Source organism: Python bivittatus, unplaced genomic scaffold (genome assembly GCF_059951505.1).
Source record: "Python bivittatus isolate LINGU-HERP-01145 unplaced genomic scaffold, Pbiv_v1 ctg000020_np1212, whole genome shotgun sequence".
Taxonomy (NCBI): domain Eukaryota; kingdom Metazoa; phylum Chordata; class Lepidosauria; order Squamata; family Pythonidae; genus Python; species Python bivittatus.
In genome coordinates, this window is record NW_028277030.1 from 28869862 (window position 1) to 29014040 (window position 144179).

Consider the following 144179-nt stretch of genomic DNA (forward strand, 5'->3'; position numbering starts at 1 on the left):
ATCTTCAGAAAGGGAATGCATATCCATCAAACAGCTCAATAAAGCTAAAGGACAAGATTAAAACAGTAACAAGGCATTGTTTGTGAAAGCAGATGCAAAGCTGCATGTCACTTATAATTCTATGGCACAGCACTTTGCAAAGTAGAAGGAGACAGACACCTGTTGGGAGGCATCTCGAATTCACCACTTGTCACTGGAGGAACAGCAGAGAAAAGGGGAAGAATTGAAGTCTGTTACATTTAGTTGGGCGGGAATAAAGCTGAGCTCCTTCACATTACTGATGAGAATTTTTCAACCAGCCTTCAAAGGGGTTTAGGAAGATGTCCTCCTTTGGTCACAACATACATTTGATTTTCCTTCTTGATAAGTTTTGCTTCCACCCTTCCTCAGACCAGTTCCTAAAATAATTGGAAGTGGGGCAGGGGGAGGGGAAAAAAGATGTTTAGAATTTTCTAACCAGCCTTGATTTTCCAATCTCCTCCATATATTTCGAACATGCGTGGGCCCACATATATAGGTTCTTTTAAGTTTAAGAACACAGTAATATGAAACAATCAGCACCCATCTTGCAGCAAGATTTCAACGACACGACTTCAAAAGAAAACCACTGCTTCTCCTCTCTGCTCACAGTTTCAGGAAGCAGCTGCGTTTCTTTGAACTCTGCTTTAACATTACTTTACGGTGAGCTTAAGCTCTCTGGCCCCTCCCGCTCATCCCCATTTGCAGTGAAAACTAACATGGCAAATCTTAGAAGTGGTGCTTGGAAGGGACAAATGGGAGGACAGGGTTGTTGAAAGCAGATGGTGGTATAGCAGAGAAAGAAAGGCACGTTTAAAGAAACAAACATTAGCCACAAAGGGCAGAGACGCTTTGAAAATACGGTGTAATCATTAAAAAGAGGAGGTTGCAGGTTCTTTTAAATGCATCTTTCAATTCAGTGCATGAGATGCTCTAGAAAACTCAGTTTGTACTGGGATCGTGGTTTGGAGCATTGCCTGTCCTAAGTTTTCTTTCCTACTCCTCTTTCTGGAAGCTTCTATTTGTCCCTGCAATGTCATTAGCCAACATAATACGTTAACGGTCAGTACTTCCCCATGTGTGTCCTGCAGAGAGACATAGGCTAAAACGATTGGAAGTACTTTTATTTGTTTACTGATTTCTAGAATGTCTATAATTACCACAATTCAAAGATCTCCATGCTGTTTTCAAGTCAAATCATAAAAACAAGCCATAAATATCAAAATAGCTCTGTAAAAAAAATCTGTAAAAGTTGAAATAGCTCCCTGCTGTTTGGACAGGAAACAAAGCATAGATGCTATTATGAAAGAATGAGTGTGAATCGAACACATGATTAGATTCTTGTGTTCAAAAGTTTGGCAAATAGCCCAATTCAACGTAGACTGAATCCGAGACTGTTTAGTCTGATTTGGGAGCCTTCTTCCTCCCACTGTTTCCCAAAATCATATGCTTTCCTTCTAATCCAGAGATGTATAACTTGAGGGCCAAGACAGCCATGAAGCGCTCCCAGGAAACTTCCAGTTACCAAGGGATACGTGTGTATGTTTTAATATAGCAGGAATGGAATATTATGACAACAGAGGAATCCTACTAACTCTCCTGAATTTTAATGTAATGAAAATAACAAGAAAAAACTTAATTTTTATCCTGGGACTACCCCGTTTCTTGGATTGAAGCTCCCAACAACACAGTTTCCCCAAGATCCAGATGGGCCTCACTCTGCTGTTGTTTAGAAGAGCCAAGAAGACCTGGATCTTCACCCAGGCCCTTTGCGGCGGACACTGAGACCCTTCACCTCATTGCACTTGTCATCATTTATTAATTGTATTCTAATTTCTTTGATTGACTGTTGTGAGCCACTCAGTTGTTGAGAGTCAGGTAGTGTCAGCCTTTCGAGATAGGAACACCAAAACAGACAGGAAACCAAAACCATGAGTACTAACACTACTTTTATTGTAAGGCTACAGTAACAGAATCTTGCAAGTCTGAAAGCACTTCTTCCCTCCCCTGCCTTTACATTCCAGAGAACTAGGAAGGGTCCCTTCTGAGTTGCTTCCATGTCCCCATTCCTTCTGTCAGCTGAGATATCTCTTGTCTGACCGTTGCCCTGGCTGTGGCTCTTCCTCCTGTCTCCCAAGGTTCTTCTCACACCCCATTATAGGTGGCATACAAGTTTAATTTATTATTATTATTGTTGATCGCACAGTTAGCCAGTTGAATTTGGCATTTTTATCCACCTATCAAATCCCCTCCAAGAATCTGGGATAGGCAGATGTTGTTTGATGGTGTTAAAGGTATAATCACAGAATGTAAGCTGTTCCAAGTAAAGCTGCCTTTTGCAATTGAGTGGTGGTGATTTGGTCAATGCTGATAGTCATTATTATTGTTGTTATTGTTGTTATTGTTGTTGTTGTTGTTGTTGTTGTTGTTGTTGTTGTTGTTGTTATTATTATTATTATTATTATTATTATTATCCACTGAAAGACAAAGGCTGCCTTTAGTTCAGAAACAGTTGTGCATTTCTCTCCTTCATCTGAGCTTAATACTCAACATACTGAGTGAAGATTGGCTTCACACTGGCTTCATGAGAGAACTGATATCTTGAGATTGCTGTAGGACACAGAAATGTCCTTCTTGTCTCCCAATTGCTACAGCAAAGGTTCTTCTCTGCTACAAACAGATTGCTTCCCACAGGCCTCTTGATACAAGCAATAACTTTTGCTCCAGTTTCCTCAAGAATTGCTCTTTTTGTTTCAGGGTTTCCTTTTTACTTCACATCTTCTGATAATCTGTCCCTGATGCAATGTTGACTCTCTCAGCTGCTACCCCTTTTTATTCAATTTTCCTTCACATCCAGTCTCATAGGATTGATGGACCAACCTAATGGCTCAGTTGTTTAACTGGCTCTTAAGCCAGCCATTTTACAGCCCCTTAAAGCTACTAATGCTCAACAAGTCTTAGTTTTCAACTTCTTACCAGATGAAAGGGATAGATTTTCAAGGCCCAGGTTTTGTATATAAAGCCTTTAGCTACACATTCTGTTTTCCACAAACCTTTTTCTCTATCTCTCATTTGATTGACACTTCAACCAAACACTGATTCCTCATTGTCAGTTCTCTCACAAAACATAGAGGAAAAATACCTTATTATAATGGAAATGTTAATTCTACAGATGACCAAAAAAAAAAAAATTGCTAACAAACGCTTTCTTCCTTATGTACACTATAAGTCAGGTCAACTATGTTTCAGGAGGCTTTTAGGAGTCCGTTCTGCAAATATCATTTCTTTATGATGTCTGCTATCTTGTCAACGTGCCATTCCCTTTTGCACCTAATGATTTGCTATGCATTTTATTTTGATGGCTTTGGGTATTTTATGGCAAAAAAGCCATCTTCAGTTGTGAGGAAGTAAATTATAAAGAAAAAGAAAAATGTTAATAATATGTCCTCAGTTTGGCAGCCTAGCTTCCGATACGTTGAGAACAGGAATCAGAGTCTATGTAAATCTGTGGCTTCCAGCTGTGACAGGTTTGATCTTCTTTGGGCTTAGCCACATTGACTGGTTGCCCTGTCACCAAAACAGATCAGCATCCACTTCTGAAGGGCAGAAATGGATGTTGCTCTCTGTTAATTCCCCACCACTACCATCAGAGTGACCTCAGGATGCGATTTTCTGCTCCATTTCTGAAGTACACTTTTCCAGGTTATATCACCTCAAGGCTCCTGCTCTTTTGGGATGGCATGTTCATTGGCTACTTTACCTCTTCAACTGAGAAATGCTCTTTCAACCGAGTCAGAGCTTGCGCTCTCTAATACCTTAGAGCTGCCTTGTACCATGAATGCATAACAGTACAATGGTCTTAATACTTTCCTTGTAAACAGAAGGTTGAGAGCCAGTCTGGTGTAGTGGTTAAGGCATCAGGCTAGAAACTGGGAGTCCCACCTTAGGCATGAAACCAGCTGGGTGACCTGGGCCAGTCCCTCTCTCTCAGCATTGAGAAGCAGGCAGGGGCAAACCACTTCCAAACAATCTTGTCAAGAAAACTTCAGGGACTAGTCCAGGCAATCTCCAGGAGTCAACACTGACTTGAAGTCAGAAGAAGAAAAAGAAGAAGGTTACAGGTTTGAAGCTCATCAGCATTTTATTACTACTTTTCTTTCCCTGAGCTGCCTACTTTTTCTTGCGCTTTAAAAAAAAAAAAAAAAGACCAGCAGCACATTGTTTCAGCATTTTTCAGTAACCTGAGACAGAAGGGCTTTATCCACAGGTTTGGGCTATTTGAGACATGAGAGTTAAACCCTTCTACCTTGAGTGACTGGAAAAATGTTGAAATGGTACAGCACTGACTTATTTAAAAAACAAACAAGCAAGCACAGTGGATTTGTTGTTGTTGTATTTTTAAAGGTTCTGCTAGATTTTGAACCTGCAACTTTCTGTTAATAGGGAAAGAGATATGCCCAGTGTACTATTATAGCATTCACTATCAAGATAGCTCTAAACAAATTTAAAAAGCTATATGGAGTAAGACATGATACACACACACACACTAATTGCAGTAATAAAAACTAATACTTCAGTATTTCATACATTTATTTGCAACCATAGGTTTTAGCAAAATTATAAAAACTAATACAAAGCAAACTTAGAGAAAGGAAAGTAAAAAGAGAGAGTAAAAACTGCAAAGAAAGAAAAAGTAAAAAAAGAGAGGAAATAAAAAGGAAATAGTGAAATAAAGAAAAAGAAAAGAAATATATAAAGAAGTGACTTCCAATTGTCATCACAACAACTATAAACAAGTTTGGTAGCTCTTCACTCTCTATAAAGTTACAAACAGATAACTCTTCTTCCTATAACCCATCCTTTATGTATAAGCAAATCCATAAGACATCAACTTTTCAATCCTGGTGTCAGCAAAATGTCCATAAAGGGTTACCAGAATTTCATAAAAACATGTCTTATTTAACCTTGATCAAATAAACAACATTATGTTCCTTCCTTTTACCTCTGAAAATCTTAATGTTTAGTTCATTCAAATATTGTCATAGGACTTGATCTCTCTTCAATTCTTTTTTGTCCCATTGCACAGACTTCTTCAAAAATTTAACAAGCCTCTTTTGTAGATCCAATAAGAAAACATCTTGCAGGTAATTCTCCTGGTTTATCATTTGCATTTCCCCTTTAATTTTTAAAACTTCAGCCAGCTTCTTTTGTATATCCAGTAAAGAGTCCTTATCCAGGTCATTCTCTTGGTCTATCATTTGTATTTCTACCTTCTCTATCTTGTAATCCATACTTTTTTTAAAAAATCCATTATTTCTGATTCCATTATTTCTGCATGAAGCAAGATTTGTTTCACATCTGTCATTCCCTCATTAACATAAGGGAATATAGTCTACCCGTAGAATCAGACATCATTACTGACACTGTTGATATTGTAGCTACTAATTTCTGGCTCCATTCGTCAAAGATCTCCTTTAATATTTCCAATGTTATGATGTCTTTGTGTCATTTTGTAAGTCCCAGTACTAACTAAAGGCAGATTTATATACTTTTTTTCCTTCTACTTAGAATCTTTAGTCTAATCTAGTATCCAGTTTCTAAAATCATAAAGTTGTTTATCCTTGTTATGAGCCAAGATAGCCAAAATAATTCTGGTTTCCATGAGAAGCTATTTATTTTTTATAGTTAATTCCAAAATATTATAGTAAGAGTCAATATTCCAAATTTAACTGGACCCTTACTCCGTTTATAACTTTCTTAGTTCAAAATCTTCTTTAGCTTTTTGTCATTTATTTCAAATTCTTCAAGTTCTTAATTTTTGTTTTGTCCAGAAATGAAGACAGATTCACCAGGTGTCTTTTCAAATGTTATTCTGAAGATCTCTAATAGCTTTAAGATAAGCAATGTCTGAAAGTGATTAGAAGTGAAGTTAGCAAACTTGGTGTCCTTTAAAAGGCTCCACCACAGTTGTGAGCTTGATGATCCCTTCAACTCCTGCACTCAAACCTGTGGGAGACTGCTGTCCTGTGGTCTCCTTGCAAGGACCAGCTGTCTGGAGCACATATGGGTGATCTCCCATCCTCTCCTTGTCTGAAGAGGTTCCAAAGAACTGGTCTACTTGCCAGTTCTTGGTCTTTGCAATGGTCGTCATCTCCACTCTCCATGGAGACATGTTTAGGTTGCCATGCCTTCACCGGAAGGATTTTTAAGATACACCTGAGTGTATGTGCATTTTGATGCTTTAAATAAATTCTAAATTATATAAATTCAATTTAACTATATGACAGAGAATGTCTATGTGAGTCCAGCCAAATAAAAAGTAACGTTAAAAGTTAAAAAAAAAAAGAGGACAAGGCAGGAGGCAAGACAGCGGTGTGGGAAGAGGAGCCCTATCTTCTGCTGCCAGTGCAAGGAGTGATAGCCCACAGACTATGGAGAGTGCAGCACACTCCATTGCTAGGCAAGGCCGGCAAGGCAGCGGTGCTTCCCTGGGTGAAGGCGGCAGCTGTGCAGGAAGCAAAACGGCTGGCCCTTCTCAAGGCCTTGCAGGAGGAAGGCTGGAGATCATAGCCTCCCAAAGCACGCTGTAAACTCCAATGCAAGCCTCCAACCTCCCAGAAGGTAGGAGAAGGCAGGAAAGGGTTAGTTTGTGGCACACTGGAAAGTAACCTTTTCCTCCTTCTCCCAGCTTCCAGGTCCATCTTGTTAGTATTGGTGAAAGTTTGCAACTCGAAAGTTCATAAGTAGGGGACTGTCTGTATAATATACATATATATGTGTGTGCGTATAGTATACATATGTATATGTATGTGTGCATGTATATATATACATACAAATAATTTGCTGTTGATAAAAATGAATGCTCTTTGATGTATTGACAGTTTGAATATGTCAATATTCCATTGTCACACACATACTTATATATACACACACACGCATATACATGCTCATGCACATGAAAGTATATGTTCAGGAAGACTTCCCAGAGGAAAGAAAACAATTGGCAGTTACTTTCTAAGAAGAAAAAGATGAAAGGGCAGACAGCAGGGGAATTGTCCAATAGAAGAACAAGGTAGCCTACCTTGTTGGACAGAATACCTTGCAAATTGTTGCCAGAGTGGGCAACCAAAGGCCCACCAGCCACATGCAGTCCTCGACTAATAGAAATGCGTTCTATAGAACTGCAAGGAATCTTCCAGTTTTCCTGATCATTTCAGCTGATCTGTGTAGATTAGCAGGAACAGATCATTGCAAAAAAAAAAAATGCTCACCTTAATCTGTGCTGATTGAATTGCTGTTTTGCAACTGTTCCCCTTTTCCCAATTTTATATAGTTTGATTAAGTTCATTAGATGTAATTTTAAGCTTATTTTACTGGGAGAAGATACCTTAAATGTATTGCAGCTCAAGTAAGTGCTGCACTACAGGAATGACCATGTGTGGGGTTGAGCATAAAAGATGGTTAGAGACATGACTGACACCATCATCTGTCGGCATCCACTGCTTAGTGTTGCTGCCTTACATATCCAAACTGTCAATACATCAAAGAGCATTCATTTTTATCAACAGTAAATTATTTGCTGGGGATCAGAAGAAATGGTCAGGAAGGGAATGAAGAAGGCATAAATAGCATGACCCATGTCTTCCCCAAACCCTCCACACACCCATACCCATGCTCTTCTTGTGGCTCCTGTCGCCTTGTCTAATGATAAGCCTGGCACTAGAATGGCTTATTTCTTTTCAAAGCTCAACACATGAAACAATGCAAATTTTATGGATTCTAGCCAAGGATGGGACCTTTAAAAATTCCATCCAAGGTCTTTTAAAGAGCAGAACTCTTACCAAAACAAAGCAAAGTTCCTCTCTGTATGCCTGCTAGTATGAGCGCAATTCCCTTAGAGAAATCAGCAGGAGAAAACAAACTTCAAACACACTTCACACAGTTTCCCTTAGTGTTGGGGACTTCACAAGAGCTGTGTGACATACAGTAGAAATTCTAAAAGGAAGAGCGAGAAGAAAAGCAATGGTGGATGCTTCTAAACAAACACGACAAAATCTTCCAGCAAGAACATTTCAAAGTCCTGTGCCAGATGAGTGAACTGCACCAAACAAATGGCTGTGCTTTAGAACAACAAATGTCAGGCAGAGCAAAATACCCAGGGGTAAAGAAACAGGAAACAAACTACAGAATGATCAGAAATAATCCCCAGTGGAAATCTGACCGGGGGGGGGGGGCGGATAAATAAAGCACAAAATCTGGAGAAAGATTGAACCACCCTGGAGAGTTTGTGTTACAATGATCCTGTAGTCCTGAACACTGCTGGTGTTTAATGCAGCTCATTGGATATGGGATAAGAGAAATGACAGATGGCTGGAAGAATATTAGCTAACCTATTAATAGATAGCAGTTACTAAACGGAGTTTTAGTTGCTGTGTTTTCTGTGAGCATTTTGGCTTTGTGTTTGAGATATCCTATTGCAGGCTTCTATTCCTTTGGAGAAGAGATGCTCCAAGTAGGCACTTCTTTTCAATATAACACAGGGTCTGTAAAATTCATTTTGCCTGCATTCCATTGAAATGGAATATTTCCAAGTTCTTCCCATTAAAATCTGTGCAGGTAGAAAAGTGGGAAACGATGTGACTTGCTGTAGCTTGAACTTCAATGCTGCTCTTCTTGGACTACGTCTATAGTTATACAAGTGACTTCTTTGCATGTAAAAAGATTTAAAGAGAATGGGGGGAAAGTACATGAAAAAGCAGCAACAATAATATTGCCTGGGAAAATATTTTTTTTCTAATAAGCATGCCTAACTGTTTAGATATAGTCCTTTGTTCAAAATGTTAAATCATGTTTTGGCATGCAAGAGCTTTATCATGCTCCCCATGGCTATGTCAGTTTACAAGATAGCAATGTCAGTGTTAAGATTTTATTTAATGTATTGTCGAAGGCTTCATGCGTAAGGCAGGTCTAGAATTCATGGTCTCCTGGTTTCTAGCCTGGTGCCTTAAACTACTATATCAAAGTGGCTCTCGGGGGGTGTGTGTGTGTGTGTATTGTATCCTCCTCCTCCTCCTCCTCCTCCTCCTCCTCCTCCTCCTTACATATTCTCCAGGAGCTTTAGGCAGCTTATATGGGGTTTTCCCTTTCTTCTATCCTAAAGCAACCACCCTATAAATTTCGATGATCTGAAAGACAGTCACCCAGCAAATTTGTATGGCTAAGAATGGACTAGAATCTGAAATTCTCTAGTCCACTTCCAACATCTTAACCACTACATTACACTGGCTTTCATCTATATTATTTGTCTGGCACAAACCATATGTGATTGTTGGAAATCCTTGCATACAATTGGACTGCTCCAAATTTCTGTTAAATATTGAATGCAAACACTTGTCACATGACGTAAGTAGCAGTAGTAGAATCTGATTTATCCTCATTTGTTTCCTTCAGTTCTTATTCCTATTGATGGTGTTAAAAGAGTGAAGGTTAGACCAAAGACCAAAATACTAAGAAAGCACCATAGGAAAATGGCTGACACCCATTGTTTATTTTTCAGTGGACTCCAATCCTTGCACAAGGGATAAGAACTACAGTGCTTTCTTGGTATTTTGGACTACAACTCCAATAACTAATGTCTATTGTCCATTATGGTTGAGGCTATGGGAAATGTAGTCCCATACATAGCATATCATGCATGGTAACACAGAGACTATAGTACTGTAATGGCAATTTTTGATCTTGAATGCAAATGTTGGCCTAGATTTTCTACATCTGCCAACACCCCTACAACCAGTTGCATACTCAGCATATTTGTATTTATTGGAGATTTTATGGTATATCCTTGCTTGTGATAAATATTAAATATTGATGACTAAATTGTTGGAATGTATTAGTTCACTAAAACTCAAAGTGATACCATGTAGAATTCCAGATTTTCCAGCCAGACAGGCTAACGGGGAGGCTACCCTAGATAAATTATAGGACACCAGATTCCTATCCTTTGCTGCAGGAAACATCTATTGACAAGGATGGGGCAAAATATTTTGTTGCTTGAGGCAAAAAACAAGATAGCTCCTGCCTCACTCCTCGATATCAAAATGGACTGGATCGTAATTCATTGGTATTTCAACATGGGTGACAGGGTTTCTTCTTCCATCAAACCTAAGGAAGTTTAATCACAAAGACTATTTCTGGAGGAACAAGACTGGCCATTCTCCCTTAGGCAAAGAGAGGGACCGATCTCAGCAGCTGACACACAAAAGGGGAAAAGGGTTAGGGCTGCCTGCTGAGTAATCCCCAGGCAAAGTAGAAGTAATAAGCAGTATGATGGGAATATCTTAAACAGATGTTATTTGATATACTAGATGCAACATCTGCACTGCAATGTTTTCAATCTGCTCTATCATAGATATATGGCCATGACACTGACACAAACATGTGGGTGTTTCTCCAAACAGTGTGCACATAAAAAACACAGTAATGACAGCAGTTCACACATGTTTGCATTCAAAGATGCTTTGTTAGTCATTGCTACTACACAAAATTTATGTGAGACCTTTACTACTGCAAAATACTCTTCAGGCTTTATTATGAGCACCTTGTGTCACCCCACCCACCCACCCCAAAAATTACAGCCTCTGCAAAATAATTCTGTTGTCCATTTTACAGGTGGAAGTGCTAAAGCTGAGAGAAGCCACATAATGAAGCCAGGGCAAATCCAAATTCAAGACTTCCTGAAATGCATTTTTTTCTTGCTGAATTCAGTGGGCAGGATGGCATACATGGACTGGAAAATCTAGGTTTCAAATTCTGATGATCCATAAAAACTAATGGCTGATTTTGGGCAAGTCGCTTCCTTTTCACTTAACCTACCTTACTGTTAAGATCACCTTCATACATCTCTAAATCTGTATCAGCTATCCAGGACTTTTCCTGTTCTCTGTGTGCCCCATTTGTTCCTGCTGCAATAAAACACTTTTCAGCAAAGGCTCATGCCCAGCTCCTTTATGGAGCACAACTCAATGTTTATTCCAACTTAACAAAGGTTGAGTCTGTTCAGTCTAAGTTTCTAAGAAATATTCTTCACATGCCTTTGTGCATGACTAGTGCTGTTCTTCATATGGAAGCAGGACGACTTAAAGTTGAAACCAGCGTATGGCTTAATCAATCTGAATTCTGTCTAATGGTTGTAATACTTTCCCTGTAGATTTAATCCCATATGTATTATTTTGAAATGGAAAAAGGATTGGAGGAGAAACTGCATTACTATGACTACTCTCTTCATGTATTACTAGCAATGTGGGTATGAATTGGTCAACAGACCTTAGACAACAAATATTTGATGTGGAGGATCAACTTAAGCATAACCTAATTCCTACTGATGTCTTTTTAAGCAACCAAGTTACCAGTCATAAGACTGCTAGATATCTTAATCTTTTTATAAGAACTTTATTAAGTTATAAACAGCATAAAGATAAAAGCAAACAAGAACTAATAATCAAGGAGAAAAGTAGAGAACAAGAGAGTTAGAAATAAAGAATACAAAGGTGTTGGAAAGTAAACAAAAGGAAAGAAAGAAAAAATTACAAAAAGTGACTTCCAACTTCTTATACAGCAGATATAAATAAATCATATAATAACCTCTTACTCTAAAACATCTTTACATATTTTGTATAACCTATTAATTTAACTAATCATCAAATCCATATATCATAATTCTAGATATCTTAATCTGATCAGCATGCCAAAATTTTGGAGCTCGAACACTTCTGCAGAACACTGCAGTCCTGGAGTATTAATACTAATAACCTCAGTGTTCAACATTGCTTACCTAAGCTTAAAAAATTTTATCTGTGCTGGCCGTGTTCTGTGTATCTTTTTCCATTCAATATGTGTATGTGTGTGTGTGTATAATTTCATTTCATTTCATTTTTAAATCTTATGTTATTTAAGGCTGGTCACTGACAAAAATAATGCTGCTTCATATGTATTATCCCAATCTCCCTGGAAGAAGAGTGTCTACTGATAAAATAACTGTTAACTCAGAATAACAGTTAAATGCAGCTTCATCACTTTGAACAATACTACTGATTAATAGCTAGTAATTACTGAACAATAATAATGGCATAATATACAATATAATAGGAATAGTAACATTAATATCACTGAATAACTGCAGTGGGCGTAGGATATAAATACTGTTCATAAATGACACACAAATTACTTACAATGCCCAGAATGAAGAAGGCCTTTATTTTTCATTTAGAGTGGTATAGGTCAATTAGGCTGGCTGAGAGTAATATTTTGGAGAGAAGGGCAAAGAATTTGGCGTATAACTTTAAAAGCATAAATTCAGAACAATATAAACCTGACAACAGAGTCACACATCTTGCTTTCCTCCGGGGAAATGATACAACTATGTATATGTAAGTTAAGCAGCAGTTGGCCCTTGAATTAATTTGCTCTGAAAAACAAGGGGGAAAATGGCTGTTTAAATGGTCAAGTTAAATAAGGTACAATTACATACATACTGGTCTCTTTAATTCAGAGCTCCCACCGGTGTGTTTACGAACCCCAAGAGGGGGTACTTTGTTGCCTTGTTAGTTTTAACTGCAGTTTGTTTCATCAGTGTTTCTCAACCTTGGCCACTTTAAGATGTGTGGACTTCAACTCCCAGAATTCCCCAGCCAGCATGGCTGGCTGGGGAATTCTGGGAGTTGAAGTCCACACATCTTAAAGTGGCCAAGGTTGAGAAACACTGCATTAGATCATCTGAAACAAGAAACCCCCTTCCTAACATGGATCTTTGAATATTTCTCTAATTGTGCTATTTTGGGCCTAAGAATGGCTTCTCCCCAAGTTGAACTCTTTTGGACCAGGTGTATTTTAACCTATTTATAAGAAATTCAAACTTTATTGCTGAGATAGGGCAAACAAAATTACCCCAAATAATTCCTCATAGAAATGGGTGGTGGCGGGGGAACAATATATGATGATATAACTCAAACTCTTATAGCTTTGGTTTGAAAAGTCAGCATATGTAAGGTTCATAAATTAAAGTAATAGAAAGCAGGACAACATCTGTTCCACAGCATAAGGGGGAATTTGGACATTTGAGAAGTTGTTACACTGACGTTACATTCTGCATGGCAACATATGAAGAACATTTATACCAAAAAGGTCTTCTGGTGCCTACTTGTATTTCTTGTTTTGTTTTGTTTTTGAGTTGAACACACATCTGTTTTAATATTTGTGACACACAACTTCACTATAACTTTAGTTCTAATTTGTCTTGAGGATCCATTACATGAAATGGGCTAGAGTTAATTTAACAGAAAAGGAAGGTGTGTAAGATACTTCCCCCCCCCCCCCCCCCGCACTTTAAGTGAAATACTTTCTGCATACCTTCTGGGTCCAAAACTGCTTTTTAAGTCAGGGTGAAGTGCCTGTTCCAACCCAGCACAGCATTTTAAAGCTTCCCACCACCATATTCCTGGATATGTTAACCACTAACCACTGTTCCTAATAAAATCCTATGGTAGGCTGATTTAAAGTAAGGTTTGCTTAATTCCAGATCAAAGCCGAGCCTTCTTTAATTCATATCGGAAGAGACGAAGGATATAATTGAGCTCATACACGGGCTGTTAAGTAACTAGGATGTTTGCTTCATACTTAAAGGCACTTCCTGAGGCCACGATGGCAGCCCTTTTATCTAGCAGCATGTATTCCAAATAGTAACGCTACTGAAAGAACCCTGTAAAGCAGAATAAAGGGGGGAATTCCTGCAACCTCATCACCCAAGATAAGAAAATGCTTGGGAGGAAGGAAAGATGGTGAGAGAAAAATTAGTTGCCGGCTCAAGGATTTTTTTTTTTTTGGTCTTTAAGGGGCGACAGGGAAAACCCAACCAATTGCACCGCCTAATCCTCTCCTCCGTCAAACTGACTGTCCGCCGTCCAATCAGCAGCCGACATTGACACCCCCTAAGGCAGCCATTTGGCGTTCTGGAATTCTCCCATGCAAATGCGAATCTCTTCAAAGACCAGCAAAGGCCCCCTTCAGAACGGACGGGTCCGTGCGGTTCGGAATAGACTTCCACGAGGCTGGAGAAAAGGCACAGCAGAATCGAAGGTCTATTTCCTCTGAAGTGGCTCCCGTCCGCCCCCCCCAAAACAAAGTGCAAGCATGCCCAGGATTGTAGCCTGGGCTTGCTTTGTGTAGAATTGCAACTGTGTGCGCAGCCATCCCTGTTTGGCTCCATATATCCCACTGGTGGGAGGTACTGTAGTTCAAAGGAAGAAGAAGGCAGATTCCCCCCCTCCCGCCCCAACCTAATGGGGCTTGTTTAGCTACCCTATCCATGTTTATTGGGATGTGCCACTGATTGCACGGCATTTATCTTCACGTAAGTGGATGGAGCTCTGTTCCTTCGGGCTGTTACGTGGGAGCAAGTCATATTCAGATCAGTGAGGCTTCTGAGCGAATAGGCCTGCCCTGAAGCTGCAATGCTAAAGCCGTTGTGAGGGAGTTTATCGTTATCTCAGCGAGAATTATTTTAAGTAAAAGTGGTTATGATTGTATTGTGTAGGCATGCTTACATGAATAGATTAATTAGTGCTTTGTTGCCGGATCCACAACTAGGAGTGCCTTTGATTAAGCCAGCACAAAATAGTTTCTGGTCTGTCTTGGTATAATGGGATACTCTCAACTCACATCAAAGATTGTAGAACCAAGTAAGTTATTCTGGTCTAAAATCTGATAGTTCCTACAGATATTTCTCCCTGGGAGAGAGTGTGTATGTAAAATTGTATTGGCCTTACATCACAGTAAAGACAGTTGTACAAGGCCCGCATCTCATTCTTTCTATCAAATAGTGGTTGAGGTAATGTTATATGCTATTTCATAATAAGGTAATGGTTCAAGTCCTCAAAGTGTTTTCCACATAATGACTGATTTCATACAACACACTAAGGCAAAATAAGGTTTTCTTGTTTGTGGCTTAGAAAGTTTTATGCACCCAGAGTGATTTGAAAACCATGGTTGACAGCATTATGTGTTGTATAAATATAGAGTGTATTATTCTATTAACTGTAGTTAAACCATGGCTCAGTGTGTTGTATACACGCAGACATTAAGTTGTCATTCTGTATAATTTATAGGGAAAGGTAGTTATCCTAAGATCTGTGACTAAACAACATGCAAGGTCTTTAACTGTTAGCAGGTAGTGCAAATATGGGCAAAGGCTGTTTTCACATATCACCTAATTCAGAGTATTAAAACCAGAGCTTTATCCCGCCTTTCCTTCAGGATTTGCCAGGTGAGTATTCCCCATTTCTCTATTTTTTTCCCCACACAACAAATCTATGGGATAGGTTGGGCTAAGATAATGCCTGGCCCAAAGGCCTCCAGTGAACTTCCATGGCTGAAGGTGAACTTGAATCTGTGTCACCGAGTAAATAAATCATGATATGAGTCATATACTAAGTCATAGTTGTGCATATATTATCTCTTTAAAAAGCCATAATACAATTACCTGGTTTCACACATTACAGTAATTTGGTTTTATTAAAAAAGTTTGTTGAAGAAGCCACAGACCATGCTTAATTGTTAGCCAGGGGGCTCACTTCACATTAGGAAAGTGAAAGCTATGGTGGGCAAGGTGATGCTAAACTCCAAAATAACCTCTCCAAGGTCTCAAAGACAGGGAAGAGACCAAAATAACAGCAAATTAACAAATCTTATGTAAAAACTTTGGTTGAAGCACTTTTCTTTAACCACAGTTGGAGCCAAGGTCTGGATACATATAAAATGCCAGGACTAAGAATAACCCTAATTAGCATCTCGTATGAATACAGCTAGTATGAGCAACAGCATTGGGGAGATGAAAGCACTATGCCAGTGTGATGCAAACTCTTGTTTCTTTTGTAAGTGTGTCATGACACAACAGGCACATACAAAAGGGATGGAGATGATTGTGTCATGACATGATGGCACAATACCCGAAGATAGATAGTTCATGGTAGAAATGAGATGAAATCAGAGAATACCGGATTCATAATGAAGTAGGTAGGCTCCATATCAGGCAAAGCTAAGACATAATATATTTTGTTTGCTTTTGGCTGGGGCTACTATATGTGGATTACAAAAATCCAGAGAACTGCAGTTGGGAGCAAAAAAAAAAAAAAATTCTTACCTCTTTGCTGCCATCTAGCAGTTGTTTGGATTTTTGGAGCCCAGATAATGATACCACTATTTTTGGCTTAGTGTATTGAATGAATATGGCTATTGGGGTTTGTACACCATAATTTATAGCTTAGTTTGATGTGTGAACATCATGGTTGCTTATTCAAGAAAACTGGTAAACCATATGTCAATCTAACCACTACTTTTAATCCAGGACACACTCATTTTTTCACTTAAACCCTCCCAACCCCCCCCCCCCAACACAGACTAGAAATTTCAGCCATGCCTATTCCATTGATGTTATCACACACCGGCATCACCAGCTCTGAAAGTCCAGAAACACATGGAAGTGTAGCACAGTGTTTATAGCCTCTATTTTAGCTATTACACTGTCACTAGAGACAGAAAAATACTGTCTATCTGAAATTACCATTCCACAAGTATGAACTGTGGGTGTATAATTGTCTTCTTTCCCTCTATAAAATGTACTCTCTATGGTACACTTGCCATAGGGTTTGCTATACATGCGACAAATCCTATCTTTCCTATAATGGTACCACACTGGGCAATGTGCATTGGGGGCTGTGAAAGTGCTCTTCAAGAACCCTGTGCCTGGGAGATTCTTTTGCTTTACCATATACCTGGAGAAGGGCAGGTTATATATTATATGCAGGGATTGAACAGAATGCAAGATAGACTTAGATGCAGGGAAAGGCGTCTAGCTAGCAAATGAATATTTTATGCATGATGCAACATCCATGTTGTACTGAGGAGGGGAGGTTGAGTAGGTGGCAAGAAATAGAGTAGCAACTGTGTTGGAATTTCAGGCCTGTGGCAGGAATTTCCCTAGAAGTACAGCAGAGGTTCAGTTGTGGTAACTCCCTGAAAGGAGTTGTGGAATCTTTCTGGAAAGGAGAAATTCAGAGAAATAAATTTTCCTACTGATCTTTGCAGATTGTAAAAAAGTAAAAAAAGAGAGAGAGAGAGAGAAAGGAAACTTCTGTATAGCAGTTTGGAATATTGGACTTTCTAACACTAATTGGCAGCCTGTCTCCCAAGCCTTAGTCAGAAAGAAGCTTTGTTGTATCCCAACTATCTGGGACCTAAGATTTTAACTGGCAGTGCCAGAGATTGAATGTTCTTTTATAACGCATACATAGGTGAGATCCAAGTTTCCGTTCCTGTCTTGGAAAAAGATTTCACTTAACTGAAGAATCTACCATCAGAGAAAGGAGCCTTTGGAACTAATCCAAAATAGTTGCTTCTGTGAGAGCTTCCTTATTTTGGTTTTTTGTTTGTTTGCTTTAACTGATACTTCAATGCCTATTTAATTTATTTCACAAATTATAAATGAAGCATACAAGTCACAGGAATACAGTGAGAGCTAAAGAAAGTAAAAACCAGCCCTGCTTTTTATATGTACAGTCGTTCTCAGCTACAGCCCATAATTCCTGGTATGAATAGGTGAATTTATGGAATTCTTCTGATTGCCCATTATTACTCATTACATTGAAGGGCAGACCTTGGATCCCAGATGTTTCACAGCTCAGACTAGGGAAAGCCTCAACTTTCGGCTGCTGTGAGGATTGCTTAGTTGTAAAGATCATCATCAATACAGTGGACATTACATAAACATAGTGAAATGGAGAGGGAAACTGCCCAAAGGGACCTTTTGCTAGCTAGGCTCAGTGTGCAAAAGAAGAGAACGTGCAGTCCGATGAGACCAGCTCAGATGCCACTGGTCCTACTGAGCCATATTAAATTGAGTGTTTTCTCTGCATAAATAAATAAATGATGGTGGTCATGTCCTCCACACAGCTGTGCTTGGATAATGCCTTGTTCTCTGCCACAGGGACTGCAGTGGCATTGGGATACAAGGGGAGCAAGGGGCTCAGTCGCTGCATCTGAGCAGGCAGGGACCTCTTGGTCTCCATGACATGCAAGCCAATAAGCCAGGTCTTCCCTTAGGTACAAGAGCATGTTGGCTGTAATAAAGAGGGAAGTGGGAGAGAGATCAAACAGCAAGCAGGGGCTACTATTGCTGCAATGGTTAGGCTGCAAGGATGGGCAGGGTGTGTTTCTTCAGGAACTAAGCAGGGTCTCTATGGGATCAGTTGTATGGGGAGAGGAGAGGCAACTTGAAGAGGTTTCACAGGTCCCGATAATGCAAGATGCAGCTAGGTCAGCCATTGGCCTCTTGCACTTGACCTTTAGAAAATGTGCACTCCTCTTTTTTCTTTTCTATTTTTTTCTTAACTTTTTTTCTTTCCTTGCACTCTTTGCTTTTTCTTTGATTTATTTTTCTTCTTCTTTCTTACTTTATATTAGTTTGTGTTAGTTTTTATCTTCTTGTTTAAAAGCTTTAAACAAGCTTTACTGAGGCTGCTGAAAGAAGTGGTCTTAATGTATTGTAATCCATAATCGCTACCTGTATAGTAGTTGGGGAATGGATAGAACATATTTCCCCTGCTGATCCTGCCCCTGACCTGGATCTCTTCCTGGCTTTCTGTGTTGGAAAGAAGTGATGGTAGCTTGTCTGTTCATGTACCCTGGTCCAGCTCTTGGATGCATTTTGTGTAATGACCTGCCTGTGTTACAGTTTCATGCTAGAGGCAATGTGCTCTGAATAGGTGAGGCATGATAATTCAGAACATATTCATTCTTCATTCATTCATTCATTTATCTTAAGAAATTTACATAGCCGCTTGTATTGTAACAACAACCCTGGGCAGTGCACAAAACAGTAAAAACAGAAGCTCCCAAGCCATAAAATAAAAATTAAAAAAACCTCTATAACTCATTAAAAATTCTAATAACTCATGGTAGCTTGGCGCAGCATTCTCCCATACATCTTCACACCATTTTGCTGGGGTCCAGTCTCATCCTACCCCAATGCCCATTGTAGAAGATGGATATTCTCACTGAATTTATTTGTTGGTGATTCACATTAAATTTAATAGGACAACATTCAGTTGTATCAGCCCCTAGCTTAGTGTAACTTTATGTAACTTTGCTTGTTTGTTAACTGGGGCTTATACTATAGGCAGCTACAATCCTCTGAATAGCTTGCATTCCCTTCTTTCAGTAAGATGATTAAAATAGGCAACCAATATTACAAAAGAACAACTATCAATAATAAGTAAACTTACAAAGAAAATTATAGCCACCAAAGAACAATAAACTTCCAGAAAGGACTCCCAACTTATCCCAGCAGCTTTCCAAAGGCTCTCCTCAAAAGCAGTGTTTTTATAACTTTCCTAAAACTCAACAGGGTTGGAGCTAGACTGATCTGGGAAGAAAATTATTCCAGAGAAGTGAGAGTGCAGCTGAGAAGGCTCTGTCTGAGTCATGAACATGTCCTTGGAAAAAGCACAGGGAATCTAACGATTATAAAGGTGCCCCACTAGTTCTCCATTTCTTTTAGAGGCTCTCATTCAGCTTTTGAGCCCCATCTGTCTGCTGATCTGTGGGGTAGCCTATGGATTAAGATCTGATATGGGGCAGTGCCGCTTTGGACCCGAGAGGGATCCTAGTGAAAAATAATCCCTCTAGCCCCTCAGGTTTTGGAATTAAGATTGCATCATGAACAAATACATTTATTTAGAAGCAATGTTTGACCCACTTTAGACTGAGGTCTAAAACCTTTTCAAAGAGCCTTGAGTTGGAAAACCATTATATAAAGTGAAACCTTTCCCACCTTTGGGAATTATGAGGCACATTGTTTCTGAATTCCAGACTAATTTTTCTTCTCTCAGTAAAGCTAGCAGGCTTTCACAGCATTTTTGCCTAATAACGCTCCTCTTATTAGGCAAACTGGCCTGTTAGAAGGTGTTAATTCAATTCCCTCCAGTATTTTTTTTTAAAGCATATTTACCTATGAAGCCATGTGTAACGAAAGAGAACCCCCTCAGCGAAAGGCGGGAGTTAGAGGAAAGAGGCCTGCATATTGCATTTCTTTTACACTTTTGCCCAGGATCTCCAAGCCCCCAAGGTTTAATTATCGTGTGCAGTCTAGTGTTGAATAGGGAAAAAAGGGGCTGTAGCAGGATAGGAAGATTTTCACACTGATACCCACAAAGGAATAGGGCTATTAGAGGATGGGATAAAAGTGAGGTGGACTGTGTGTGAGAGGGACAAATTCTTTTACTGGGGTGTGGGGGGGAGGAGAATCTTGGGTAAAACATGTATAAATCAAACAATTTCCATGGACTGTGGTCAAGATTAAAAAAAAAAATGCTGAGTGTTTTTTCTTCCATTGGTTAATAGGAATTACACAAACAGAATTATACATAAATGCAGAACAGAAATTCATCTGTTCATATGAGCAGGATTGACAGGGTGGGGGACGGAGAAGTACCCCCCCCCATCCCTTGGCCTTTGTGTTTAGCTCATTTCAAATTACATCACTGGTTTAGCAGAACTAAAAGGTGCAAAAGCCCTCTTGCTATTATTCACTCTGCCAACTGTGACCTGAAGAGGATTAAAGATTTGTTCAGAGTCTTTTCATGGTATTCTTAAAGTTCCCCTCCAAGGGAGCCGTTAAACAAAGGCTTACATGCTAAGCACTTCTTTTGTTATTGCCTATTGTCAGTTAGTACACAGTCTTTCCATTTTTGGAATAACTGAGGCTTCCAGTTCCAAATAAAATTATACAATATACAGAAAGCGGAGTATAGCAAACAAATAGTAAACAATTTTGTGGACATCATCTTAATTCAGGAATCATCATACCATTCATCAGTGAAGCATAGGCAAAACTTTGTGGGCTGCAGTTACGTTTCAGTATTGATGTATGGAAATATGTGCACATTAATATCTTTTTAGGAACTGCTTGTCCAACAACGTTCAAGACGAGATGAATTTTTGGAAGCTATCAGAATATAGTGACTGTGTTTCTTAATTTATAGAGGACAGTCCTCTGCTTGCAGGCATTCTCTAGCTGAAGTACTATCCAGTCATTAAGAACCACCATAAGGAGAGGAAAGGACAAGCAGAGCCCTTAATCTGTCGGCATCTGGCATCTGGATGGCAGACTGAGCAGGCAGGCAATCAGTTTTTTCCCTTTAGAATGTGCTGTATTCCTAATGCATTGTGTTTTGATTTAAAATACAGTAATGAGGTCAGACTTTTCATCTGTATTTATAATACAGAATATGCTAATAGGTTTCGGCTGTTGTTTGCCCTTTTGGCCTAATGCATTTTCTTTCCTTCCAGTATTTTAGTGGCCACCTATATCTAAGTAGCAACAAATGTTATTTTTAAAAAACAGAAAAATGGATGCATAAATGAGCTTCATTTATGTACACCTAGCCAACTTCAGCTGGTCACAGAAGCTAAGTGGAGTCAGCTCTGGTTAGTATTTGGATGGGAAGCCAGCCTGGAAATTCCAGGGCTGTAGGCTGGACTGGGAAGAATGCTATAAAGTCAAGCTCAGTTTAAAGGCAACTTTATTTTTAAATGTTTTAATGATACCCAAAGTTGGGGAGAGGATTGACGAAGTAAGTTATAATCATCCAAGAAATGATTGAGGGGCTGTCCCTACTTGCATCTAATTGTGAAACAACCGTTTTCTACAGCATTTTTTTTTCTATTTTAGAATTTTTTTTTCTCTGTAATAATACTTTTGTCCCATGAGTGAGATAGGCTTAAGCCATTCTTAGCTGTACTGGGGTTAGAAGCAAAATCAGGTAAGTGGGATCAGAAAGATGCTTATTGACGTGAAAGAGGCAGGATAGAGATTTGCAACGGGGGTAGAAAATTTCATGCTGATATAGCTTTCTGCTGATTCAAGAATTAACTCAGCAGTGGGAAAAGGCCCTGAGTCAGTCCAACTCAGTTTCCATACACAACAGGAATTTTGTACAACTAAATCATCTCTTCTTGGCACATAGTCCACTGTGTATTCAAAATGAGCAGACATGCTTCTTTGATCTACTTAGTCTGGAAGGACCTACATAGGATTCTTCTGCACATGTTTTCACAAAAGAAACTGAAAATACCCAAAAGTAAGTGGAAAATGCTTTTGCTCATGCATTAGTTTCTAATTTTCACAGATCCTTTCTACCTACTTCAGCCCTGCACATCATATTTTGTCTTGTAGCAGAGTGCCCCCCAATGCTAAAGTTACATTTTGGGAACAAGGAACTTAAGGTTAGTGAAAAATTAAGTATCCAATTTGTAATACTGGAAAAAAAAATCTGCCTCTTAAATATATATACAACCTTGTAATCAGTTCCCAGGCATTTGGAGTTATGCAAAACTATAGCTTTGCTTTTCCAGGAAAATTGTCAAAATATGAGAATCTGGACACAACAGAACTTTTTCCAAAGACTGTCCATTCACAGAATGCCAGGTTATTTTTGTTCCAGAAATTTCATTCCAGTTGGAAGGATTCCACCTGCCTGCACTGCTTTCTAGAGTCAGCAAACATTATCTATTGTTAGATTCATAAACTATTTTTCTTGCCTTAAACTAAGATGTCCATGACAAAGGAAGAGCTCTATAGAGTCAGAAATCTGGAACATTGCACCTAGCTGCATTTTCTTGTTTAGGATGCGTGTATGTATTCATTTGGTGAGATTGTAGTGGATTGTCAAAAGGACTAGATTTCTTGTTGTTTTACAATGAAAATATGATTCCTTCCTCTTCCCACTCCTCACCCCACCAGCCCCAACGCTGGGCTGCTGAAATAGAGAAATGTTTTAGGAAAAAAAGGATTTATATGTGAAAACAAGTACAATTGTTCTAAATCAAATTCTTGATCTCAGCATGTGCCCAGAAGCAGAACATCTTTTACCCATACATTCTCCTTGCTTTAAAGCTCTATTTTTTACATGATGGATTTCAGAACTGCAATAGCTACAGTGGGGCAAAAAAGTATTTAGTCAGCCACCAATTGTGCAAGTTCTCCCACTTAAAAAGATGAGAGAGGCCTGTAATTTTCATCATAGGTATACCTCAACTATGAGAGACAAAATGGGGGGAAAAATCCAGAAAATCACATTGTCTGATTTTTAAAGAATTTATTTGCAAATCATGGTGGAAAATAAGTATTTGGTCACCTACAAACAAGCAAGATGTCTGGCTCTCACAGACCTGTAACTATTTCTTTAAGAGGCTCCTCTGTCCTCCACTCGTTACCTGTAGTAATGGCACCTCTTTGACCTTGTTATTAGTATAAAAGACACCTGTCCACAACCTCAAACAGTCACACTCCAAACTCCACTATGGCCAAGACCAAAGAGCTGTCGAAGGACACCAGAAACAAAATTGTAGACCTGCACCAGGCTGGGAAGACTGAATCTGCAATAGGCAAGCAGCTTGGTGTGAAGAAATCAACTGTGGGAGCAATAATTAGAAAATGGAAGACATATAAGACCACTGATAATCTCCCTCGATCTGGGGCTCCACGCAAGATCTCACCCTGTGGGGTCAAAATGATCACAAGAACAGTGAGCAAAAATCCCAGAACCACACGGGGGGACCTAGTGAATGACCTGCAGAGAGCTGGGACCAAAGTAACAAAGGCTACCATCAGTAACATACTACGCCGCCAGGGACTCAAATCCTTCAGTGCCAGATGTGTCCCCCTGCTTAAGCCAGTATATGTCCGGGCCTGTCTGAAGTTTGCTAGAGAGCATTTGGATGGTCCAGAAGAGGACTGGGAGAATGTCATATGGTCAGATGAAACCAAAGTAGAATGTTTTGGTCTAAATTCAACTCATCGTGTTTGGAGGAGAGAGAATGCTGAGTTGCATCCAAAGAACTCCATACCTACTGTGAAGCATGGGGGTGGAAGCATCATGCTTTGGGGCTGTTTTTCTGCAAAGGGACCAGGACGACTGATCCGTGTAAAGGAAAGAATGAATGGGCCATGTATCGTGAGATTTTGAGTGAACACCTCCTTCCATCAGCAAGGGCATTGAAGATGAAACATGGCTGGGTCTTTCAGCATGACAATGATCCCAAACATATCGCCCGGGCAACGAAGGAGTGGCTTCGTAAGAAGCATTTCAAGGTCCTGGAGTGGCCTAGCCAGTCTCCAGATCTCAACCCCATGGAAAACCTTTGGAGGGAGTTGAAAGTCCGTGTTGCCCAGCGACAGCCCCAAAACATCACTGCTCTAGAGGAGATCTGCATGGAGGAATGGACCAAAATACCAGCAACTGTGTGTGAAAACCTTGTGAAGACTTACACAAAAAGGTTTGACCTCTGTCATTGCCAACAAAGGATATATAACAAAGTATTGAGATGAACTTTTGATATTGACCAAATACTTATTTTCCACCATGATTTGCAAATAAATTCTTTAAAAATCAGACAATGTGATTTTCTGGATTTTTTTCCCATTTTGTCTCTCATAGTTGAGGTATACCTATGATGAAAATTACAGGTCTCTCTCATCTTTTTAAGTGGGAGAATTTGCACAATTGGTGGCTGACTAAATACTTTTTTGCCCCACTGTATACTTGACTTCCTTTGCAATATAACAAATCATTATAAAAGTGACATCCAGGGTGTCTTTTGTGGTAATATGCTATAACACATTTCATTGGAACAGAACATACCAGATTTGCACATGCATTTTGTTTGCAGTCTGGTTAATTACAAGGTTTTTATATTACCTGTAATCTGGTGAATTTGAACTGCATTGGACTACAACTTCCCCATCTAAAAAGATGGGCTTTGTAGTCCAACCTATTGGAGAGTCCTGCATAGGGGAAGGTCAGCCTAACAGCCATAGAGGTATATGATTGTCTCCACTAGAGGATTAGAGCTTTTTTTTTTTTTTTTTGCTGAGCTGAAAAGAAGGGGAGAAGAGTTGTGAGGAGAGAGAGGTCGCTGTCAGGGAAGAAACCAACAAGCAGTTTTGAACTGGGATGACTAGTGATGGATGAAAGTAAAAGCCGCAGGCTCTGGTTTAGGGGGAGTTTTCCCAAAAAGAGAAGGGACCATGAGAGTAATCTGTGGAGAAGAGACAGTGATTGGTAAGACATGTTGGTTTAAGTTAAGGGATAAATGCATATCTTCTTTAGTTCCATATGAGGGTTTTGATTAGTTTGGACCCCATTCTGGATCTAGGATCACACAATATTGGCTGGTTTTGAGAACCGAGTTCTTTTTTCTGGCTGCACTATGCATTTTGCCTTTGCAATACTTTTTCTTTGCAACCCTTTACTACGTCTCTATGGAGCTTCTGGGCAGTCTGTTATCCCTTTGATAGAAACTCTTAACTCATCTTTCTTCTTAGCTCCTGGACTATCTCCTCATCTGCTGATATGCCTTTTTTTTTTTTTTTTTACCAGGGGAGGCTTTTAAATGCAGTGGAATGGCAAGGAAGGTTGGATGCTCCAAATGCAATTCCCTTGAGTAGCTTTTGCTTATAAGTACCATTTATTTCCTTTTTGCATGGAGAGGGGCTGAGGGAATTTTGTTACCCAGGGATCTGTGGTAACTCAGGAGGCTGGATGCTGATTAAATGATATTTTTTTTCACTCTGCTGTTAGCTGGAAGAACAATGATTTACTCTTGGTGATTTCTGCCTTTTCTCATCATTCTGAAGTTGACAGAAGTGAAGATGAATGCAGGTTGACTTCAGACTACTTTCTTTGGAGGGACTGGAAATGGAAATTGTGGTAGTGCTCTCAGTTTATATAGGACTGTATGATCATTTGGAGACATAAAGATCTGTGTGGATGATGCGGAGATGGATGGGTGGATGAACAGACACGCAGAATGGTTGGTCCCTAGGTACAGTTTGCCAGAAGGACCAGACATGTTGGATATGCCGTCATAGTCCCAAACTGTGAAGGAAAATATAAACATGTCTTCTATTTTGCCTAGAAGCAAGGAACTTCTCTTGCAGTTGCAGCAAGGATGGGATTGTGGGATCCCATGCATGCTCTGAATATCCTTTCTACATGGTTTTCAATATTTAATTCTAATCAGAAAAAGAGCAAAAGTTGAAGGCAACTTCACCACACAGTGTGGCCCCTGGCTGCTGAGTTCAAGCAATGGAATATCAAAGATAGCAGGAATAAATATAATACAGTTTGGGTATGCAGTTGTTTGAATTGGTTAGTCCACCATTTGTTTGGGCTAAGAACCTGAATTTGAACAGGAACAGCACTTTAAATATGATTAGAATTGGACAGTATATCCATCAGGCCAGACTTGGGAATATGGAGAGCATATTGCTGTATCCTGGGTTATCTCCTTGCCTTGGGTCCAAGCATACTGTCTCTCGGGGCAGTCTTGAAGCAGTAGGGGGTAGTAGTGATCAGGGCAAGGCAGAAGGTTTTCTTGGTGGTTATTCTAGCTGCCTATATCAAAGCAGTTTGGCTTCTCCTTTCTCAATACCATCACCTATGTAGGCCATTCCATCTGATCCTTATCTAACTCAAACTTACATTGCACTTAATCAGCTGGTCTGCTAATTGCATATGTAGCAGGTGATGATGGGAGACAGAGGCAGCAGAGCCAAGCAGAGAAAATTGAAGCTGCAGGGAGAAGGGATGTTCTAATGTGCAGGAAGAATTGAGGGGAAGGTACCCTAGATTAAAGCAAAGGGATGGGAACGAAAAAGTATATAAAGCAGCCAGCTGGTAGTACTGCTCAACTGGCAGGAGACCCACAACTTCCCTGACATGTAGGAATTGCAGCTTCTTATCTAGGCTCCATTTCATGTGGTCTTTCATTTTCCTGAGCAGAAATATCAAAGGTGTCCCCTGACTCTCAATGGTGTGGCACTTCTCCTTGTTGGCCATAAGATTGGGATATTTGCCCTACATGGATCCAGACTCTGGCTTTTGGCCAACAGCAACAGGAGATGAGTTGGTTGGCTACAAGAGGTAACCACTCCAGAGAGAGACCTCTCTGGAGATGTTCCTCTACATTCACTCTCTCAGTTCATCTGCCAACAGGGAAAAAAGACAGAGAAGTTCTGCCTTGTGTTGCTGTTGTTTTCCGTCCTCTTCCACCTGCTGCACACTCCTTCTTTTGGGCTGCATGCAAAAGAGCCAGCCACAGTCCATACATAAGGTCAGTTGGGACCTTTTGCCCAAAATGATACAAATGATTTTTAGTTCATAAGTCTAATTAGCATCAAGGTTCACATAAACAGCTAGGTTTGCTTTTACCTACCAATGGGAATATTGGTCTCCTGGAAGACCTGCATTCTATCTTCTATGAGGTGAATATTCTAATGTCCAAACTTTCCCAAAAGGGGGGGAAAAAAAGGCTGCACCAATGAGGTGTTCACTCTCACTCACAGCCACGGCCAAAAAGGCCATGGAAGAGCAGAGCCTGGCGATTGGATTGGGAGGAGGTGGTCCCGGAGCAGATCTACAGGTGTCAACCCTAAACGCATCCTCCGAAGGCTTCTCCATCATGCACTCTAGAATGTCAACATGAGAGGTCTTGTGTCAGGAAAAACACTTCCATGCTGGAACACCTTAGACTGATTTTAGGCTGCCTCAGGAACAGTCTGCAAATAAAAAAGAAGGTGACAGTTGAGCTATATAGACTATTTAGACATAACTAATTGAATACATAAATAAATATATGCATAATACATAAAGAAAAGTAACTTATATAGCTAGAGCAGAAATGGATGTGGAAAACAAATAGCTTTTTTTTTTTTTGGTGTTCCCCAAGCTATACATCTTCTCTAGATTATATATCTAGAGGACAGCAGGCTAAGAAATACTTCCTGAAACATTAAATCTTTCCTGTAATTTGCAAGGCCATTCATTAAAGCATGGCAATTAATGCACATCCGTTTAGTTTTAGTTCAGTGCCCAAGGATGAAGTTCAATAGGCAGAAGGGGCACAATCCCTACTAAGAATGCTGTGCCTTGACCAGAGCTACTGTATATATGAGCTGATATAGGTAATCAATGTTGCTTTGATAATAATGTATCATCAGGACGAGCTTTTGCTCTTTCTAAGGTTGATCTTTTTAAGTGAAAAAAAGGAGTTCAGAAAAATGGAAGGAATCTACGAACTATATTGTCTTTGATATTCCCTCCATCTTTCCCGATGTCCTATAGAGAACAAAGCAGCTATTCATTCTTGTGGAATGAATTCTTTTGTACATGTCATAATTTTCTGTTGCAAAGCATGACTTTACCCATTCTTCTCCCCCCTCCCCCCCCCCATCCTGTGTCCTCTTAAGGTGAACATGTAATAGCTTCAGGAAGCAACAATCATTTTTTGCTATCAATGGTATTATTATTAAACTTTTGCATGATTTCTGCACTTTTCCCATTTTTATTAAAAGAGGTTACATTTTCCTGAAGTTATTCCATCATCTATAATGTCAGTAGCTGATATTACATTAGCATGTATTTTCCCTGCAGAGTATCTTTCTGGAATTCTTTATTTGGGGATGAAGAGCTGTTCTGTTTCCACTTCAGAACCTACTGTGATCTGCAATTCACAGTTCCAGATGATGAGCAAACTAAATGTGTGCAGAGTATGAGAACTTTTGGCTTATATATAGCATTGCTCTTAAAGGAGAACTCTCAGAAACACATGATGGCCTTTCTACAAAGGTTCTGAAAAATTCATGTTTTGAATTTGTTAAACACATTGTTTTCAATATAGCATCAGTGTACATTTTGCAGAGACAGTTGCCACCAGTGATACACACCAACATATCTCTAAAAGCTTTGGAATGCACTGTGAAGACCTGTAAGGGAGCTATGGACATTTAAGGAAGGTCCATCAATGATAGAGCACAAGCATGGTGTGCAATCTGTGGCATTTTTAATTTTAAGGATGGAGAAAGATGTCTGCCAAGACTTTGGAGAACTACTCTCATTCAGATCAGGGTAGGCAACCTAGTTTTGGACTACAACTTCTATAAGCTCCAGCCAACATAGACAACGATCAGAATTAGTGAATCTGGCCCCAAACTGTTTTGAGGATGTCAGTAATACTGGACTTTATGGACAAATATTCTCACCTTATACAAGTTCCTAATAGCATTGTGTATCCTCTTCATCCTTTCTAGATACATTTCACTCAGAATATTGATGAAGATGCAGCAAACATGTCACAAAGTAAGAACAGGCACAAGTAGAGAGAAAGAGCAGGCATATTTTGGCCAACAGTCATTATGCAGAGTACAATCTGTTCAGCTCCTTTCTTCTAACATCTTCTTCACTATACGATTTTGATGGTGATTTGTTTGGGATCAATGTGTGCATGGGGTCCTCTTCAAAAAGAACTTGTCAGGACCATAGGGAGCTGCTTCTCTATGACCACTAGCTGACAGTAAAGTGATATGGAAAATTGTAACTCTTTGCTTCCATCTAGTGACCATCTAGATTTTTGCAGCCCTGTTTATCTTGTCTGGTATGTTGGCATGTTAGCAATGGTTTCAGGCAGGCATTTTGCCAATCCAATTTTGTTGGAGAGCTTCTGCATAGAAAGCATTTACTTTTCCACTAAAATTTAGCCTCGTGTGTCAGCTCTGTGATTCTCATGTGTTAGATTAATTTAAAAGCAGTATCATTTGGTGGTTAATTAGAAAACAGCAATAGTAGCAATGTGGCCATCATGGCTTCTAGATAGAGTCTGCGTGACTCAAAGTGGCACAGGTTAACCCAGTGTAGAAGAAAGGAAAAGTCCTCAGCAGAGTTCTATTGAATATATTATCTGATATTCTAGCTCAAGCAGTGCTATCTTTTGTTGGCTGAGGCTCTAGTTTACATTTCTGGGAGGTATGAGGACCACAGAGGGACAAGACTTTCCAGAGGTAATCTCTCCCCCCATATTTTGGCAGAAGCTTGGCTTCCTTTTCCTCCTCTTTTTTTTTGCGGGGGGTGCCTTTGACTCAGCGTTGACTCCTGGTAACTGCCTGGACAAGTCCCTGCAGTTTTCTTGCCAAGGTTTTTTTGAAAGTGGTTTGCCCTTGTCTCCTTCCTAGGGCTGAGAGATTGTAACTGGCCTAAGGTCACCCAGCTGGCCTCAAGCAGGATTAGAACTCCCGGTCTCCCAGTTTCAAGTCTGGTGCCTTAACCACTACACCAAACTGGCTTTCTTCTTCCTAATTTCAAACCTATGTTAGAACTTAGATTATAGCTTTCAAGTTCTTCTTGCCTCATGGCAGAAAACTCACTGCTGATCTTCCACAACTGTACCACTGAAATTTAGTGGCTGCATAAAAAGGGGTTCCAAAAGCTGCAGAAAACAAGTTCAGAAGGTACGTGTAATTCTGGATTCCAGTTACCCAACTTGGTCTAAACATACAAACGCATGCTCAACTGGCACAATGTACATACCCTGTAAATCTAAATGTAGCCTATTGTAGCCCATCAGTGTGAGATGTTTGACAATTTCTTTGTTTTTGCAGCCCTAGGCATGCAGCCAAACAGAAGGTTTATTGATCCTCTAGTGGACCACCATGGTTGAATGACAGCCTACAGTCAGCTTGTGGATGGAGTGGAGGGAGGTTAAATTGTTAAAGTAAATGAAATGTGTAGCGTTTAAGTGAAACGCGACATTATGGGTTTTTGTTTTGTTTTGTTTTTTGGTTTGGTTTGATTTGGTTTGGTTTTAATAAAGCAGAATGGACCAAAGCTAGCTAAGAAGTTGCTGTTGGTAGGAAGCATACTTTTCAGCTGTCCTCATTGTCTAAAAATATATTTTTTTCATTAAAACTGTGCCTGGTGCTGTGTAGGTCTTGGTTCAACATGAAGGTCAAAATGCTGATCTAACACTGTTAAAAGTGTAGCAGATTTGACTTTGAAACTAATGCAAAAGTTTACACTATTTCACTCTTACTCTGCATTAATGCTGAAGGTACCCTGCTGTTTTGGTCACAGTGATCCCCACAGCCTTATAATAATTTAGATAAGCTATTTTAGTAGTCTGTTACATATATTCAAAACTCCATTGTGTGCCTGCAATTTTCTCTCTGTCTCTTGTAAAGTTTAGAAAAGAATGATTCTCACTTGAGTGATGTATTTATTTATCATTCAGATTTATTTATAGTACATCCTTCAAACAATTTATTATTACAGTAAAATATGAACAAGTCACAATAACCAAGACATAAAAATAAGCTAAAAGCAGACAATGCTGAGCAGCGGAAAAGTAATAAACCATGGGAAAAGGCTATAAACAGAAGTCTAGAAAAGCCAAATGTCTGCCTGTTGTCAGAAAGGTATCACAACTGGTGCTTGGACATTCCAAAGTATCATCAGTGAAAAAACTTGAAAGAAGCCAAGAAGTTGTGAGTCTCAGGAATTTTCCAGACTGGAAGTGCTATCTGTGAAAAAGCCCTTTTCCCAGGAATTTCTCACAAAATCTCAGATGGTGAGAAAAACTGGAGAAGTACTTCTGATGATCTCAGTGTATAGGCAGGGAAATGTGCCAGGGAGAGCTGATCTTAAAGACCAGTGACCCAAATCTGTGGATGATTGCATAGATCAAGACTAGCAGTTTGGATTGTGCTTGGAAGCAAACTAAAAACTAATATAGTTGTTCAAGTGCTACCATAATAGAATCATGTTCTAATGAATCATCAAACAGATTATTACTTGACTGTCTCTGAATCATAGCAGTGGTGTAATTTTTTTTTCTTCCTTCAATCTGTTTGAGAAGAACCAGGGATATAGAAGGGGGAAGGTACACATAGGACATGATTCTGTGCATATGTGCATGCAGACATGCACATCCATGTATAAAACATAATATTTTAAAATTAATTTTATTAAAGAATTTTTTACAAAATAAAAACATTTTAAAAAGAAAATAAAAGAAAGTAAAAAAAAGTGGTGAGGAAAGAATAAAGAAATGAAAGAGAAATCAAAATAGAAAAAAAGAAAAGACAAAATATAAAGAAATGACTTCCAATCTTCTTTACAGAGTTAAAAATGCATTTGAATGTTATCCTCTCTTTCTAAGCATCATAACTCCCTTCTTTCCATATTCGACCCTTTCTAATCATCAAGTACATTTTTTTTTCCGTTTTCAGCTAACAAATGTAGTTATTGTCTTTTCTCTAATTAAACAGGTCAGTTTTGCCATCTCTGCAAATTCTGTTGTCTTCACCAACCATTCCTCAATTGTAGGTATTTCAGAGTCTCTCCATCTTTGTGCATATAGTAATCTTTTTGCGGTTACCATATACAAAAACAATCATCCGTAAGTCTTTTCAAGTTATTTGTCCATTAGTCTCATCAAGAAAAGTTCTGATTTCAGTTGAATATTGGTCTTTAAAATTCTTTGTATTACTGTATGTATTTGAACCCAGATTTTTTTGGCTTTTTTACAAGTCCACCAGGCATGATAAAATGACCCTTCATGTTTTCCACATTTCTAACATAGATTTGAAGTACCTTTATACAACCACTGAGTGGTTGTTTTCTTTATCCAGCTCTTCCAAAGATCTCTCTTTAACTGTAAATTGGTTATATCCAAAAGTGTTTAAGAAAGTGAGGGTTTGAGGGAACTTAATGTCCTTAAAAAGTCTGCACTCTGTGTGTGAGCATGCTGTCTCTCTCTCGTCCCCAGCCGCTCTACTCAGAAGAATACCACAAAATTCCCGCAGTCCCCTCACAAGGAGCAGCTGTCCAGGGTGCAGGGGGGTGATCTCTCGGTCTCTCCTTTATCCAGAGAGACACACCTGGCCACCATTCACCACCACAGCGCTGTTTTTGCTCCTTCAGAGATTTCTAGTCTGCCATAAACTTAACCCAGAAGCCCCAGCCTTAATATGAGCATGCACTCACAACTATAGAAAAAGTCCAAGTTAGGCCTCACAAAGTCTAATGAGCAGAAAATAGAAAGGGGCAGGGAGGAAAAAGAAGAGGAGAGATGCCACTCTAAAAATAGTGGAAGTAGGAAGTTAAAGTTGCATTCCAGTTGCAGAAAGGAAGTAAGGACCATTGGTGCATAGCATAACCCAGAACTGATAATTAGCCTAGAAAAATGCATGTATATTTTGTGTACTTTCCCAGTTCATTGACCACAATTCAGAAAGATAACTATGGAGCAGTGTGTTGACATGCTCAGCATTTTGTATGCATAACTACACACTTTCAGCCAGTACTATCAGTTCACAGATGAGAATAAATTCATTCTTTACATAGGATTGACAGTTTCAAAACTGGCAGAGCATCTCTTTCTCTTTCATGTCACACCACCAGTCTAGTGAGTTCCTGGATTCATGGATCCCATTTAAGAGAGCTTTCACAAAACTCCAAGAGTTAATGTGCATATGGAAGCATTTTACTAAGTATTCGTTACTTTATTGGTGTGGGGCATTTTGAGAGGAAGGGCATTGTGAGAAGCCAGCCATAATATTACCAGTGTTTGTCTTGTACCAGTAGATTGGCAGGGGGTCATCAAGGATTAGACATAACCTTTTCTACAAATCTGGAGCATAGCTCTGGGTTACAATATAGAGTAACTTTGTATACATTGGGGAGGAGTGGAGGATAATGGCTCATTCGAGCCCAGAGGCTGAGAAGCAGGGAGATGCAAAGGTTGGTGTATGGTGCTTCTATAAGAAAAATTCAAGTTTGGCTTTAAAAATAAAACGGGTGATGAAATATATTAGTAGGATTAAGATCAGCTTCATTGATAAATTTTGTTTGTATAAACTAGGAAAATCAAGAGAGTTATTTACAGAGATTATGAAAATAACTTGATTGATTATGTGCCATCAAGTTGTTGTTGACTCTTACTGACCATATAGATAGATTTTCTCCTTAACAATCTATCCCTAACCTGGTCTTTTAGGTCTTCCAACAGTGCACTCATCACCACTGTAACTGAGTCCACCCACCTTACTGCTGGTTGCCCTCTTCTGTTTCCTTCTACTTCTACCACCATTACAGCCTTCTTCAGAGAGCTAGGTCTTCACGTAATGTGTCCAAAGTAGGATAATTTGAGCCTGGTCATTTGTGCTTTGAGTGAGAACTTTGGGTTGATTTGTTTGATGATCCATTGGTTTGTTTTCTCGGCTGTCCATGGTATTCTCAGGAGTCTTCTCCAACACCAAAGTTCAAAAGCATCAATACTCTTCCTATCCTGCTTCTTCAAAGTCCAACTTTTGCTTCCATAGAATGCCCCAGGGATACCATGGCTTGCACGATTCTGATCTTTGTAGGTATAGACACATCACAGCATCTGAATATCTTTTCCAAGGCCTTCATGGCTGCTCTACCAAGTGCTAGTCTGCAGTGTATTTTTTGGCTGCTTGTTCCTTTATTGTTGATGGTAAAGCGGCATGGCGTCAGTGCTGGATTGGACAAAGGCAAATGGGTAGAGACATGTCAATACTATCCTCAGGTAGCCAATATGAGCAGAGCAGATCACTGTCCCTAAAATTACTTTGGCACAATTTGCCATAGAGTGACCATTTGGCAAAGTTTGTGCCAGCAGAAGTAAAAAACAAAACACTGTTGAAGTGGAGCAAATTAGGACAGGCAGAGGCTGTCTCTGTGGTGAGCCTGGGTCAGACAGAAGCTGACTTCAGGTGTTCTTGTCCTCAACAAATGGTCAGCAAAGCAGCTTCCCATCACAACAAGCCCAAAGTGTGGATGAGCCCAAAGAAGAAACAGCTATGTAGTATGGGGTTATGTACCAGTGCTAGTATTTTTGCATCTCAAACTCCTTGCAATCACTGTACAGTTTAAAAACATGTTTATATCGTGATACATTAGGCATACATTGATTTGATAGCACTGAGATGAATACAAATAGACTCATTTGAGGTATAAAACATAATCACAAATATAAACAAAATGAATGCAATGACAAATCTGTCAATAGCATATAAATACTAATAATGGTAATCAATAACAAAGCTTCTGGATATAATACCAAGTAAATCAGGATTTTTTTTCTCTCAATAAAAGATTCCATGCTTAATATGATGTAAATCAGAAGTATCATTGTTAGTTTCAAAGAGAAGCATAAAGTGTCATAAAGAGATTTAATTAAGGCACAGTTTAGACCAAATGTATTAACTTAAAGCAGAAAGCAGGGACTCATTTTTGTTGTGGAATTATTATTCAGCAAATATCCTTTCAGACTCTACCTTATTTTCCTGGAATACATACTGGCCTATCTTATAAAGTAGATACCAGCACCTCTGGCATCAGCAGTGGGGACCAGTTTCTCCCATGGCAAATCTAGACTATGATTCCCGCACCCCCCTTTCTGTGGGATAATGCACAGAACATTCCCCACTCCACTGTCTTGAGGTTATTTCTCCCTCAATATATCCTATTTTCCAGCTCTTCTTTCTAACTCTTCTTGTAGTTATTACTGACTACCTTTTTGGTATGTTACCCAATGTTACATAGTCCAGTCTAGCAGTCTTGTAACCCTTGCTGGTGGAAATCACTTCAGAGCTGTAGAACTAGATTTTCACTCTTTGTAGCATTCACCTTACCTGAATGGAGATGTATATGCAACAATTCAAAGTTGATGCCATTGGGCTTCCTTTACAATGGAATCACTAGTTAAGCTTTTATTTTAACTTAATTTTCATTGTGTAGCATCAAGCAAGAAAGTCGTGCAGCTGAAAATAACCACAGAACATTTCTTTTAAAATTTGTTTCTACACAGCTGTGCATGTATTTATCATACTTTCAAGAGAAAAGAAATGGTACCTGAAATGGCTCACATGATCTCTCACCTTTCCTGCAGTTGCAGTATACCTGGAAAAGGAAAAAAATGTATGTTTCATTCCAACAGATCCTAAATACATATTCTTCTAAAGGAGGCACCTTTGAATGTTCACTTTATTATTTAGTTATAATTCGTATATGAAAAGTACTTTACCTTCTAGTAACCACAGGAGCCTTCTTATTTTAGGAAGGATTATTTTTCCTTCTTCCTGATGCTGCATACAAATATTCCAAGAAGTGCTCTTACTAGAGAATTAATTATAGGAGTGGTCAGAAACTAGATTTTTTATTTATTTTTATTTTTATTTTTATTTTATATATACACACACACATTCATTCATTCATTCCAAGAAGTGCTCTTACTAGAGAATTAATTATAGGAATGGTCAGAAGATTGATTGATTGATTATTTATTTATTTATAAATTGAACTGCCCAATAGCCAAAGCTCTCTGGGTGGTTTACATAAAACACAGTTAAACATGTACAATAAAATCAAATAAAATACAAAATAAAGACATCATACAAACTAGGCAGCAGCAAAGCAGTTAAAATCTAAAAGAATATGAATTAAAATACAATTAAAATATGATGTAAAAGCCTGGGAAAATAAACAGATCTTCATTTAGTGCTGAAATGATGCCAATGTGAGTGCCAGTTGAGTGTCTCTGGGGAGGGCTTTCCATAAACGGGGTGCCACCATAGAAAAGACTCTCACATTTGTAGAGACCCACATCAATGTCTTTGGTGGGAGGTGCCAGGAGGAAGGAACCAAGATCTTAAGGTCTGGAACATTCAAGAGAGGCATTCCTTGATCCAAAGCCACCTGGGCTTCTAGTGACAATGTGTAATCTGCATGTTGATGGCACCTCAGCCCACATCCATGGATGACCTGTCCCAGGGGTTTCATGTAGATGTTTAAAAAAACATAGAGGCTAAAATGGAGCCATGAGGCAGAACAGTAATCTCCGAACATCACTTTCTGGAAATGGCCTTCCAAGTGGGAGGAGAATCATCATAGCACAATGCCCCCCAAATCTCAACTTAAGACAGCCTGTCTAGGAAGATAGCATAGTCAATAGCATTAAAAGCTGCTGAGAGGTCCAGAAGGACCAACAGGGTTGCACTCTCTGTCTTTTTCCCACACTCATCATCCCACAGGGAGATAAGGGTGGTTTCTCTTCCATAGCCAGATCTGAACTTGAACTGAAATGGATCTAGAAAATCAGTTTCAACCAAGAGAGCCTGAAGTTGATCAGCCGCCCTCTCAAGCACCTTGCCCAGGAAGAGAATATTAGCCACTGGCCTGTAGCTCTTCTCATCCTCTGGATCCAGATTTGGTTTCTTAGGAGCAGGAATGAGGCTGGAACCACACCCTCTTTCAACAAAGCATTTACAACTTCCTGGATCCAGCTGAACAGCTCCTCCCTACTAGATTTGATAAGCCAAGAAGGGAAGAAGACTTGCTGCTTGGGCACCCACTTTTGTGTGACCAGGTGGCTGGCTATGAGATTCCTGTGGAGGACAATCTTGCCCATGGCATCTGAAGCAGAGTTGGAGTGTCTAAACTGTTGCTGCTCTTGAAACAATATACTGAATTCTCCGATGAATGCCATCTTAAAATGAATAGCTCAGTCAGAACTCTGGTGTGTTTAAATCCCCAAACCCTGGCCTCAAATGCTGTTAGTGTTTTGGTTTATCTTCTTAGCTAGCAATAATTGAACAATTTCATTATGAACTACCATATTCAAGATGTCTGTGTGTGTGTGTGTGTGTGTGTGTGTGTGTGTATCTAAAGGAAAGAATACACACGTTTCCTGTCAGGGCTTGTTGCAGCAAGGGGTCACTGAAGAGGACTTGCATCTGATGCCCTAAAGTTGCTTGCTGAATCATGCAGCAACTCAGAGGCCGCCTTGTCTCGTGATCTTTATTCGGCTGCCTCAGATCAATAATGACATATGACCAGGCTCGCTTGTCTATGGGGAGAGTTGCTCTGCAGTGCTGTGAGGTCACTTTTTCAGGCTCCGTTAGTCATTTTCTGTGCCAGAATGGATCAAAGCAACCTTATAGATTGACACAGCCAGTCAACAACGATCTCAGGTCCTTTATGTTTTAGATCTCAAGCAAAGCAAAACTAATTGTTTCAACCAGGCAGATATGTGATCTCTCCTTGGAGTTGCTTCCTCCCCCTTTCCTCCTCCTAATTCTTCTCAAATGGAAACATTAATTATATTTCGGTACAAAGGAATCTCATGCCTTTATTTATTTATTTTGGGGTCTGCAGCGTCTGTTCTCTCTTTTTATAGAATGCAGGTGCATTGCAAAGATGGTTGGTGGCTGCAAGCCGGTATGTGTGTGCGTGTGTGAATGCACGCTCCTTGGATTACAAATGGCTTTCATTATACATGTATACACCTGCCTTTCCTTGCAGCCAGTGTAATTCTCCTCCCCCACCTCTGGGCAATGGGAAGTTGAGAAGGCCTTTCTGGGTTTTTCTTTCTTGGGGAAAAAGAAACTAGGTTTTCAGCATGATGCTCATTTGTAAATGTACTGACACGTTGGGGCTCCCTCAACACATGCAGCCAAATAAGATGCTAATCAGTGAAGAGAATAAAATGCATATAGGAAGTCTTGGATTCAGTAACCCAAGCAACTCCATTAAAACACACACACACACTCAAATAAAGAATAAACTTGCTGGTAACCACACAGCCCCTCTCAGATTCTCTTCCAGAATCTGGAGTCATCAGAAATGTGAATTTGATGCTGATGCTGATGGTGTTAGAGTTATATTGCACTTTTCTTCCAAAACTGGAGATGATTTAGATGGGAAATGCCATTTTACCTCATAACAACAATCCTGTGAGATAGTATAATGGTATGTGGGAAAGACCATGGGAGGCCTTAAGAGACTGGGCAAAGAGACACTGCCAATAGAATGGTCAGATAAGAGACAGCACAGCCTGTAACTGGATCGTAGGTAGGACAAGAGACTCAGAGGAGACCCTCCCTAGTTTCTCAGGCTGTAAAGAAGACAGTGGGAAAACTGTACTTTCAGACTTGCAAGATTCTGTCAATGTAGCTTTACAATAAAGTAGAATTAGCTCATCTGGTTGTGATTCCTAATCTGGTTTATCTTGCAAGGGCGACATCAGTCTTGCAAGTATCAAAGTCTGTCTGTCTGTCTATCTATCTATCGTAATTATTTAAATATATATTTAAAGAGGAGATATATATTAAAATATTATTAAAATCAATAGAGTCATCAATTTCACCTCGCTCTCCCTTTTTTTAACCTTGGTGTTATAGAACTGCCAGCTGAACAGAAGCAAAGTTGTTAAGGTCATACTTTTTTGAAAAAGTATGAAATTTTTAAAAACATTGTTCTCACCTCGCTGTTGAACCCAGTGCCCTTGCAGTTGCCTTCTCTGACTTGATCCTTTCCCAGAAGTAGTGGGACTGCAGCTCCCGGATTCCTAGCCAAGGCAGTCCTAACACATTTAATGAGCTCCACGTTAAGGAAACTACACTATAATTTTGAGCCAAAAGAGCAAACATGGAAGATTTTATTGAGAAAAAGGCAGGAAAGAAAAATGGCTCATCCAGCAGCAATGAAAATTCTTCAACAAAAGGAAAGTGACTTTCTTTTCCCTGAAACAGCTGCAAAAGAAGTATGGAATATTTTGTCTTTTTTTACTGAGAAAGGAGTGAAAGGGACAGTGAAGTCGCAAAGTTTTCCCAGCACAGCTACTCCTTTTGAAGAAAACCATATATTGTGTACAGAGATTAAAACAACAGTTAGCTCAGAAACCAGTTAAAACATTTGCTAAAAAGAAAGGTGTAGAAATATCTTTTAATTGCCTTATAGTGTGATGAGCGAGGTTATTTATGCAGAGAGAGAGAGAGAAGCAGAACTTCTACTCCAAGGGCGAAATATAAAATAAATACATAATGGAATGCCCAAGATCCACATCTGGGCCCTAACCAAAACACCATGAAAGAGCATACAAACTTCTGAATTCCTTAAAACTTTCCAATGCTAAATGAAAAGTCCTGAAGAAATCAAATGCTTACCCAGATAATACATGTGACATTCTAAAGGTATGTGGATTTTTCCCCCTTATGGACCAGGATGGCTATATTTGGGTTTCTACGTACACTGAACCATGAAGCATTAGTGCCGCTGACCATGTGCCCAATTCCCTTTCTTCACCAGCAAGCACCTTCAGCCAGCCTCAGCTAGCCTGGGATGACGAACAAGCTGCTGAAATGGAGTGATGTCAGCGTACCCCTTGAGACTGGCCCGTCTTTAGTAAAAGCCGCCCTCCTTGCTGGCAAGCACCTCCTGCTGAACCCAGGCTGGCTTGCCTTTGAGTAACCCTGCCCAGGATTGCCTGATTAGTTGCCTGCTCTTCCATGTGGCCTTTCCTGCTTTTGCACTAGGACAGCTCATATGTGCAGTCAAAGGTTGCGCTTGCAGACTAGTCAATAAGTTTGCCTCTTCGTCGTCATAATAAGCCATTCACAGCAACAAATTATCCTTGGCTGAGTTTCAGGAGGAGGCCGTGAAGGAAAAACACTTGGGGGCAAGGATTAGAGAATCTGTCAGTCTCAGAAAGTTTTGAAGGAGAGAACTGCTGCTGCATTTTAGTTAGTGAAAGCCGTGCCTATATAATTTAGATATACAAGGAGGAAACATCTGGCTAATTGGAAGCAAAGCAACTTGTATCGGCATGATAATGCTTTCTGATTGGTAGGACTTGGAAAGCAGGCACCGGGTTACCTTTCAAAACTGGGGCATGCTATTTGCAGAAGTAAGCCAGTAGCTCTTTCCAACTATTTCCCCTCCATGCATTTCAAGAAGAATGTGTAGCATCCAAAGGTATTTAGCAACATGAGATGCTGCACACACCAGGCCATCTTGCTGTTTATGAAAGGCATGAAAAAGATTCTTTGCAGCGTCTTAATAGAACTCTGTGGGTTGAGGGTTAGAAATGTCTCTGTGCAAGTTGGCACTTGCAGGGGGACTCGTTTCTGTCTCTCCGCTACGTTATTCTGTACTGTAATGCAATTGGGCAAAGTTTCCATTTGGGGTTTTATGTAAGCTGGGTATAGGTTTGGGACATTGGGCTCCGCACACTTGTTCACAGAATTAGAGTTGTCCAAAGTGGCTAGGATTACACTTCTGTCCAAAGCATGCCTGCTTAACCATAGTTTATTGAATAAACTTGGCTCACACATCATGCTAAGCCATGAAGCACGGTTCATAGATTGCACTAAGTGGAAATGAAACAAACCAAGTTATGGCTTGGTGAATTGTGCAACTTCAAGTCAGTTTTTAGGATATGACCGTAGAGAGAGTTTGAAGGTTTCAGTGAAGGACGGATACTCCTTTGGGGCTGGCCCTTTTGTTCATGAGCTTCCTTCTGTTCTCCCTCTTGCCTAGTTGTAAGTTATAAATAAATAGGTGATTACAAAAACTGCATATACTGAATTTTTTAAAAGTGGGTTGGAAACAAAGAGTTTTTCCCAATGCTGTTGACTTCCCAAGCTGTGCCCTGCTAAAATGCCATTTCCTAAGAGAACAGCTAAGAACACAGGACACCCGTTCACTGCCGCACGCTGTCACTTAACTGAGATGAGCCTCAATTTTAGGTAAAAACAGGATGATGGTAGGATGGTATCTGTTCTATGTATTTCCCAACAATGGCACCCCACCTAATACAAACAAGAGCTTCAAGGAAATATCACATATATGTTGCCTTTGGCTGGGAAGCTGCTTGTACACTCTGCCATGTGTCAGGAATCTTCTGGATCCACTATGCAGAATTCTAATGTGTTTCCCCACAGCCATTTCAGAATAAAATGACATTCTACTGGATCATCAACAATACATCTGATGTGTTTTATGAGATCCGGCTTTAACTCCTAAAGGAATGGGATCCCTGCCACGTGACAACTATTGTTGTTTTAGTCAGTCTCTCTTCCACTCAACTGTTTTACACACACCTGCACACTCTCACAACTCAGTGCTAGGCAGTGAGCCATTCTAAACTGGAATGCATTTCAATGAGTTAACAGACATAAATGAACAGAAGCTGGGATTCGCTTTCTTGTGGAAAGAGAGTGCCCAAACAATTTCTAGCGGGATAAAGTAATCTGTATTTAAGTCTTTTCCATAAAGGAAGATTATTAATGATTGAAATTCACTGTCCTTATCTTGATACTGAGGAAGGAAAGAATTTCAATTGAGTCTTGAGACCTGCACTGGTTTTGCTTAGCCTTATGGCAGAACCTCAGCAGATTAACTTTTCCAAGGATGAAGATGCACTTGTTCCAAAAGCTTCCTCTGATTAATCTTTGCCCTTTCATGGGCAACCCTCCAAGGGGTGGGGCTAGCAAATATATTTGCTACATTATACTATTAATAAGTCACAAGTTAATCTTAGTGAAGAGATCTGTTTGGCAACACTTTTTTTTTCCAAGACAACCAGAAAATGTAATTGCACTCCCGACAAGCATGAATTTGAAAAATGTGGGCTTGCTACCAAGACATCTCTGCAAGCTGCTGAACTCTCGCAGTCAAAGCACAGTTCTGTGGCTGAGGATATGTGTTTGAATGGCAGCTTTGCCCCTGTATAGAGTTCCCTGTGATTGATACTAAGGGCCAGTTACTCTGGCTCTACTCAAAATGCAAGGGTATTTTTTAGCCTCGACTCGGTGTCAAGAGAACAGCAGACTTGTTAATGTCCTGACACCAGCAACCAGAGGATTGGCTCATTAGCTCAAAATCAATACGAAAATTCATTCCAGCCACGTCTTGCCCCCTCAGGTTGCCAGGTCACCCAGTGAAGCAGAATCTGAATCTAGCAGATATCCACTGTCTAGACTGAACAGCCCTTCAGTTAATTCATTCCACCCCTTGCCTATCAATGACCTCCTTTTCCCTCACTGAGACTGGACCATGTCCCCAAAGCAGCTGAACATTCCCAGCCCTCACCGCCACTGAGCCAATCAGGCCGGTTTCACTGTCACCCGTGCAAGCCTCAAGTGCCTGTCTTGAGGTTCTTGGCATTTTGGAGCCTCCTCCTGTGTCTTGTTTATTTGGGACCTCTCCTAATTAATGTTAAGGATACAAGACAGGTCCAGTAGTTCCTTAGCTAGCTGCCCTCCATGCAGTTGTAAAAAGCAACTGAAATGTTTAGAGGAAGAAATGGATAAAATCTTCATCATTGTGACATTTCGGAAAGAAGTCTAGCTTTCTGCTTTTCTGATCGGCTAGGTTTCTGTGTGCAGGTATGAATTAGATGGAAAATTCATCCCTCCCTCTAACCAAAACAATCTCCCCTTCTACATGTAAACCTAGCCAGCCCTGGCTGGACACAGACTTTGGGGTGATATGTTGACCTCAGAATTAAATTGTTGGCCAGTGTTTCTCAATGAAGGATACAGGAAGGTGGCAAGGGTTTTCCTTTGCCTTCTGTAGGAATGAGTCAATCCAGGTGTTTCTGTGCAAGGGGGAGAGTGCTGGATGAGTTGGATGCACAGAACCAAGTTAAGAGCCAGAGCTCCAAACACTGAAAGAGCAGGAATGGTGATACACAGTTCAGAAAGCTGTTAAACTGCCAGAGTGTTTTTCATCTAGACGTCTTCTATTATATTAAAAGCAGCTCAGGTGAAGCAGGAAGAAGAGGACTTCCCCATCAATGTTAAATAAAAACAGCAGAAATAGGGGAGAAATTAGGGAGAGCGGAGGAGGCTCCGTGGTAGAGAATAGGCTTTGCAAGCAGAAGACCCCAGCTTCATTCTTCAGGTTAAGAGCCACAGCTGCTGCCAGGCTGTGTTGGCAGCACTGAAGCAGACAAGTGAATGGACACCAGAGAAGGCCGTTCCCCGTGCTCCTAGCCCTCCCATGCTCTTTCCTTCAAACACACGAGGAAAAGGTTTCAAGTGATTTCATGAGCCCTTTTTCGTTTCCTAGGAGTGCCAATTTCTGGATTGACTGCTGCTGTCTTATTGTTGATTTTGGCAATGAACAGATGTACAAAAGCCTAAAAAGATTGCTCGTCCTGCTTATGCTTAAGTTGTCACCTTCCTCTACCCCACTTTTCAGTTATTGCTTCTGCACATTTAACACTGAAATCGTGGCAATCCATTCATTCCGAGCCAAGAAAAGACCTCTAGTGTTTCTGTATAACTGAGCATTGGGTGCATAACTATGAATGGATCCTAGGCCAGGCATGTGTGACTGAGGAGGAGGTTTAAATGCTTAAGAATAGAGCTAGTGCAACAGGGTGGTAGGCGGCTTTTATCTGGCCCAGTTTTCACTTTCGTATAGCTCTACTAGCATAAAGATGTCCTATACTATTAATACCTAACTAGGAATAAATTAGATAAAAGGCAGCTAGTCCAGGTATTTATTTGGGATTTAGAGGATACTAATTTAATTGTATGTTCATGTACTTGAAGATTTCCTTAGTCTGGAAGAGGCGTTAAAAATCATATTTGATAGAAGCCGGAAGATTCCTGTAAACTTCCAACTGTATCAGCTGCCCTTTAATTCCTTACAACGTCAGTCCGTTTGTTTGCCATTTTAAAAGGTAACTTTTCTTTAGCTGTGTGCCATCTCGATGTTGCTTTTCTCTGTGGACCAAGTGGAGTGTTTTAGTAAAGTGATGCCAAATATTTTTCTCAATGGTGTTTACCTTTTACTTCCAACAGCAGAAAGAGCAAATGCATTTAATTCCAACAAGGGCTTTTGTTCAGACCTCTCCATAGCTTTCAGTATATGCCTGGCAGGCAGAGAGTAAATTAGGGCATAGAGGTGCAATAAGGTAACTGCTGTACCTGTTCAATTTCTGCCTGCTGTGTAGCTACAAAAGAACACATTTCTATACCTCCCTAGAATGTGACTCTAAAGAGAGTTGATGTAATAGACGTGTAAGGTAACTCCACTTTAAGAGAACTAAGGCTGCCATGGGTTAAAACAAAAACACCAGGCCTCTAGTGTTTCTGTATAACTGAGCATCAGGGTGCATAACTATTAATGGACCCTAGGCCAGGCATGTGTGACTGAGGAGGAGGAATTTGCAGGGGTTATACAGCAAACTTCTAAGGGCCACTTTTCCTTGTGAAAGGATGGAGCTATTATATGACTGCTTGGGTAATCCAGAGGGTAACTCTCCCTGCTATTTCCTCGGCTGGCACAGTCCCAGGCCTCAGGCCTTCTCAACCTGTGACCAACATTGCAAATTCTAACTTCTCAACCAACTGCACTAGCTCTTCTTGTTACAGCAGCTTGGTGTGGTGACATCAGCCTGGAAAAATTGGGAGAACCATGCCGTCTTCAGGCATAATGAATTAACCACCAATTGACATCTAGTTGATCAGCCAAGGTAAATGGTTTTCTGTTGGGATAGGAACAATTGAAGTTTTTAATATGACTCTGGGAAATTGATAGGCAAGCCAAGAAGAGCTGGGAAGCTATTTAAGTCACTGGGTCCCGCCCCTGGCTCAATGCCAAATTCCCAATGAAAGTCTCCCCCTACAGATGGCTGCCTAGCCCACCACTTCTCTGCATAATTGGTTCCACTGTCCAACTTCTCATGCTGTTAGGATGTTTTTCCTAACATTTATAACAGAAATTGCCTTCTTTTAATATAAGACTACTATTCGTTGTCTTGGATTCTGGGTTGATAGAAGTTGGTCATGGCCTTCTTCTGTGTGATATAGCTTTAGGAATTTGAAGAGTGTTATAATATTCCTCAATCTTCTCTTCTCAAATCTTCTCAGTATTCCCAATTGCTTCAGGCTTAGTTTCTAGTCCCCTGATTATCCATGTCATTCTTCTTTAAACCTGTCTGAATCTTTCTTAAAGTATGGAACCTAGAACTGGATATAATACTCAAGATAGGATTTGGCCCGTGCCAGATGTTTGCATATGTTTGCATTTGTCTCTATTAAATACTAGTATGATTATGGGTAGGAGGAAGCTTAGCGTTGGAGGATCATGAATGAAGAAAAAGAGCCATTAGATTTCTCATGCATATTCCTCTTTCTGGTTCTTCCCTGAATGAAACCATTTTTCTTGTCTTCCCAGGTTGTTGATGGGTTTGTTGCTCCTGTTCTTGAATACCAGGTTGTCCCAAAATAGATTCAGGGTGATCCATAATTTAATTTCGATTCAGAGGTTCACTTTGGCATACACTGATGAGGCCTAAGTGCATGACCTGGAAGGGAGGATTGACATTGTCTTTAGCAGGGGCATAACTTTGCTTAGGCTAAGGGCTGCACCAATATTTTAAAGGCATGCCGGGGCCCATAGCTAAGAAGTGGATGGGCTAGGATTAAAATATAAAATACAACAATTAATTTAATTGCAATATAAGCACTAAGCAGTTCTCTTTTACATATAAAATACTCTCTGTCTTCATGCACGCGCGCATGCACACACACACACACACTCCTCCAAGCTAGCCTGTGCAGAATGAGAGAGCACCCCCATTTTCTTGTAAAGCCTGTAGAGCTTTGATGACCAGGGATATGCAAGCAAAATTAACTGGTGTGGATGGAAATTGTAATTCATCTCCTTGCAGCAGTCCAACCTCTCTTACCACAGTCATGAAGATGGAAGAGTATTATAAGGCAGAAGGATGGCCTGGGCACATGTTCAGCTTCAGAGGAGGAAAAGTAAGGCCACTTTTCCTTTTGCCTCTTAAGATAAATTAAGATCAAACTGACAGGGTGAAAAAGGAAGTATCTTCCTCTCTTTTTTTCTGTCCAGCAATAGCAGGAAACAGTGCTTCAGGTGGGGTGACCCCAGAGGAAACAAGGGCAGCTTCCTATGTAGATGCACACACATCAAAGGGGCAATCTCCAGGGAGCATGAGAAATAAGGAATAGCAAGTCATTTCCCTTACTTCTTATGGGTGAGCAGGAACCTGGCATGACAGGCATCTTGTTCTGCCCCTCATCCCAGCAAGGGGTGGAGCAACTTGCCCAGCCTGACAACTGGTCCTTGGCTTCAGCCAAAGGGGACAGAGTGCAAGGGACTGCTTATAACTGATGGTGGATGCTCAGCGTAGGAGAGCAAAATGTCTGGGGTTGGGAAAGGGAAGTTTTGTTGAACCACAAAGGCAGGGAGACAAGAGACTGTACAGACTATTGCTCCTTAGCACACCCGAGGTAAGGCAGCCAGGACAGCTGCATCAAAAGACAAGAACTGGAAAATGCAAACAAAATTGTTTGCCATTTCACCACCTACAGAGAAAACCACATTAATGGAAAGAGAGAGAAATTGCTAAAACATTTGTCTGACATGGGAACCAAAGGTTTACAAGGCAGTAACTCTTTCTTGCTGTAGGATGGAAGTGAATATCTTCTCCCAATCCCAACCATATTTCCAAGATCAGGTGGTAATGCTAGTTTTTTGCCAATGAAACAATTGAATCAGAAACAACTTTGCAAGCATGTCCAAGTTCAGATATAGCTTGTTTCTGTCTCTGGAAACTCCACTTTCCTGTCTAGACTTAGTTCAGTTGTCCAGCTGATTGGCATTTAGCCTGAAGGGGCCAGGCTAGTTTTAAAGTAGGGATGGAACAATATTTTCAGTCTAGCCATTATCCATAACTGGTGTGTTGCCCAGTTGTGTAGGCCTGCCCTTGTCCTGCTGCATGCCATTACTCTGAAATGTTTAATTGAAGCATTCCAAGGTTTGAACCATTTAGATTTCAGATAGTGCTGCCAGAACTAGTAATGTAGAGCTATAGTCTGATCATTTTTGTTATTTCCTAGTGTCTGATTAAAAGAAGATCAGGTCGATATTATTTCACAGATCCTTGTATTGTCAGCCTTCCCAACCTGGGTGCCCTCCACATGTGTAATTATAATTTCCCAGTTCTCAGCAAGGGGAATTTGGAGAGCTAAAGTCCACCCATTTGGATCATACCCAAGTTAGGGACCTTGCTGGGTGCAGCTACTTGACCACACTGGGTGCAGTTCACCAGAGTTGAATCTGGAAATCTCCAAATTGGAGAAAAGGGGAAAATCATGATTTCATTTTCTTTCTCCTACGACTTAATTCAGCGTCAAAGTAGCACTTTTCAGAGATTTAATAAAGTTTCACTTCTGTTTAAGTCTACTTGTGTAACAGTTGATTCTACTTATTTCAGAATTTGTTGGCCGAAGGCTCCAGAAAAGGCATTTTATTACAATTTTATATACAGAGAGAAAGCAAGCGAAAGAAGTTGTGAAACTGTTGCTTGACTGATCATTTTAGATAATGGGTCCAAGAAGATAAAGCCTAGCAATAATGTAGTTCTTTTCTCCTCAATTAAGCTAGAATCCTACATCTGTCTGCCTGGAAGTAATATCATTGAATTTAACTTAGATAGTTCTTAGTAGACCTGTATAGCAGAGGAAAGAATTCCATTTGTCCTGCTAAAACCTGGATGGAGGCTCTCCCTCCAACTCCACCCTTCAGAGACACATTGCTTTAGGCACCAAAAGGGATAGACAAATCTTACTTTGAGGTATAGGATGTTATGGGGAGCAATTTAGGGAGGGAGGGGTGCCAGCCCATTGACACCTTGAATCATATCAGAGGTACAAAATCTTTATCAGTCTGAAGGCTACAAACTGATAAAGATTTTGTGCCTCTGATCTGTAGGATTTCCCTATAAATAAAGTAACAAAATAATTCAATATGATGAAAGTTCAATTTTTCTATTATTGAATGTGAGATAAAAGTGAGAGTTATTCATCATAACCATGCTCACACATATACAGGCATACACATACACAATTTGCTGTAGTTGATGAATGGCCCTTGACTATAAAACTACTTTGCATTTTAATGTATAAAACCCCTTCACAAAGTGGTCATTTGTGTATGTACAGAAGTGTACTAGCTATGAACAGAATTCTCCTAAGTTCTACCAGACCAGACATCTGCATTGTAGTAAGTTTGTTGCAGTTAATAAATTGGGCTAAACTGTTGTTGTTGTTTTCAATGTTTTGAATTCTGATCTAAAAGCAAATCTCCTTTTCAAGACTTTGTGTAATTGCAAGACAGCACTCCTGGTGCCAAAAAATGCTAACTATAAATTACAAATGTGAATACACATAAGTAAAAACAGATGTTTGTATTGAAGGAAAAACCCAAGTAAGGCAACCAGTTTACCTTTGGCTGAAGAGTTAATTTGCAGGCTACTTATTAATCCTAAGGAGTATCTCATCAACCCATGGTGTAATTTTATGCAAACCATATTCTGTCTTGATTCTAAATACATAGTTCTTCCATTAAATACATATTGAATCAGTACATCATATTCAAGGAACTATGGAGTATCTGATGCTCATAAAAAAACATGAATAATAACACTAAAACAGATATTTTCATCCTAGGAGGAAACCATAAACTCCGGTAGCATTCCTGAGTTTAAAAAAAAGTACATACACTAAACCAAAAATATGTACCAAACAGTTGAAAACCCCCCTCCAGCAAAAATTAAGCACTGAGAAAACTCTCCTGTAAATTTGTCCACCTTTACTGGACTATGTTAGTTTCTGAGAGTAGATAATAGAAGGCATGTTTTAGCTATTATACAATATTTCCACAAAGTCATTAGTAATAATATTCCAAAACTGTTCCAGCAGCTGAATCATTAAAGAAGATTATGTTGAAATCATACTGAATTTGACTGAATTATTTTGGTGCTTAATTATCTTAAATTTGGGATCATTTTGATTTGGCCTAGTGCAACCTTAGGAAGACTTCAGGTAGCTGAGAACTATAAAGGGAGGAATATACTGTATATTCATGGCACTGCAATAGCCACCATTATTGGATTTACAGGTGTGGGAGGATGAGTTAAAAATATATATGCTAGCACCCTTTTCATTTTGTGCTCCAACCTCTATAATACTGTTTATCTGCAACCTCTAGAGCAGTGTTCCTCAACTGTGGGAACTTTAAGATGTGTGGACTTCAACTCTCAGAATTCCCCAGCCAGCATGGGGATTCTGGGAGCCAAAGTACACACATCTGAAAGTTTCCAAGGCTGAGAAACACGGCTCTAGATTCTGAAGAAAATGGTAATAGATGCCACATTATTATATGAGAAACAGTCTGTCACTGGTGCTTCATCAGAGCTGGACATATTGATCTTGCCCATATAAGTGAAAGTTGAGTGTATGTGTGCATGAAACTCTCTTAAGAGAATTCCACTATTTGCAGCTCAAATCATGACCTGAGAGAGAAGAAATTCTGGTCTTGTATTGGAGTGACAATATCTTACCCATTATTATCAGCAGGCTTTCCTCCCACTATTAAGATTTCCTTCTATTCAGTGACATGCGCAAGAGATAGAGACTCCTCTGTAGTGGCTCCAATCCAGTGGCACTTTATTCTAGGTCTGTGCAGCACATTGAATGCAAAGGGGAAAGGGTGATTTGAGGATAATAGGGACATTTACATTGCACTTGCCAGTAGCTCCTTCAAGCAGGGAATCATCGGGTTCAGGGGATCATTGCTTGCTACAATGGTACTTAAATCCTAATATCCTCAGGCATTTAGCTAAGTCTGAATGGAATCTGATCCAAAGAGATCCTTAAGTGCTTCACAAAATCAAGAGGTCTTGGGATCCTCCATCATTCGGTTGTGGTTGCCAAGGATCAACAACTAGCTGCACATTTATTTTTTTTAAGCAACAACTTCTTTCTCCTTTATGCGAGCTGCATTGGGTACCAGTTTGCTTCCGGATCCAATTCTTGGTGTTGGTTATCACCTTTAAAGCCCTACATGGCATGGGACAAGGGTAACCTGAGGGACCGCCTCTTCCCCATGATTTCAACCCGTCCCACCCGATCACACAGAGAGGGCATACTCCAGACCCCCTCAGTAAAAGAGCTCTGACTAGCAGGGTCCAGAAGGCGGGCCTTCTCTGCAGTAGCCCCCACCCTTTGGAATATCTTGCCCCCGGAGGTGAGATTGGCCCCCTCACTCCTGGCCTTCCGGAGGGCTTTGAAGACCTGGTTCTGCTGCTTGGCTTGGGGTGGGGACGGAATACTTCAAGCGTGGGGATGGCTAGCCCCATAAGGCCTGCAGTCTTTAGCCCCAGATCCTTCATCTTCTTGGACTCTCTTCTTTTTTAGTAATGTTTTTAAAATTTTTATGTTTTATGTATTTATATGTACAGTATTTATGGTTTTAATGTTTTGTGTGAGCCACCCAGAGTCCCTCATTGGGGGGAGATGGGTGGGGAATAAATTTAATAAATAAATAAATAAAACATTCCTTACCATTTCACTATCTTTTCACTGTCTTCTCATCTGATTTGGAGCTATTGTGGATGAGAAGGATCTTGATTTGTATTTCTCCTTTACTATGAGTCATTTAGCTTGTACTTGTAAGAAAAGAGTACCTTTATTTTGGACTCTAAGAAAACTCTGGAATGATATAAATTTAATGATGTCTGATTAGAGATAAATGAGATTCAGATCCATATTCCCATGAGGTTGTAATATTATCTTCACTATGCTCTTGTAAGAAGTGATAGAAGGACAGTGTAGGAGGCCATAGCTGGAAGAGGTGTGAAGATAATAAATATGATACTCTCCTTCCTTTCTTCCCTCATTCTCTCTGCAGATTTATTATGCCGCAGCATATGAGTGTCCACCCTGCTGCCCTTCTTGCTTTGCTTCGCACTCCCACAGAGCTGACCACTACTTCGACTGGCCCAGTGTGAAAAAGGCAGCCCGGTGGGACCTCAGTGCCACCTTCAGTCTTCTTTTCACAGTGAGGAAGGCAAACAAACAAAAGGCCAACTGCAAAGTGGTGGGCAAACTTTGTAAGTTTGTTCAACAACCAAAAGTTGATATGTTGTGAATTTTCTTACATGGGCACCAAACAACTAACCAAAAAAAAAACAAAAACAAGTTTGGCAATTCCTCAGCTCCACTTGCTTTACAAAAACACTTGGACTGAAAAGAGATGCTCTCTTACAGTTTGTTAGTCAACTGGAGTTGTGGGGGCATACTATAATGAACTGGGAAGGTTGAAAAGAAAGGAAATGGGTGACACAGTTGGATCTGGACCATTGAATCCTGAGGTCCAATCTGGTTTGGTCACAGCTACCTGAGGGACTTCAAGCCAACCCTTTTCAAAATCTAGTGTCAGGGTTGTTCTGAAAACAGCAAGAGATTGTTTCCACCCGTTGTACTGAGCTGTTTGGCAGAAGACAAGTATGATCACTAAACTACTCCATAAACATTACTTGTGATTAGCAGTTTCCAAATTACCCATACTTCCTCTTCAGTATGTGTGCAGGACATTGCAATCTAGTCCAAATTAGCCAAGGGTCCCTTTCAGTGGTTTTGGGGGAAGCCGTGAGCTTAAATATCTCTCTCTGAAGCAAATAGGATTTGAAAACAGAGTCCACTTGGGCAAGATCAGGTTCATCAATAAGCTGTGATTTATTTTCTCATCCGTGCTTCCTCTCTCTCTTTCTCTTCCTCTCTCTATTTAACTCCTAGCAAGTCCTCTGTTGTTTGTTTCCTTTCTAAACAATCTTAACCTTTCCAACCACCCTTCACTTTTTCTTTTCTTATTTCATCACCTCTTTCACAATTGCAATTAAATTGCCTTTCCATATGAAGGAAGGCTCAGTGCAACATAGACAGCATTTGAAATGTGCATGTCTTCTTTCTTTATATGACACGGGGATATTCCTAGCCATTTTTCTAATTCTTTTCCTCGGCATCCTCTCATTTTGTTTGCTTTCTTTTCCTATACACAGACAGGAGGTTTTCATTAAGCTGTCTCCAGTGACATGAAAGTCTCTTTTTTTCCCCCTTGCGTAGTTACAGTTAATTTAGAACCCAGCACCATGCATGAGTAACTGGGTCCCCTTGTTCTTCAGCACCACAGTAAAAGGGAATCCAGTAGAAATCTGACTATGATCTCAGAGGCGTAAAGTTGGGCTAAGATTACATGCAGTAAATGCAAAGGCTTAAAGGGGAAAAGATTAATGTGCTCATTCAGGAGGATGAAAGGAAGTGGTAGAGGCACTTTTGCAATTGAATTAAGTGAATGTTGTGATTATAGCTGGCTTTCAAGGGTTCGCTCTTGATGTGGTGACTTCCTTTTTTTTTCCCCCTCCTATTCACATGTGGGAGCTCTTCCACACCAACTGTTGATTCTTGTAAAACTGACCCAAAATTCATTCAGTGAGACATTCATACCTTCAGAACCTGTGTAAACTAAATGCACTACTTCAATGGAGTTACCTGCTTTTCTTGCACACATTTAATACAGTTCAAAAATAGATTCTGCAAGGTTCTAGCCCTTTCGAGGCTCACTTGAGAAATCTAAAAATCACTGAGGCTGAATCAGCCAGATACAAAATTGTATTATTGAATATGTATCATTTAGAGGAATTGTGAAGTAACTGGTGTGGCTCATGAGACGTGAATGAAATAACACTCATACCCAAAGAGATATATCCTGGAAGCAGATGTGATTGTTTAATTTGTTGAGTCATACATTTTGGGGAGGAGGGGTGCCTTTGAGTCAGTGTTGACTCCTGGCAACTGCCTGAGCTAGTCCCTGCAGTTTTCTGGGCAAGATTTCGGAAGTGGCTTGCCATTGCCTGCTTTCTAGGGCTGAGAGAGAGTGACTGGCCCAAGGTCACCCAGCTGGCTTTGTGCCTAAGGTGGGACTAGAACTCACAGTCTCCCAGTTTCTAGCCTGGGGCCTTAACCACTACACCAGACTGGCTCAGATCGTCAAAATGTCACTGGCTGTTTTTATGAGGGAACATTTACCTTAACAGGAAAATTATCTACAGTATTATTCTTCTTAATCCATTCTTATTATTCTTTCAGCCCAGCTTCAGCCCACCTTCCTTCCTTCCTCCCTGCCTCCCTTTCTTGAATTCATTGGAGTTTTTTGCATGCAAGGGATTGCATGGAGTTTTGCCAAATTATGACCAAGAGTGTGGGAAGACATCTCCATGCATCAGGTAAGGGTGATGAAACAGTAGGAAAGGATTGCACTGCGTGCACCATTCAATGTATATTAAAGCGAAAAGTCAGCAGCCCATGCCTTGTTACTAAAGGTCACCCTGGAACAGCAAAAGCTGGGGAAATAAAGCCACTTGTGAAATATATCTACAAAGCATCTTGCTTACAGCAGTGTTGACAGACAAGCTTATAGGCAAGTGGGCCATGGAAAAGTACAAGAAGAATATTGGCGATAATGGCTAGCTAACATAGCCATTGGGTATATTGACTGGCAATTATGAGAGTTGTAATCCAGTATATCTGAAGGGCAGCTGATTGAGGAAGGGTCAGACCGTAGAATTTCCTAGGGAAGCACTTGAGCAGCCTGCTTGAGCCACAGTGCGTCATGTTTCCATTCTGAAGGTCAGAGGTATACCTGGGCCTTTCCCCTCTTCCTCAACTCACATTGACAAAATACATAAGACACTTTTATACTTGAATGGTACTAATGTCTGACCCAAATGCATATTTGATTATTTATCAGAAGCGATCTTGCAGTTGTCAGGCGTTTTGCTGGCAGAGTTTTGAATGGAATTCTACCAGGCCCTTTGATCCATCTCCAGTGAATGTGAACTATGCTGCCTCTTGTTAACACAGTGTTGCAGCTTTGCCTCTGAACATTGCTGTGTACGGGAGTCCTTCATGATTAGTGCTGTTGAGAATGTAGCTGAAAGGTTTCCTGAAGAGATCCCAGCACCTGCACTCTATTTCTCCATGAAACCAGTATAACAGTTAAATTAAACATTATCTTATGGGAAGGAAAATCAGTTCATTATCAGTTAAACTTTTGGCATATAAAATAAAAATCTAGGATGCAAGGTACTGCTCTATCAACCCTAACCATGCCCACTTTGATGTTGCCCTAATTGGTGGATTCTTTGGCAAATGGAACAAGGCTGGCCAGTGTATGGTTTGATATGGCCTTCTATACTTTTTGACAGAAAACTTATTCAACCTGAAGCTCAATTAGACCCAGCAGCTGCTGCATCTAAAATAAGCTTATCAAACTAGAAGCTGAAATCACTACCTGATAAATGGACATGCACAATTGGGTTATAGGTGCTAAAGGTGTGATTGCTCTATCATGCAACTAAGTTAAACCTTTGAGGATGCTTTTAGGTGACCACCCTTCCTATCCACAAAGCCTTGTGCTATTGATTTATAGTCCACTCAGTAACGTTCTGGACTGTGTAGACCTACTGCAGACCATTCTGCAAACTGGAAATTTATGAAGACAGTGCATATTTACCTGCTGGGGCCCATCAGCCAATGAACGCTTGTCTTTTTTGGCCAAGAGCCAAATCCTAGGAATGCCAGCTGATCAGTACTCAATTGCTGGGCAGAAATTTACCATCTTGTCTCACCACCCCAGCGTCGCACCAAAACACAAACCTCTTCCCCTAAATGTAAAATAAATAAATAGGATACATTTGTACTGTGTCCGGGGTCACTTGATGATAGAACATGCTTTTCGTGCCTTACATTCAGCCATTTCAGCACCTTCTGAGCCAGCACTCCAGTAAAGTGAAATAGCAGCATGGAAACAGGGTGAGCCAGGTGTCCCCTCTACTATTTTCCTGTGCAGAAAAGGCAACACAATACTTCTGCCTCCCCAGCAACATCTGGTTCTTCCTACTTAGAGGAAAAGTTGACAAGCTTGCTACTGGATTGAGATTGCCTGCACTTGGAGGCAATTTCATGGAATCATTGGCAGAGAGTGTGTCATTTCACTCCCTTGATGGATATATAGACCCATCTGGCAGAGCCCTGAGTGACTTTACAGTGTTACCAGGGCTTGTTGTACTGAGTAGCCATGTTTTTTAAGTTTCCAGCCCAAATTTACAAGGATAGTGCTCATTCTGGAGGAAAATGAGAATTGATTTGCTTCTGGTAGAGAGATATTTCCATGCTGCCTATTGTTTTCAACTGGTAGCATTATGGAATGGACCAGGGCCTTCTGACTATGTCCTGCCATCACCTGTACACCTTGCATATTACCCAGCTCACTGTTTAAGCCTTGAACAAATTACTTGTCTTGTAGAAATGGTCCTCAAATGTTACATCAGCAAACTGCTTCCTTAATTCTCACTCAGTAGCAGTAACCATTACACCAGGAAGCAGTAGAAGGCAATGGGAGAGAAAGTAGGGACAACCCATTAATCTTACTGAAAAACCAGCTCCCTCAAGCTTCTCCTTTGCCCGATCATATCCCTTTCTTATGATCTTAATACCACTGTATTGTAATGCACTATCTCCAAATCTTCACCAACCTGATTCCTTTCAGGCATAGGATGATCATTCCCAGAATTCTCAGCCCTCATGCCCATTGGCCGTCTTGCCCCAATGTGGGTGCAGGGGAGAAAGTTGGAAAAGGCTATTAGAATGATTACTAAGATAATGCATGCAAGAGTATTTAGCACACTCAAATGTCCCATATCAATGCAGGTATTATTTAATTGCCAAGTCACCCATATTCCTGTGAAAGAAAAATGTGAAAATGTTAAGGGAACTAAATGCACTTATTAGATGGAAGGAACTATAAATATATATTCCTTTATGGGTGTTCTTCAAAGCAGCTGAACCACTTCTGGAAAGCTTTAATTGGCAGGAAATGCATCTTCAAATGGTGCTAAGTGTTCACCCCAGCAGCCAGAGCCAGGATACCTGGAGTTGTTAAGCAAATCAATGGGCTGGTGAAGTCAGACTTGCTTTTCATACCTTTACAGATGCGGAGGGGACATTTTTCCTATTTAAAGAGGTTCACACTAAAGCAAAGCCAAAACAGAGAGAAGCCCATGGCTGTTCTCCAAATGAAACAGCCTGCAATTATTACCAGTAATATGTATTTTATTATTCTTAGACAATATCAGTTCACTTTGGGATTTATGTGTGCTTTCTTGCATAAACGTTGTGACCTGTATTATGCCATTTTGTAAAATTTAACTAGACATTTCATCTACTGGAATTTGTTTCAGTAATATGTAAAACTAGTATTATATAAATATTATATAAATATTGATAATCTCACTGAAACTGCACATGATAGAGCACATACTTGAACAGGGAGACATCTGGCAATATCAGTTTTTGCTTGGATAGTGTACACAATAGAAATTTAGGAACAGCCTTCTAGCCACTTAAAAGTATTTTGTAGCTTAATGTTATCTAGAGTGATGGGCAGTAGCTAGGACAACTGGATCTGGACTGCAGAAATCTGTGTGACCATTAGATAGCAGCAAAGAGCTAGAGGTTTCTCTAGTTCTTTGCCACCATCTCCTGATCATTCAGATACTTGCAGCCAAGATCTGGTAGCACACCCAAGCTTTCCCTCAAGAGTTGTTCCAGCTATAAGAGAATGGGCTGTAATTTTCTCCAGGCAAGGCATATGTTCTGCTTCTGAGAGATAGCCCTTCCTACATAAAATGAAGGCAAATACTGTACGGCAAACATGTGTTTCATACGAGTATGCTCATTAGGGAGCCAGGATGGAGGATAGCTCCCTGTTGACCAAACATTTCAGAGCAAATCTGGGCTTGCCTTCTGTCTTAAAGTGTGAAACAGCCTCCCATTTCAAAGTTCCTCTGAAACAGGTTCTTTATATATATATTAAAAAAAAGGGCTTCCTTAAAAAACAAACAGTGATTTTATTATTAACAATGCATCTCCCAGCTTTTGGGCACTTAGAGGATCAATTTGTCAGCTGATAAAATGTAATCAAAGTATGTGTAAAAGAAAATAGAGAATTTCCTGTCGGTCCCAGGTTTAAGGGTTTGGGATGTACTGTATATATGTTTGTGCTTTGAGGATTTTAGCTCCTTTAGTCTGACAGGATGATCATTTTTGTTTCACGTGTATGAATATTTGTGCTAGGTATCTTTTGGGGTGAATTGTGGCCTAGGAGATAGGAAGCGTTCCACACTGAAAAGCTGAGGGGAGATTAAGTAGATGCTGGATTTTGATAGGATTGACAAAGCCTAAATATAAGATGACTTCTAAAATCATTTGCTCCAAGAGATCTGAAACCTGTTCTGTCTCTGGGAGTGAATGAACAAGATGTCTGTTGGCTGAGAAGTAGAGAGCGTACATTGCAAAAATGACAGAGGGAAGAATAAAGATGTTAAATACTGAAGGGAAGTTGTCAGACTTGAATTTGAAGGACATGGAATCATTTTGTTGTATAGCAGGGATGGTGTGTGTGTGTATGTGCATGTTTATCAAAAGTCTATCATTCTTTTCCCCAGAGAAAAAGTAAAACTGGGACATAAAATGGGGATGATTGAGAAAAGTGGAATATGAACTAACAGCGAAGGAACATACAGTGTTTCTTCCTTGTGTGATGTGGTCAAGAACATTGTTATATCCATAAGATGAAAATAGACTCATGGGGTTCTGATACAACCTCGTGTCTAAGTAAAGGTTATATAATCAGATTTGTATACTATTTTATCTGAAAGCTCAGCGATGGCTAAAATCACTTCTCCCCTGAAGAATTATCCTTTCTTCTCTTCAACACACATAGAAAAAAAACCATCTCCTCCCAGTGCACCCACATCCAGATTTGGAAGACCTATTTTGGAGCTGAAGTGCAGGCGTGTTTCAAATGATCCAGCAGCTTACTCTTCCGGGGGGGGGGTGGCGGAGGGGGGAAAAGCAATGGAAGGCTTGCGCTGACTGCTGTGACCGTCTCCTTCCACAGCGGAAAACGATTCAATAAATAAAGGTGTGATGACCATACCGAATGCTAAATACTTCCAAGAGTGTAAGGATGCCAGATGGTGTACCTGGAAGAAACTCTTTTGGTTCTATTGTTCATCAGCATTCCACAGTACCTAAGAGTCACCATTTGTCATCTGGGTCCACGCATCTGTAACAGTTGTGCAGAACATGGCATTTTGCTCCACTGGATATCTGTAAGCATCCAGAGAGTTGATTATTAACTATAAAGCCCTACAGAGCATGGTACTGGTCTATTTAAGGTACTGTTTCTTTCAAAATTATTCTTCCCATCCAGTGAGGTACTACTCAGGATCCCAATCTCCCAATAAGGCTAGAACTGGATCCAGAGGCAGGCTTTCTCTGTGGCCTTCCCAAGGACTTGGAATATCTTCCTCCCTCACTGTTGGCCTTCTACAAGGGTGCCAGAACCATTTCGTTTAGGTGACTTTTGAAGGGCGGTGATGTTTTTGGGGGGTTTATGGGCTTTTTTATATTATGTTTTTGTTTGTATGCTGTAAACTGTCCAGTAGTTGGGATTGGGGTGTTATACAAATAATTGTAATAAATCAGCAAATAATTTTCATAACTGCAGGTTGCCATCCGATAATAAAGGTTAGACCTATTTGAAGCACATCACTTTGGAGATTTAGAATTTCTCCTTTTGCCCCACTGTTTGACAAAATGCCCAGCAGCAGAGTTCTTATTCCTAATTTAGTGTTAGTGGCAAGAAAGGCTGAATACTTTTGTGGAAGAAAACTGGCTGACCAGAGAGGAATATTTCCATTGATTCAACTGGGTCTTGTTGATGACCAGTGCAAACAATTTAGAAATAGCTGCTGATTTAATGTAAGGATGGAGTGATGCTGTTGGGAAAACTTACTACTGATTGTCCTTTAAAGGGCTTATTACTGTATGTCCTTCTTGCAGTTGTGACAGTAAGCTCATATCTGGACTTTAGACCGTCTGTGTATCATATGTAGCACTCCCACCATATCAGTATCTAGTTGTCAGAGTGAATGCTTCTGTCTTAGCCTTTTAACTAACAACCCAGTGTTCTGTGTCACTCATATGTTATGGATCAGCTTTCAGTCCTGCAAGCCCTTAGCTACAATCTGAAGTGATACAATTCAGAAATGGACTGGCAAAAGACTTGCTTTTCCTCACGGGGAAAAATACAGTGGGGCAGGACCATACCACTTTCTCAAAGAAGGGAGTACAAACATGAAGCACTGTATGACCAAGTGTGCTTTTCCTTTTCCTCTGCCTGCATTCTGTCATACGTCTACAAACTTGGCTCTAGAGAAGCTCTCAATCTTTAGAACACACAGGGACCTTCAGTAGGAGGGCAAATCTTTTCTGCCAACATATATGTTTGGACGGTTATGGACAATGAATTCCATCATACATGAAAAAATAGATAATTCATTCAGTAGTAAGGATTTGTGGAGTTGGATTTGCAAGGGAACTACTAATGTTTGCATTTAGTGGCTAATAACGTAGTACTAACTTGCCACTTCATTCCATCTGGAGTGGATGGAAGCAACTAAAATTCATAGAAACCTCCTCCAGGATAAGCTGCTTCACTAAAAAGCTGCCAAGGGAATCCTCGGAGAATTCAAGCTCTACTTTTGTTCCATGGACCCAATTGTAACAAACAGCATGCTTGAAACAGTCTTCTGTTTCACTGCATTTGAAAAACCACAAGACCCCCAAAAACACAAAATCAAGAAGAAAAACATAAAATCTAATCCTTAGTGAGCCATAATTTCCTTCCCCTGCCAAGTCTTCACCAAGGCATAAACTGTGGGATTGGCAGATCTATCTTCATAAGTCATTTTTGCTCCATGGCTTACGAATTAGCATTTTATAGCTAATCAAGCAGTCCAGAATAATTGTTTCTTTTTCAGGATCAGTGTTGATGCTGTTTACACTAAAATTACAGAAGTATAATAATAGCCTATGAATTCATTTTTACTCCACTGACTTTTCTTGGGAACAGCACCTGTTCTTCCAAAGGTAACTGTGAAAGCCATAGATACACTCTGTTCTTTGTTTATTTCGGGCATCAGGATGAGTATATAGGACATTCTGCTTTTAGAAGGAAAATAGTTTTTGCTTTATTTATTGGGAGAGAGGGGGAGAGATCTGTGAAGCAAAACCAATAAATGATCTATCTATCTATCGATCGATCGATCAATTATAGGGAATGATCATCTAAAGGCAAACAAAGACCAACTGGTTAAATCTTTTTAACATCCATTGATTCCAGTGGAGGAGTTAAATATGTGCTTAATGCTCCTAATTGAGCCTTACACCATTAATTAGCAGAAGAGAGCTACAGAGCAGTTTTCTGAAGTGATGGCTAAAAGGAAAGACGTTTTCATTATTTCTTTATATTCAGTTAATTTTTCTTCCCTATTAGCTGATGAAATTGTAAAGATATAAAAGTTGGTATGTAATCAAAATGTGGGATTCCTTTGGCTCTGTGGGGCCATTACAGCTGGAGTAGTACTTGCTGCTGTGCTTCCCACTGGAAAATAATTTTCCCAATCTAATTTAGGAAACCATACCTAAATGTGCTTTGGTCAAGAGTAAAGAGCCTTCTTTGGAAGGAACCCTGTGTGTGTGATTCTGGGAAAAGCACCAACCTTCTGAAAGGAATGTAGGAGAAATTCATTCCTTCCAAATTTTTGACATAATCAAGGCTGAGATGTTCCTTCTCCAATGTTCACTTCAGTGTTAAAAATAAATGCACACCATTTCTCTTCTTTGATATGTAATTTAATTTATATAATTTACAGTATTGCTTATTGTATTGGTGACTCTGAAATGACAGCTGACCTGAAGGGTTATACGATCCAGTTTGTAATGAAAAAGAAAAAAAAAATCTGTACAAATAATACAGGCAGACAGATATATGGGGAAAATGTATATAACAATGGGTAGATTAAGAAAAGTGAAGCACAAAATATGTTCCTGAGAAGAAACATGTATGAAAATTAATGTGGATTTTTTTCATGAGTGGATTTTTCTGTGATTTTTTTTGTGAATGACTTTTGAAATTTACAAAACTGTGTGAGGAAGTGAGTCAGCAATCCCCATCTTCAGCCTCCTTTTCCTATTCTAAAATTGGATTCATTATAATAATCTACTTTGTGTCTGAAAGGACAACCCATTAACAATGATTGTAAAGTGTTTTGTAAATTTCGGGAAACATAGAAACATTAGGACCAGCACTGGTCAGGTGGGTTGGAAAATACTGAAGGACTGGAAACAGCTGACATGAAGCTGCAAGGATGGAAGGCGTGGAGAAGGCTTTAGGCCAGATGCTTTTCACCGTCAACCTAACTTTTAGTTCTGAGCTGTTTGACAGTATTGCTCTATGGATCACTAACTGTGTTTATATGTTGCACTAAGCCATGGCTTGTCAAATATATCACAGTTGACTGGGTTCACCCATCAAAGTAAGATGTGAGGCATTATTTACAAAGGTTTTGTGGTGAGGCTAAACCAAAAATCAAACCTTTCTGTGAATCCGGCCATAACCTGAGAACTATTTAGAGCCCATATCTCAGACTCCAATTCATGGCTTGTATATATGAGTGTGTGTGTGTGTGTGTGCGCACACACACACACACAAACACAAATAAATAAAATCAGGCTATAAGTACAACATCTCTAATTAATTGGAAAGGTAAAAGGGTGGGTCTTTTGCTGTTCTAGGGCACTGACTGGCTATGGATTCCCAAAGCAGCGGCTTGCCATTAGGCTAGCCCAGTGTTTCTCATCCTCAGCAACTTTAAGATGCATGGACTTCAACTCCCAGAATTCCCCAGCTAGCATGCTGGCTAAGGAATTCTGGAAGTTGAAGTCCACATATCTTAAAGATGCTAAGGTTGAGAAACATTGGGCTAGAGAAATAGGTACAATTTAAAGTGGCACAACAATGCCATGATCCATGGATGGCCTATCTCAGTGCCTGGAGGCTGTAGGGGCCTGGATGGAATGCAATGGGCTCCAGCTCAACCCAAGCAAGACTGTGTGGCTTTGGGTGTTTGGGCCTCCCAGTACCAAGGTTCTTCCATCTTTGTTTTGGATGGGCCCCAGATGGACCTGGTGTGCAATCTGGGGGCCTCTTGGACTCACAGCTCCTGCTGGAAGAGTAGATGGCAGCCTTGGCTAAGAGGGCCTTTGCACATCTTCAGGTTGTGCATCAATTGAGCCCATTCCTGGACCAGGAGGCTCTGCTCACTGTCACCCATGCCCTCGTGACTTCCCATTTGGACTATTGCAATGCGCTCTACACGGGGCTGCCCTTGAAGAACATTCGGAAGCTTCAGCTGGTACAGAATGCAGCTGCCTGGGTTGTAAATAGTGTCGGTTACTCAGCACATGTAACACCACTGCTTCGGGAGCTGCACAGGTTGCCAGTGTGTTTCCGAGTGCAATTCAAGGTGCTGGTTGTCACCTTTAAAGCCCTTCATGGCTTGGGACTGAGTTACACAAACAACTTTTCCCAGTTGTTTCTACCCATCCAATCCAGTCCGGCAGGATGGGCATGCTCCGGGTCCCATCAGCCAAGGAATGTCGGCTGGCGGGGACCAGGAGACGTGCCTTTTCCGCTATGGTGCCTGCCCTCTGGAACATCCTCCCTCCTGAGATTCGGATGGATCTGACCCTTTTGGCTCTTCAGAAAGCCTTGAAGACTTGGCTTTATGTCTGGGCCTGGGGCCTCGAGTGTGCAAAGGGCCCTGTTTCATGGTTGTGCTGATACTGACGATTTTTTGAGATCTCTTGGCTGTATTTATATTTATATTTAAATTTTTGTACTGTTTTAAGTGTTGACTGTTTTTATTGTTAGACGCTCAGAGTCACTGGTCTGAGATGGGCAGCCATATAAATTGAATTAATAAATAAACAAACAGACAAACAATGGTACATGGTGTGGGCTGCCTTTGGGATTATTGGGCCACAAACCAGTGACCTGTGGTACAGTCCTGATGGCACCCCTGCCTGTGGGTTTTTCAAGGATTTTTAGCAACCACTAGGGCCTGAAATTCCTTGCTTATAAGAACAGTTTTAAATAATCAGGAAGTCCTATCCTACATGCTGTTCTGTGGCCTGTTCGCTATGCTGCATGTTTGACTAAAGGAACTAGTTATTTATTTAAAATATGTTTATCCTACTTTTCTACCACAAGTAGCCAAGTTGGAATATTTTCCATTCTGCTCCATGGTCTTGTAAACAATGTTTCTGCTTCTGCAGAATAGCAGTAGGTACACTTATAGGCACGTATAGCTATCTACTCATGTACATGTCTTGAAATGAAGCTTTTATGTTCTCATCTTCTTAGAAGATTAAAGATTCATGAAAGTGCATTTCTGTTATCTATTTCTCTGCAGTGTTGCATATCCAGCCTGAGGCAAGGTATTGGTCCAGCAGCCTTCTAAGATTTCAAATCCTGTGGCTCGCTTTCCATGTGATTAGAATTTAGTTGCAGAAAATCTTCTGCCCAAGGATTACCAATCATGGATTTGGGCTGTAAATCCCAAACCCTCTTCGCAGACAGTGAATTCTGTTACACTTAAAACAAAGCGTTAAGTTTGCCCAGAATGAACGTTTTGCACACGCTTTGTTGATAGTCTGCATTCTGCTGTTCCTGCCCTACCCTGTCCTTGTTATGAGGAACCTCACCTTGCATTGAAAGTTGATCTGTTCTTCTTGCTGGATTTCCCACTCCCAGCATAAGGAGATGTAACCGATGCCCTTGGACTTCCAGAAGCAAAAATCATAAAAGCACAGCTTTCTCCAGTTAATCTCTGGTCTTTCTGGAGCAGCAAGTTTGAGAGAGGCAAGCTTAGCAGCATTGCTCTGCTTCCCTCCCCGCTGCCCACCCCCTCACTTTTGTCAGCCAGCCAGCAGGGCAGGTGGGAACACCAGGTGTGTCCCCAGCCCCCTGCGGCAGACAGTTTCTGTAAGCTGCCTCTGAAGCAGCCAGCTTTGCCCCTCCCTAGATGCAAACACAAGGTATGTTTCAGGATGACACCAGGCAGGTCACATGCGCAGCCAGCCCCTTGGAAGAAAAAGGCTGTGACACCACTAAATGATCATTATTTAATATGAAGATCGTGATCCTTGTACTCATTACTGTTACTCTTTAATACTAACCTAAGCAGAAGAGCCTCTGTTTTGCTTTGTTTTCCAAAAACTATTCCCTGCCTTTCATTATAATCCAGGGATGCAGTTGTGTTCCGCTCCCCACAGCTAGTCACTTACTCGCCAGCACATGCCCACCTCATTCCTCTGGGAAGGAAGTGTCAGGACCTGCCCCGTCAGCTGTGTCCGAGTGGCACCTCTTTATTTAGACTGGGTAAATTGACTTACAGCTTCCAGATGCTCTGTGCATTTCTGTGGTGGCTCTGGGGTCAGAAGGAGTGACAGAAGGCAGTCTGTCCCAGGGAGGAGGCAAACTGAATCCTTTAACGTTTTCTGAAAGGAGGAATTACTAAAGGTTCAGCTGGCCACATCTGGGGAGGGGCTGCTGAAATGCCCATCTCAGCACTAAGGAGAAAATAGGCACCATTCCTGGTCTCCTGGACATAGTTTATAATATCAGTTCTGTTTTCCTATTGGTTATGTCTACATTTTGAATTTCTTCCAGAAGTTCAAGCCTGCATATATAATAAAACTCCATTTTATCCTGACAATATTCTTGTGGGTTGGGTTAGGCTGAGAGACAAGGGCTGACCTAAAATCATTCAGACAGCTTCAGGGCTGAGGAGAGATTTGAACTCAGTCTACTAATTCTAGTATTCAACAGCAGGTCCTGAATAATGAAAACAAAACCCTATCTCACCTGTCCAAAAGCCTTGTGTCTCCTTTAATGATCTATATCTGTTGCCGCCTAATGTGTGTTTTCATTAGCAGCCAGTACTGTGGAAAAGCTGTTGGGGACCCAACTCTTAGGGACTTCTTAATACCACAGTGTTAAAATTTCCCTGGGACTCTGAGTTCCCACAGCAGCACCTGGCTGTCGTATCACACCTGCGCACACTGTGGGACATTTAAACCAATGGCTCCTGGCTTTGCTGTCAGGTTCCTGGTCACATGTATCTTCCCTGCTTGGAAGTGATGGTGTTCCTAATCCAATTTCCAAAATGGTGGCTGGTAATTTTGGGAGTTATTGCCCCAATATATTTAGAGAGGATAAGGCTGGGAAAGGTTGCTTTTCTTTCTTCTATTTTCTGGAAGGAAAATGGTAAGACAGGTCCAGCCTATCTGAAGTAGGTTAGGCAACATGCAAATTCAAGATGCTTTAGTTGGCATCATCTACATCCCCCAGCTATTGTAGCCAGTGGTCTAGATTAATGGGAGTTGTAGTTCAAATTCTAGAGGGTGCCAGGTAAGTGATTCCTCATTAAAATATGGCAGTCAGTATTCTATGTACTAGTAAATAGTCCTCCTTTTAAACGAGAATTCCCAGGGCTCCTATTAGGCTTTCTTTGTGCTAGACTCTGCTTCCAGACCGGGACTGCAGAGCCATCTCCGTGTCCACAGATGACCTGCACAACAGTGTGTCTTCTTTGAACCCAAAGGACTACCATAGTATATACTTTTAGAAATGAAGGGATGCATAAGCCATCATTAGCTATTTTAGTGCTTCTTATCATTTGGGGCTACGGGGCACCCCTTTTTACATAAACACCTCTCTTTTAGCAAGTGTTGAACCGAGCTATGTATCTGAGGTACAGCATTTATCGGCACACCAGCTTTTGCTGTGTAGCAGCAGCCACTGTGCTAGGAGCTGGAGCTATGTGACATGTTATGTCATGCTGCACAAAGTACTGAACGAGGCCCATAAAAGAAGGGAGGGACAGATACGTCTGCTGTGCCATCAAAGAGTTCAAATTACACCCCGGCTCAGATGCTTCTCGTCTCCTTTTCTTGTTTGCTAATAGGCAGCCCAGTCCTACGATTCTTCTGGAAGCTGAAAGACTCTGAAATCCTTCATGGGTCCTTTTAGGTTCGCTTCAAGACATTTTCCATTATCGCTGTTCATATGGAGGGTATTTCTTATCATTCCATTGAAAGGAAGGGAGGGAGGGAAACAGGCAGAGATGCCATCAAATAAGTTCTCAGGAAGAGCTACAGAATGAGAGAATTTTATTTTGTGATATGTGAAAATATGGCAGTTTCACACCATCTTAATATTTTCCTGAGCATTTGGGAATAGTGACGGTCTTTACACTAAAAACAAGCCTTATTGGTTACATCTATTAAAATATGATTGGCAAGTCCTTCTGGGTTTCATAATTCTCAATGTTCCTTTTGACTTACATTGACTAGGATTTGAATATCCAGAGAATCATCTCCCCCTTTGTGTATCTGCCAGTCCCCAAGCCTTCTTCAGAAGTTCCTCTGTTGTCATAGTAAGGCATGAGAGGAGCCTTGATTTGAGGAGTGAGGGTAAGATGGTGGAAAGCTCTAGAAAGGAAGTACAGCATTTGCTATTACAACTCACCGTCAAGTTGTGACTTACAAACTAAGTCAATTAAAAAATCCTTAAATAATTGATCACAGTGTGTTTAGACCTGCCTAAATCTATGTCACATATAGGCCCCTGTTTGAACTGCTATACTAGGTATGGTAAAATAAAAAATATCCAACTGCTTCTGTTTGAATTTTAAACGCAATTCTGAAAATATGAAATATAGTTTTAATTTGAAATTATGGCATAAGCCTTATTTATATATATATGGCTCCTTGAATATTTGCATAGATAAGCAGGATAAATATGTTGAAAATAAATGTACAACAAACAACTACCAAAAATTCAGTCAAAGTTGCAGTGGAAAAAAAAGTGGTTGCAGTTTAGTGAGCCATAACCTTTATAACTACAATAAAATATCCCTAGTATCAGGAAAGGAACTTTTAGGCATGATTCCTTCAAAATGCTCCAGTGGCATATAACAGATATGAAGACCTTTGTTCCTCTTTTTATAGCCTATTCTTGATATTTTGTATTACACAAAGTGCTTCCTTTAGGAATAATATATCCATGCATTCCTAAATCCTAATAGGCATCAACCATGAAGCACCATTTTTCATATGAAACATTAGAGTTGGTATAGATGCTGAGAAGCTTTGTGAAAATGAAGGGGAAATATTTCCATATTGATTCTGTCAGCCATTGGGAGGATTTTAGACTTAAACCACTGCCTACTTTTAACTTGACCCTGTACCTAATTTCAAACAGTATCTTCCTCGCCTATTTATTTATTTATTTATCGTATGGTACATTCACATCACAATTCAATAGAGTAAAAACACAAGAGATAAAATACAAGATATAAAATATAAAATTATAGGCATACTGTATGTCTAGATTACAAATATAATTTTTTATTTCATTTGTCACAGCCAGGAAATCAGCGAAATCTCCACTATAGACTTTGTTTTGGCACTCTGTCACTATATGTTGGGAAATTTGTTTTTCAGCCCCACAATCACAATTCGGTCATGTTATTTTGCCCCACTTATAAAGGGCATCTGCACATCTACCATGGCCTGTGCAAATTCTGTTCAATGTTGTCCATATCACAAGGGGCTCTTCAAATCCAGGTGGTTTCTCTGAGATGCAGAGTAAACTTTGACATTATGGGGGGCAGTTTTCTAGCCAGTACTGTTTCCACATGTTGTGGATGTTAAAGTCATCTTCTACAAGTGATTTAGCAGTTGAAATGGCTGGATGTCTAGATCTCAGCCTATTTCGCTCCAGGCAGATTACGTCACTCAGTATTGGTAGCTGGGGATTATCAATAATCTTCTGGTATTCTTGAAGGAGGGTATTTTTCCATCTTTCATCTGAGTGCAGACACTCGCAACATATCCGTTGCCGAACCCAACTAGTGTTACACAGTTTGTGTAAGATGTTATTTCTACTTCTCAGTTTGGCAGCAGTCTTCATCAGATGTTTTTTGTAGGAAAGCGTCCTGCCTAAAGTAACCCCGAGGTATTTAGGATGCATGATTAAGTTGATTTCCCTTAAATCTTACATTAAGCTCTCTGCCTTCTGATCTATTGCAGAGATGGAAGCATGTTACTTCCGTCTTAGTTGGATTAGGCTGTAACCTCCACTTACGAAAATATTTATCCAGTATTTCTAAATCAGTAGTAAGAACATCTTCAGTTGTCTCAAAAGATTTATGTTGGGTGGCTATAGCCCAGTCATCCGCATAGCCAAACTTCCTGGACTTTGTATAGTGTATGTTGGCTATGTATAGATTAAAAAAAAAGGGGATGCGAGAACCGAGCCTATGTACTTTGTACTATGTACTTTCACAATCATGAACAGTCACTTCCAACACCCAAGCAGTACTGCTCCAAACTCTTATCTCCAAATCAGAAATACCTTGATCCGTTGATGGATCTGAGGATAGTTTTTCTGAAGCATACCAGAGTCCATCAAGTTCAGATGCTTTCCAGATTGCATTCCCATGTTGGAATGATGGAGGTTATTGACCAAGACATCTTGGTGGTACCTGCTCCATCGTTCTCTCTACCAGCAGCTGGTCATAACCTTTAGAATGAGAAGTCTATGAAAATTAAAAAGGCCCTGTTGCCCGCTGAATTTTGTAATCAGTGATATATTAGTCCTGAACATGGAATCCTTTTTCTGATGTTGCATTAACTATCATTAGTATGTTCTTTCTATTTGTCTGACCTTTTAAAAAATAAGCCAACACACACCCCTGCCTCATCTATTGCCATGTCCTGTGAGAACAAATTATGAATCACATGATCTGGAGATTTGGTGAGGGAAATTTATGCAGAGAAGTTCTTTCTTTGAACTGAACTTCTTTGTAAAAATTTCCCTTACCAAATCTCCCAGCTGTTGGCATACACCATGAGAGTAGAACTGTATTCCTAAAGGGAATTAAGAGGCTGTTGTGCTGTGATACGTTGCACCACTTAAGAAACCACCCTCATTCTTTTTAAGTATCCATCTTTCATTCTGTATTATCCTCTGCTCAGTATAATTATTCCTTTTAAATAGCCCTTTTTATAGTCTCAAGGTCTCCTGGCTGTAGATTGTGACTTAGCATTCTAAGAGCAGTCACTCCAGATTCTACATCTGTGGGGTGAACTAAGCTTCAGGACACTGCATGTCAAAAGTGTTCCAGCTGTGAATTTGGACACTCTTTCAGACCTCAGTCTTGCCCCATTCCTCATAGCTCAGGTGAGCTTTTCAGTGTGTCAATACTGTTAGCTTGTTAGTGACTATGTGGTAATTTACTACTGTGGGTCTGCTTAGTGACTTCTGAAACAGATGCTTAAAAGGATTTTTCAATTGAAAATGCAAAGTGGTAAAATTCTCCTCAATACCTGGAAGAAAACCACAGATGACAAACTGGCTCACTAAACACTCTCGGCATGTTTTCCAGTGTTGAGAACTACTTACCTCTCTTTCCACTGAATCACTCTGATCATTTTTGACGTACAATTGGGCCTCGTAGAGGCAAATAAATAGAACTTTTTACCTTCATGTAATTATCATTCAAAACCTAGTTATTTTCTGCCTTCTCTGGTGGCAATAAAAACCTTGGAATTACAGTCGTGGTTATCAGTCACTGCTGAAAATAATTAATTATGTTGGTAGTAAAAACATCTTGAGCACTTCCACTAGCATGATACTGTAACTCCCTTGCTTGCTGGATAAGGAAACTTATTCCGTTCTCTGTTAAACACCAGTAAGCTACACTTCTGACTAAGCAGTGGTGAACTGTAATTCACTAGCAATATGTGAGAATCCTACAGAGGTAGACCACAGCCTGGTTGGAACAGAACACTGTAACTGCTCTACTAATTAAAAAATAAATATTCCAACCGTGGAATTGCTTGCTCCCAAATTTTTCTCTCCCAGTGAATTGAATTCTGAACAGGGACTTTAATTTCAATCATATTTCACAACCCTAAGTATTCATAACGGTAAGAAATACACTAGATAAGTATTCTTTTTCTAATCTGAATGTATTATAGGGTTTTCTAAAATCCCATTTTTTACTTAAAGAGCTCAAAGCCATGTGTCCTTGCTTTTTACCCCTACACAAGGAAGACTCTGCAATAGAGGGCATTGTGGCATGACTTCAGGTATCTCCAGTCTAAGTCTAATATGTAGTACATAGCATCTCAACCAGAGATTCTAATTTGTTCTTATTCAAACAAGCCTAAAAGATAAACAAAGAACAAATTGTGGGTTCTTTGTCTCCTTAATTCCATGGCAGATTCTGATTCTGATAACAGACTAAACTAATCCTCGGTGAATTGTTAATTGTGTCCATTTATGGAAAGAATCAGTGGACATAATCAGAAGCATGTTTCCATATGGTGCTTATTCACTGTAATCCAGAATTTGGTGTGTGATAGTGTCTGAATGTAATATTTCAGTGCAGAGTCATTTTGCTACCTAAGATGAGGAACAAGCTGATCTTCTCATTCAAATCTAGATAGACTTACACTGTAACAGGAGAGCATCTACCACTACAGCTGAAGAAGCAGAAGGTAGGGAAGAGCTCTTATTCTTCAACACCTTGACATTGTTTCCTTTATACCTTCTGCTATTGGAAGTGGCCCCTTTACTTTACGTAATGGTAGTGCTGATTCCTGGCTATAGAGTTTGAAGAGAAAGATGAGTCGTGATGTGGTTGCAAATTTAACCCATGTGTAAAAATCACTATAGTTAATTTGAAAGGATTTCCATCTGTCTGTCTGTCTATCTATCTCCTTGATACATAGTATGAATATTCATAACAATAGTAGTAAATGACCAGGATATTTCAATTTTGTTGATTTCAGTGGGAGGATTTCGCATAGACTTATTTCTCTCAAAATGAGATAAATACAGTTGAAAAGTGCTTATGTTTGGCTAAACTGAGGTTTTGGATATTACTGATACAATTGTCTAATATTCTAACTCTGTTCCTCAAAACTGCTGTTACATATGGTATTATCTCAGTTTGGATGGGGGGACGGAAATTTATCTTCCACCAACTTTGTGTACATTCCAGCTAAGTTCAGACATAGAGGTTATGTAAGGGTGTTTCTTTTATCCTGATTTGAACTTGGTGATTCAGACTTAATGATACATGATTCATTAAGTTTAGACCAAAATTCATATAATTCACCTTATATTTCCCCATGTTCTAGTGATTCAGGTTTGCAGCTCCATCTCCAGTTAGAAAGACCTAAGAATCTACTAGCCGTAGTATACAATTGGTGGGTGGTGAAATAGAACGTCTAATGCTAAATTTGTTACTTATTATATGAAATAAATGAACTGTTGAAGTTCATTTTATGGTTCATGGCAACCTTTGAATCAAAGTAGGAGGTGGGAGCATTATGTACACCGCCCAGAGTCATACAAAAATCAAGGCAGGATATAAGTTTAATAAATTATAAATAAAATGAGCATCACTGATTTATGAATACCAGTGTATCTGTCTATGCATTTCTTTTGGTAATGGAATTATAGCAATCCATTCTTCCCACTGATGTTTGAAGGTGGTCATAGATAGAACTCAACTGGGGTGAGAGGTGGTAGTCCTTATGGATTTATCAGGAACATGTTCAAATCATATTTGTAACACATGTTTGGTTTGTGAATTGTCCCTTGATATCTGTTTCGATTTAATAGTTTTCCTTGTACATTTTGGATAGTTACTACAAGCCTATATTCTGTGGTGCATCAAATCAGATAGCAGATTGTTTGAAAATATGTCACAAAGATTGTGTGGATTCCATAAAGAATCTTGGTTTTAGATGTATAACTCCATATACTCTTAGTATTCTTAAACTATCTGAATCCTAGTATTTGAGATGCTAGAGACTGGGCAGTGACATCCACAAGCCTTCTCAGAAGTCCTCTCATTACAGCAGCATGCTTGGCATACAAAGCATCCTTAGTCTTTTCATTCATTATAAATATAAAGGGGTTCCACACAATTAATGGAAAGTATGTCGCACCAATTGCCCTTTCCCATTATCTTAAGCCTCACCGGACCTAACTACATCTTGTGTGTGGAAACCCAGATAAGTAGAATTTTGTACATGCAGATGTCTATATAATCTAGAAATATACATAGTCAGAATTCCAGATTTCACAGATGTCTTAAATTGTTTTATCAGTATCTATTCCTGATGTTGGCTACAGAGTATTTAAGATCTGGACTCAAATCCCCACATAGAGGTAAAAGTTACTAGAGGTCTATGTCAGTCCAGTTACTTACCTTACAGAGTTGTTATATTGATAAAATATGGACAAACTCATTGTGATGCAAATACCTATTAAAATAAAATAAGCTTCTCTTTTGTACCCATCAGTCCAACAAATATCTAGATGCATAGGTATTATTTTTTATCATGAGATCATTCTTGGCTCTGTTATAGCCTATCATAAAACTAAAGTTGACTAAGTTGCTACTTTGTACCCCAGTTGATGCCTAATTAGACATGATGAGGACTTTCACGTGACAGTTTTCAGTTTTAGTTTACTCTAGGGGAAAGGAGTACTTAATCCTTTCCCCACAAGCTGTTTTCCTGATTAAAATATCCACCGGTAGTTTTTCTTGTCTGAGGGTGGGGCAGAGAATGATATGGGTCCCTATTGAAACCTGGGGTCTTTCTGTATCCAACCACTTGCCCAGTTCTGACAGTTCAACAGTAGTGTTCAGCAAGATGCTGTGATGGCCTACAGCAGAAAATATGTCAACACTCCTGTGATCTCACAGAATGCACCCAGGAGAATTCCTGGCAAGTTTCTCTGGTTCAAGGCTGGTCAGAGCAGTCAGTTGTCTACCAAAGCGCTTGCAACCATCTCTGCGTCAAGTACAATGGCTTTGTTTTTCCATTCCCAGAGATGATTAGCATATGCAGAGTGTCAGCTGTATTTCTGAAGGTGTCAGCTGGAGTTTCCAGGCCGACAAAATTCTAATGGAGGGCTGTGGCTGTGACAGATATGCCGGCAACGACAGAATGATAGGCTGCCGGAAAATGCTTGCAAAAATGTGATTTATTCCCCTTGGTGGATCTGGTATGTATCTTTAGATGTCTGGAATACATGGCACATTATTATTATTCATGTTTTAATAATCTCCTAGGAAACAGGGAATGAAGGAAAGGAATGCATAACCATAATTGTCTAAAGACAAGTATGTTCAAATTACAAACTATTGTGTTAATAGGGTGCAAGCAGCTTCTAATTATAACAAAGCAGAAATGCAATGATGGGGCTGTCAGGCCTTTATTGAAATCACAGTGTTTGTTGTGACTTTCCAAGGAGGGAATAAAGTTGTATACGGCCATGTCCTCATTTTACTTGGGAGCAGGAAGTTCATGCAAAAATCTCATCCATAAATCAATGGATTGGTGATCTTGCTCCCCTGCTTTTTTCCCATTATCTCTGTGAAAACTATTTGGCTTAAAAGAGTAGTAGATAACATAAAGCTTGTTAAACTGTAACTGTGACAATTACTCCCAGATATGTGGTATCTGCTGTTCAAGCTGAATTTCATGATATTTGAATAATGAACACTTCGACAAATGCCCAGAACTTAACAATGTAAGTAGTCACTCAGCTTCATCCAATTTCCTATGTTTTGAATCACACTATAAGGAAAATCTGAGAAAATTATTTCAGGAAAGAATCCTCCTTCTCAAATAAGAAAAAACAAAGCTTATTAGAAGCAAGCTTCCCCCCCCCTTTCCCTCTGCACAGCTAAACTAATTGAAACCCATTTCAAGGCTCATAAACCAGGAAACAAACCTATTAACTATTCATTGACTGATCAAAAAACTCTATGATTATATCAGTAAGGAAAAAAAATTTTTTTTTCCATTTTTGAATTATTTTTCTCTGGGGATTGTTGCTTCACACACACTCTTTGTGTGGTGATGATGGGGGGAGGGGGCAAGCATAGACAGGCTTCTCTTGAGGCCTTTCCCAGTGGCTGAACTGAAAGGCTTCCCACTCACCCTTGAATCAGCAGAAAATTCTACTGGCATGAAATTGGCTGACCCAATGCTGATCCTTGTCCTGCCTCTGTTCCCAGTCATTGTAGTCACCGATTACAAAGTGATGGGCAACAAAGCCCGATAGCATTTCAAACACTTTGAGGCTGCCCGTGGACAGTATGGGTACAAAGGAAGATTAAATATTCCTTTAACACCAGTTTGGTTAAGGATGACTATCCCACTCATGGGCTGGGGATGAGTTGAAGGCAACATCATAGAGAATGGCAGACAGACCTGCTGCCAGAATGGTTTTAGTCTGTGACCTGCGCAAGGACAAAACAAGCTGTACTTTTTTCAGGGAGACACCAAATTCACCTTCCTAACCTCCAAATGTGTTGGATTTTTAACATTCATCATTCCAAGTCAACAGGCCCCATTTCCTATGATAGGTTTTCTGATGTCTTGGGACTGCATTGAGAAGAGCTACTATAATTTTTTTATATTTCTTTGGGGAAAAATGTGGAAAAAGACCAAGAATTTTTCAAAAGAAGATGGAGAATCCTCTCTTAAAGACTGGAGCCAGTGTTGGCTGCCTAGAGGGATACGTTTCATAAATACGTGTGAATGATGGCATTAAATCTCTGGCTTTCTGACTACATGGACTGCAGTTCCTTTATTTCACTGTTCTGCAAAGTTCCAGAGCACTAGGTCCTTCTGTTTTCCAGATGGTTAACATTAAGCAAAGAAGCAGACCTGAAGTCTTGCAACTCCTCCCCATTCATTTTGTTTCATTACCACGTTACCAATCCCATCCCATATACAGATGCTTAAGACACTTTGAAAATCTGGTGACATCAATGAATGGCACTTCCGTTATGCCCTTACTGCCATTGTTTACATCAGTGAAAGAAGAGGTGATCCTCTTCTCTTTTGCTAGCCTGAGAGCAAGGAGTGGAAACAGTTATTTAATCATGATCCTCCCTGGCTTGCAGCAACCCAAAGGTCAGGAACTGAGCAAACCCTGTAGCCAAGGGTTAGGAAGGGCTTCCAGCCACTTCAGTTCTACATAGCCAACTGCTCTTCAAGGCATTAATGTGATACCATTTTTTTAGTTACTGATTGAGCCTTCTCCAATCCAGGTGTTGGACTGCAAGTCTCATAGTTCCCAGCCAACTAGGGCAAAGTCAGGGCTTAGGAGTACCATGTCAGACTGGGCTGATCTATTGCTTGAAGGTAAGACATATTCCTTCAATACATATGTGTGCATATATGCACTCACATCACAGCACAGACAAGATTAATTTCATCCACGATAGTACAAGTTGTCAATTCTTCATCTCTTTACTTTTACCTTTTAAAAGAACGAATACTTACAAACCATATGGAAAAGCTGCTGGAGGTTAGGTTGTTCCAATGATGTTGATTTTCCTGTCTTATATTTAAATCACCTGGAGGGCCCAATGAATAAAGGAAGAGAATTAAATGTAGAATTAATAGCTTCCCTTGGCTTCAAAGAAGGAATTATTATCAGTGGCAATAAGCAAAGTGCTTTTAAATGCTTTGTTTCAAGGGACAGAAGAATAAAATGTTCCTATGAGCTTAACGTAGTTTTAAAAACTGGAGCTTTAATTTCAGTTATTATTACTCAGAGATCTATATTAATATCAAGGAAAGTTGAGAGATAAACCATGTCCTGTCTTAAAAAGCTATTTATTCAAAATAATTGTTGCTTGCTATCCTAAAGCTTGTTTGAAGCATGTTTTCCCACATACCTTGTTATTGCTACTCAAAAGTTAGTGACTGAAGGGTTGACTTGGGGAGTTTTTAGAGGACTCCTGTTTGGCTTCACATAATTGTGATGGACCATTGAATGGATGGCAGTGGCAGAAGAAGAAAAAGTTGTTTAAAAAAAAAATGTTTTCCCCTATTTAGTACTTGACATGGAGCAAGTATTGCTCAATTGCTTTTTCTCCTCTAAAATAGTTTTTTTTTTTTTAATGCAAGGTAGCATTCTTAAACTGTAAAGTGCAATCATCATTTTTAGTAAAGAAAGGAAGAATGTAAGAGAGGGAAAGAATGTGGGTTCTCTAGAAATTTGCCTAGAATGCCAAAAATGAGAATTGTTCTTCAGCTACATTGGGAGGGTAACAGTTCCTCCTCTTGATGGCTCTCTTAAGGACCTCAGCTAGATAGCCCAATGATCTGACATAGTCTAAAGCAGTTTTCCTATGTTCCTTACTTCTCATATGTTCAAATCTGGGGGTTGGGGGACTGATTGCAGGTCATTTACAGCAATCCATTAGTAACTCAGTGAATGGACATCCTTTGGTATGACTTGGAAATTACATTCTGGGAGGGAGAAACGCATCCTTTAGTTCTCTCTCTACACCAGCATTGCCCCAACTCCCAGGAATTATTAGGTTGAGTAAGAGAATAAGTACTCTCATTTGTTCCCTCATGCAACTCTAGCATCTGGTGTTACGGGAGCAGGACAGACACAGCTACTAGTGTGGCTTCTGCCTCACCTGATTTCTCTTCTAATATACAGAAGTCCAAGCAAGCTCCCAAACTGATGGATCACAATAATATTTGGAATCACCTGTCTATGCTACCCCCACTTTAATAGCAAGTAAGCAAGTTGGTATTTAAGACTGTGTTTCCCAACATGGTACCCTTCAGATGGGTAAGACAACCCTATCATGTTCAGGAAGCATGGTCACCTTGATGGATCTGCATAATGGGAACTGTAGTCCAGCACATCTGATGGGTACTACATTAGGGGAAGCCAAAATCAAATACGAAAATGGAAGAAAATTCTTCCTCTTGCCATATAGACAAAATATAGTATTGTTGTTTCATCTCAGTTATTCAGGAAACTGATTCAAGTTCCTTTTGGCTTGTAAGAATAGGAACATATTCTCTGCTAGCTTCATTAAAAATGTTTCTCTTTATTTTTAAAAGAATGGTTTCTTCTGACTTTTTGTGTCCTATGTTAGACATATGTCAGCATAGTCATAAATCTTCAGGTTACTTCAGGAAACCAAATTATTCCAATCTAGTTTCTAAAGCAATACCATGTTATTATTTTTTTCTAATTAAAAACAAAATAATTCTTTATAGGAGAAATGCACAGATATGCTGTGAACCTTCCAACAGCAGCCACAGTTATTTTAGTAAACAGGGAACGTGTAATGTATAGTTGCCAAAAAGCTATCTGGTATGAATGATTCTCCATCATGTTCTCAGTTTAGTTGAGATTTTATTTTTACTTATTTACTTATTTATTTATTTATTTATTTATTTATTTGGTTATTGTAAAAACTTTCATATTTGATTATATGAGTAGATGTGCTTGGACATCTGTTTCTTATTCCCAATTTGTTGCAAAAGTAATAGACACAATGCATAGGACTAGCCAAGGAGCAGCATAATTCAGCGGCCATTTGTTCTATTAGTCAATGTATTATAAAATGTGGGGGATGTTGCCACGGGCTGACCTGACTGGATTTCACTGTCATGGATTGTGAAATGGGATGAAGCTAAAAAGGGCAAGCATGAGCTCTTCTTGGTTGATGTTGGTTGTATTTCACACAGGTATTCCTTCCCAGGGCCAAAAGGGGGAGAGAAAAAATTGACCTTAATATTCTACTAGGAATTTTTTTTATTCTTGATTATGTGCCACTAGGTCAGTGTTGATGCTTAGTAACCACACAGATAGATTTTCTCTAGGGTAATCTGTCCCCACCTTGCTCCTTCAGGTCTTCTAATGCCCCTGCCCCTGCCGTTATAATCAACTCCATCCAGCTTCCTGCTAGTAATCCTCTGTTCTTCCACCTTTTCCAGCATTAGAGCCTTCTCCAGAGAGCTAGGTTTTCACATAATGAAGCAGGATAATTTGAGCCTAGTCATTTGAGCCTTGAGTGAGAACTTTGGATTGGTTTGTTCTATGATCTATTTGTTTGTTTCCTTGGCTGTCCACAGTATTCTCAGGAGTCTTCTCCAACACCAAAGTTAAAAAATGTCAACACTCTTTCTATCTTGGTTCTTCAAAGTCTAACTCTCATTTCTATAGAATGTCATAGGGAAAACCATTGACTGCACGATTTTGATCTTTGTAGGTATAGACACATCCCAGCATCTGAACATATTTTGCAAGCCCTTCATTGCTACCATGCCAAGTGCTAGTTTTCAGTGATTTCTTGACTGCTGGTTCCTTTATTGTTGATAGCCAATTCTAAAAGGAAAGAGCTATCCACCAATTCAATATCTTCACTGTCAATTCTAAGGCTGGTTGCTATACCTGTTATGACAAATTTGGTCTTCTTTATATTTCATCTTATCCCATTTATTTACTGTTCTTTTTGATTTTCATTACTAGAGCTTGCAGATCATTTGCATTTACAGCCATCAGAGAAGTTTCATCAGCGTAGCACAGGATATTGATCTTTCTTCCTCCAATCTTAAAATTGCACTTCCAATTCAGCTTCCTCAATATATATTCTGCATAAATAAATAAATAGATGGAGAGTACAATATATAGCTTTGTCTCACTACTTTGCTGACTTGGGACCAGTCTGTTTTCCCATGTTCTGTCCAAATTGTAGCTTCCTGTCCTATGTATAGGTTTCATATGACAACAATGAGATATTCTGGGATTCTCATTTTCTTAAGCACATTCCACAGCTTGATATGGTTGACACAATAGAATGCCTTTCTCTAATCAATGATGCACATTTTGATTTCTTTTTGATATTCTTTGGCTTTCTCAGTTATCCAGCATACATCAGCAATAATGTCTCTTGTTCCTCTGCTGTTTCTAAAGCCAGTTTGAACATCTGGCAACTCTCTTTCCATGTAAGGCTATAAACTGCATTTGATGATCCCAAGCATTATTTTGCTAGTATGTGAAATTAAGGATATTACACAAAAGTTTGAACAGTCTGTTAAGCGTTTCTTTAGTATTGGTATATAGACTGATCTATTCCAATCTGTTAGCCCTGTGTTGTTTGCTGGCATAGTTTGGTTAAATCTTTACAGATTCTTCTTCTGTTGTTTGCTGTATTTCTAAAGAGATTCCATCAATTTCTGTAGCCTTAAAACTGAAGTGCTGATCTAACTTCATTTTCTAGTACTAGAGGTTATTGGAAGCAGGGAATTTCTAAGGTATTTTGGATGTCGACATCTCTACTGTACCGAATTTCAGTATACTCTTTCCATCTTTTTTTTTTATCTTCTTTGAATACATTTTTACTTGTCTTTTGGTGTCCTTTAGTATACCAGTTCAAGGTTGGAAACTCCTGAGTTTAGAGAACTCAGAAAGACTTTCTGTTGTTTTCCATTTCTGTTCCACCTTCGATTCTTTACAGATGTTGTTGTAATACTGTTTCGTGTCTCTTCTAATAGTTCTCTGAAATTCTTTAAGTTCCTTCCTGAGGTCTTTGTCTTTGCTTTGTTTTCTCTTATCTTCTTGGCAATTTCCATGGTTTTTTCTGACATCCAGTTTGCTTTCTTCTGTTTCTTGGTCTTTGGTAGTCTCTTTTCACACTCACTCTTATTATCTGTGATTTCATTCATTGGTTTATGAGAAACCGATCTCATTCTTCTGCTTCATTTCTGCTTCCTAGGTCATATAGTCCAACTATGTTTTCTTCCTTAGTATTTCCAACATTGGCACTCCAGTCTCCAACCACAAGCAGCAATCTTGCCTCCATTTTCGTCAATTTCAGGTAGAACTTCGCCATAAAACTAGTCAACTTCCTCTTCTTCTGTGTCAGTGGCTGGAGCATAAACTTAGATTATCATCACATTAAAGGGTTGTCAATGAAATCTTATTGATATTATTCAGCCATTGATTGCATACTAACAAATTACTATCCTTGTTATATCATTCCTGACTATGAAAGCAGTGTTGTTCCTTCTATGTTTTTCATGTCCTAAGGAGTAAACAGTATGTTTTTCTGACTGAAGTCATCCAATTCCAGTCCATCTCAATTTGCTAATGCTAAGATGTCAGTATGTAGTTGGTTCATTTCATCCTTCAGTGTGTTGAGGTATCCCATGTTTGTGCTTCTTATGTTCCATGCTCCCACTGCAATCCTGTCCTTGCAGGTTTTAATTTTCTTTTCCTGTATGGTAACATCACCAGCTAGAAATCCCAAAGTCTTTAGTCACATCATGTATGCCATTAGTACCCCAGAATCTGCTGCTCAAGACAAAAGCCTCACTCTACCCAAGGGTTGAGTACAGAAACCTGCTGCAGCTGTTCCAACAGGATAATTTTCTTCATGAGTTCTTAGTGGGAAGGGTGCTAATTAGGAAAAGAAATGAACCAAACAGATATTCCACTGATTCCTTTGCAGTCTGTGGCAAATATACAACCTTCTGGAGAGAGAGAGAAAGGTCTGGCATTGGGCAACCCATCTGAGCTAGTTGATTATAATCAGGTTTTCAAAAATACAGAAGATAGTCCTGAATCTAAATTCCTTTCCATTCTTCCTACTGAACAATCCTGTGATACTGCTGAATGTTATTTCAGTTCCACATAATTTTGATTTTACTGCAAGTACAGTATCTTCAAAGATGGTTTACATGGATGGTCATACATATGCTCCATCCGGTTTCAGTGGATCCAGATGTATCCATTCTTTTAAATAGTTATTCCAGTCTCTCTTCTTCTGCACATGTCTGATTTCATTATTCATAAGAATAACCATTCCATCAGAAGATGAAATATCCCATCTATTCCATTCAGAAGAAATACCTATTCCATCATTTATTTAATCCTACTTTCCCCTACAGCAACAGTGGCCAGGTAGCCTGTGACAATTTTAAAAGTGCAAAATCTTTAAAATTAGTGACAGTGTAAAACCATGTAAACCAGTACAGAGTCATGTATCATAAATAAAAGCAGATGAAAAGTGAGGGATCAAACTACTAACACTCAACATTGCAGGCCCCATGCTCCCTGAAGTAAAAGTATCTTAGGCAGAAAAAGCAGGTCTAAAGTAGTGAATGTTACATATTAAGAGTGGCCAGAAGGATGTTTCCCTCCCTCCTGTTTCATGCCCTTGACAGACATGTTTCAAGCCTCACTGAAAGGCAAAGAAGAGCCTTCTGAACAGAAGCAGGCAAACTCGTGGGAGAAGGATGGTCATTCCATTATTCTGGGTTCAAGTCATGATATTAATCACAAGCATGTGAAATTGTGAACTGGGCTTGCTTAACACCATCACATTCAAAAGGCCTTTTAAAAAGAAAAGGGAAAAAGCAATTAATATCCCTTATTGTCAATTTCCTGAAAAGTTTCCAGAAAGCAAAATATTTCATAGGTGACCAGTTTACTCAATATAAGTTCCTATCAAATGGCGTTTTCTTCACAGGTATATCTGCCACTTAAAAAAAAAAAGCACTGATTCTCATCATAGTTCTTCCTCCTGGGCCTTGGATGTTTGAACGTTTTATTAAAAGATTTCAGTTCTAGAGTTTAATTTAATAGAAGTTTCAGAGGATCCTTCCTCATGTTCAGTCCTGTACAAATAATAAGAGTAATGCAAATTTATTTTCTCAGCTCCTCTTCCAAAGACTCCAGCGTGCTTTGATTTCTCTCAAGGAAAGAGCAATCTTTTTTTTTTTTTTTAACTCATTCCATCAGGCTCCTTTCCAAGAGACAGCAGTTTTGTGACTGTGTGGTCACCCTGGCTAGGCACCAGCTATAGAAGGACAATCTGGTAACAAGCCAAATATTGTTTCTACACACTTTTTGCTGCTTGGAAGTATTATGTGACCTGCCCTGTGCGTGCAGTAGGGACTTAGTAATAAACATTTCATTTCTTCTGAAGTTTGGTGAGAGCTGTTTCTGCAAAAGAAGAGCAATAAAACTTTCATCCAGTTCTGTAATATTTTATTCAAATGGAATCAAGGATCCAAAGAACAAGTTGTTTTAAGCACCCAGAAGCTTTGATGTGTATGGCAAATTGTTTTGAAACTGCCTTAATTTTCAAAAGGTGGTTGCAATATAGTGTGTGTTGTGTGTGTGTGTGTTTCTAGTTTAAAAAAATTGGTCAAAAACCTGATATACCTCTCTGGTCTCGTCTGAAATAGCTTTGTGGATTTTAGTGATATATTAAATTAGATCAGTGCAATTTGTTGAACAATGCAAAATCAAAAGGGTCTGCGTTCTCTTGCCACCCGTCATGTTGAACTCAATGGCTTTCTGGGAAAATGATCTGAAGACAACTTCATCTGGGACAATTAAACTTAAATAGCTTTAAATGCCATCTCTAAACTGGCCCCATTGTGCTTAAAATGTATATGTTAATTATATGATTTCTTAGACTCTGAAGATTGCCTGTAGCTTTAACGCCCTAATGTTCATTAATAACAAAGCCTTGGTTTTCTGTCTGTGCTTCAGACATACAAATTCTTATTACTGGGAGTGTTTTTAAAAAGCTACTTTATTCTGTCTCCTTAGTGGCACATTCACAAAAAGCATAGGAGGAATATCAACGGAAAATGATATTTCCAGTAATGAAGGAATAAACCTGGATATCCACAAGTCTGTTTCCTTGGCAACTAAATGGCATAATCAGAATCTCTCAATTGTATCACCATTAAAGAGGCTTTTAAAGGGGTGGGGGGTGTCTGTGTGTGTTTCTATGAACTGATAAAAGGAAGGAAGAAAAAAAATAATTGGAGAAAAATTGTCCACCAGGAGTTTTCCTAGAATACTTCAGAAGCCTGGAGGTGGTAAACGGGAGTAGGATGCAGCACACGATGGCTGCCACTATCAACCTCTTGCCTGCAATCAGCTTTGTGAGCACCAAGAAGATGGCAGGGAGGAGAAGGAGAAGAAGAAAGAGAAGGAGAAGAAAAGTTGAAAGCAACACAGCGTTGCAGCCTCCTTCTCAGTGCCAGACATCAGCAGCTCAGAAACAGAACATACCGTATAATTTGTCAAGAAGATTGTAGAATCTTTTTGGAGGAGAGGAAAAAGAGGATTGCAAATATTATTATCTCTGTTTTGCATTAGTAGGCCGACCCCTAATATTCTAAAAATGCAGAGCTAAGCAATTTAAGAGCTAGGGGACTCTGTGATCTGTTTCTTCAACCTGGTGCTGTCTAGATGTGCTGATTTGTGATTCCCAGTACTGGGACAACACCAGACTGAGAAAGTCTGCTCTTGCATGCACGTAGCTGAGACGTTCCTAGTGCTACACTTATTCCAATCTTGAATTTACTTCCGTGGCTTTAGGTAAACTGTCACTTAGTCCCTGTAACCTACATCTGTAACCGGGGAGAAAAATAATGCTAGCCTTCAGGAATACAGTCCTTATGTAACATTCCTGGAAATGTGTCTGAATTTGCTGAGTACTATTATAAGTAATTTGCAGGCAAAAAAAAAAAAAAAGTTTAATCAGTAATGGTGTATTTAGCTTATTTCCGCTTCATTTTAATTCTTAATCAAAAGCCTTATTTTTAAAATTAAAAGATTGATTAAAAAGGGAATACTGGAAATCTGGCTAGCTATCTAAAATACAAGTCTTTGCATGTTCTTTTAGTTTGGTCACTTTTTTATACTCTGTCTCCAAGAACTGTTTTTCTTACTCCAGGCCACATTTTAATGAACATCAAAGTAGTTATTTGAAGACTGACCACATCAGTACAGTCTTTATTTCAACACAGATAGAACTGGCAACTATAATAGATCAAGTGAAAGACATTCTTATTTTGGTAGCTTGCCAATATATTAAAAGTATCTTATTCCCTGGGTTAGGATAGAAAAGATTATGGTTAATCAACTGAAGGCAGTGTGTTGCGTGAGCACCAGGAGTAGGATATACAAGGCCTATACTACTCACATGTACAAATATAAGGACATGAGGTGCAGAGACAGTTGCATTATATTATATCCAACTATTTGTCCCTCCACTTCAGCCCTGTTTAATCTGATTGACAGTGGTTTAGGGCACATTAGGTTTTTCCTATCATTTATAATCTGATACTTCTGGGAACAGAATCCAGAAACTCTTGCACTGAAAAAAAAAGGTGTATCAGGAAGATACATTTCTGTGAGTGGTGGAGAGTAGGTATTACAGGTGTCCTGCTTAGGTTGAGGAGATGTGGATTTAACTCACTGTTCAGTCATGAAACTTTCTGAATAGCCATCTGCAGTTAATACCTCTGGAAATAAGCATTCCATTACAGAATTATTTTATAGTGAGCATACCTTCCCAACATGGACCTGGGAAATCCTCAAAATACTTAGGGTTCCCTTGGAAGAGAGATTACATACTGTACATAAAAGCAATATAAATCTATACTGCATGTACGCTAAGAGATGGTTATTTGGGTTTGAAATTAAAGAAGTTTATTATATGCTGTGGATATATGGAAGGATATATTAATACTAAATTTGAAAGGGATGGTGCCAGCTTAATTGGAATAAACCTAGACTCTGCTCTTGCATATGTTCTGAATATCTTGGAACATGCAAGAAGGCCTTCCCCTAATGTTCTTCAGATGGACGTTCAATACCAGTATGCAGACATTAATGCTCTCTCCCTCTCTCTCTCTCTCTCACACACACTCACACACACACACACACACACACACTTGTGATATCTGCAGCTTCTACTATTAGGGTAAGATGGCAGAATTTCAAAAGAGCATAAGAGAAAGACACTCAATGTGAGTTTCTATATCACTACTAATTGTTGGTGCCAACTATGGTTGGGCTAAATGAGGTGAGGAGGTAAGGAAGATTCCCCCCCCCCAAAAAAATACTGCCTCCCATGTCAGCAAGATGAAGGGATGAAAACTAATAGTTGAGTCCCTGTCTTATCATGCTGCATTGTCATGAAGCTATCATAACTTGGAGTGTTATCCCTGTTGCCTTGGAAATGGGGATATGCTCAATCTTTCCACACTGCATCAAACCTGTCAACAGTTCTGGAAAATAATAGGTAGCAAACATGTATGTTTGGTGGAAGCCATTTTACAGTTGTCAAGTGCAGCTTGTCACTGCCATAATTCTGCAAGAATGAGAATGAAAGCCAGGAAGATGCCTTGTTCTCTGTATCTGGTCACCTTCTCCTTTGGAATATAAGATGTTATGCTTACAGTATATTCAAAGATACCCTTCTTTCCTGACACCATACAGATATCGATAGCCAGCTGACATATGTATCTGGCCATCAGTCTTCTTTCAGTGGTGCTGGGAAAAGCAGGACTAAATATTTCTCCAACATTTGTGGTTAAAGTACTCTTCTCTCCCGTGCAATGTGTAGATGTAGCTGAAGTTCTAATGAAGTTCTAATTTGTTTCTTCCTCTTCCACTGGAGTGGGTGGCTATATTAAATCTAATAATTTTTTTTAATTATTAATTTCTGGTAAGAAAAGGGGTCTTGGTGACCTCTAATGGAAACCTCTTCAGGGTTATGTGCAGGATGGACTGAGAAAGTTACCCAAGTAAGCATATGTGTTAATCCTCAGTTTTTAGAATTTAGTACAGGCAGATGTTATGTGTGTGCCCCTTTTGCTACTAAGCACAGAAACTTAATGCTACTTTATCTCTAACAGTAACCTGGCAACATGTAAGCCACTTATCAAAATTATCCCTGAAAGTAGGAGCTGAGAATGAAGCCCGCTCAGCACAGAATCTATATGGCTGTTGCTTTAGCCAGTTGTAATCTTATATGCCATTTTACAAGTGCTTGGAAGCAAAATGAACTGGGGAAGATTTTGTCAGCAAGAAAGATTTGACTTTCTCCCTCCCCTCCCTCCCCCCATTTTATCTAGTTTGATGTTATGGTTTTGATTTGTGGGTTTGATTTTATGAGGACCAAATAGGTGGCATTTGTAAATCTGCCAGCTCTTATTTTTCACTTCATTGGGCTGCATTGATTTATCACAGGGACAGCCTCTTTGACGAGGAATCAGGTTAACCTCTATAGGCCTTGAATTTGCCCAATTTAAAAAAAAAACTATTTTGAAAGCTGGGTCCATTATTTCTTACCTCCATAGACCTTATATTACATTTATCTTGGATAGATTGATGTATCAAGCAGCCTATGGAATTTGGCATGTACTGTTCTTAAACTGCCAAACCTAAAAATACAAACAATACTAAAATCCTACTTTTCTGTTATTTCATGAATACCCATTAAAGCTGTCTGTAAAATTCGCTTACAATCTGCAAGGATGACATATTGTGAAAGAGATTAGCAGTACATGTTAGAGGAGAGAGGGGCCCTCAGCAATGGTCGAGGTGAGACTAGCTTGGCAGAAAGCCAGTCCTCTCAAGGCAATGAGCTCTAAGGCCTCATTAATTTTGCAAACTGGCGCACCAGTTGAGTATGAGGTGTTATCTTGTATTCTTCTGCAGTCTATTGGAAATGCCAATAAAAGATAAAAGACGACAGTGAATCAGACAGAATTAATTTTCAGGGCCTGGATAGGAAACCACCAGAAATACCATATAGGACACTTCAAACTGAATGAAGGCAGAAAGGCAGTTGATGAACTTAAATAGGCAGGTGGATGGGTGGGTGGGTGGGTGGATGGAGGAACAGTGAAAGCTCTGACCCGCTCTTTGATCTTCTCCAATTGCTATTGCTTACCATCGCCACCAGCACTTTTCCTGCCACATTTAGTCTATCCTAGGGTTTTTTCTTGATCATGTGATGTTTGTGTCACATATGCAGTGCACAATATACTTTCTATACCATTTTCTTTTCATAATTCCTCCCTCAGAATTCTACTTTTTCTCAAACTACTTTTATGACGGAGATTCCCCCTCCCAAGAAGTGCTTGCACTTTCCCTGCGCTGCATAACAATTTAAATGTAAGCCCTGACGTACGTGGTGTTTGTACTATTCGGAGATCCTCTCTATGTCCTTTTGATCTCATGCCCTTCTCCTTGTTGGATAGTTAAGTCAATCTATTCTCCACGTTGTTGGAGCACAGGAGGAACTGAACTGAAGCCAGTTTTTAACAGGAAACATGGGGGACTTTGTGGTGTTTGGGGACAGGCATGTTCCCATTGGTGGGAACTGCTGCCTCCCCTCCCCTCCCCTCCCCTCCTTTCTACAGAAGGTGGAGTCAGGAGCTCATAAACGTAGCCGAAGGGGCCTCTAAACTGAGCAAAGGAGAAGCAGCTAGGCAACTTTCTCGTGATGATAGTTCAAAGGAGCACATCATACCATGCACGAGGCTGTTACTCTTTGGGTGTGGATGGGTGGCAGAGTAGTGGCTGTATATTGCTGTTCTGTGATTCCCTGTTGATCAGATGGATCAGCTGATGAAGTGGCCGTGACATTTTATGATTGGCTACCATGAGCACAAACATGAATCAGCTTTAAACTCTTCTTTAGTAGTGGGTGGGGAATTGAAATGTTTGTGTTTTGGAAGCGTCCTCAGTTTCTGTATTGTGCCATTTATAACGTTCATCGGCGGAAGATGCTTCAAAAGTATTTAACTTATTTTGCAAATAACAACAGTAATAATAATTTTCTCCTTGGACTTTTATTTTGGGAATGCTGTTTAACACTAATGCGCCATCCACTTGTCCTGATATTTTTGCATAGTATTTATATAAGAGGCTTCATCACGCAACTTAAGACCATACACAGTTCCTGAAGCACTGATTGAAGGTCACGGGTGCATATGCTAAATATGCATGCTGTTTGTTTCTCCAGAATAATTTTTTTTTAAGTCAACATTGGGTCCAAACCTAGTGATGTAATATATGTTTTATTATTAAAAAGAACTTCAATTTTTTTTAAAAAAACTTTCAATTGCTTTCACAACATGTTTTCTTACTTGGCAAAAATCCTAGCATTTTCAGGCTCTTTCCTACTTAAAATTATTGCCTCCACCTACCAGACAAGTAGCAAATAAGTACAATGCAAGTGGATTTTCTTTCTCCCAAAGCATCTGTGACCTAAGTACTTAACAAACAAAATAGTTTTACTCAAGAAGGATAAGGAGAAATCATACATGTAAACTTGCTTCAATGTAGCAAGTTCAAGTGGGGGGGGGAATAATACATTTTCTGGAATGACAATAACAACAACAAATGTTTTGCAATTTGTATCAGCAGATGTAGTGACAAAAGAAACCATGACAAAGAACTTGGAAGCCACAATCCACACATTTCACAGGTGCAGCCAAGTGAAACAGCTTATGGTGGCGACATAAAAGGAAAAAGTCTGCCGTGGTCAGAAATTCCAGGGGCTGAGAGATGCTCACACCATCTCTTTCTCCCCTCCCCTTTGTCTCTAGTAGATTGAACTGCTGGTAATGCAAAGAAGCCCATATATTAGAAGGGAGCATCAGGTTCTCACATGATGTCCGTCTCAATTTCTTTTCTAGGTTCTTGAGCAAGACAAATGCTGAGAGGGAGAGAAGAGCATTTGAACTGGGATACAATCAAGCCATGTAGAGAGACATATTGCCTCATAACATGGACATTTAGTCCCATCATTTCAGTGTAGATACCTCTATGCCTGTTGAGTCTTAAGCACTGCCTCTGGATTTGAGGCTGCCACTGTGTTGATGAAGAACCAGGCCAGACTGATAAAGAGCTAAAGTGCCTTCACCCCAAATTAAGGGAACAATTTACACCAATTAAGAATATGACCTCCACTGAAATCTCAATATTGACGAGAAGTGTGAATGCATGTGACTGCCCAGTATGTAATGCCTTATGTATTGATTCAGAGGAGATCCCTATTAAATCTGAACAAATCCTGCCATTGCTAAGTGGCGAGAAGTTTCCTCCCTCAGATTTTAAACACTGTCTTGCAGAACTATTTCCTTGTCCTGCTGGATGAGAAGTCTTACTCAAGATTCTTGAATTTAGTCTGGCACTTCATCCATGCAAGACATTTGCTGACAGCCTAAGAAATGATTACCACTTGAATAGTGTGAAAGCTCCTCTTCATAGGAACCACTGAGTACTTTCTTCTTCATACAGCCAGGCAAACACACATAACATAAAGTAGGGATGTGAATGGAGGGTGCAATTCTTGTATTTCATTTTTGTAAGAAGTGGAGGTAAAGACATTTGTTACTTCAGGACGCACACTAGCCAACCAGTATTGCCCAGTAATTGAGCACAGAGAACTGTATCAAATCTGTGCCTGCTTGCTTGTTCACTATCTTCACGTTAGCCAAACCCCACCCCTGACCTCAGCTTTCACTGTATCTGTACCCAAAAATAATCCTTCCCCCTCCTTACAAACAAAAAAGATAGTGCTATTCATCCCTTTCTTTGAGTGGACCATGTGTTTCTGTGCATATATTTGTGAAACTAATTGCTTGATTTGTAGTAAGATCCCAGAAGCAGTTTAAAAGGAAGCTGTCAGAGGAGGAGGATTGCTAAAAGATATAAAGAAATTCATGAAAAACTCTTAAAGCCATTCCACTGGCTATGGCTGGAAATCTCTGTTCCCATCCATATTTGGTGGGTTGGTGGACCAGTGATTTTGCATTTGAGCTTCTTTTCCTAAACATGTCCACATATTTTATGAGGAGATCCTAGGTGTTAAGAGGCGGATGAGCCAAGAATCCTCTCCAGTGGGAGCACATACTGCCCCCCCCCCAGCAGAAGATAGCAAACCTTTACCATTTCTGGAGCAACATTCACTGACTTTAAATGGCATCTCCCTGCCCACATATGTAGTGTCCCTAGTAGAGGAATAGGTCAACACTGCTTCCAATTTCAGTTTCAAATTATGATATTGCAAGGTCAGCACAAGGATCATCTTATCCCTTTCTCAGAAGCGTGGATTTCTCTGGAAGTGTTTCATTCGTAGTTGGAATCATTGTCACCAGCATCATCCCACAAGCTCTTTATTAGTAGCAGAACTTGAGAAGGAACAAACCTTACAATCAGAATAACGGCAAATCCGTATGTTTAAAAAAAGCCTTTCAAAGTCTGGAATCAATGTGATAGATTTTCCCTCCTTTGCATGTAACCATGCCCCAGCAATGTCTTTTCTGTTCTCTGTTCTCATGACATAATCTTCATCTGATCCCCTGCCAATACAAGAGGCAGCCTTAAGCCATCCTGAGCTGTGGCAGTTTAAGGAACGTTTTCCCTGTTAGCCCAACATAACTTTTACCATGGATAAACAGTGGCATGTTTCACCAACTGCTGTGTTGCTAATGTAGGGGTTGGGATCAGCCCAGGTCCTGTTAGCCATTCTGGTCCCTGGGCACTGTTTTCTGGGACTGTTCAGGTTGGGGTAGCAAGAGAGTTCAATTCTTTCAAATTGTGCTCTCCCTCTGTACCCACCAGAGTTCTCCTTCTCTCCCCCTTATGCCCAAAAGAGTTGAGATGGGACAATCTTGAGTTCCTTTCTCATACATTCCTGTTTTCCCAGGCTAAGCCCATGTTTTAAAAGACAGTCACTGCATATTTTCTTCAAGGTCATCCCTGTGCTCCTCTACAGCAGCATACATAATATTCCTTCCTATTTTCCCCACAATAACAACCTGTGAGGTGGGCTGGGCTGAGGCCTAGTGACTGGCCCAAAAGTCACCCAGCTGGCTTCCATGCCTAAGGAAGAAATAGAACTCATGTTCTCCTGGTTTCTAGTCCAGCACCTCAACCTCTCAAATTGTATGCCAGCATAATTTTATGCAGAAGAACGGGTGAATATTGCATTTTAACACGGCTGAGGAAAAGCCCACAAAATACAGTTTCATCTGACACAGTCATGAATGTATGAAATCCATCTTACTGAGAAAAAAATATAATTGTGACTGTGACACAAGGAAGAAATCACCATAATGGTGAGGCAGATATTTGCCTGAATGTATGAGGGCTTGAAATAAGCAGAGGATAGCTCTGTCTCTATTCTCCCCAGCTTCCATGTGTTCATCTGGAAGCCTGAAAGACAATGATATTTGCATCTGCTTGGACACCAGTATAGTTCTCTGCACAAACAGAATTCTGCTTTATTAGGTTGCTAAATCATATGAAGAGCAGGACTTATTTTTAAGTAAGCATAAATTCATCTCCTCAGCCCTGCCAATTGAATGAGTAGAGTGTAGAGAGAGTGGTGGGAGTGGGGTTGTATGTACTGATCTATTCTCTATCCATTTTAAAACATCATGCCTTCAGGCAAATGCTCAGAGAGAGAGAGCCTAATTGAAGAATCCAGAACATCTTCCACTCAGCAATTGCCATGGATAGATAGACTTACACAGATGGTGTCAGTATCTATGTTAGTGTAGTAACAACTAATTTCACTGAAATCCCTGTTCACTGTCCTGCAATAGTTGTTTATATATAATGTTTTAATTGTCTCAGCTTCAAGCAATGCCATAATTATGATTTCTTTTCCTAGGGAAAAATGGCAGCTAATTGGCAGAGGCTGAGTCAAAACACAGAGGTCTCTTGGGGAGGAAAAAAAAACTATTTGTCAATGTATGCTGCACTTGGCCTTTTATTTAGTCATCTTTCAGTCAGAAGAACATTGAGGTTGTTAAGTGGTGTCCAGGGATTTTCAGACAGAGGGGCTCTTTCTGACTTGGTAGCCTCTCATCTCGAAGTGACATTATGTGCTACTCGTTGCTGTCAATGGTATTAGCTCTATGTACATTTCCAATATAGCTGCGGCATCTTCCATCTTCAGGTGTTAACCTTTAAGTTCTCAGTCTCTGCACATCCCACATGGCCAGGCCAGAATTAGTAGAAGCATTCAGTGTTGCTTGGAAGATGATGGTTACAGGTGATCCTTAAGTTATGACTGCAGTTGGGACCAGGATTGCTGTCGCTAAGCGATGCAGTTGTAAAGCACGACATCACGTGACTGCATTGCTTAGTGATGGCAATCCAGGCAGTCCCAGTTGTCATAACCCAAGACATGTGGGTTTTTAAGTGGGAAGTGGAATGAGTCCAGGTAAGGAGCATGGGGGTGCCACAGGGGGGTGGGGGAGGCCTGGCACAGGCTGCACACGAATTGGGGGGGATGCTCGGTGCAGTGTGAGCTCAGGCTGGGGAATGAGGGTGCGGGGTGCATGCATGCATGTGTGTGATTGCAGGGAGGCCATGGAAAGAGAGCACGGGGGCACCTACGTGCCTGTGACTGCAGGGAGGCCAAGGAAAGAGGGAGCAGGGTGTGTGCAATCACAGGTAAACCATGGAAAAAGGGCATGGGGTACACGTGTGTGTGTGTGCGATTGCAGGGAGGCTGTGGAAAGAGGGTGAGAGTGCATGCATGGATGTGTGCAATCACAAGGAGGCCATGGAAAAAGGGTGACGGGAGGTGTGCATGCATGCGATCGCAGGGTGGCAGTGGAAAGAGGACACGGGGTACATGCAAGTGAAGGGGGGAAGGAGGGTATGGTGTGTTCAAGCAAAGAAAGACAAGGGGGAGACTTACCCCAGCAACTTGTGACCTTCCTTGCCTTCCCATCGACTTTGCTTGGGGGAAGCTGGCAGGGAAGGTTGCAAATGGCAATCATGTGATTGAGGGGCTCTTGGCAACTGGTTGTAAGTGCGAATGAGTTGCCAAGCACCCAGATCACAATCATGTGACCATGGGGGTGCTGGGATGGTCGCAACTTCGAGGACCAGTTGTAAGTGTCCTTTTTAGCACTGTCATAACTTCAAACAGTCGCTGAACGAATGGTCATAATTTGAGTACTACATGTATTGGCAAATGTAAGTGCTGGTATTCAATGCCCAAAGAAAGGACATGGGGTTCTTGCACTTTCTTGCATATGGGGAGTGTTGTTGGCAATTAATAAGGCACATATTTTCTTTTATCTGGTGGAAATTGTCACATAGAGCAGGATCTTTCTCTGACCTGCTAATCTCATCTGCAAAACTTATCAGAAAAGAGACAATATAATATTTTCTTCTTCCTCTAGTATATCCAGGTACTTTTTTCTTTCTCCCCCATCCAGAAACATGCCAGGTATTTGTCATTCATCTGACAAGCAGCAACCATCATGGTCTAAGATACAATTTTCAGTTAAAAAAACAAACCATGACTGATACATTCAGAGCTAATGTACATGTTTAGATCATTTGACATGGAACATCCCACCTGAAACTGTGTTAATTCAGAGTGCAGATGTGGGCAACATATAGGTATGCATCTCACATCTTATGAATTCACTGAGTGTAGGATGTAAACATGTCATGGTGAAGCCTAGATTGTAATTCTTCTCTCTGACACTCCTAACTAACCATCCAACTAACCATAGGCTTTCGATACCATCAACCATGGAATCCTTTTAGGTCAGCTTGGGGAGTTGGGGGTGGGTGGCACAGTTTTGTGCTGGTTCACCTCCTTCCTCCAAGGCCAGTCCCAATCGGTGTTGATAGGGAGTGAGAGGTCGAGCCCACGGCCCCTCCTTCGTGGGGTGCCACAGGGTTCGGTACTCTCCCTGCTCCTTTTTAACATCTATATGAAACCACTGGGTGAGATCATCCGCCACCATGGGATGAGGTATCATCAATATGCAGATGATACCCAGTTATATATCTCCATCCCAGGTGATTTGAGTGATGCTGTGGCTACCCTTTCATGGTGCCTGGAGGCTGTGGGGGTCTGGATGTGGAACAACAGGCTTCAGCTGAACCCTGGTAAGACAGAATGGCTGTGGGTTGGGGGCTCGTCTATATCCAGAAGTTTACCATCTTTGGTTCTGGATGGGGTCGCACTACCCCAGACAGACCCGGTGCGTAACCTGGGGGTCCTCCTGGACTCAGGACTCCTGCTCAAAGAGCAGGTGGCAGTCGTGGCCAGGAGGGCCTTTGCTCAACTACGTGTTGTGCACCAGTTATGCCCTTTTCTGGATCGGGAGTCCCTTCAGTCAGTCACTCAGGCCCTAATCATCTCCCGTATAGACTATTGCAATACACTTTACATGGGGCTACCCTTGAAGAGTATCCGGAAGCTTCAGTTGGTTCAAAATGCAGCTGTATGGGCAATTTTAGGTGCCCCAAGGATGGCACATGTTACACCGTTGCTACGTGAGCTGCATTGGGTCCCAGTCTGCTTCCGGGTCCAATTCAAGGTGTTGATTATCACCTTTAAAGCCCTACATGGCATGGGACCGGGTTACCTGAGGGACCATCTCACCCCCATTATATCTACCTGTCCCACCCAGTCAGGGATGGTATGCTGCAATTCCTGTTGATGAAAGAATGTCGACTGGCGGGGTCCAGAAAGAGAGCCTTCTCTGCCATGGCCCCCGCCCTATGGAATACTCTCCCCCCAGAGGTGAGGCAGGCCCCAACTCTCTTGTCCTTCCGGAAAGCAGTCAAGACCTGGCTCTGCCAACTGGCATGGGGCGCAAAAAAGGGGCAACCAACCTTGGGGGTGTAGCACCTTGAAGGTGCTTCCATATGTTAACATCTTACTGACCATCAACATCTTGGAAGATATTACTTGTGTACGTGTTTGGCTTTGTTCTATTTTTACTGTATTTTATATTGTTTTGTTGTATTTTAATATTTATTGCTGTTTTATTGTGAACTGCCCAGGGTCACTTTTTGTGAGATGGGCGGTATCTAAATTTGAAAGATAGGTAGGTAGGTAGGTAGGTAGGTAGGTAGGTAGGTAGGTAGATAGATAGATAGATAGATAGATAGATAGATAGATAGATAGATAGATAGATAGCTTTTTTGAGTTGTTTTTATATTAAGAAGAAAACACAGAGCCTCCTATATGCATTCTGAAGTGTGAAAGTCCCAAAAGAGCTGTGCTACATGGTATTACCGAATATTTAAACCAGCTCTTAATTCAGTTCCATTCCTTATTTTTCCCACATAATAATATCCAAAACTAAGCTTCTTAATTTGTTTCATTCTATATTTGTATCAATTTGCTACTGGAAAAATGCTAGCAGAAAGTGCTATGCAGGATGTGGCTGCATGCATCAACATAACAACTTTTCTTCTATCAAGAAAATAGATGAGTAAACTGTGACTGTGCCCCAACATTTTCTCATTTTGAAAACTGCCAGTCACCAGTAAGGCTACTGTGACTTTTTTCCATTGCGATATCTATCTGATATTGCTATCTGACAGGGCTTTCCCCTTGCCTCCAACCAAACCATCAATTAATTTTATTATTTTATTATTCATTTATGGATATAGTTATTAGATTTATATCCTGCCTTTCCTCCAGGAGCTCAAGGGAATGTATGTAGCACTTCCTCCTCCATTTTTCACCTCAAGAACCTTGCGAGATAAGTTGGACTAAGAGAGAAAGTCTCCTAAAAAGCTTCCATGACTGAGGCTGGATCGTTCTCCCTGGTCCTAGACTAACTCCCTAATCATTGTGCCTTCTCCCTCATTCAAACATTATCACCACTACCATAATCAAAAGTAGCCATAATATAGCTGCAGCAAAGTTATTCACGTGTTTGTTTTGACCATTTATACCATGTACAACGGGAGGGTACCGGACTGGGAAAGGCTGCACTGGAAAGTTCCATCACAACATCTCATCCAGCTTCCTAAATGAAATGTTAGTGCTACTATAAGATTATGGAAGTTCTGCAAAAACATGTAATTTGGACACAAGGTGTGGCTTCCAGAGCAAGGAAACACAGGATTCAAAATTAATCGAACAGCATGTCAATACCATAGAATGGCAGGCAGTGATTTCTCATTGTTTTCATTTTACCATCTGCTGACGGAAAGAGCTATATCATTTTCTTATTTCTTTCAGCTGGCCATGTTGGCTGTACTTGACCCTTTACCATCTCCCTTCCCAGGCTGTAGAGTTGGCTAATCTGCAAAATGGGGAGGCCTTTCCAAAGGCAGTTAAAGTGAAATTTAACCTTTACATTTCCATTCCTTGAATTAACAGAATGGGAACTCAGGAAGGTGTCAAAGAACAAGTGATTATCTGATGTCAAATGACAAGTGTTTATCTGATCTCACCCCCACTTCACCCAGTGATGGAGCCACATACCCACTCTGGATTGAAGGCAAGGCACATAATTACAGTTCAGCCCTTTGTTGCAGCTGCAAAATCATGTGCAATGACAGTGAAGCTAGAGGTGACAAACAGCAAACCACGCTTTCCTGTTTCTCAATACCTGGCTATGGTACTGGTGCCAGACTAGCTAGATAATGCTTTTAAAAGGGAATTGTATACATTTGTTTTGTTAAAATGGACCGCTTGCTGCTGATCACATTCTGCTAGGAAGGGTACAGCTGTATGTACAGCTTCTTAGCTCAAGTGCAAGACAAAGACTCTGGGCCGACCATTTCATATTACTTTGCTTTCTCTGTCCCACTGCAGAGGGACAGAGAAAGGTGATCTCTGTGATCAATCAGGTGATACACAATGTAACTCTGTAAAATACTCTGCAATAATCGAGAGTATACAATAATGGAGATCAGGTTTTAGGCACCTTTGTGACTTTTGTCTTTTATCTGATCCTACTCCCAAATATACGTACAATGCGGGATGTCAGAGCTACATTTACTCATGATAGGCTAGCAAAAACAACAACAACTCTGTGCTGCTTTTTATTCCAGAGTGTGCAATACAAGCAGAGCCTTCTTCCTGACATCAGCACCCCTCTGCATCTTGATAAGCAGAAAGCCAGAACCCCATGTGACTAAAAAATGGCTTCTTTTCCGACTCTTGCTGTGATGGATGGTGACAATGGTGTCACTTTGGACAGGCTTCCCAAGTAGAGCCTAAATAAGTCAAGACAATGTAGAGGTGAAAGGCCATCTCATCCAAAGTTCACACAATGGCAGCTCTTTCCCCTCTCTAATTAATTTATGCAAGGCACAGCTGGCAGGTCTTTGTATGTTCACGCAAGTGTTGCAGCTGTTTCATTTTAAAGTCATGTGCACCATCCTGGAGGGTTGTCGTGAACCAGAGCCAGAAATGAAGCTATAACGGAGGATATTCTTGTGAGGAGTTCGGCTTTCCCTTCCCCTTCCTACTACAAAAGACAGAGCTGGTAATGGGGCCAACTTGATTCTGCATTACTTACAAAGCATCATATAATATTTTGTCCAAGTGGTACGAGGTGAAAGAATGTTAGTAGACATGCCTTATTCATAACTTCTAAAGGAATTCTGCCATTTTGATTAATTACTTTGTGAATATGTTTTTATGCAACTACTGACCTTATTGTGTCTGAGAACTGGCAGCCCTGTACTACCCATGTTGAATTAGAACCGAGACTTTCTTACCCTTCCTACTTACTTTTTACTTACTTACTTACTCTTACCCTGAACCCACTTCCCTATAGGACTTCCACATGGCTATGTTGTGGTAGATATGTGGGCAAAGGTTTAATCCCCCCCCCCATGAAATAATCTCCTGGCCAAGAGGAAAGCTAATGCTGGAATGTGCTTCACATGATGTGCACTCCCTACACTAGACCACAGCCATATAAAATTACACCATGAGGAAAATTTTTCCCAAACAGCTGTAGGTGAACAAAGATATTAACGAACATACCACAGCTTGCACCCAAGAGAAGTTGCCCCCCTTAGGTCTGTCGGTTACCACTTGCCTCATGCCCTCCACAGCCAACTATGGTGTTCCATCCTCAAGGGGAAGAAGCGATAGTGGCAACTTCCTTAAAGCTGAGAGACAGCCTCTGTGGGCTGTTACTTCTTACCCTGCAAATGCTTGTAATAAACACGTTGCCAATTTAGGGATGGTGCCAGCATATCTTTTTTCTCCCCTTCCAAAGATTGTGGGAGCTAAACTATTACCCCTACAATTTCCAGCAGAAACGACGCTGGCTTATTCTGCCTGATTAGGAGGCTGTAGTTCAGCTTCCATGATCCCCAGTATATTGCAAGTGCTTAGCATTCACTTTACAAGCAACCATTCCAGCAGAGAAAGTTCTAGCTAGTATCCGTTCCATTATAAAGGGAAACATCTGAAACAACTGTGTCATCTTCATTTCCAAGGTTAATGTCTCTTCCCCTAAGGGCAGGGAGTGGAAAAGCAGGGAGCAGAGAGATGAGGATAGCTTGATAGATGCACATTCACCAAATGGGCCTTGTTTGCCATTGTTAGGCTTGCAAGAATTTCTAGTGCAAATCTGATCCAATTTCCTTGCTGCAGGTAAATATTTTCACATATTTGCCTCCCACCCTTTGTTTTTCTGTTGGGAGGCTGACCCTCGCTACGTACCTGGCCTTGTAAGCCTGAGTATTAAAAACGACAAGAGGTGAAATCAACCAGCCAGAATTACCTTCTGTTGGGAATAGCTTGTTTTCTCAACAGTTCAGGATGTTAGTATCCACACTGCATTGTAGAGCTTCTGTACTTTGCAGGCCATGTATATGAGCTTCCAACATCCCTGACTCTCCTCTTTACACAGCACCTTTTGTCATCCAGAGAGGTCTGACTAAAGTCATTTTATGCCTTAAATCAATATTTGGTCCCTGGGGTTTAGCTGAGTTTCCTGAAAGCTGTCAAGGAATGTCTGAAATGCACTTTAAACTTATGTGCTCCATTTAAGATATATTTTATAACATGCTTTGAGCAGACAAGTGAATTTAAATCTCTTCACGGTGTTGTTTTATTCATTAGAGAATGAGAGAGAGAGAGAGCAGGACAATATAAGAAAAGCAGGGGAAGGCAATTATGAATCCATTCCTCTCATACTTTGTATATTGTCTGACATGCAGCAAACTGGAAAAGTAGCTCATGTTTAATTCTATACCTAAGAGAGGTATGTTAAGTGGTGGTTCACCTGCGTGTCACAGTTCTGCTCATAAATGGGGCTAGTTTAGAAAAAAGAGTTACCATGGCGTAAGTGGTGTCTATTGAACTCATTGTAGATTGTAGACATGAAATCACTGGTAAGGCATTAGCCTTGAATTATGAATACATTCAGTCCTATATTTGATTTGAAGGCTCTTGTGCAACAGCTTTGCTCCACATAAACGAGGAGGAGTGAAAGCAGAAGGACCAACAGCACAAGAAACAAGTCCGTCTGTTGAAAATTGGTGCTGCGCTGCCTTTTCTGAGCTTCAGTTGAGACACCAAAAATGGGCATTTAAGAAGAGCCAAAAACCCTCAAAAATTACCCCGTCCTGCCTGAGGACTTAGTACCACTTCAGATCCAATTGGCTTGAGAGCCTACTTCTTTTTTAGAACTCTGCATCATTTATCTCAAATTGGATAAAATGGAGTTGGAGTTTTGTTCTCTTTTAAGTCTTGTAGACGCTCTGTTTTTCTGATTGGTGGGAACTCTGATCTCACCCCACCTCCTAGCTCCTGGGTTCAGTTCAGTTTTCTTTCCTAGTCCTAGAGCACCCAGCTCCCATTGCCTGCTGTTTGAAATATTTTCCTTTTCTCCACCACTCCAGCCACTGGGAAAAGCATCCTTTTGCAAAAGAACTATGTTGTTCCTTTGCGCTGGATTTTATAGACAATAGTCATAATGGCTTCATATTAATGGCTCTGATGTTTTAGCAGATGGCCAGACAAATGCATACCCCGTGCACTAAAAATGTAGATGGACAAAAGGAAGAGAAAACTCTTCTTTAATTCCCTTTCTATGTGGAATGGAGTTAGGGGGATTTTTGTTACTCCAGAATTGCTGGGGGCGCAGCATTCAATGGCTTCTTTGCACTCTCCTGTTGGTTAGCTGGAGAGAGCACTCATTGGCTCATGGTGTTCTCGGCATATTCTCGTTGTTTCAAGGCCAGCAAAAATTAAGCTGATTGCAGGGCAGGTTCAAATTGCTTTGGAGATGTGGAGATAGTTGTGGTTGGGAATGCCCTTAAATTTGTTTTGTTTTGTTTTTTCCCCTTGCCTTTTTTCAGCCACATGTTGTTGCTACAGTCATCCCATTTTTAAGGTTTCTTTCTTCTTCATGACATTTGCTAGCCAGTTGGGAATCACAGGCTGAACACTGACAACATCCCACTGTATTATCACAATCAGAATTGAGCTATGTGATAATGTCACTGAAGGCAAATGAGGCCCCTTTATTGCCTTTAGTTTGAATGAAGGAAAGATTGTATATATCCCCTTTGATCAACAAGTCCTCCCTTATTGTGCTGTACTGAAAGTTTCATTGTTTCCCAGTGATCAGAGCAAAGTATCTCCCTCAGTCCAATTAGATCCACATGTCAGATGTCACATGCAGAATGAGGATGGACTATACATTCACATGCAACACTGAATATTCATTCCATTGGAAAACAATGCAATCTGTAGTGTGAATGGACAGGTTTCATATCCAAACATATATTAAGGTACAGATATCATCCATAAATCCTTTCAGTGGAAAATGAATTTGAAATATGATTCTCCATCCACATTTTATTCTAACTATACAAGAAAGACACAATAGAGAGTTTTGATCTGTTTTTTTCTTTTACCTAATATCTATCCCTTTTAAAACTCTTTCACACTTTTTTTTTACAAAAAGAGGTGTGAAATACTAAAGGGAGCATGTGAAAGAGAATGAAAATGATTGCAAAGTATCTCTTCTATGCTTCAGTTTGGCTCAGTGCTGATGAAAATCAGAGAACTGCAATAGTATCTACCTATTTCTTTATTGGCTAAACTAGCTAAAGGAGAAAGGCAGGAGCAAACTTTGGAGAAAAACAGTAAAATGGTTTATTAATACCCTTCAACCCCTATTTATGTTTCTTGCTACTGTTTATGATGGTCTCTTCCCTGAAATTTTAGTGCTAACAGCCTCAGTGCTTAAAATGGTTTATCTCGTATTAAGAAAATTATACCTGTGTGGGCTGTGTTTATTTATTATATCTTTATTTTGTTTATATCTTATTTCTATGTTATATTATTTTATTTAGGGCTGGTCAGTACAGTAATTGAAATAAAGTCATTTCACCAAATATCTTTTTCTTGTACACATCTTTGAGGATTTACAATTAGTGGGACCAACTGAAGTTAGGATCTCTCTTGTCTCATAGCAATTTCTTTCAGAAATATATATATATATATGTGTGTGTGTGTGTGTGTGTGTGTACACACACACTCATACACACAAATTTCACACATACACACAAATTTCACACACAGAACAGCAGCATGGTTACCCAAAAGGAAGAGAACTCCAAATTTAAGGCTATCCCCTCAAAAAGAAAGGGAAGACAATATGTACATATGCATACACACACACATATTCCTGTACAATATCAAACATCTCCATCCTGCCAACCTAGAGTTGCAGACCCAGTAATCCTCCTACCTCGATAAATACGTGTGACATATTTATATGTGGATGTGCCTATGTATTTATATGTGTGTATATCTGCCAGACACTCAAGACAAAATAAGGTATTCATTTACAAAATGAAATATTCCCATCTGCATATACCAATAATTCTTGAAAAAAATACACGTTCTCCTCGGTCCTTCTGACAGAAACACCAAAAGAAGGAAGGAAGGAAGGAAGGAAGGAAGGAAGGAAGGAAGGAAGGAAGGAAGGAAGGAAGGAAGGGGGGAAGGAAGGAAGGAAGGGGGGAAGGAAGGGGGGAAGGAAGGGGGGAAGCCAGGCTGGAGATGGGATAAGAGCGGAGAAGGAAAGAAAAGCAAGGGAAGCCCAGTTTAGGCATTACAAAAAGGGTTCAATTATTCAGGCAAACAGCCCCTTCCAAGCAGCAATTAATCTTCAGGCTAATCTTCAAAGACAACAGCACAAAAGGGCCAGCACCACCACCTCAATTCACAGGCAATTATTTGGGTATAAACCTTCGTCTTCCTAATGGTAAATATAGTAGTACAACTTGGTGTAAATTTAGACTTGGAATTTAATCAACTTCCTGCCTGAAATGATAATGTGTGTTATGTCACTTACTTCTAAATGTGGGAAGCTCGGCCTGCAGCGAAGCTCTCGTCTGCTCTTTCTGCTCCTTGGGGTTCTTACTCAAAGTCCTGATCGGGAAGCCCTTCCGCTCTCACTCCTGTAGGAGACCATTGCTATAAAAATGCCTTGCTGTAAAATGAAATTGTCCTAGATTATCTGTTGAAATATAAATCCTCTTACATCAAAAAAGGAGTTTAATTATTTATTTTTTATTTATTTAGCAAATTTATACAGCCGCCCATCTCATGAAATGTGATTCAAGGTGGCCGTACAAACATAATGACAATTAAAAACCATAAAACACTCAAACATAAATGAAAAGATTTAAAAAAAAACCCAAGATTGCAGGAGAACAACAGTCACTTGACATCATAAAAGTTGGCCTTCTGCTGATCATATATCTGTAGTTACTTTGAGGTTTTAGCAAGCAGCCACATGATTATTCCGAAAATTCATTGCTTTGTACATGGTGGTGGCAGTGTGGGGTAATGGAATCCTGAATATATCTCAGATTAGCTCTAAAGATTTCACTGATAATTTTGCCTCACTCTCTGTTACAGCTCAAAAGATGTTCCTTCTATCAGAAGATTGCTGGGAGATACATTTCTTCAGAGTCAACCTAGATTGTAAGGGAAGCCAACAGGATTTGCTTGTTTTTTCCATCTTGGGGGATCATCTTACCCTTTCCAGAATTTGAAACTCTGTTGAACACACACCTGCAGTCCACAAAAGCATATACCTCCACAAACACATATGTGTAATCACCCATTCAGCCTATGTTCTATTTTACATTCCCTACTTCCCAATGTCTTTGTGTCTGTTATTATTTTTAAAGAAAAAAAAAGTTTCTGTATCTCTTATTTGGGCCATTCATGAGATAAAATTGCATCTTTGCCTCCTGCAGTGACAGATTCAAAAGCTGGTTTCCATTAATAAATCTGAAAAACTGGCCTTTCGCCTAATAGCAGCAGACTCTGAGCATCCAGAATGTTGACAAACACTGAGGTCAGTGCAGACCAACTTCCAGTTATGTGACCTTTTAGGAGCTAACTAAGTGGCCATTAGGCCCAACACCTTCACTACTATACCACTTCAAATGCTCTGTTTGATATTATGATGCCATGCTTTACTATAGATGTATTTAATATAGCTGTATTCCTTTCATTGGGAGCTTGCAAGCAGGATAAGATCCCAACCCCATTTTTGTAGCTCCTGGAGTCTCTGAGATTGCAAGAATTGATCCCTAAAATAAATGCATTAAATCCACCCCAAATCCAAGAAGAAAATTTTATCACTATAATATACTAGGTACATGCTGAGGTGTCCACAAGATCAAATGATTTTGTCAAAATGTTGCAAGCTCTGCCCCTTTCATATATGCATACATCATCACATATTTATCAAAGGGGTGGAGCTTATGGCACATTGTTGTTTTCATCATTGGCCAGCTCCTACACCAGTGTTGTCCAAACTTGGCCACTTTAAGATGAGTGGACTTCAACTCCCAGAATTCCCCAGCCAGCCATGAATTCTGGGAGTTGAAGTCCACTCATCTTAAAGTGGCCAAGTTCGGACAACACTGCCCTACACCTTCCAGCAGACATCTCCATTTTGTACTGTATTGTTATAGTGATATGCTAAAGCAGCTACTTGCATTTGTTTTATATTTTATTTTTGGAAAATAAATTGAAACGTGGTTTTAAAATGGGGGAGTCTTTTCATAATGAAAATGATTATTTTCGTTGTCACTGGGTTTTTAATTGTTTTGTGAAACACCTGGGAAATATAACCTGATGTAGTCAGTTCCTCTGTTTTATATGGTCACTTATTCATCTTAGGTATTGGAGGAAAATAGTGTATGCAGACTCTAAGATTTTAGCCTGATTGGCAATCCATCTATACATGGGCACTTGATACTGTATTGGTGAGATCAAAGGTATCTAATATGATCCCATCTTCCTCACTCTTTTGTAAACTGTGGGTAAAAACTGGCATGCTTTAATCCCACCATCTGGTTGGATTCATTCTTGATTTAATTGTCTTGCTATATTGTTCTGCGTATATTGTAAGGGCAGAAGCACAGGTATGGTTTTGCACTAAAGATACAGAGTAGTCCATCCTTCAGTTACTAAAGAATAAATTTATTAATTAACCCATTCATTGCTGCACTTGAAAAACCTGCTACAGAAAACAGTGAGCCCAGGTTTAGTATTAGATTGCAATACTACGCACACTTACTTCCAAGTACGAGTGCGTAGGATTGAGCTGGTATGGCTACCCAGTGTAAGGCATATATATTAAGCTAGTAATTTTTGCTAATAAATGTAGATGACAAACTAAGATAGTAGTATAGAACAATTAAACCATTACCATGTTCTATGTACTTTAGGCCTATAATTAACCAATGAAGATACTAATCTGTAGATGACAAGTAATATAAACTTAATTAAAAATATAGTTATAATAGGTTAAACTCCAAAGTGAAGAGCCTCAGCAGGCTTCCTCAGAAGTAAGATCTGTGTTGCTTATTGCAGCTTATTTGCAAATAAGTCAACACTGGATTTTATTTAATTTGATTTATAAAATGATTTGAGTGGCTTATAAAGGTCTAAACTGACTAATAATTTAAATCTTTAAAACAATCTGAAAAATTAGCAACCAATGAAATAAAGCAAGAGTAAACAGTCCTTTAACAATAAAAGGCTCGACTAATATATTATAATTGCTTAAAAAAATATATTTTAACAGCTTTCCAAAACTTAACAAAGAAGATGCCAGTATAGCTTTCTGAAGGAGCCTGTTTCACAGTCATGGCTGCTATTGTAGAAAAGGCCTGATCTTCATTTCCCAACAATATAGCTTCCTTCATAAGGATCAGGAAGACAGTTCTTATAATGCAGCAAGTTCCCATGGAAAAAGCCCACTTTCAGATATCTTTGCCCCCTTTTTATTTTTTATTTATTTATTTGTTTATGCAATTTCTATAGATGCCCATCTCAATCCAAGTGACTCTGGGCGACAAAGAATTTCACAATCATTAAAACCATTAAAACAACAATTATACATATAGGCAACTGAGATTTATTATAATAATTACATAAAAATGAACAGTGCGACCAGGTAACAGGCCCCCTGACATTTTCAGGACCCCAGGCTCGGGCACATAGCCAGGTTTTTAAAGCCTTACGAAAGGCTAGCAGGATCAGGGCCATCCTGAGCTCCAAAGGAAGAATGTTCCAAAGGGCGGGGCTGCTGCTGAGAAGGCCCGTCTCCTGGTCCCTGCCAGCCTCCATTCCTTGGCTGACGGGATCTGCAGCATCCCCAGTCTTCTAGACAATTCAGGACGGGTAGAAACTATTGGGAGAAGATGGTGCCTTAGGTAACCCGGTCCCAAGCCATGCAGGGTTTTAAAAGTAACCAGCACCTTGAATTGCACCTGGAGACACACCAGCAACCAGTGCAGCTCCTGTAGTAGTGGTATTGCATGTGTCAAATATCCAACACCATTTACTACCTGTCCACCACATTTTGCACCAGTTGAAGGTTCCAAATGTGCTTCAAGGGCAGCTCCATGTAGAGCGCATTGCAGTAATCCAAACAGGAGGTAATGAAGGCATGAGTGACTGTGAGGAGAGCCTCCCAGTCCAGAAATGGGCGTAAGTGGTGCATGGCCTGAAAGTGTACTAAGGCCCTCTTAGCCATGGCTGCCACCTGCTCTTCAAGCAGGAGCCGCGAGTCCAAGAGGACCCCCAGATTATGCTACCCCATCCAATACCAAAGATGGAAAAAACTTGTTCCCAGGAGGACCAAATACCCAGAACCACTCCATCTTGCTTGGATTGAGTCAGAGCCCAAAGCCACTCCCATCCAGGCCCCTACAGCCTCCAGACACTGGGGTCGGACATCCATGGCATCACTCAATGGGCCTGGGTGGAGATATATAATTGGATATCATCTGCATATTGATGGTACCTCACCACAAACTGTTGGATCACCTCACCCAGCAGTTTCATTAAATAGGAGAGGAGAGAGGACCAAGCCCTGAGACACCCCATACAATAGGGTTCATGGGCTGGATCTCTCCCCCCACATCAACACTGACTGAAATTGACCTCAGAGGAAGAAGAAAAACCAGGACAGCACAGTGCCACCTAACCCCAACTCCCAAAGCCAATTCAGAAGGATACCAAGGTCAAGAAGAGCAAGAATGGATCACTACCCCCATCCCATTCCCACCAGAAGTCATCCAAGAGCGCAATCAATCCTGTTTCAATCCCAAACCCTGGCCTGAACCCTGACTGAAAGGGGTCCAGATAATCTGCTTCATCCAGATTATCCTCTGGATAGTCCTCTGCAACTACCATGCTACCACTCTCTTCACCACCTTCCCTAAAAAGAGGAGGTTGGAAACAGAACAAAAGTTGTCCAGACTAGATGGGTCGAGTGAAGGCCCCTTGAAGAGAGGGTGCACCACCACCTCCTTAAGACCTGGTGGAACCACTCCCTTCTTTAATGATGAATTGACCACCACCCATACCCAACCATGTGTCCCCTCCCATGCAGCTTTAACAAGCCAGGAGGGGCATGGATCTAAAGTACAAGTGGCCGAGGTAGCAGTTGCAAGGGTCCTGTCCACTTCCTTGGGCTTAATGGGCTCAAACTACCCCCAGATAACCGAGCCAGATGAAGCTCCAGTAACCTCCACCAGATCTGCCCCAAGGCCAGGTTCCAATGTATACTGCTTAGGGCTTTGTAAGTAAGAGAACAGCATCTTGAACTGTGCCCAGATACAGATGAGTAACTGCTAGGAATATATGCTAAGAAGCAATCAGGTCACTGCATTTTGCACTAGCTCCAGTTACTGAACATGCTTTAAAGGCAAACCGTTAAAATGCAACTTTCTATATTATAAATGGGAGGAGATTGTAGACATGTATCACTTTTCTCATGTCTCCCTTCTCTAGGAAGGGATGCAAAGCAGCTGAAGGCTGGAGTCAGTGCTCCTGGTCAGAGCAGCCACTTTATGCTCCAGGAGCAATAAGGGGTCTAGAAGAACCTCCAAGCTGTTAATCTAATCTTTCAGAGAAAATGCAGTCTCATTCAGCTCACATTTACTATTAATCCCATTTTGGTCCATCTGCTCCTCAGTAAAATAGTGTCCCTATAATCCATGTTGGCCAGCACTCCAGAACAATATCATTGGTCAGGGCTATTAATTGCCACTGAGAGATGTCCAACAAAGAGACAACTACTTTGTCCCATACCCAGCAAAGTTCAACACTGTTTTTCTTCCCAGCCCAAACCTGGCTGGGAAGCAATTTCAGTCCTCAATTGCATCTAGGAAAGCATTAAGTTACGCTTGCTTCTTTAAGAAAGAAGTATAGGAGACTGAGATCCAAAGGGATGTGTGTTTTCAGTTTAAAGGAACCGGAACACATTTCACACCAAGGCGGCCCTTAGCACACCCATCATCCTGTTAGCTAGTCTCTCTCTAGCAGCTTTCATTAACTGAAATGGCCATACAAGGCAAAAGAGTGGTATCATCTAAACAACCCATCTGTACTGTCAGCTTGCACAAAATAAAACTCATTCCCCGAACTGCATCTTATGATTATTGATAGACTGGATGCACATATAAAGTGCTGCATTTGTTTTAGTCAACCTGTAATGAGTGGACTTCCACTTTGAGTGTAGACAGAATTGTAAGTGAGTATTATGAGTTAAAGTGATCTATCTATCTATCATCTATCTATCTTATTAACTGGACCTGGCCTTGAAATGTATGCAATAATAATAATAACAACAACAACAACATGCTGCCCAATGACCAACACTTTGAATTGCATCTTGAATCACACCTTGAATCAAACTGGCAACCACTACAGTTCACAAAACCGAGGTGTTACAGTGGCATACTGAGGCATGCCCATCACTGCTTGCACTGCCATCTTCTGGACCAGTTGAAGTTTCCAAGTGGTCTTCAAGGACAGCCCCATGTAGAGAGCATTGCAGTAGTGAAGCCATGAGGTGACTAGGGTATGAGTGACTGTATGAAGGGCCCCCTGATCTAGGAAAGGGTGCGACTGGTGCACCAGATGGAGTTGGGCAAAGGCCTTCCTAGACACAGCTGATACCTGCTCTTCAAGCAGGAGCTGTAAGTCCAGGAAGAGCCCCAGATTGCATACCAACCTTGAAACTTCACCCAGCGGTTCATGTAGATGTTGAAAAAGAGGAAAAAGAGAGTAGAACTCTGTGGTATCCCACATAAGAGGGGCCTAGGGAGTGATCTCTTCCCCCCCCCCACCACCTACTGGAACCAGCCAAAGAAAGGAAGAGAACCACTGTAAAACAGGGGCCCCCAATCCTCAGCCCACAGAACCAGCTCAGAAGGATACCATGGTTGGCAGTATCAAAAGCAGCTGAGATATCAAGTAGCACAAGGATGGATACACCACTGCCATCCTGCTTTGTGTCAGTCTTTAAAGTGCCACAATTCTTGGTTGCTTTTAATATAACTGATGTACATGCCTGTACCTCTGGAAGATTTGTAAGTTAAGTTTGTGAAATTTGTATGGTCGCTAATCTCAGAATAGGTGGATTAGATCTTGTTGTTTAATAAGGGGAAAAGACCGTCTCTCCCCAAACAACTGTGAAAGGACTTTTGAGTGAGTGTTCCTTTCTAGTGAATAATTTTTTAAATTACTGCTGTGGGTAACTTACTGGGTATTTTTTATAACAGGAAATATATCACCCATTTAGAGAGACATTAAGAAATAGTTCTGGCACTCAGAAAGAGATGGATGGACAAGTAGAGAGAAAGATTCCCTCAAATTACACTCTGAAGCTGTAGGCAAAAATATAACCATCTACATTGCCCAAGCCTTTTACTTCTGTGTATCATTATTTTGCTACTGTCCTGCACAGTCCTAAAATCCACTGATGGTGTAGGCTGAAATTAAGGGTATCACCCCATTTGTTATTTCCAATATTCTAGTCTTCTCTATATTGCTGCAGAAACTGTCCTCGTTTCTTTGTGATTTGGAATATACAGTATAAATGTTTATTCAGCAAAGGGCCCTTCTACTTACAAGGGATGCACTGATGTTAGGACTGACTTATCACACCAAGCCCCCATGGAGCTCACTGAGGTTTTCACAAGCTGAGCCAATTAACTTCTGCCTCAGCTGCTACTCCAGAGGAAAAGCTGTAAAGTTAGTTTTATAGCTTTGGGGCTGTTGGATGGGTAGTGTCTGATTGATGGGAACTCTCACTTCATCCTGCTCCCTAGAGTTCTCCCTCCCACCTGAAGTCACACAGAAGTGACTCTGCATCTTGCCAAAATCCCGTTCCCTCCTTTGGAGTCAATTTGAGGGGCTGCTTCCCGACACAGTGGCTGGTCTTCTGCCTGCTGCTGCTGCTGCTGCAAAGAAGAGGAAATGGGTGGTGGTGGTAGGGGGGCTATGCTGATCCAGTACTGGAATGCCCTATTGGTCATCTGGGGGGAGAGGTGATCTCAGTCAGGTACTTGTGAGACAATCTGAGTGCAATTATTTCTCAGGAAATATCATTGGGGGCAATCAAAGTCAAGATTGATATACCGATCTTCATCAGATCTTGACAATATGTATACTTCCCCATAAAGAATTAAAAACCCACAAAGCCAACCGTTTTCAAGAGCATATATTGGAATGTTCTGTTCTCGAAAACAAGCATACTCTTTCTGCTGCATAGGAAAGAGTTTGGCGATACATGAAAATAGATATTAACCAACCTCATTTGTCTCCTACTTGACCTTTCTTCATCAGTCTTAAGAGCAAATATCTCACTATTGATTATTCCTTTCAGAATGCTACTAGAGTAAATGTCATTCCACTTTCAATGGTAGGAGGAAGTCAACAAAGAATTATCACACTAATTGTGATGTTGAAGAATGCAGATCACAAGTCTCGAGTGCAGAAAGCTAATGTGACCTTGATGTGAAATCTAAGAAAAACTCAGGAAACAAAATAAATACTGGGTGGCCCTCTTATCTACTTTCAGCTCATGAAGGAAATGAACCTTTGCATTTCTCCCAAGCATGTTTTTGTTACGGCATCTGTATACTCAAAATCAATAATATTCTCAGACAGCATTATTCATTCTTAAATCATCATTTGCAAAACACTTTCCTAATTAAAAAAGAAAAAGAAACCTTGCAGCTGAGAAGATAGAAGAAGAAACTGGCAGAGCATAGAAGGTAAAATGCCAGGTTGCCATTGACAACTGAATCTAGACGCTGCCTTTACAGTAGCTGCTAAGAGTGAACATACCTTTAGTTTAGGAAAAGCCTGCTTTGCCCACATCTTGTTTCTCCCTGTGGAAAGGAAGGATAAGCCTCAGACAAAGCACGCACAGACATTTCGCTATGGTGAACAAAAGAAGTAATGTTGGAGATCAGGAAAGAGGCCAAAAGGAAATAGCCTTTTTTGATATCCCCCAGATGGGCTGCATTTAACCCCAAGGTCCTAAGGTCCCCCATCCCAGATATGCAGTGAATGGCAGCAGTTCCCAAAGATTTTAGACTGGAACCTTTCCCAGCTTACCCAGAGACTCCAGGGACTGAACCTGAGATGCTGAGATGTCCTATCGTTTCTTTCATTTGCAACTTGTACAGTTCTGGAAGTATATGACTTTTTTGTGGGATTAATAGCTTTTTTCACAAAATCTTGCTAAACGACCAACAAAAAAAACCCTTTATATTATGATACTTCTGCTGCAACTTGCAGCATCCAAATATCAATAAGAGCCATGGTTTCATCATGAGTTCCTACTTTCTATGGATCAGTAGCAAGGATAGAGGCAATTCATCCTCATTACACACTTTAGAAACATGAAGGAATTCAGAATGCAAACATTGATATAGCAATCCTCTCCGCTTGCCGTAATAATTAATAAACACTGAAGTCATGCTGGTTTTCCATCAGATCCTACCACAGAAATGTTGTTCTGACCACAAAGAGCAATACTGGAAGGAACAGTAATGGCAAGACAAACAGTCTAGTCCATACTTTTGGAGTTCCTAGAGTGATATGCATCACATAAATGTATATGGTGCATAATCAAATTACTGACTCCAAATGATTCCGTTTGAACACAACTCTGCATACCCACCAAAAAAAAAAAAGTAAAGATGATTTCTGAAACACAGCATAGGTTGAGTTTAGCCTTCAGCAAATGTGATAGCATTCAGATAACATTACTGTGCACTAAACAAGTTGAGTAGATATAGCCCAAATCTTGTATATCAAGGAACGCATAGTTAATAGTTATAGTTCTAGAGTCATTGAGGTCTATTTCTTATGGTCTCTCTATATGCCTTCTGGGATATTACGAAATAAAGGGTATAAAATGAATTAGCTGCCCTCAAGATTTTTTAAGTCAAGATCAAGAAATAAACCATCCTAAGCACTTCAGACCACAATTTGCTGGACTTTGGATTGTGCTTGAATGGCGTAGGTGTAGATACGGAGTCAGTGCAGCTGGGCTTCTGCCTGCCACACCACTTTCCTGCTAAGTGCACCACGGCTTCTATAGACCTAAATCAAGGGTAAGCAGTTGAATCCAGTCTCAGGACTGGATTCGAGCGCTCTATATATTCCTGCAGACTAGGCAAAGGAAGGTGCAGCACACTTAAGAGAGAAGCATTCCATTCGTTGGATGGAGCAAGGCTGTATCTGCAGAATCTTCAGTTGAATAAACCATGAGCTTTTCTTGCTGGGTTCAACTGCCTTTCAACTTTTCTAAAGGGGAATGGCATGGAGAGGGAGACACACAAGATGCTCCAGCTGGAAACTGTACTTGGGCACTGGACAGTGCTCAGAGGAGAACTGCCCTTGCTGTGCCTCATAAGAGAATCTGCAATTGCAGCTTTTGCTCTAGTGACGGGGAGGCGTTTTAGGGCACAGCCTTACATGAAAACATACAGGCTGCACGGGCCATCCCGGTGGGCTTGATTAAGCTTGGCGGCTCAAGTTTCCCCTCCTCCACTTTAAATGGAAATCCTTAAAATATTTCCCCTAATGATGTTCCTTTGAAAGCTTGGGATGTATGAATCATGCTTTGATGTAAAAGGTCTTAGCATAAGGAAATTCCTCTCCATATAGAAACAGATGACAAAACTTATCAATGTTGTATGTAACTCGCACTTGAAAAACACTTGATGACTCAACATTGACGGTGCCCTAGTGGGTTTGCTTTGGATATGCGGCATGCTTATTTTCATTGCATGTAGGCTTTCAAAATGCAAATTCACCTGATTAAGATGGCAGCATTTTGGAGAAAACAGGAACTTGCCTATTTTATTGTTACATTTTCACATATTGTGTTTTATGAGACACTTAGATTTTTTGGCAAGCTGTTCCATTTTGAAAGATGCCATTACAAAAGAATAAAACATTGCCTGATTTAAAGGCAGCATTGTTCATTTTATAAGGTTTGATCCTTACAAAATTAAGATTATGAAAACAACTAACATATGAGTCTTCTTATGAAAAAAATGTTTTAAGGTTAAAAGGCAAACTTTTATTTGGAGTGAGGGAATCGTTTTGCAAAACTAGATGTCAATCAGCTCTTTAAGCAGCCAGCTCTTGTAGAAACAAAGGATATGAGAAATGTTCATGTTCTCAGCCCACATTGATTGACTCATTCAGATCATCTCCTTCCCACTTCCTAGAATGACCATATTTTTATTGCTCCTGCTTTTGTCAGTCCAATACAGCATGATAGGCAACAAGCTATTTGAGAGAAGATGTAGTTGATTGGCTGAGAAACTAAGGTAGTCTTCTCAGCCTGGTATCTGCAACTCCCACCTGCATGATTCAGAGTTTATCTCTGCCATGAACTTACTAGATAGTCCTAGACAAGTAACTTCTTCTTTCTCGGCTTCCATCCCTCCATCTGCAGTATGCCTATTTCTTACATAAACGCTACAGGACAACAACTGGATGACATATGTGAAGTACTTTTGAATAACTGAGACTTGGCCTGAGGAAGCCAGGATGCAACAGGATGATATCAGGGAGAGCTGCTTGCAGATGTCCAAGAATCCTCTTGCTTTCTTCTTCCTTCTCTTTTTAATAGCTTCCCTTCCCAGGATGCATTTCAAACTGTCATAAATCTGTACTTTCGTTCTAGATTACAGAAGATCAATGTCATCTTAAAAGACTAGTAATGTACTGTGGCATAAGCTTTTGTAGACTTAAGTCTGCCTCATCAGATGCCCAACTGGGCTGGACTTCCAATGAGGAATGTTAAAAAGATTGTCAGTTGATGTATTCACATTTTCATAGGTGAACAATGGAATCTTTTTAATGTGAACTGATCATGATAATGACTTGAAGGACTGCTGCTTAAATCAATTCCTACCTAGTTTTTTTTTTTTAATGTGTTTTTCTTGAAAGAGGGACAAGCATTTTGTGCTACAGATGAAAAAGACAGTTTTTACCTTAAGATGCCATTTATGCAAAATACTATTTGATTAATCCCTAGCACCTTTTGGTAAGGTTGGGAAAGGCTTTGGTCTAAAGTTCTCAGGAGCTGACCAGAAGGCTTCATCACACATTATATGAGCAGAGTTACATTCACACATCCCTACAAGGAGTGGGATTCTCTGCACAGAAACCCTGGCAAGCATAGGGGGCTCCAAACAAAATGGGAGATATGCAGTAGGGTGGTGAAACCAAAAACATGAAGCTACAAAAGTGAGAATATTTCTGTCAGATGTTTGCTCCAGCCATTCCAGCCCTGTTTATTCTGGCTAGCAGTAGTTCTGCAATGCAATCCAGTCTTTTCTGCCACCTGTTCTCTGGAAGGTCTCCATGCAACAGCCACATGATCTTGGGAAAAGATGCAGATGGTGCTCCTGCACTTCCCGAAACACCTCTCCTGAGCTGAAACTCAAGCGTGGCCCAGCTTTCAAATGCCCTACCAGCTTTGATAATGTGCATTCTTAAACATTAGTCTTATTCTTCCGGATGCAGAACTTTGATATTGTTTCTGTTTAGTATTCAGCACTGTGCAGAGTGCAAAATTATATACAGAAAGAAGCCCTGTTAAATTCAATGGGATTGATTTCCAGATAAGTGGATATAGATTGCATCCTTAATCTCAATGGGGCTCAGTTTTGAGTAAACATGCTTGGATTCAAAGTACACATCTTCATATTAATGCATAGCAAATTGTGAATGTGAACTCTTTCAACATCATCTTTATTATTCTTCTAACATTAAAATGCCTCATTCTACTGTTTAATCCTCTGTAGAAGTGCACATATTAATCTGAGCAAAATATGCAGCCTTCTCCTCTGGCTTGAATTTAGAGCCACTTTTTCCTCAGCTCTAAATTCCTCACAGTCTCTGGCCGTTGGCTATCTTAGCTGGGAGAACAAGATCATTTGGAAGCCACTGTACCACTGGCTGTTACATCAACCCTGAAACCTGCTCAGGTGCTTTCAGGTTTTTTATTTTTTGAATGCAGGTTAAAAGGGCAAGGCGTTTTTGAAATGATGGCCAGCTTGTATATTTGCTCACTTAGACAAGTAAGTTATGTTGGGAGGGGAACAAAGCGGCCGTCTCACTTGAAATCCTGGGGGCCATCAGCATTTGATCTGTCCATCTATCCTTTGAGGAGGGAAGGTGGGAAAAGCAGATTGTGTCCAAAGCAGAAGAACCTGCCCCTTAAACTCACACCTGATTCCATTCTGAAGTACATAACACGGCTTCGGCGCTCTGTGTAGGTATGACTAAAGCATCATGGTTTCTCTTTTCCTAGATAACACTTAGTGTGCTTACCCGGGAAACTGAAAGGGCTCTAGAGAAGCTGACAGAGACCAGGCAGTAAATAATATATAGGCTTAAAGCATGACTTCAGCTGCCCCTCTTACTGGTTCACATTTTGTTGAATGAATGATTTATAGCATGTCTGTGAAGGCAGTCCCTTTTGGAGGTGATGTCATTCTCTTCGTTTATGGCAGATGTGCTACTCCAGGGGGGAGTGGAAGGAAAGTCATGGATGCTCTTCGCTTCTGTGGCACTGAACTCTGCTTCACTGGTCCTTCGTCGCTATTGTGTTCCGCTCCTGGATTGTTCCCAGACATTTAGCCCCAGGAGACTTGAGGAAAAGGCAAATACTCTAAGTCAGGAACAGGCAGTGATGCACAGCTGTCTGGAGAGTCTTTTGTGGCATTAAAAAAATGTTTATTTTTAAGGCTGTTGGCTCATGTCATGTATGCAACGGCTTTTTCAAGTGCCTTTCCTCACTAAAGAGGAAGTCATTTGCAAAAGGCAGTAATGCAATGAGGCACCATCCAAAAAGAGTGGCTGTTTCCATATTAGTATCTGTATTACTCGACTCAGATACAATGCTAAGCCACAAAATGGTTTGTTTACAGTGAAACAAGATGCAAAGTCATCCTTTATGTCAGTGTTGTCCAAACTTGGCCACTTTAAGATGAGTGGACTTCAACTCCCAGAATTCCCCAGCCAACCATGAATTCTGGGAGTTGAAATCCACTCCTCTTAAAGTGGCCAAGTTTGGACAACACTGCTTTATGTGAAGAATTGTTCACTTGCCCCTCCTTTGAATCCTCTGAAGCTCCCACATGCAGAGCAGATCCTGCCATTCTGCAGGTCTTCTCAAGATCAGGGATGGAGTAGCATAAGGATGGAATCGTTTTGCCAAAAGTTTAAGAAGAGACCCACAGACTAAAATTTATTTACCTACTTTGCATTCCTAAGTCATTTCTCCCTCTCACAAAAAAAAAAAAAAACAGTTGTGTAGATTTTGCTCTTAGTTTTTATTAGGTGTTGGTTAACAAGATTCAGCAAACACTCTGAGAAGAATTGCTTGGTGAAACTTGCAATGCTTATAGTCACTTTCTGCATCAGAATCCATCAGAAACCTCAGTGCGGAATAGGCCAAGAAAAGTAACAGCCAAATATTTTATTGGCATTTTGTGCTACAGTATCTGATAATATGCAGGGCGATGACTGCATTTCTTTATTGAATAAAGATGCAAACCAATTATTATGCCCAGTTTTTATTCCAAATAATTTTAATCAATAAGTGTGTGTTAATTGGGTAACGTGAGTAACTTGAAGGAAAGTTGAAGGAAAAAATGGACTATACAGTGGTACCTCTAGTTACGAACTTAATCCGTTCCGTGACTCTGGTTCAACTCGAGTTGGTCTCAAGTCGAGGTAAAGTTTCCCATAAGGTTCAGTGTAAATACGGTTAATCCGTTCTGCCCTCCAAATTTGGTCGCACCACGAGGCAAATTTCCCCATAAGGTTCAATGTAAATACGGCTAAACAGTTCTGAAACATATGCATTTTATTTTTAAACCTCAAAAACCTTCCAAATGCCACAAAAACCTTCCAAGTGCCACAAAACACACCACAAGCCTCACTGAACGTCTCCTTGCTACTGTGATCTCACCCACAGGAAGCCGCGACCACGTGGCAGCAGGGAAAATGGCCACGAATCCAGTTCATAAGTAGAGGCAAGTTCGTAAGTAGAGGTAAATTTTTGGGGCCGGAGCTGGTCGTATCTCGAAAATTTCGTAAGTAGGGGCGTTCGTAAGTAGAAAAAGTAGTTCCTTTTTTGCAAATATGCGCTATCAGCATAGAGTAGTCATCCCCATTGGCACCTTACCCACATTCCTGGTGTTGGGATTGCAAGTCCTGAAATTCTTAGTCTGAGGACATGTTGTCAGGGAATTCAGGGAGTTGAAATCCTAGCACGTGGATTAGAACAAAGAAAACAAAACTACATCAAGCCACATTAGATATTCCTATTCCTTTCTCTTTTTAAAACATTAAAAAAAATCTTGTTATTGTATTCCTTTCTTTTTTTATCAAATTTACGAATTTTACATTGTTTATAGCAACATTGACTACAATTCTCTTGGGGATCAAATATCACAATACTGCTGCGAAATACACCCTCATATAAAAACACATAGCAAATCATTCTTACCTCTAAAGTTGTGATCTCAGAGCCCAAAGCTGGACTCCTATTTCTCCATCAAAAGATGCAGTTCCAGAGCAATGTGATGGAAGGAAACAAAACCCTCTGGAGCCCTAGGTGCTGCAGGGCCAGCTTGCTTTCAAAGGGAGGAGGATAATATTTGTAGCATTTTCTTTGTTTTTGTGACTGAAGTCCACTGCATTATTCAAGAATAAACGGCTTCCGATATGCCGACTGGGAGTGAAAGTTACTAAAAGCCTTGCAAACTTTAATTCTTGGAGTTCTGTCTAGCATCGGCATTGTTACTGGGCCATGAGCAGGGAATTCAGCTTTAACCATCTGATACCAGTCCACACGTACACAAGCAAGGCACAGAGGATGCACGCAGCCTCCCATTCTCTCTGGCTGGAGGGAGGAATTTCAGGACTGCTGAACTGATCTGACTGAATCTGGTTTGCACCCAGTAAGGTTGCTAATTTCTTTCTGGTTCCACCCCATTTTTTACTGCTGCTGATATGAAGTGAGAGAAAACTGCATTCTACACAGTGGGGTATCGTGAAGTCAAATGAGCAAATCCAGTTTAAAAAAAAAAAAAGTAATCCTATGAAGAATATGGGGTGAGGGGGTGTTAAAATAAAAAGGAAGATAACCCTCTGAAAACCACTTTCAGTAGGATTGCCGTATCTGGCCTGCCAAAATCCAGGCAACTACTAAACGGCAGCAAAAATAGAGAAAACTTGTTTTGCTGTCAGCTAATGGTTGCCTAGATTTTGGCAGCCCAGTTATGGCAATCGTAACGTTGGGGTCATTTAAAAAGCTTCCAAAAAAGTTTTCCAATGAGACAAAGAAGGATAAGGCAGTGAGAAGCTTTTACCAATAGCATATGCTTTGTAAGATAACAGTCTCTTTCCCTCCTGGCCCACACAAACTCTTTCTGTGCGCTGAAACTCAGTTTTCCTCCAGCTTGATGACTGATTTTATAAATGCTTCAATAAAACAGCAGTGCACCGGACGATCTAGACATTGGTTTAAATGGTTTATGGGAGAGAATCTAGTAATATGTATTAATTCATTAATTTCAACAAGGGATGGGGCAACCCTGCTATGTTTCAGGCCTCGTCTGTTCATTATCCCAAATCAGGCCCTTCTTTCTACCTGGTGGCACCAGCAGTGTGCAAAGAGTACAACTCCCAGGCCCTTGCTCAAGCCTCTTATTTTCTCAATATTTCTACGGATGCTTCAGATACTGAAAAAGAACAACAATCCAGCAACAATTAAAACTTACAATGGCTTTACTATGTCACCATGTTATCATGATGTCTTTGCAAATTAGGACCAGGTTCTCTGTGAAAATCCACACTGGGAATGTTTAGCTGGCTACATTAAAACACAGATAGAAGAACCCAAGTTAGCATTTCTTGCGTTCAAGAACTGATGCAACATCCTATCCAGCAATTACACTGGAGAGATCAACGTGAGATTTTGGAGCAGTGATAAATGCTGTCTAATACTCAGTACTCCCGCCAGGAAGGTAAAGAGGTTCCTTCAAAACTGAAAAGGAAAGACTTCAGTATCTGGGAGATATCAAGGCACTGATTAATCTTCAACAATGATGTTTATTTTAAGTGTTGTTAAAAGCATCTTAGCACCTTTTTTTTTTTTTGATACGCATGCAATAGGTCTTGAATCAGAATTTAAAGACATATTTATTTCTTGATTTTTTTTTCTGTTGAACATCCATTATGAAACAATTGAGGTACTACAGAGACTATTGGGTGTTTTGTTTTGTTTTTTGGCTTTTTTTTTTTGTTTGCTTTTGTCTCTTTGGAGCATATTTGCATGATTGAAGGTCTTTTCAAAGGTTTGAGTGGCTGGCTATAAGCAAAGAAAGAAATATAAAATGTATGATTCACTTCTGAGCCTCCTTCATAAGCAATAGCCACATCCCTTATACACGTTGATGAAAATCTCTGATCTCATCATTGTCAGATACACCAATGATTATTACTATCGATCTATTATTTTATTTCCCTATTTTCCCTTGATAATAGTTAGGCACAATTGTTCCGGTGCCTGATAAAAACAGTCCTTCCCTCCGAGGGCTCATTCTTGTAAACCTCAGAGAAATATTGCAACTCTCCAATACTCCTTAGGAGGGAAAAGAGGTGCTGGAAGGATGTGACTTTTCAGACAGAGAAACTGTGCACGTGGCTTGGAGCAAGCATTACCTTCGACCCATGGTTTGCTGAATAAACCATGCTGGTTGGCTTTGAACTCTGTGCTAAGCCAAAAACTATTGGTTACAAACAACACTGGCTTAATTCATACATCATGCTAGCTTAAAACTAAACGTGCCACACTGTATGTGCACAGTGAATTAACCTAGCCTCTGTATCAGGCATTAACTCTTTCTGCATTAATTTTATGCACCAAATACCTATCAGCTGCTCAAAGACTCTGTGGAACCTTTTTTTCCCCAAAGTCAACAAACTTCCAGAACCCCATACAAGAAGAATCTACAGATGTGAAATGAGAAAGATATGGAGAATGGGAAGTCATCTTCTCCGTTCTGTTGTGCAAGTTATTTTTTAAATGCCATCAGGTTTTTGTAACAGGTGGTCAGGCCATAAAGCATGCTGAAATTCTAAAAAATAATATATTTCTTCAGAGTGGTCAGTTTAAAATGTTGGCATTAATCCTACAATCCCTGGACATTTGGGGGTTGGATTATTTAGTGAATGGCTTATATCAGTCTCTAGATCTAAGACTGACCTGTTCTTTAATACATCATTAAGACTCATAATGGCAACAAGTCTTTACTTCATCTTAGGACAGCAAATTAAGCGTATCAAACAGGCAGCACCTAGCACACACCACTCTGTCCTCCGTCTCCTCAATATAACTCCCCATTTTATCGTCTGAGGCATCTGCCTCATTAGCACGGGTGGACTCAGTGCTAGTTTACATTTAAATAGACTTAAATAGTTAGTTGCCAGGAAAGTTACTAATGATGCAAACTTGATATATAAGCAGGCAGACTGTGTAAATGAAATTTTATCACCTTGGTAATACATGTGGGAATATACAATAATAAAACCAAATTAAAGGTTTTGGGTAGCCAGCATATGAACAGGGTAAATGGGCTGTGTAAATTGTGTAGTTTGAAATCTCTACAATATAACACAATAATTTATATAAAACCATATTTAATATACAACAAACTTCCACCACATAAACACATTTTATAAACATATTATAATTCCAATTACAGATTTTCATAAAAACATTTTCATATCAAGAATCTTAATACAGAATGATTTATTTCTATGTCAAAATACATTTACAGTGTAAATTGTCTGTAGAAAAAAGACACAGAGAAATGGAGTTTGCTGGTATTTAATTCAAGAGTAGAAACTTCTCTTATTTCTTTATTTCATGTTCAGTTTTAAAACATCACCTGAAATGATGAACCCAAGATACTTTGCTTTTATCCAAAGCAGAAAAAGCAGGAAAGCAGGAAAAACAAATTATATTTGCCTTGTTTTCAGGGCATCACAAATGGGCACAGACTCGCACTTTGCCAAGGCTGTTCTAGCTAGGCCATGAGTCATTCTTGCTTGGAAAGACACTCCGTTTTGAGTGACTGAGAAATCTGAGCCCTTACTTTGTTCTATACATAAAATACAAAACCTAGTGAAGGAAAAAATTCACATAAAAACACATATAAAGATTGATCATACAATTTTATTAGAATTAGGTCAACGTGTTCTTTTATTTGATATTCTTTCCCAATGGAGAAAAAAAGAAAAAGAGAGAAGAGACATTGGAGTGGACTGTTTTCAACCCTGAGCGTTTTAACACTGCATATCAAGTACTGTAGTAAAGAAGCTGGTTAAGAATGTAGCACACTAGCACAAGTGAGTGATATTAATCCTCTAGGTGATCAGGTCTTTACAAAACAAAAACAAAAAACATAGCTTTCAATAAATAATGCTTAACTGTACAACTTTGATACAGCAATAGTCATACACTGTTTTGACACATACTAAACTCTGCATGCTATATAGTCTACTAGAAGACGAAACTCTGCCATGCATTTTCTTTTTTCCTAGTGCTAGAAAACACTTTTGTCCTCCAGTGCATTGCCTCAAGCAAACCTTACTCTCCTCCTTCCCCCCTTCTCACAGAAATAGGCCTGTACACTGGCATGCAAATACCTTCAAGAAGGTCTCCCCCCCACTAGCATCATCATTCAGACTTCTAAACAAGAATATTTTTCAGCTTTCCTCTCCTCCCCTTATCTAGAGTGGCTGTGAAAAACTACTTTTCCAGTGGCCTTTGAAAACTCTTTTGTCTTATTTTGAAATTACATATTTTCAAAGTGTCAAGCTGAAAAAAAAAAAAACCTGCTCTAAAGACATTCAGTTTACTCCACCTGCGGCCTTCATGCAACATCTCATAAAGGTTGTAACCACCAGAATTCCCACACTGATGCAAAAGGCCTTCAAACTAAAACAGCCCAGCAGATAAAAAAAAGTGAAGACTTTTTTTTAAAAAAAAAAGCATCATAGCATTGTAGACTACAGACTTCCAGTGTACTACAGGATCAAAAACCAGAAGCCGCAAAAGAAATTATAATGGTGCTAATGTTCCTGATAAAATCAGGAGATGAGACAAACTGGGTTTGAAGGTAAGCAGGAAGATGGAAACAATGAGACTGAGAGTTCCTGGATTAGAATTTATTACACCATCACATTAAAAAAAAAGTATTTCCAACCTTGTTGGAAAAGCAGTGGATTCACTCCTATTGATACATTTAGATGTTCCACTGAGATGACTAGGACATACTAGCAGGTAAATATTATAAAATAAGTACATCCTAATTTCTTAAAAGCATAATTAACCAGAGCGCCTAATTCGAGTATGGCCCTTCAATTCACAGCAGGGAAGTCTGGATATGAAAAAGGTGTGTGATGACTTAATAAAGACAGGGAACTCCATTTTCAAACTTCCAGGTTGTCTATGTGTCCATGAGAACCACCAACCCCATAATGAACTAGGAGTAGCTTTTATTCATAGAAGTCAGTCCTGTGAAAATGTTGTCTATCATCATTTCTTAGATGTTGCAATAATTCTAGCTTTGCACTGGCATAACTATTGGGACTTTCTAGGAGAATCAATACCCAATTACAGTATTACTTTTATACATGAAATATTATGGACTTTTATTTCCCTTTTTGTAAGTCATTCTACACTTTCTGCACATTTGTGCTTTATACTGAATATAAAAATAGGCTTTTTAAACTCTGTTCACGTTTAAACTCACTAAAAAACTACTTGCTTGTGAAATTCTCTTAAAAATTCACTGCATCCATGAGGGGAGGGTAAAAATCAAGTAGGCAGTTAATTGCTATAGGTAGTGTGTGGAAAGGAGGGGGAAATCCCCATCAATGTGTATGTGTGTTGAGGGAGATAACGTTTGGGGGTGAAAAATAAAAATAGATTAATGTAAGGAAACTCTCCTTATCTCTTGCGACTATTCAGGAGCAAGGGGATGAAGCTGTGGGAAAAAAAATCTTTCAACTTATTGGAGAATCAAGGCCCAACTTTAAAATGCTGAAAAATGCTAATTAGATTCAAACAAAGTTCATCTAAGAAGTGCAGGATGAGGATCATACCAGGCCATAGAAGAATGTGTGACAAAGGTGGAGATATAGAACAGAGAGTTCTGTAGAGTAGACTACCAAAAACTAATACAAGTCTTTAGTATCTGATTCTAATTTCACATTCAATAGTGATTGGAATAATTACAGTTTTATAACCAATTTACATTGGCATGAATGGCCATTAAGGCCACATAGGTTCAGATCATTTTCTGTAGACACTACACTAGGAAAAAGTTACCTTTTGCATGTATGGACATCTATATTTAGAGTAAATACAATTTTAAAAGACATTTCATCAATCTATTTAATCTGTCATATATATTGCCCTTAAAGAATTAAACTTTTTTTTTAATTAGATCTTCTAACATTAGATAGGAAGTAGCCAGAAGGAAAGATACAAACTGGATTTCACCTTCCAAAAAGTGTCTTTAAAAAATCTTAGGTTGCTTTTTGAAATGTTATTCTATACGGATTAGGATATTTTCATATATTAAAAGCTGACAATCTTTAAAACATTTTCTTATGCCCTTCAACAATGCATCTCCTCACCCAAGGAGATGAAAAGTGCTGAGGAAGAGGAGGAGATAAACAATGCAACAGTCCAAGAAATAAATCTATTTTATAAGTCTGCCTAAATGCACATGTACAATTACAAGGAAGAGTTATGAGCCTGTATGTTATGATGAGAGCAAACATACATGCAATATTCAGCCATTTTACTCAGAAGTAGATTCCATGATTTGAGTGTGACTTTTTAGTAAATGTACTTAGGACTGCAACCCTGAATTCAGGACCACGTCCATAGTCTACCAATTTGAGTTTTACTAATAGTAGGACTTAACTCCTACATATAATAGGAAAAAAATGGATTCTCACTAGACGTAATGTTTCGGCTTCCACATTTTTTAAAAAGTTATCTATCCAAATTAACCAATTTTAAAACTTTCCAGATTGAATGTATGTCCCCCTTCCTTGTATATTGCACATTCTTAAATCTTATGTAGTATTGTGTCATCCCTTTTCCAAATCATTATATGACTAATTTCAAATCCGGCTTTTAGAAATATATTCAGCCTCCCATGTCACTAAAAGTAAATGTTCTGCTCTGAATATATCTTATTTAGATGAGTTATGCCCTTGTATCTTCACATAATATGTGTGACAAGGGGGTTAAAATATAGTTTCTGCAATCAATCCAAGCAGCTCCATAATTAAGGCAGACAGAGCTCCCCAATCCTTCAGCACCCATGTATCCCTTTCCACTATCATTTTCACAAATTAGAAGAGCTGAGAGACTAGCTCAAAGAATAAAAGTATTTTGGCTTAATGTAGCTAACAAAGATTAGAATTTTACCATGTCCAATCCACAAACCTGGTGGTATTCAGCTGCTGAAGAGCAATTATCAGACTCCAGGGCACAGTTCTTTGCCTCTTTTTCGCTCAGATAGTCCAATGAATTGTTTTAAAATATGTGTAAAGTCATTAACACCTCAATAATTTAAGAGATCAAAAAAGAAAAACCTAAAATTTAAGGATTTGAGTTTTATTAAAGACTATTCCTAGCTAAAAATATGTTGTGTGTTATACTTAGGTATTGCCCTAAGACAGTTTTTTTTATCATGCCTTAACACAATGCAAAGACATAGACTGAAGTTTTGAGGTACACCATAATTTTTTAATCAAACAAAGCTTTAAACCAAACTTCTTCTTTCGAAAAATAAAACAAAATAGGCCATGTTCTTGGCTTGAAGAGATAAGTTTTAAGCACTTTATTACCAGTTTAAATAACTAATTTAAAAATTGATCTCTCACCAAAGTTTTCTTTTGACCAACAATCTATATTTTAAAGGTTTTATTCTATTTATATCATACAACTATGTACGTAGGCCAGTCCATCTTCAGCCAGCCTGGAAGCCTTTTAGCAGTGATTCCCAAAGTTAGCAGCTCAGTGAATTACCCCTGTTAAATATCTTCAGCCGAATTCTAACACTGTTTACAGAAAAATAAGCTCTACTGATTTCAGCAGGACTTACTTTCAAGTACAGTAAGTATAAGCATGTGTAATTACTTGAAAATAAAAATAAGTTGATCAGAGTTTCATGGAATATGGTCCCAAGTAAGTGTATGGCAGTCACACTTACTTGACAGCATATAACTCCGATCATCTTATTTTTAAATAATCATAGGACCGGCCGGATGATTTATTCACTATACTGAGAACTGTACAATTGATTTATTACTTATCTAAAAACAAATGGGTGGCCTTCCATAGGTTATCCCAAGTTATTCTTGTGACTAAATCTAGTTACAAACTTAATTTCCCCACTAAAGTTTAAGACTGAAATATTGTATTTAAACAACCACCACCACCCAAAAAGCAAAAAAAAAAAAAATCGCCCCCACCCCCCAAGTATCTGCAATCGTTCAGCTCCCTTTCCCATGTCCTGAGCCTGTGGCCCAGGTCTCAGTAAAGGAAAGCATCTTTCATAACTACAGAGAGTTCTTGCTCAGTTCACCAAGGAGAGAAAGCTGGAAGGAAACAGCTGCGCCCCAAAGATGACAGCCAATAATGTTCCCGGGGCGCAATAAAATTACATCTTAAAAAGAGAATAAGGCGGCGGTAGAGGAGGGATGAAGAAAAGCAGTACATCCGAGCTACCTATAACACGCCCCTTTCTCCCAGCCTGTTCTGTAAAAATCAATGCAAAGGCTCCTGGCTAAAACGTAGGTGGGGGAAGGGATGAGACGGAAAGCTGCCTCTATGAAAAACGAGAAAAGCCATCAGCCGCCCTCCTCCGCCCGCTGCGAAGGTACCTCCCTTCACACATAAGGCGGAGGGGGAGGGGAGGGGGATGCTCACGCGGCCCTCTCCAAGCCTAGAATCCTCTGCGCGCGCGCACACACACACACACACACAAACCCTGCGCAAGCCTCAGCTTTCCTAGAGCGCGCGGGCGCGCGCGACTCTCGGTGACCCGCGGTTTTCAATGTTTTGCTCGAAGTAGGATGGAGAAGAGAAGAGCCCGGCTCGCCATGAACTGAGCCAACGGTTATTGGTGCTGCGGCTCAATGGTTGTGTCGAGGGAATGGAAACCAGCCAGCGGCACGCGCTCTCGCCTTCCCAAGAATATTAAAACGCCGCGCGCGTGCACACCCACACACACCCACCCACACACACGCTTGTCTTCCGCCGCATTTTATTCATGTCAAGCTTCTTTAGTAATATTGGGATTGAAAATAGCGAGGACCCTCTACACGCACGCACGCACACACACATTCCCCTTCCCCATTCAGTTCCTGCCCTCCGTTCTTCAACTGCGCGTTCCTGAGGCGGTAGCGGAGGCGGCCTCGGCAGATTCTAAGCTAAACGAAGCGCCTGCCACACATGGTCAAGGCACGCCCCCTTGCAAAGCTCGGGTCTGGTGGCGAGCAAACCCTGCATGAGAGAGACACCTTCCCTCCTTCCCCCCCCCCCGCCACCCCCCCACCCATGGCTAAGGAGAGCGCACCGAGATCCCTTCAGCCAGACCGAGAAACGGCTTGGGTGGCGGGGCGGGAGAGACTCCCCTTTTCCAAATAAAACCATTCTGTCCCCAAAGAAGCCTTGCTCGGCGCCGGTGAGAAAGATAACCTAGTCCAAAAAAACAAGGTCTAAGACTGTAGAAACACTTGGCTAAACCTTTAGCTTCAGCTGTATCCGCGTGCGCGCCCACACCCATCCCCACACACCGAGCGAGCCTGAAGGTGACCCAACCCCGCCCCCACCAGCTCCCCTCATCCAGACAAGGTTGCTGCCGCAAGTCCCTCCGTCCCCAAATCATGCTGGGTCCCAACGCTGGCATCCTCGCTCGCTTGGCACCCCCCCCGCCCCCCCAGAATGAAGGACCAATATGTACAGCCCAGGAATACGCAAGAATCGAAGCTCTTTCTCACCCTTTATCCCGCCATTTTGCCCCCATAGCCTTTTCCTACAGCACGCCGCCCACCCAACCGAAGATGGGGGAGAGCACATCACAGGGGAGAGAAAGGGAAGAGGTATAAAAAAAGAGATCAGCCCTTTAAAGTCTATCTACCCTTTTCTCCCCACTCCCCCTCCCCGCCCTCCGTAAAGTCTCATCTAAGGCTCCTCCAAGGGTGAGCGAAGGCTTGGATACATGGCGTATCCAGCGGCGTTTCTTCTATAGACGCTAACATCGAATCGAGTTTCTATCAGTTCCAGCTGATTTATTAAAACTGTCAAGATACAGACTTTCAGCATTAAAAAAAAAACAGGCAATGTTGTTGACAGTGCACAAGTCTGTTATGTTGCCATCCTTTGCTACAAAATATGCAGATGGTCTGTACTTGTAAGAATCATATTGCACAAAATGAGAAACTTTTCTTTTACTATGTGCCTTTCCTTTTCCCATTTCATTTTTTTTCACTAAAAAAAAGTCGAGAATCCAGTTTCATACCTTCCATCTGGGCCCCCATTCACATATCACAGCATATGAGATACATAAATTCCTACTATAGTACAGTACATATACAATCTTTTAAACTAAGATAACAGCTCTGAGGTCTATATCACCATTTTCAATAAATCTTTACCTACAAATATTGAACAAATCTGAACTATAGCTGTACAAAAAAGTGTTTTGTTTCTTGTTTTTTTTTTTAAACCACAAGGCCTTTAGATACAAGGATTTTTTTTCAATCCTTTCAAAACCAGGACATAAACGTACCCATATAACTTGCATGCTAAAAACAGAGGAAAAAAATAAAAAAATAAAAGGGAAGAAGTGCCTGAAAAGTCTTACTGAAAAAACACAGCAAGAATGTTCCCTTTCACTGTACAAAAATACGCCTGAAAATATATTAATTTTTTAAAAAGACTGAGGTCTGTTATGTATCAAAAATGTTTCAATACCTTTGTGTACTGAGGTCTAGGCTGTCTGGTATTCAATCAAGGAGGTATAAGGGAACAAGTTACAAAAAAAAAAAAGTTGGCAAGTAGAAATCACATTTGTAAAACCATAAACAATTTGATCTGAAAAGTAAACTCTGATCTTAAGTCAGTTCACAGTTTTTTGTAAGCGTTTGTACAGTCTGCATTTTTTTCAAGCTCCCTGCAGCTTTGTTAAGAATTGGATGCATAGAAGACATCAGTTTTCTCCCTCCAAACAAACAAAAACAGTTTGCAATGGTCCCTTTAAAAAAATTAAAAAATCAGAACAGTCCTTAGAAATCTTTGTAGGAGAAACAAACAAAAACAAAAATCCACAAACCCCCTTGAGTAACAGTTGTGCTGCCAAAAGACTTTTTTTTTTGCAGACCATCTTCCAGACTTCAATCACAAGCTTCAAACAACGCCTTCTGAATCTTTTAACCCCCAGTCCCGTTTGCCTTTTTTTCCCTTGCTGCTACTGTTGTGATTACCAATTTAAAAAAAAAAAATCAGAAGGAAAAAAAATCACAACTCCGGACTCGGTTTGGAACTAACTTCAAGACTTTAAAAAGAAAGAAAAGAAAAATCCAAAGACATTTTGATCATTACTTCACTTCAAAACTCCACCACGTTTAAGCGTAAATCACTAGCATCAACTTTCCATTACCGATTTTTTTCTTTTTTTTTTTCTCAGTCCTTTTGATCTCTCTCTCTCTCTCTCTCTCTCTCTCTCCCTCTCTCTCAGCCTGTTCGCCTGCCCGTTGCTTTTTCCTCCGCTTCCTCTCTCTCCCTCCCTCCCTCGCTCGCTCGCTTCTTCAATAAGTGAAAACCAAGTCGGAAAAGTTCGCTTCCAGCCAGTCGCCTGCGATCATCTCGCTCAGCTCCGGGGTGCAGTAATCGGGGAACTCGAAGTGGGAGCCCAAGCTGCCCTCGCTGAACGAATCCAAATCCTTGTCCACGAGGGAAAGGGACAGGTTGCCCGCCGCGGAGCTCACGCCCATCTCCGAGGCGGCGTGAGTGTGCTGGGAGAAATTCAAGCTCAAGTCAAACATCAGGTCGTCCGCCTCTTCGCTACTGCTGCTGGAGGAGGAGGAGGAGGTGGAGACGGACCGGGAGGAAGCCGGGGACAGGCTGGGCTGCTGGCCGCTCTTGGGCATGCTCTTGAAGCCGTAGTAGAGCCTGCTGGCGTTGGCGCCATGCGGGGCAGCGCCTCCCCTCACCTCTTCGTACAGGCTGGCCCCTTCGGTGGACTCCGCCGAGGAGCTCAGGGTGGGACTGGCCGGGACTTTGGCTACGTTGTACCGCCTCAACTGCTGCTGCTGCTGCTGCTGCTGCTGCTGGTGGTCCTCGTCCTCCTCCTCGTCCTCCTCCTCTTGCTTGATCCGCAGCTGCAGGTCGTCGTCGTCGTCGTCCTCCTCCTCGTCCTCATCCATGAAGACGCACTTGATCGTCTTGCTGCTCACTTTCAGCGTCCCGAACTGGTGGTAATCCTCTCCCCCGTAGTCGCCCGGGTGGGGGGCCAGTTTCGTCCCGGCCTTTGGGGGAGACGACGAGGAGGAGGAAGAGGAAGAGGAGGAGGAGGAGGAGGTTTTCCCTTTGCTACATTTCTTACTGGAGCTTTTGGCGCTCTTGCCGCCGTGGCTGTTGCCGCTGCCGGTACTGGTGGGTGTGTTTTTCTCCGGGCTGTGGTTGGCGCTGGGTTTGGCGGATGGGTCTATTTTGGGCTTTTTCCTCGGCCTGTATTTGTAATCAGGATAATCGGCCATGTGTTTAAGGCGCAGCCTCTCGGCTTCACGGATGAACGGGATCTTTTCGCTGTCCTTGAGCATTTTCCACCGCTTGCCCAGGCGCTTGGAGATCTCGGCGTTATGCATGTCCGGCGACTGTTCCATGATTTTTCTCCGCTCAATCTTGGACCATACCATGAAGGCGTTCATCGGTCTCTTGATGTGCCCCGAGGCCGTTTTGCACCAATCCGGATCGCTCTCATCCAGCGCCACTGGGCTGCACGCCATAAACTCCCCTTCTTCGGTATCCATCGCTTCTCTGGGCAGGTTGTTCTCCGATTCCGGACTTTCCGCTTGCTGGACCATGGTGGGAGGTATTATTTCTCTTGAGTTTCTTTGTAGTCTTTCGGGTCGCTTTTTTTTTTTTAATATGTATTTTCCCCCAGTTTGTGCCCACCGGCTGCTTGCACACCTCGTTCGGCTCAAGGGAGCGGTTGCAAGGTGAAGCCCGGCGCTCAATTTGCAAGCCCCTTTTTTTCTGCTCTCTGAATCTCTCCGTCTCTCCGTTTTCCTCCTGACCTCTCGGACGCTGCTGGTTATCCGTCCAGCAGCGGCAGAAGCAGGACTCGCTCCGGCTCTTTCCCCTCCCCCTACTACAGCAGCAGCAGCAGCAACAGCAGCCGCCCGGACCCAGAGATCTCGCTGGATCACACTCCCCCTTCTGCAAAAGTTGCGGGTTCTCTCCGAACTAGTTATCAGGGTTTCATATGGGTGACATCACTCCTTCGGCCAGCCAATGGAAGAGCCGAACTCCTCCCCTCGGCTCCTCCTCTCCGCCTTTATTAAGTTCCCCCACATGTATGCATACACACCCCCTTTGCAGCGGCTCTTGGAAGGCGCGGGGTGGGGGAGATGGAGTGGAAGTGGGAAGGGGGCTGGGCTTGGCTTGGCGCTTCCTCTTAACAGTCGGCGAGGGAAGGGGGACCGAAGCGAGGGAATGGCTCGAAAGGGTCATTCAAGCAGAGGTGGAATCAGGGGTTCACCCTCTCCGCCTTGGGCTCTCTTTATGGGAAGGGGATCTGCTCCTAATTCGCCAGAATCTGGGAGACAGCGCAGGTGAATCTGACGGGATTATTCCCACATTGCCTGGTGTCACCCTGGGCGAGCTCCTGCTTGCAGGAATCCACTCGCATCCTCTGGGCACTGGCTCTTTTGTGCTCAGCAGCTGTAGGTGGCGCTCTAGCACCACCCGCTCGCGGCATTTCATTTCGGTCAGGTTGCCTCTATGCACTGAGACGAACACACACACACACACACACATTGTGTGTTTGTGTCCTCTGACTTGCAGATTGTTTTATTTTCTTCCCTTTTTCCTTCCGACCCTCCCCCCCTCCGTACACACTCCGCCAGACCTCCCATCCTACCAGATCTCACGGCAGGACTGTATTTTGCCTTTCTTGCCTCTGCTTCTCAAAAACCAATCACAGGAATATAATCTGCTGGCTGTGTCTTTGGTAGATGAATATCTGTGAAACTTGTTTCAAACCACTCTTGGGGGTGTTTCTCGGGGAATACTGGTCAACTTCAAGAGATGTAGGAGGAGGAGGGAAGCTTGAAAATGTTCATACATGTGTCTTTCATTTGAGGTAATTCAGTTGCCATTAACCGCATGTATTTAACCCATGTTCATGTATTTTTACTAACCCCATTCAAATACATTTTTTTAAAAAAATGGTAATCCATCCTTTTTAATAAAAATTAAAAGCAATCCACAGCAAACTGGAGTACTGTATAATTTATATTGAACATTTCAAAGTACATTTAGCTTATCTAAGCACTGATTTTAATCAGCTTTTAATCAGGTTATATTTTCTAAGCACATAGGGGAATGTACATGAGGCTGGCAGTGCCAGCAAAAGTGTGCTTAGGTATACAAGACCGTTTGCTTTATCAGCACTTTTCTACAAGCATTACTCTAGTAAACATGCTTAAAACTCTATTTTGTATGTCCTATATTTGTAATGAAAAGTAAAATATACATTTATTTTAAACTTTTCTTTTCCTGTTTTGCATTAAGAGTGCCCACCCATTTCTACAAATAGTTCAAGAAAGGCTCAGGGGTGTTTTAAGTGTCACAAATACAGATGCAGTTATAGGATTAGGGTGTAATGACGCTTTTGAAAATTAAGATATATAGCTTCATCTTAAGGCTCTTTGCACCAGTACATACATGCTTATCTGGGAGTTGTACTAACAACCAAGTCGGCCCATCATCACAAAGTATCTAATTCCCAGTGTCACAGCAATGTTAGTAAGAATGTTGTGGCATTCATTTGATGACACCAATTTGCAAAAAATTGCATTTAAGAGCACAGATCGTAGGAGATGTAATAGGTACAAGTAAACACTATACAAGTAAATAAATAATATGCAAATGTATGATGGTTGATTTGTTTTTGAAGAAGAATGAGTATAAGGATATATGTCATTTATTAAATATGATTTTGCTAATGTAGTCCTTTTGTCAAAGCTAAAACAGATAAAAATACTTTGCTCAAAATATGCTGAATATGGGATTACATATGAAATATATCACCTGTTCCAAAATAAGGCATAAAAATCTCCAGACAGCAGAAATTGCTACATTGCATCAGGGCTAGCTTGCTAGTTTTTATTGCAGAGCATGAAGTCACCACAGAATGGCTTGCCTTATTTAGAAGGAAGAGCTCTTGCTGGAGAAACTTCCTTTGAAATAGACCACTTGCAGACACCAGTATTCCTGGGTCAACCACAATGACCCACCCTCTTCCTGCCCACTTTGCTCCAAGGTGAGGAAAATGTCTGCTCTCATTTAATTTGAATTCCTTCCCCTTGGACATAGGGAGGAAGGGAGCATCTTCTGGGCTCAATCTTTGTTCCAGAAAGCGCTTCCAGGCCATTACACTTGCTTATTTAGGGAAGGAAAGGGCAACATAGGGAGAATTTGAATATAACTGTTGCTTACATTCACTTCATACCCAAGTTTCTTTTGAAATTCAAGTAGAGTGGCGCACATAGGCAAAGAGAAGAAGCTTTCCCAGTGTCAAAAGTTGTGTCCTGATTCACATTCTATGTTGTGACCTAAAATGGCTTGTTTGACTTTGATTTTACATGTTCTGGGGACCCAGTCAATCTGGTGTGTAAATCATTTACAGCCAATTGTAGCTCAATTAGGCATGATTAAACAAACCATGGTTTCCAATACTGTGTGAACCAGGTCAGTATATCACTGTGGCTGAACAAGCCCTCCTTGATTGGAAATTAGATCCAATAGTCACAAACTAATAACCCAATATATATCTCCATTCTGATCAGCTATCTGGTATTGTCCTTTTATAAAATGTTTGGACAGCTTGTAAACAGGTATCAAATGATCTAATCTAATATAATCATAGTTCTAATCTAAGGTAGATTTGAAATTATAGGACTTTGCTTTGAGGTACATCATACCTGAGATACTTCATATCATATTCAGTGATGATCCAGGTTTCTATATAACAGAAATATTGTCTTTGGATTTGTGCCCAACCCTAGGAAATACATTTTTAAGATGAAATAAGTGGCATTCATGAGAATTTCACCTCTGCAACAATTTCACTTTTGCAACTATTCTTGCTTTAGTTTTGGTGCAAAAATTTCAACTGCACCTTCAAAACAGGTGGGAAAAAAAGCACTATACCAGGTCAGACTTTCAGTGGGTTGTGGTACTCCAATGAAATCCGTCAAAATAGAATTAAGCAACAATTTGTTGAATGATGGTGGGGTGAAGGTGGATACAATAGGTATAAAATGCATAATTGCTATGGTTTAGGATAAATATCATTTGAATTTTCAGAAAGAGAAAGTGAGCAAATGCTATCAATATGAGAGGAAAAGGCTGGATGGCTGGAAGTCCCCAATGTCTGCAGTTACATTTTTTTCACCAAATATGCTTTACTAAAGCAAAAAACATGCCAATAAAATTGAATGTAGACTCAAATAGCCGGCTATGCAATATTATGTAATTTTATTGTCAAGCTGGCAAAAGGTTAACATAACTGCCTGATATAGACAACTGGAGTGTTTGTCAAAATTAGAAATGTAATTATGTGATTGTATCTTTTAACCTGTTATGCCAAGACTTTATGAAATAGACAAGAACTGTGAATACTTTGTTACACTAAATGTAGCCAATGAAACATTTTTGATTTATTTATTTTATTTATTTTCAAATGTATAGATGCTGCCCATCTCACTGTACAAGGGACTCTAGGTGGTGTTACAAGTAAAAACTACTGAATAAAATCTTAGAAAAAATATACAGGTTAAACATTACAAAAGGTTAACATTAAAATTAAAAGTTAAAACTACAATACAAACTAAAACTAAAAAGCTGGAGAGAGCATCCTCAAGCTGCCAACCACTCCAAGTGCTACAAACCACTGTTGTTGTTGATGTTGTACAACATAAACAGTATGATCACATAGCAAAGAATATTTTAACAACCTACAAATTCTTATACTGGCAAAAATGCATTTACAATGAGCTGTTATCAAAACTGAGAGCCAGTTTGGTGTAGTGGTTTGAGGCACCAGACTAGAAAACAGGAGATCACAAGTTTTACTCCTTCAGGCACAAAGCCACTGGGTGACTCTCAGCACTAGGAAGAAGGCAATGGGAAATTGCTTTCAGAAAATCTTGCCAAGAAAACTGCAGGGACTTGTCCAAGCAGTCAACGGGAGTCAAGAATGACTCAAAGACACAAAAATAAATAAATAATCTTTTAAAAATCAAAGCCAGCTTTTGCCAGTTTTTATATATCTATATATTAATTCATATTCATAATTGGAGCTTTCAACTGAAATTTGTAATTGAACTTTTGATAATGTTTGCATAGATGCGCAAAATAATATGGACATATTCAAATACAGTTTTAATTCTAAACTAGTAAGTTTCTAAACTTCGGTGGTAACCTAGCAAAACAAATCTTTTAAGACATGCACAGTGAAATTCGGAATATATTCAGTTGATGTTCACTGAAAATGCTGAAAATTGGCTAAACCAAAAATTAATTCTAAAATATACACCAACTTACAGACTAATATGCTTTATTAATTTACATTTATTAATTAATCTTATGTATTGACTATAGGTATCAGGTCATGGTTGGGGACCAGCATTAACACAAATTTTTAATTGATAGGATTGGGAAAGTTCAGCTTTCACTGATAGCTTTTGTGCCAAGCTTGTGTGTTGACTATATCAAACTGTGGAATGTGCTTATGAAAATGGGAATCCCAGAACATTTCACTGTCCTCATGCAAAATCTATACTGAGGTCAGGAAGCCACAGTCTGAATGGAATATAGCAAAACAGACTGGCTCCAGGTTGGCAAAGGAGTAAGTCATGACTGTATGCTCTTTCCTTATTTATTCAACCTACATGCAAAATATATATTGAGGGCAGTTGGAATGGAAGGAAATGAGTGTGGCTTTAAGACAGAATCATCAATAACCTGCACTGTGCTGATGACATGAAGATGTCTCTGATGGCTGAAAAATGCAAATGATCTGCAAGCTCTAGTAAGGAAAGTCAAGGAGCACAGTGATAAAAAGGACTAAGAATAAATATAAAGAAGACCAATCTAATGACAGCAACCAGACTTAGAATTGACAATGAAGACCTTAAAGTAGTGGATAGCTTCTGCCCTTTAGGACTATCAGCAATAAAGAAACAAGCACTCAACAAATATGCCACAGAGTAGCACTTGGTAGAGTAGCAATGAGGGCCTTGCAAAAGATATTCAGATGCCAGTATGTGTCTATACCTACAAGATCAGAATCATGCAGGCAGTGGTCTTCCCTATGACACTGTATGGTAGTGAAATTTGGACTCTGAAGAAGCAGGATAGAAAGTGTATGTTTCTGAACTTTGGTGTTGAGGAAGATTCCTGAGAATGCCTTAGACAACTAAGAACACAAGCAAATGGATCATCAAACAAATCAACTCAGAATTCTCACTTGAGTTACAAATGACCAGGCTAAATTGTCATACATCTGAACACATTATGCAAAGACCCAACTCTCTGGAGAAAACTATAATGCTGGGAAAGGTAGAAGGAAAGAGAAGAAGGGGATGATTAACAGCAAGACTCATTACAGTGGCAATGGGCCCAAAATTGGAAAATCTGAAGGACCGGGTTGGGAACAGGTTGTCTAGACAGATTCCATCTATGTGGTCTCTAAGAATTAACACCAACTTGATGGCACATAATCAGTCTATCAGCACATCAAAACAGTGTGGTAAATCCATATAAACCCATGTTTACTGGGGGAAGTTAAAGGAGAATTAATATCTAAACAGAAAAAAAGAGGCCTTACTTACAACTGAGACTCATATTTCCAGGCCCAGAAATTCCTGACCACATTACTAATCCGGTGTTCCAAATCTGTTTAGGAAGTAGTGCCATGATGAGAAATGAATAGGAGAATAATAATGTTACCCATGTTTCCTCTGTATTTAATTAATGTATATGCTAGCTTTTTATTTGAAATGAACCCTCTGTTTAAATTTTATGAAAAATACAGAATATGAAAAATAAAAACTGTTACATTAAAACAGGAATAATAAAAATGAAGATGTTGATAACATAACGAATAAATAGAACTTCTGTGAACAAATGACTATTTGCATGAACAGAAAGACAGACTACTGAGTTTAAGCAATTCTCTGAGGGTTACACTTGCTGAAAGACTAACTATGGCATGGATATACCCATAGTTATCCTAGGCTGTACTGAAGAGGCCATCAATGTCTTGAGCCAGTGTATGAAGGCTGTGAAGGTCAGGATGGGGCCAATCAAACTGAAATTAATCTCAAGTAAGGCAGAATGGCAGTTTGTTCATTGGGATTTTTCTGACATTTCATTTAATAGGGTGGCACCCTATCTAAAAGAACAGCTCTGAAAATCAGACTCATGGTTACTGGTAGATAAGTAAGTTGAGGCTCTGGGCAGTGTGTGTGTGTGCGCGCACGCATGTGCGAATGGGGGGGGGTGTTGGTTGCATAGATTCAGTCCAGTTGCAACCCCAACTGGAGTGTGAGAATCTTACAAAGGTAACTCACACCCTCATCATCATCTGATTGGACTAGTGCTGTCTTGATAGCTGCATTTAAAGACCACCTGAAAGCTTCAGGTGGTCCAGAATGCAATAGCCCAAGAGCTGGCTGGCGCATGCTGGAATCAGCATTCAACCCCCGTGCTTGGAGGCCTGTACTGGCTCCCTACTGGATTCTCCTATTTCTATCTTTGGAGCAGAATTCTTCCCAGCAGCTTTTGGGGGAAATTCTGAATTCAGTCTGATTTCAGCATTTTACAATTCTGTGAAACTGTACCATGTATCCTAGAAAAGGTGTTGACTTTATCTTTTAAAATATATAACTATGTTAAAGTGCACTGAGTGGTATTTGTAAAGGGGTGAAATTTGGTTTTGACACCAGTGATATTAGAAATGTCAATCACTCAAAAATGTATTTACTGCTAGCTCACTAACCTTGTTATGTTCTAGTGGAGGAAGTTTCAGATTTTAGTATATATCTCCTCCTGAGAGACTATGCAAACCCAGAAAAAAATCGAGTTTGCTTGTGACAACATACAGCAATAAGATGAAAACATGTTGCAAGCATATTATAATGAAAGAACTGTCATGATCACAATGCTAATTCTTTGGAGCTTTATTTAAAGGATCTTGGATGCCATGGGCTAAATTTGCATTTGGACTTCATTTTTGAAATCCCGGACAAGTTGGTTGTTTCCAAAGTCCTTCCAAACAATATAATTTACATTTGGGGTGGGGGGGCAATAATGTGATTGTATCCATTTCTATCAATTTATGTTATTTGTGTAATGATACCCATTACATGAAAATGTCAATTATGTCATTACATTACACAAATGACAAAAACAACATCAATTCTCTAAATCTGGATTTAATGCACCTTTGGGTTTAATGGATACCTGTTCCCCACGAGTCAAGGCTTTATTGTATTTAAGTCTTCAGAAGCATCCACTACTACTGTAGCAGCTGCAGAATTTCAGTTCAGTGAAACTTGCAGAATGATATATAAAGTCTACCTTCCCTTAAGCACTCAGAGCAGAGACACAGTATATAGATATTGCATTATGTCATGCCACCGTGTATAGGGGTTTTACATTCCTGGGGGAGGGGGTGTCTCTATTTTTACACAGTTTATATCCTGGGTAGTGTTTTCAGTTACCAGGAGGATACCATGTGATCGGTTTCATCATCATGGGAGGGAGGGAGGATTTGGCTAAAGCAGGTAGCTAAAGACACTAAACCTCACTGGTACATCACATATTACCACTTACCATATGACAATTTTCCTAATCCATACCTTCATTTTGTGTTCAGTAACTTATTGATGTAATTATGGATATGTTTTTTTCAGAAATGGGATATCTGATCCACGTATTTAAGGAGCCAAGCATTTGGTATGCCATCATCCCCAACAGGGTTTCTGGGCTTGTATGTTCTAATGCTAGAATCTTGTCCATATGCATGAAGGAGTAAATTCTATTGAATTCAATGGGGTTTATTTATGAGGAGACATTCATAACATTCCATTGAACAAGGAATGCCAAAGGCTATCACTTGAATTTTGATTCTGCCTTGAATTCACAAAATGACTTAGGCAAGTCTCCTAGTACCGCTTCCCCCATCCAACAAAGCTATAGTGCTAAACTGAACATTGAAGTAATCTTGGGAATCTTGTCAAAGCTCTTTGCAAGTGCTATCCTGATTTCTGCACATATTAAAATACTGAAAATAATCTGTTAAATTATCTCATCTCCAAGATCATGCATGAACCACCATGACTGATATCCTATGTTGGTGAGGAAACAACAAAGTGCTCTTTTTTCACTTACCCTTTGTTTAAGGACATGATGATTTAAATAAACTGTATTTCCAGATTAGGGTTTTATTATGGAGTTATCTTGCTCATAATTTTATAGTTCATATGATGAAGTTTTCAGTCAATACTCCTTTTGTGCTTTCCTAGTGTTCTTTCTTTTTCCTTTTCCAAAATAGAAATTCTTAGGGAAAAAAAGATGCATGGGGAAACATAGGAAGTTTGCAGATGAAAAATATCATCTAGATCAGTGTTTCTCAAAGTGTAGTCCTCAGACCCCTGGGGGTTTCCCAAGGCCCTCTTAGGGTCCACAAAATCAAAATTATTTGCCAGCCTATGTTGAAAAATAATACAATATTAAAATCTCATCAAACAATTGTGACAAACTGTAGCACATACATCAATTTTAATTTTTAATATAGTAAATATTGATAAATATAACCCATATAAACAAAAGTTCTTTTGGGGTCATGCATAATTTTTAGAAGTGGGAAACACTGATCCAGATTATCCACAAAATTCTTTGGATGAGGCAGCTGCCAAATACCCTTTGACTGGTAGTGCTAGATATTTTTCATTTGGAAGCATCCAATGTATTCAAGAGGTGATATTTTAAATTTCTACTTCCCCCAATTACTTAGGCCTCAAAGTATGACATAATAACAATTATATGGATATGAAATTATATATTGTCTAGAATCTTGGTATCACTCCTCACTATTCTGTGTTCTCTTAACAAATGTCATTTGCTCAGTCTGAGTATTTTCCATCTTGTGGAAAATTGATTTCTTTTCACCATATATATCATACCTAGCAGTAGCAAGTGTTCCACAGGCTATTTCTCTTATTATACTGTGATATTATGCTGGACATACCAATGAAAATCCATTGATGGCCACTAGATTGTATGGATCACGTTAATTTGGCTGGCGTAATATTTATTTCAGGGAGTGATGCATGAAATGGAAGGAATCCAGTGTGACTATGAAAGCGCAGACGAAGTTTATGCAGCTGGAAGTTTAGAATTTACTTGCAGGTTTAGTTCATTGTGTATGGAAATGAATGAGATAATAAATCTGGACACTTGCCACACTGTTTTTCAAAAGGCAATGAGACATTTGGAAAGGGATGAGCTGTTGATTTACAGTGCCTGATCATTTGAATTGCAAAGCCAAAGGAAACTGTGTAAAAACTTATAGCGTGCTTTGCTGGTAACACCATATTTTTATATGTCTTGATTTGAAAGATCTGTATGTATTAAATCATAAACTTTGTTTTTAATACAACACAATTGTCTGAATGCTGGAGGGTGATATTTTCATGGATGCCCTATAGTTGGGGTGGGGTGGTCCAGGTCAGTTCTTCAGAACAATAAAAGCAGAGCTAGCTAGATGTGTATTTTCAACATTCATTTCTGTGTCAAGAAGGAGAACAGTTGACCTTGAAAGCACATTCCAGCCTGATGCTGAGTGGGAGGGAGATCAGGGAAAGACATGGAAAAGGGGGTTGGAAGAGAAAGGAAAAGAACACAAGAGAAAGCATAGAAGAAAGAAAGAGAAGGTAATAGCATGAAGAGAGAAAACCCAGGTAGCCAAGGTTATTACTAGACAAAAAGAGACATATTGCTTATCTTCCACAGTAGCTTTTGGCAGATTTTTCTTAGTCATCCCCCACAACCCCCCAGACAAAACACCTGAATACTCTACAGGCATTATTCCTATATACTAATCTCTGCACAGCACACAGTAGTCGGGCTGAATGTGACTAATAGAGCCATGATTTAAATGAGGTAAATGTAGGCCTTGATACTGATTGTCAGGGTTTGTGAAGGGTAATGAATACTTCAGCGATGTTTTAAGCTTGCCTTTTCAGGGGAGTTTTCCAGGGTGCAGCAGTCAATGGTCTTCAGCTGACTTTTCGGAGATGCTGACGTGCTGCCAGGAGCTAAAACAGTTTTGCCCATGCAGACCTCACAGCACTCTCCCAGGAGCTGTAAAGAAAACATTCTCCCCTCCTAACTGCATGCCACCCACTGCTCTCAGTGAGGGCACTCCAGACTCTATCAAGAATTCTCCAGTGGTATATCCATAAACTTATCTGTCCAGCACCATTGGCATGTTCAAGGCTTGCTCAGCACATAGCAGACACTGCATATCAGCACTGGAAGACTGAAAAATGCAGTTGTCACTATCTGGACAGTCAGGAGAATGACCGCCTAAGTGTATTTCCTAGTAAGTCTAGCCAAAGTATTTTCTGGGTCAATGGTGGTCCTCTTCTGTGACTTGCAGGACAGGTTTGCTTTTAGCTTTACCTCCTGCTCTGTAACTTCCAGTTTATTTTCTGCTCCTAGGAATCTTCTGCTGATAAGCAAAATCAGAACAATATTTGCACAGCTTAAATGGAAAGGCTTCACTGTATGTATATGCCATGAGACATTTCTACTGTGTCTGGATTTGGAAGATTATCAAAACTAGGCTGTTTTGATATTTTAAATGCATGCATTCTTTTCTTCATTTTTTTAAAAAAGTGATAAATAAAGTCATGTCATTAGACATTGCTTTCCAAACACTGTTTTTCCCCCCATAACCAACCATACTCACAGTTTTTTTGTCTTGTTCATTAAATGCACCGTCTGAGAAAGTATAAGAAATGAAATGAGCAGTAGAGAGTAAACTTGTGGAGAAAGGTGAAAGCATGTTACAGGTCACTGAGAAGTTCCTGTTCAAAATATTATATTGGTGGACTAGTGCTTTAAAGTTTGATAAAACTTGCAAAATAATTTCAGTGAGTTTCTCTTCTGTTAGAAGAATATCCAAGAAAAATAATTGTACATGAAAAGGCAGGCAAGCTTTATTCCAAGATGGAATGCAAGACAACTCCATCTAACCTTTTCTTTGGAAGAAGAATAAAGGGAATCTCTACATTCCTAAAGTCATTCTCCTAAAACTTTCAACATAAAACTAAGTATGTGAAAAGTCCAAACTTTGCAAAGTATTTAATAACTGTATTGAACCTATGCATAAGCAAGCCTCACAAGACTTGTTTCACTGAAAGAAATGGATGCTTTCTTGCTTCCTGCTGTTGAGACCTAGTGCCAGTAGGCTATTTGGTGACTCGTTAGGGCTTGAGACTGTTCTGATGTTCTACCAGGTGGTGATGACAATGAGAGACATGACAAAGGAATCTCATTTTTACTCTGTCATGCTATAGCAATGTTATGCATAGAAACCTAACTGTGTTGTGGCAGCCTGGCCTAAGCCCAACACATATGTACAAGGCCTGGTTACTAATGATTTTCATAAGTCAGCAGAGAGCCAGTCAAAATTTCATTTTCCAGGTATAAGAAACTCTTAAGTCAGTTAAAGCAAGAGCAAAATGGGTGGTTGTTATTAAATCTAGGTTTTATTCTGGGAGACAAATCATGCAGCTAAGTAGCAAATCAAATCAAAAGCCACCCAAATCAGTTGTGTTTGGTCTTACATGTGGCTCCATATTTCTGCCTATCTGGGGTTTTTTATTGACAAAATCTATCCATTTTAGTATAATTATTTCATTTGTCAGTTTCACAAGCTGATTAAATAAATATTCCTTGAGTTTGGATTCAGAGGGTAATGAAAATTCAGATCAGAGAGGTTTATTAACTGTTAGATAAAAGAGTCTTAATCCTCAAATAGCTTTGACTAAAACATGTGAAACAGTGCATAAATTTAATCCTTGCCTCATGTGATCCATTGAGTTTTCATCCCTTCTTCTGTCTTCCTAAGAACCGAGAAACCATTGAGGGTGGTAGAACCCCTGTTTTGCATACAAAAGATCCTCGGTTCAGCCCTTAGTGTCTCCAGGATGAAAAGATTCCAACCAGAATCCCTGGAGAACTGCTGGCACTCGAAAGAGAAAATATGGGACCAAGCAGAGCAATGGCCTGATTCAAGGGATACAATTTCCTGTGTTCATAAACCACAAAAGAAGACAAATGTATTTGAGGGTTGTTGTTACATACAGGACTCCCAACACTAGGGTAGAGAAGAAAGTACCAAAATGGTTGTGAATGTGACACTAAGTATATTTTCTAGTGAGTAAATTATCTGCATGAATACATTTAATATTATTGTACATGGACAGATCAGAATTGTTTCTACAATTAATTGATGATTTATGTAAGTGTAAAGAAGAGTGGTTCACAGTCAAGTCTCTATTGAACCAAAGAGCTCACTACCATTTCTCTCTGTCTCTGTCTCTCTCTGTCTCTCTCTCACACACACACACGCAATCACTAGGTTGTTGTTGTGAGGTTAAAGGGAAAACTCATAGACTCAGTATCTCCTAGAAGGATCAGGATAGAAATTCTGGCCTCTTGCATTCATGTGGTGTTTTGATATCTTAGTAATTGCATATGTATTATTTTCATTCATTACTTGATTGAAAATCCATTAGTTGTTGTTGAGTATAGGCAGTTTTCCATTTCCAATGGGACTGATGGAATCTCCCCACATATGGACAAATTCTTTTACTTTGTCAGATGAGATTGACAGATAAGCCACAGTGCTTGAATACTTTAGCTTGCTATGCTGGCTTTGGAAAGAGAGGGACTCAGGAGAAGAGCTAATTTGACTTCCTGTATTACTATTCATATCCACGCCTGAAGAAATAGCAAGTTATGGACTTCCATGGATACCATTATCTGTTTTTGCATCAGCACTCAATTATTTTCTTTACAATCATTTAACTAAGGTCTTGGATTTTCATCAGCATTACTAAAGCTAGATCAGATTAAAATCTTAGTATGGTACATAGTGGATTATTTCATTTCATCCTACAAAGTCAGTTGATTCTCAGAAGAGAAAATGGAATTGATCCTCCTCACCACCATAAGAGGCATCTTACTACATCTCAAAGTAGACAATTATATCCCACTGCCTTCAGCAATCTGTGCTCTATTTTGCCTTGCAGTGTAAGCCTGCTAGATTTAAATTGAGAAAAGGATAAAAATGTAAACACTATGGGCCTTTCCCCACTACTGCTCTTCATCTACTCTAGGCTTCTATGAACTCTGTTGATAGTCACTTTCAATCTTCTCTCCAAGGTGAGTGATAAAATCTAACAGATTTTATACCCTGTGAGGCCTCCCTTGAATAGGATTGAGATAAGGAGGAAAATACTACTTTAAAAGTGGTATGGTCATTAGATATTTGCAACATAGGTTGAGACTGAAAATGACCTTCTCCTTGTCAAACCTCTTTTCATTCACGGAAGGCGTATTTCTGACTTAGAGAGCATTAGATAAGAAAAGTGCCTCCAAATCCAGAGGAGCTGTTTAGCTCACACAACTCTTGGGTAGAACCACATGGGCTGATTCTCAAAACATGTTCTTGGTTTCCTGTAGTTAACGTAGTATAATCTGAACTGTCTTAATTCATTCTTATTGATAGGATACCATAACCTTGGATACACTAAGCAATACATTT

General features: G+C 40.2%; 1 protein-coding gene and 1 long non-coding RNA gene across 3 annotated transcripts; one reads left to right on the top strand and one right to left on the bottom strand.

The window, feature by feature from the left end:
• The first annotated feature begins 14021 nt into the window (after positions 1-14021).
• Positions 14022-103966, top strand: LOC112540688 (uncharacterized). Of its 2 annotated transcripts, none has more exons than XR_003084767.2 (4): positions 14022-14148; positions 51498-51699; positions 53735-53871; positions 103003-103966. It is a non-coding gene; the product is annotated as an uncharacterized LOC112540688 (long non-coding RNA). The 2 variants fall into 2 exon arrangements; XR_015797835.1 differs by having other exon boundaries at positions 14028-14422.
• Positions 103967-128581: 24615 nt separating this feature from the next.
• Positions 128582-130647, bottom strand: SOX11 (SRY-box transcription factor 11). The gene has a single exon (XM_007428741.4). The coding sequence runs from the start codon at positions 130129-130131 to the stop codon at positions 128854-128856; it is 1278 nt and encodes a 425-aa protein (XP_007428803.2). The 5' UTR covers positions 130132-130647; the 3' UTR covers positions 128582-128853.
• Positions 130648-144179: the final 13532 nt, after the last annotated feature.

Coding starts and splice junctions, on each gene's coding strand:
- SOX11 (XM_007428741.4), bottom strand. CDS start 130,131: ATGGTCCAGCAAGCGGAAAGTCCGGAATCGGAGAACAACCTGCCCAGA.